This window comes from Notolepis coatsorum (assembly GCF_963971535.1).
Source record: "Notolepis coatsorum genome assembly, chromosome: 8".
NCBI classification, from domain to species: Eukaryota; Metazoa; Chordata; class Actinopteri; order Aulopiformes; family Paralepididae; genus Notolepis; species Notolepis coatsorum.
The window spans coordinates 10301286-10445464 of record NC_140172.1 but is presented as its reverse complement, the minus strand read 5'-3'; the positions used below and the strand labels follow the sequence as shown (position 1 = coordinate 10445464).

The 144179-nt window shown below is 43.5% G+C and overlaps 1 protein-coding gene across 2 annotated transcripts; it reads right to left on the bottom strand.

Annotated features, from left to right (window-relative positions):
* Positions 1-69359: 69359 nt before the first annotated feature.
* On the bottom strand, positions 69360-138676 carry LOC311233114 (uncharacterized protein). Of its 2 annotated transcripts, XM_084320002.1 has the most exons (9): positions 138594-138656; positions 138316-138377; positions 135938-135990; positions 124768-124881; positions 112305-112418; positions 101309-101422; positions 92483-92598; positions 81201-81374; positions 69360-72071 (listed from the first exon to the last, which is right to left on the bottom strand). In XM_084320002.1, the coding sequence occupies exons 3-9, from the start codon at positions 135975-135977 to the stop codon at positions 70755-70757; spliced, it is 1989 nt and encodes a 662-aa protein (XP_084176128.1). In that variant the 5' UTR covers positions 135978-135990; positions 138316-138377; positions 138594-138656; the 3' UTR covers positions 69360-70754. The 2 variants fall into 2 exon arrangements, with proteins under 2 accessions (XP_084176128.1, XP_084176129.1); XM_084320003.1 differs by lacking the exon at positions 135938-135990 and having other exon boundaries at positions 138594-138676.
* Between the last annotated feature and the right edge of the window lie 5503 nt (positions 138677-144179).

The following is a 144179-nucleotide window of genomic DNA, read 5'->3' as shown; positions in this document are numbered from 1 at the left end:
TGGTCTGGCATCCAAACACCACCTTGCCCCAGTAGTTACATTTGACCAACCCCTATATTGGAAAGCAGCAGAGATAATCCTAGATTCACCACAGTGCAGTCACCTCAAGTCCTTTGTCCCGCTCCTAGGAGGATTTCACACATTTATGAATTTGCTAGGAGCAATTGGTACACTGATGGACGGTACAGGACTTAAGGACATTCTAGGGGTAGTCTATGGGGAGAACTCAGTAGCCCATATGATGACAGGCAAATCAGTTCAGAGAGCATTCCGTGGCATCTTCTGGTTGACAAATGTCTTAACCGCATGATAATATCAGAAAATGGTAGATGATAGTCATGAATTTGCAGCAATGGTTGAACAGTCTGAAGCAATGTATACCTCAATAGTTAAGGGTGAAATGCCATTGGAAACAGTGTTCACATCAGAGACCCTCATTACAATAAATGAAGAGCTGGGAAAAAGGAAGATGGAACTGTGTGCTAGATCCAAAACTAGTCAGTTGTGGCTAAATTACCAACACATGTTAGAAGTTGCTAGGTCACTGATAACAGCAGATCGCACAGGTTCCTGGCTTTTGCACATACGCGCTGTTTCTGAATGCATGCCGATATTCGCTGCGGCTGGGCATTACAATAACTTGAAATCGGCACACTTTTATGTCCAAGAGATGAGTCAGCTTCACATCAACCACCCAGATGTCTTCAGACAATTTGAAAAGGGTTTTCATGTTATCCGTCGCAGCAGCCAATCATGGGCAGGCCTCAGCTCAGATCTTGTAATCGAAACAACATTGATGAGGTCATTGAAGACTACAGGAGGGATGACACATGGAAGTGGAATGACCGACAATCAGAGATCCCTTTGGACAATGTCAAAGGGCATAACATCAGAGTATAACACCGCAATGCAGGAGTTCTCAAACCAGACATACACAACATCAGAACAGCACAAGGATTCAACAGAGGCAAGGATGAAAAGGGATGCTGCTGACCTGGAGAAGATCACTTCAAAACTTGCTATATGTTCACCTTTCTCTCCAGACTCTTCTTTAAGGAATGTTGTTACAGGTGTTGTCGCTGAGGATGGAGTGAACGTGCATGATTATGACTCCCTTGGACAAAAATCGTCTATCAAGGTTGCTCCTGATCGAATCATTGATTCTGCACTTCTTTTTCAACGTTTCCTTATTGTCTCCCAAACTGGAGAGCTGTCATTGGAGGAGGTTATGCGTTACGAACTCAGTCCTTTCCCTCCTGCCCTCTTTGAAGCCGGAAACGTCTTCCGCAAAGCTGATAAACCACAACTAGCGCACGCGATCTGTGATCATGCAAGTGATGCAATCCTAGATTCTGGTTCACTCCTTCACCGAATACAATGGAAGCACGGACAAAGCTATGGTAAAATTGCACAGTCATATGCAGACTTCACCATCCAACATTATGGCTCAGCTACAACCATTGTGTTTGATGGCTATGAAATAAAGGCCCTTGCTATCTCTCTGTGCATAGTAAAGAAGTAAGACGAGGAGATCAGTATCTTCTCCAATCAGCGTCGTGGTGTGAAGAAGAGATGATCCCACTGCGGCCCTTACTATGTCTACATCAGCATCTCCAAGTGAATTGACCACAGTGCAATCCCATTCTTTCAGTTCATCACTTATCATGTGGATCAGTTTCTGTTTATTCAGATCTCTTGACAGGAACTCCTCCTTCTTACCTGAGAACTCTGTCTCAGCAGTGAAGTTGACAATGGGATGAAAGACAACACACATCAAAGAAGAGGAAACAATATTCATCCCATTGTCAACTTCACTGCTGAGACAGAGTTCTCAGGTAAGAAGGAGGAGTTCCTGTCAAGAGATCTGAATAAACAGAAACTGATCCACATGATAAGTGATGAACTGAAAGAATGGGATTGCACTGTGGTCAATTCACTTGGAGATGCTGATGTAGACATAGTAAGGGCCGCAGTGGGATCATCTCTTCTTCACACCACGACGCTGATTGGAGAAGATACTGATCTCCTCGTCTTACTTCTTTACTATGCACAGAGAGATAGCAAGGGCCTTTATTTCAGATCAGACAAGTCGAAAGCTGATGGCAGTTTTAAAGTGTACATAAGATAAAGCAGGGCTCGCAACTCATTCGTAGTTCCAAGGTGTTTATTCGACAAAAAAAGGCAGATGCGACGTTTCGACCCTTCTGGTCTTCTTGCTTGAAGAAGACCAGAAGGGTCGAAACGTCGCATCTGCCTTTTTTTGTCGAATAAACACCTTGGAACTACGAATGAGTTGCGAGCCCTGCTTTATCTTATGTATTACTGTTTTTACAGTTTGGCTCAGCACCAACAAACGGAGGATGTGCGTTATTTATTTTTTCTGAGAGTTTTAAAGTGTACGCCATAAACCATTTGAAAGAAGTACTCGGACAGGATGTGTGTTCTCAGTTGCTGTTCATCCATGCTGCCTGTGACTGGCTGTGACACAACTTCCCGGATCTTCGGAGTTGGCAAAAAGACAGCATTCCAAAAACTTGTAAAAGGGGATCCTGTCCTTCAGGCTTGTGCCAATGCATTCACTGTACCAAACCAGACAACAGATGTGATCGATGACCTTGGGTGCCAAGCAATGGCTGTCTTTTTTGGTGGAAAGTGCACAGATTCGCTTGCAAAAATGAGATATAACATTTTCAGCAAGAAGGTTGTCTCAGCTTCATCAACGGTAACGCCTGAACGTCTACCACCAACTGAATCTGCTACCAAATTCCACTGTCGTAGAGCATACTACCAGGTCATGGTCTGGATGGGAACATATGATGGTATAGATGCTCTAGACTGGGGCTGGAACCTGCAGGACAATAGATTTGTCCCACTCATGTCAACAATGAATGCTGCTCCAGACAGTCTCTTGAAGGTCATTCATTGTAACTGTACCACTGCCTGCAAGACACTTCGCTGCTCATGCAGAAAATATGGACTACCTTACTACTGTCTGTGGACCATGTCAACTTCATGAATGTGACAATCCACATAACAAGTTTCTCCCAGAGGATCCTGAAGATGATGATGAGTAGGCCTAAAGACCACAATAAGTGGGTCATTTATTTTGTGTTCAACACCAAAGCCAGCTTTCTAGGTTGAATATAATAACCAATTTAAATGTTAGCCAAAATAAGCTACAGGCAGCCATTTTGATGATGCAAATGATGCATTCCTAGCAGATATATTTAGCTAGATATTTTGCTCGTTATTAATGTATAGAGGTGCCAGAATCAGTTTATAAATCCTTTAGAAATGTTTTCCCATTTGAGATACAGGCATTCTAAGCTCCCAGTCGTCATTTTGGACACCATTTTGAAAATTAAGCCTCTTCGGAAGGTGTATTTCCCTAAAACTTTAGTATGTTCCTAAGTATGTCTAGGGGTACTTGGGGTACCAGAATCAAATGACAAAATCATTTATATAATTTTTATATTGACATATATATAGCCATTTTAAGCTTGGCCAGCCGCAATTTTGGACGCCATCTTGAAAATGAAGCCTTTCTGGAAGGTGTATTTTCCTAGATTTTTAGTATGTTAGTGAGCATGCCCAGAGGTACCAGAATCAGTTGAGAAATCCTTTGCACCATTTTCTTAATTTGAGATATAGCCATTTTAATCGCCCCGGCGCCATTTTGCAGTGGCAAAAGGCGCAGTGAACATTTTTGCGTGCACCTAAATTATGAGCTGGTGCACCTAAATGAAAAAGTTAGGCGCACTGATGCAACCACTGTCAAAAGTTAGTCTGGAGCCCTGATTATTCAACAAATGCTTAGTGTGTTTACAGTGTGAAGTCTCTGTGACGGAACTCTACTGGACCAAGGCTTTCTACTCAAACATCTGGATCAAAACCTTCTTCTTGTGGAAACAGAGAGCAGACTGGACACCACAACATCTGTAAGTACAATTATGTTTACTTTGTTTTCCTCTTATTGCTCCTCCTTGCAGCAGCGGCACTCGAAAGGAGCCTTGAAGTTGTACAATCCCACCTTAATTGTAAAAAATGCCAAATGTTTTACATTTATAGTACTTTACCATCTCCATGGTCAACTGCAGCGACGTAATTTTCTTCACAATAAAAGATTACATTTCTCCAGATACATTTACATTTAGTCATTTAGCTTACGCTTTTATCCAAAGCGACTTACAAGTCACCAGGAAGGGCACAACTCTATCAGCTGAGTAACAATGTTCATCAAAGTGTTGCGTGTTACAGTGTAGGTTAGTTTATTAGGACAAGTGCATGACAGTATGGTTAGTTAGGGTTAGATCTTTTTATTTTATTTCTTATTTTTATTTCATTTTTTTTTAATTATTTCAGATAATGGTTGAAGTGCGTCTTTAGTCGACGGCGCAAAAAGATTGGACGGGTTTCGGCTGTCCTAACTGGGGTGGGTAGTTTATTCCACCATTGTGGGGCAACGACTGAGAATAGGCAACTTCTCTTTGATGACCCTCCCGGAGCTCGGATAGGAGTAGGTCTGAGGCGGCCAGAAGATGCAGATCGTAGGGGTCTTGAGGGTGTGTAGTTAGAGACCATTGAACGGAGGTAAGCGGGAGCGGTTCCCTTTGTCGCACGGTATGCTAGGTCGAGGGCCTTGAAGCGGATACGTGCAGCAATGGGGAGCCAGTGCAGGTCCCTAAGAAGTGGGGTGACATGGGCCGACTTCGGTAGGTTTCAGATCAGGCGGGCCGCTGCGTTCTGAATGAGTTGATCACAGCTGCATTCTCGACTGTGATGGATAGGTCGGTCAGGGGGGAGGATTTGGCCGGCAGGTGGAGCAATTCTGTTTTGCTTAGGTTCAGTTTGAGGTGGTTGGTCGTCATCCAGGCGGAGATGTCGGACAGACAGGCCGAGATCCGCTCAGAGACGTGGATATCTGAGGGAGGGAAGGAGAGGAAGAGTTGAGTATCATCGGCATAACAATGATACGAGGTTCCCGACGCTACCTCTGATAGCTTTATGTAGCAGCTTTATGTAGCTGTAAAGACATTCATTGTCCATAGACCACAGCAACACTTCCGGTATTCTGAAATCATGGGAGAGAGTGTAGGGGGAGAAAATGAATGAATGTGGATTGTAGCTATGGCTGTGGGGGTGCTGGAGACATGATCCAATAGACTTTTATACGCCCGAGTCTCCTGGGCCCAGGAGTTCAACACTTTTAATCACTATCTGAATGGATCAGATTTGTATTTTGGGTAGTTGAAAACCAAAAAACAGGATGAGGATCACTTTGATATTGGATCAGATCAGAAAATCAAATCCAAGCTTTAATCTGGATAAAATCTTCAAAACGGGTAGTTCAAACGGACAACACAGGAGTGGGATCAGTTTGATCCCAAAAAATATGGATCTTGATCCCACCAGAGGGGTGGATTTCCAGTAGATTACCAGAGCAAAATGTACTATACAATCTATAAAAACCATGTTTCAATATAAATAAGATGGCAACGTTTTTTAACCTCTTAACTGGCGCCCCCAAAAGTGGCAATTTTTTCTTACTTGAACTTGAGGACTGCATACTACTTTTGCAAACCAAAATACTATACTTTATACTTATAGCACATGCATGAGCCTGGTCTCTTTTTAAAGATGACATTCTGAAGTTTCTGATACAATAAAGACGATTCACTTTTAGTGCTAATGAAATAGAGTAACATAGGTCTGAACTTGAGTTGTAGAAAAACTTGTTACTCATGTTTTTCTGTAGTAGTTACTAGTAGGGATGGGAATTGATAGGATTTTATCGATACGATTCCATTATCGATTCTGCTTATCGATTCGATTCTTTATCGATTCCCTTATCGATACCTGATCAATTTATAATTTAAATAAATAAATTGGAAATGCAACAGAACTACATTTAGTCATTTAGCTGACGCTTTTATCCAAAGCGACTTACAAGTTCTGTACGACAAGCCATCAGGAAGGGCACAACTCTATCAGCTGAGCAACAATGTTCATCAAAGTGTTGAGTGCTACAGTGTAGGTTAGTTTATTAGGACAAGTGCATGACAGTACGCTTAGTTAGGGTTAGATATATATTTTTTTATTCAGATAATGGTTGAAGAAGTGTGTCTTTAGTCGACGGCGAAAGATTGGACGTGATTCGGCTGTCCTAACTGGGGTGGGTAGTTCATTCCACCATTGTGGGGCAAGGACTGAGAATAGGCGACTTCTCTTTGATGACCCTCCCGGAGTTCGGATAAGAGTAGGTCTGAGGCGGCCAGAAGATGCAGAGCGTAGGGGTCTAAGCTGGTTAGAATAACAACATGCAACTTGACATTTCTGATTGTCATTTATTGTTGAGCCCCCATGTCAGAAAAATACAAAAACTGCAAAAAATAAAACATTAACTATAGCCTACACTTAAATAAAATAATGTATTTGAGATTCTCTTAAAATGTATTTATTTTTTTATTCTTAAACTAATTTAATCTATTGAATAACAGGTCGTTATTCCTCTGACTTCTGTCTCTCACTCACACACACACACACGCACACGCACACGCACACGCACACGCACACACACACACACACACAGAGAGAGAGAGCTCCCTCCCCGGGCCCCTGTCCTATAAGGCAGTGGTTCCCAACCTTTTTCCCCCCAGGGACCCCCAAACATCTCTGATGAAATTCGCGGACCCCCTCCTAATAAGATACCATAAAATACTTTTTTTTTTTCATTTTAATAACAAACTGCTTATACACAGGCATATGCATCACAATTAGACCCACTATGCTTCTTTAACTTGTGCCTTCAATCAACAAATCTCATCTTGCACCATATGCATTTCAAAATGTTTGGCCAATATTCAAATCCTGTATTCATCCTCTCAAATCAGTCCCTAATGGTGAACGGTTTGCATTTATGGAACAAATCAATGCAACAAATTAAACTAAATATGAGACAGGAAATTCCAATCAGTAGCAGAGAGAATCTGTCCTAGCTGGGTTTAATACCTTTTTTTTGTCATTTTAATAACAAACTGCTTATACACAGGCATATGCATCACAATTAGACCCACTATGCTTCTTTAACTTGTGCCTTCAATCAACAAATCTCATCTTGCACCATATGCATTTCAAAATGTTTGGCCAATATTCAAATCCTGTATTCATCCTCTCAAATCAGTCCCTAATGGTGAACGGTTTGCATTTATGGAACAAATCAATGCAACAAATTAAACTAAATATGAGACAGGAAATTCCAATCAGTAGCAGAGAGAATCTGTCCTAGCTGGGTTTAATACCTTTTTTTTGTCATTTTAATAACAAACTGCTTATACACAGGCATATGCATCATAATTAGACCCACTATGCTTCTTTGACTTGTGCCTTCAATCAACAAATCTAATCTTGCACCTTATGTATTTAAAAAATTTGGCCAATATTCAAATCCTGTATTCATCCTCTCAAATCAGGCCCTAATGGTGAACGGTTTGCATTTATGTTGAATGAAGTAAGAATCCACTGCAGTAAAAATATCCTCACCTCGAGTGGTGGTAGTAAGGTTGACTGACATGAGAATGTCCTGCTTCAGATCCTCATTTTCAATATATTGCACATAAACGATGAGCACAGCCTCGTCTGCGACAGTTGTAGTTTCATCAAGTTGTATGGCAAATGGACCCTTTCTAAGCTTTTCTGACAGCTGCTGCTCGCAATCACTTGACATCTTATCAATTCGGTATTTCACTACATTGTTCGAGAGTGGTACTGATTTTAGTTTATCCGCCACCTGTGGGCCGCACAGTTTCTAAACCATTTTGATGCAGGCTGGTTTGATGAGCTGCTCGCCAATATTGTGCGGTTTCTTTGCTTTTGCAATTAAAAGCGAACACTCAAAGGAGGCTTCGGTAGCCTTCTGTAAATCACTGCCACCCCTGCTCCACGCTACTCTAACATCAACAGGCTTGTTCGCCTTGAGAGACTGTTCTTTCCTCCGAAAAAAGTCTGGATCCTTCCCAATGGTTTCTGGGTGCTTAGACGCCTGATGTCTCTTCAGCTTGCTGGGCTTCAGGCTCGAGTTTGCCAACTTTTCTCCACAAATCACACACTCAGGTCGTTTGTCTGGTCCCTCAGTGAAGCCCATGGTGATGTAATTTTCGCGATTGCTGTAGGTCCTAACTCTTTTTTGCAGATGAGCTGCCATCATCTCCTTTTCGTTTGTCACACATTTTCGCCTCTGGCGGCTGACTGCAGACGAGCCGAGAAAGTTAACTAGCGTGCTAGGCTAGCTACAGAAAGTGATACAGTCAACTGATTCGCGTTTTAGCGGCTACCCGGTAGCCTACTGTTAACATTCAAAAATCATGTCTAGATGTTTATTTATTTATCTTTATTTTTTTATTGTAGTGGAGAGACTATTCATGCTTCTGATGATAAAAAAAAAAAAAAAAAAAAAAAAAAAAACTCAAATCATCTGTGGTCTGGCGGACCCCCTGCGCCCCCTGGCGGACCCCAGGTTGGGAATCACTGCTATAAGGTATTGGCTTGTGTTGCTACACGGACACATTTGTATGTTGCACCACTGTACTTCCTGGCTTACAGACTTGTAAACAAACATTCTGTCTCTCATTATATGTAAACTAAAGAGTACAAGGTTTACACAACAGCCCCCACCTGCTGTTTTATTGTATTTGTACCTGTACTATCCGCTGTCAGCTGTTTATCTCTCTTTGTGAGCTTGATTAAATAGCGTTAGCTCACGTTAGCTCCGTGGCTAATTTTAGCTCACCCTGATCTAAATCAATGACTAGGTTCTAAAGCATTCAAGTAGTTTTCACTGCACATAGAAGTAGCCAAACAGCGGGAGCATTTCGGGAGCATATTACCAAAACCCAGGCAATTTCGAGCCCTTAAGGAATCAAATAGAGCAGCGGTTCTCAACAGGGGTTCCGCGGAGAGCTGCCAGGGGTTCCGCGAGATGCCTGGCAATGTTCTTTAAAAATATAGAATGACAACAGTCTTATTTTGAAAATCCTATAGCGGGTCTCATTTATGCCCACGCGCAGCTCCAGCTATAATAACTAGGCTCCGAAAGCTAGCAACATTAAAGTGGAGATGAAGCGGTGCGATAAATACATATTCATAGCATCACATTAGTATTTAGATAAGCCACAGAAGAAATCACGTTATAAAAATAAGCAGTTTCTAAGAAAAAACGATTTGTTGTGTGCATTTCTGAAGCATTTATCATTATGGGCGCGGCCATTTTGTTGCTGACATCATGGGGCTTGTTTGGTGTATACACTGCTGGTTAGCTGCCTATAGTGAATGGGTCAGTCAGTAAATAAAATGTTGCCTACAAAACAACGGGACCGCGGTGGTTCTGTTTGTATTGCTCCTGGCTGTTCAAATTAATTTTACCATGTGAGAGAGAGGAAAGTTGGTTAATTTCCACAAACTACCAGTGAAAAAAACAGTGTTGTTGGCATGTTGGCTCAGGCTGGCTGCACTCAGGCGGCGTGATCAGCCTGTTGGACAGGGAATGAAGATCCCCAGAGAACACTTCATTGCCTCGGATTATGTTGTTGGGGGTGGAAGGTTTGTCCAGAAGACCACTAATCAGCTGAAGCCTGATGCGGTTCCCTCGGTCTTCGACAGACAGACCGGCGTTAGCTCTCGGGAGTGATGGCTAGCTAGTTGGCACCAGCCGGGGACCGGCGTTAGCTCTCGGGAGCAATGGCTAGCTAGTTAGCACCAGCCGGGGACCAGCGTTAGCAACCGGGAGCGTCGCGGAGCATTCAGCCTGCTGGCTACCTAGATCCACTTCAACCAGCGTCGCGGAGCATTCAGCCTGCTGGCTACCTAGATCCACTTCAACCAGCGTCGCGGAGCATTCAGCCTGCTGGCTACACAGCTTGTCGGTGTGCTAATAGCCTCGGCAAGCTAACGGTAGCTGGCTACACAGCTTGTCGGTGTGCTGGAGCCTCGGCAAGCTAACGGTAGCTGGCTACACAGCTTGTCGGTGTGCTGGAGCCTCGGCAAGCTAACGGTAGCTGGCTACACAGCTTGTCGGTGTGCTGGAGCCTCGGCAAGCTAACGGTAGCTGGCTACACAGCTTGTCGGTGTGCTGGAGCCTCGTCAAGCTAACGGTAGCTGGCTACACAGCTTGTCGGTGTGCTGGAGCCTCGGCAAGCTAACGGTAGCTGGCTACACAGCTTGTCGGTGTGCTGGAGCCTCGGCAAGCTAATGGTAGCTGGCTCCAGGCTATTAGCACATCGACAAGCTGCTGGAGCTCCCGACGCTCGGCTGGTTGAAGTGGATCTAGGTAGCCAGCAGGCTGAATGCTCCGCGACGCTGGTTGAAGTGGATCTAGGTAGCCAGCAGGCTGAATGCTCCGCGACGCTCCCGGTTGCTAACGCCGGTCCCCGGCTGGTGCTAACTAGCTAGCCATCGCTCCCGAGAGCTAACGCCGGTCCCCGACTGGTGCCAACTAGCTAGCCATCGCTCCCGAGAGCTAACGCCGGTCTGTCTGTCGAAGACCGAGGGAACCGCATCAGGCTTCAGCTGATTAGTGGTCTTCTGGACAAACCTTCCACCCCCAACAACATAATCCGAGGCAATGAAGTGTTCTCTGGGGATCTTCATTCCCTGTCCAACAGGCTGATCACGCCGCCTGAGTGCAGCCAGCCTGAGCCAACATGCCAACAACACTGTTTTTTCACTGGTAGTTTGTGGAAATTAACCAACTTTCCTCTCTCTCACATGGTAAAATTAGTTTGAACAGCCAGGAGCAATACAAACAGAACCACCGCGGTCCCGTTGTTTTGTAGGCAACATTTTATTTACTTACTGACCCATTCACTATAGGCAGCTAACCAGCAGTGTATACACCAAACAAGCCCCATGACGTCAGCAACAAAATGGCGGCGCCCATGTTGAAAACAGGGATATTATATTTGATTTTTCAGACAAATAAGATAGATTTCACATTTGATTATAGAACCCTGTCTTACACAAGGTACACAACAAACAAACTAGGATCACATTGTTCACTGCTTCATCTCCACTTTAAGGTCATTATGATACTCTTATTTTGAAAATCCGTGGTGTCGTGACTCATATCCGCTCCAGCACACAGCCAATAGGATGCATCTCCACACAGCAGGCTGAGCAGTGAGCATACATTTACATTTAGTCATTTAGCTGACGCTTTTATCCAAAGCGACTTACAAGTTCTGTACGACAAGCCATCAGGAAGGGCACAACTCTATCAGCTGAGTAACAATGTTCATCAAAGTGTTGAGTGCTACAGTGTAGGTTAGTTTATTAGGACAAATGAATGACAGTACGGTTAGTTAGGGTTAGATTATTTTTTTTTTTTTATATATTTTTTTTTTATTCAGATAATGGTTGAAGAAGTGCGTCTTTAGTCGACGGCGAAAGATTGGACGTGATTCGGCTGTCCTAACTGGGGTGGGTAGTTCATTCCACCATTGTGGGGCAAGGACTGAGAATAGGCGACTTCTCTTTGATGACACTCCCGGAGCTTGGATAGGAGTAGGTCTGAGGCGGCCAGAAGATGCAGAGCGTAGGGGTCTTGAGGGTGTGTAGTTAGAGACAATTTTTTTTTTTTTTTTTTTTTAATGCAGGACCTGTTGCAGAGGTCTTTATTCGGCATGCAACGACACTCAATGTTTTTAGTGGTACACACAGCGGTTAGTTTAGCACACACACCGTTTGAAAAGATGATGAAGTCAGACTACTATATTATATTGATAGTAAATGTACTGAGGGTGGACAGACAGATTATGTTGATATTTAAACATAAAAAATACAATACATAATAAATGTATCCATGATCATCATGCAACATAAAACAATTGCACGAACGGTTTGGGAGAGGAAGGTGTTTTAGGTTGCGTGTTCCAAAAAATTTACTTAAAGTTTAAAGCTCAATATATCAAAACGTGGCACTTTATCTTAACAGGCACTTTATAGTGAATCCAAATTCTTTTTGGATTACAGAAAATTATCCCTAAAGTGCTATCTGTTGCAGCTGCACTGTTTTCCATGAAAATACCATATTTGGATAAGTTTGACCATTTCAAAAAATCTGAAAATCATTATTTAATAAAACACAGAAAAGGATCACCAAGTTACTCTGGATAAAAAAAAAACTTTACAGACAACATTGAGACAAAGCTTCCTGACACATCTCCATCCAAACTCTTGGAAGAACTCATTGGTCTTATAGGTGGTTGCTAGGGTGTTATAGCTGGTTGCTAGGGTGTTATAGCTGGTTGCTATGGTGTTTCTAGGTGGTTGCTAGGGTGTTTCTAGGTGGTTGCCTTATTAATGTTTTGTGTGGCGTCGCCGTCGTGTACAACGATACTTACGTTTTTTAGGTGATTTGACAAAGTTGGTGTAGAGTTGTGATATGACATTTTCTTCTGGCATATCTGGCACTCGGCCTTTTGGGCATCGTCTTGTGTGTAACTACACGTCTGACTTCTTCGTCGACATGTCTGCTGCACATGTCCTTGTTGTTTTCAACACAGATCATCTCCACGTGCTTGTTGTAGAGAGGTGGAGTTGAGGCGCCGCTTACTTTTGTTTCATTTTAAATTTAAATTAAAAAATTTTAACTTCGATTTTTTTGTTTTTGTTCGAAGCTTGTGCCATCGAACGAAGCTTCGAAGTATTTAAGACAGTCCTAGTTGCTAGGGTGTCTAATGTAAGTGGTATAGTTAAAGGGTTAACCCATTGTATAGAGGTCATGGCTAACAGAAATACAAACTGAACGAATGCTAAATCTGAACTCTTCATTGGTGTACTTCTCTCTTCTCCAGGTACAATTGCTGCATTGCTCCCCAACAACAAGCAGAGATATGAATGAGTCAAGGCCTCACTGCTGTGACAAGTGTGGAAAGCGCTTCATCAAAAAGGCTGCTTTTCTAAAACACCAGCGCATTCATACAGGAGAGAAGCCGTACTACTGTGACCAGTGTGGATCGCGCTTCAGTGCGTCTGGAAAATTAAAGATACACCAGCGCATTCATACAGGAGAGAAGCCCTATAACTGTGACCAATGTGAGAAGAGCTTCAGTACCTCTGGAGCATTAAAGGAACACCAGCGCATTCATACAGGAGACAAGCCATACTACTGTGACCAATGTAAGAAGAGCTTCAGGACCTCTGGAGCCTTAAAGGGACACCAGCGCATTCATACAGGAGAGAAGCCCTACTGCTGTCACGAATGTGGAGCACGCTTCAGTGAGTCTGGAACCTTAAAGAAACACCAGCACATTCATACAGGAGAGAAGCCCTACCACTGTGACCAATGTGAGAAGAGCTTCAGTCATTATGGCAACTTAAAGATACACCAGCGAATTCATACAGGAGAGAAGCCTTACCACTGTGACCAATGTGAGAAGAGCTTCAAGACCTCTGGAAAATTAAAGAATCACCGGCGCATTCATACAGGAGAGAAGCCGTACTACTGTGACCAGTGTGGATCGCGCTTCAGTCAGTCTGGACACTTAAAGACACACCAGCGAATTCATACAGGAGAGAAGCCCTACCACTGTGACCAGTGTGAGAAGAGCTTCAGTCAATCTGGAGATTTACAGACACACCAGCGCATTCATACAGGAGAGAAGCCTTATAACTGTGACCAGTGTGAGAAGAGCTTCAGTACATCTGGATATTTACAGACACACCAGCGCATTCATACAGGAGAGAAGCCTTATAACTGTGACCAGTGTGAGAAGAGCTTCAAGACCTCTGGAGAGTTAAATGTACACCAGCGCATTCATACAGGAGAGAAGCCCTACAACTGTGACCAGTGTGAGAAGAGCTTCAGTACATCTGGCAACTTAAAGGGACACCAGCGCATTCATACAGGAGAGAAGCCCTACCACTGTGACCAGTGTGAGAAGAGCTTCAGTCATTATGCCACCTTAAAGATACACCAGCGCATTCATACAGGAGAGAAGCCCTACCACTGTGACCAGTGTGAGAAGAGCTTCAGTCAATCTGGAGACTTAAAGAAACACCAGCGCATTCATACAGGAGAGAAGCCATACCACTGTGACCAATGTGAGAAGTGCTGCAGTACATCTGGAGACTTAAAGAAACACCAGCGCATTCATACAGGAGAGAAGCCATACCACTGTGACCAATGTGAGAAGTGCTTCAGTCAATCTCGAGATTTAAAGAAACACCAGCGCATTCATACAGGAGAGAAGTGACCAGTGTGAGAGGAGCTTCCAGTAGAGCCTGTTGGCCCCTGAGAGCCTGTTGGCCCCTGAGAGACAGCTTAAAGACACACCAGCACATTCATACAGAAGAGGAACCTTATGGGTTAAATATAGATGCAAAACATTGCATTTTTAAGTTTTGAAAGATTGCGTCCCTCCCAATTATTCGTTGACATCTGTAAGCTTTGCAATAGGACTCAGGAAATGCTGCATGTGGTTTAGAGGGGTGGCTCCTAGGTAGAGCAGGGCAGGATGCAGAAAGAAACAATATCCATCTTCCCTAATTTCCCAAAATGTTAGCGTGTTCCCTTTTTTTTTTTTTTTATTATTATTGGTCTTTTTCCCCCTCCATTTTCCTCCGATTTTCTCCCATCCCAATGTTAGTCGTATGCCAATTCCCAGTCCCTTCCTGGTCGCTGCGCACTTACCCCCCACAGTCAGATCATCTGGGAGAGTGGAGGCTACCACGTGCTTCCTCCGACACACGTCCAGCCAATCACCGCTTCTTTTCACCTGGCAGCGCGGATTCTCATTGAGAGGGCGTAGCGTGTGGGAGGACCACACTATCCCCTTCACGTCCAATCCGCGCTTAGCAGGCGCCCCGACCGAACTGTAGGAGTCGCTGTTTACAACGACCCGGACCCACCCCGCCAGCTTCTCCCACCCTCTGATACAGCCAATTGTATCAGTGCAGACGGCCAGCCAAGCTGGTGACAACCCCGGAGCTGTGAGCTGGATTCGAACAGGCAAATCCAGCTCAGCTCCGGGGCTGGTGACGAACGCAATCTCCGCTCGGCCACCTAACCGCCAGCGTGTTCCTTTTAAACGCAGTGTGGGAAGTAATTAAAGGGGAACTATCTTATAAATGGCCTTTTTGAGTGTTTAGCATTGTTTCCTAGCTATGTGAACTTATATTAATATGATCTATGTCTCTAATTTTCATATTGGTGCATTCTTCCAATTCTCCTCTCACAATATTCACCCTCACTGAACTGAGTCATCTGAAAATGTGCTGATTTGTGATGTCAGAAAGACACTGCTGCATGATAATGAAGAGGTGCAGGATGAGCTGCACACAGTGGTTGCAGCCCAGGCTCAAAACGGCTTAAGATCTTGAGGTAGAAAAATGTTGTTTTTGAGGACTTGATTAGAAATACAAAACAATGAATAAAAAAAATTAAAAATTACAGAGGGAAGACTCACAGGAATTGTGTAAAAGTGCCCAAATTAGTGAAAGAAATAGTAAAATAGTTCCCCTTTAAGTATATTTACTCAAGTATTTGTTGCAGTTTTTGTTCTGATCTAGTCAGCATATACCTTTTGCTTTCTAAAAAATACTGGATGGACAGTAGCCTATTGATTGTAAAATAACTTGCTTATTAACAAGTGATTTAGTTTAAAGATGATTCTGTTGGAAAATGTAACAGTGTTTGGAAAGATCGTTAAGGGTTAGGGTTATAATCATATTGCTTCTTCCTATTCCTTTTTGGACAAAAGACTGTTTTGTTTATTATTTTATTTAAATACTTACAGTAACATAAATACTTTACTAACGTAAGAAAAAGAAAAGCTACTTTTAACTTTTCATATTTTGTCATGAGTTGGCTACAGAGCTCTTCCTTATTATGGTTGAAAGAATCTACATTTCTGAGAAAAAAAGGGGTGGGCGTCAAAAATGTCTTTATTATTACAATTGAGATAAGTGCCTCTTTCTTTTTAAGGTCTTTCCCATTAAGTGTCACACCTCTCTGTGACCGAGTCATTCCATGTTGTTTTGTACAGTATTTTCAGTATTTTCTCGATCCCACTGCCGCTCCTTTTGTGATGTTTGTAATCTTGTTTTTAGTGCCTTTGAGGTGCACGCATAGTCGTACCCTTGAATGAGTGCTCCTGCTAGAGTCTTCAGGGTATTCTTGTTTACCAGAGAGGAGATCCGGTACAAGAATCTTGTTCGGGGGCGGCTAGGTGGTGTAGTGGGCAAGGCGATCGCCACCAATGCAGGAGACGCTGGGTTTGAGCACAGCTCTCGGCATTGCGATCAGCTTGGCTGGTCGTTCATACTAACACAATTGGCAGTGTTAGGGGTGGGAAAGCTGGTGGGTGGGTCCTGGTCGTTGTAAACGGCGACTCCTACAGTTCGGTCGGGGCGCCTGCTCAGCGAGGATAGGATCCAAGGGGGGTAGTGTGATCCTTCCACACGTTACACCCTCTCGGTGAGAGTCCGCGCTGCCAGGTGAAAAGAAGCGGTTGATTGGCTACACGTGTGTCGGATTAAGCACGTGATAGCCTCCACTCTCCCAGACCGACTGGGGGGGGTAGGTGCGCAGCTACCAGGAAGGGGATTGGGAATTGGCATAACGACTAACATTGGGATGGGAGAAAAACTGAGGAAAAAGGAGGGGGGAAAAGATCAATATAAGAAAAAAATATCTTGTTTGTTTGGTTGACTTTTTTGATGTATATGTATGCCTGCCTATACAGTGCTTGTCCATGTAGGGGCTTTGATTTGTCCCTATACACTGTTTTTTTTTATAGATGCATGAATGCCTAGTGAATGAATGTAGTATAGATTATGTTTAAATAGTTTTTATATTCGCTTTAATGTCCTTCTATTTTTCTGTTTCTTTCTGGCTTAAACATCTAGCTCACGGACTACAACTGAAAACTAGCAACCCTGCTAATGTTGGCATATTTACAGTTTTTAATTTGTATTCATTTATAAAAGTATAACTGTTGATTGATATGCACTGTCCCTGGGGTGAGCCACCGTTTCATTTGAGTATTGTTTTTCCCCTTTTTTTGTTAGCTTAATGGTTTAGGTTAATTAATGTATTTTTCTTTACAGATAGTGGTGTTGTTTTGCCCTTGGCTCACCCTTGAGTTACCATTGTGCTTCCTTAATGTTAATAAATATCATTTTTGTTTACAAACCTGGTCATCATTTCTGTCTACCAATATTTATGTTACAGCCCTTACCCTCAGGGGTCGTAACAGGCTCATTGAAGAAATAGATGTTGCATGTTTTCTGTATGAATGATTAGGGGTGGGAATCACCAGTTTCATCATGATACGATACGATATCGATTCTTTGGACAACGATACGATATTTGCCGATATCACAAAGTCTCTCACGATACAATACGATACGATTAGATTCAGGTGCCTGCGATCGATATGAGATGATATCATATGCCCATTTAACACAATCAGTAACATTTAGATCAACAAAAAAAAGGTAATGAAAATATCATTTGACATTTGTATTTTTGAGCTCTTCCAGACATTTAAAGGAAAATCAATCTATTGTTTTTAATACAAATAGACCTCCTGTTCACTGTAAAGTGCCACGTTTTTATATATTGAGCTTTAAACTTTAAGCTACATTTTTTGGAACTCAAAACTCACAACCTCCCTCTCCCAAACTGTTCCTACAACAATTTGTTGATGTTGCATGATCATGTATAGGCCTACATTTATTATGTATTATATTGTTTATGTTTAAATAACATTTAAACATCAAACTCCTCTGACCTCATCTGGTCTTTCCAAAGACGCGCGCACACACACACACACACACAGAAAGGGAGAATGCTATGCTGTAACATCTACACACACGGAGCTACTGCTGTTGTTCTTGGGCGAATATGAGACTCGCCACAGGATTTTCAAAATAAGAGTATCGATATGAATCGATCTTATTACATCGCATCGATCCGATTCGATTGTTGATAATTACATCGATGTATCGATCTGGATCGATGTATCGTCCCACCCCTATGAATGATACATTTACTATATTACTGTATAGATGTTGCATGTTTTCTGTATGAAAGATATATGTACTATATTATAGATGTTGCATTAAGTTTAAGTAGAATTAACTTAATCCCCCCCCAAATCTATATTCTTTCTCTAAATATCTCTCGAGGCTCTATTGTTATTCCTTATTGCCTAACATTACAAAATGTATTATTCTTATTTATACTAACAATGACTCAATTCACACCATTCAAAAGTGTTATTATCGCTGTTTTGTTTAGCTAGCTGCACCACAATATAATAGAATTTCTAGTACACTTGATATATAATACTTTTATAACATTGACTTCTAACAATCTGAATCTTACAGGATTAATAAATGAAATAATTATTCAAGTTAATTAACGTTCACTTTCAACAAGTGTCTAGTTTCAAGTTTCTTTATTAGTTGTCATACAGAAGTACAGAATACTTTTTTCTTTTTTTAAACTTAAATTTTTATTTAACACTTATGGACATACAACATAACATTTATATTGACATCCATAACTTAACGACATACATATATGGGTACTTTCATGAAATTAAAATTAAACATATCATAAAACAACACTGTTCAACAGACCTAAATAATACAGTACAAGAATCATAAAATAATTGTCATACCCAACAAATAATAATAGAAAAAACTAACTAAAGCAAAGGTGTGTGACACAGGTTCAGAGACCCCCCTTGAGCTTCTTTCCTCCTTTATCCTTCGCCCTCTTGTGTTGTATTTGGTTCCTCCTCTGTGATGTCGTTTTCGTTCCCCTTGTAATCCTCCCACTTTCCCCATCTTTCTCCAAATTTCTCTTCCTGTAACCTCAGCATGTGTGGTATCCTCTCCATATCCTGTATCTCCTCTACTATTCCTACCCATTGTGCTATTGTCGGTGGGTCTTCTTTGTACCACAGTCTTGTTATTGCTTTTCTGGCCGCTATCAACATTATCTTTATTATTTATTAAAGATTAAATATTTATTAAATATTTGTCCCCCCCTTGTATTCCCTCGTGTGTCAGGTCCCCTAAGTAAAGCACCAGTCCCGTTTGTGGTAACCCGTATCCTAATATTCTGATCATTGCCTCTCCTATCTCCTCCCAATACCCCTTCAGATTCTGACATCCCCAGAATATGTGCGTGTGATTTGCCCCCTCCTTCCCACACATCCTCCAGCATGCTCTTTGTGTTGGTGCATATTTTCCCTTCAGCTCTGGGGTTATAAAGAATCTGATTATGTTTTTCCATCCAAACTCTTTCCATATCCTCGATCCTGTTGTTGAATGTTGCACCTCGCATATGTTCCCCCATTCCTTCCCTGTTATTCCTAGCTCTAGTTCTCTCTCCCATTTCTCCCTTATATAATCGGTCGTGTGTCCCTTGCTGGTCATTATAGCCCGGTACAGTGCTGATATTACCCTTCCTTTCCCTCCTTCGTATGCCCTTACTATCATCCTAATTATTCCATTCTGTTCTTCTTGTACAGAATACTTTTATACAAAATGCTTCTTTCTGTTACGCTCCAGAGACTGGTCTAGACAAAAATAGATAAGTATAAAATAAGTATAGCAAGTATAAAATAGAAGTCAAGTGGGCGGCTAAGTGGCGCAGTGGGCAAGGCGCTCACCACTAACGCAGGAGATGCTGGGCTTCGAGCCCAGCTCTCGACGTTGCTTCCGGCTTGGCTGGTCGTTCATACTAATACAATTGGCAGTATTAGGGGGTGGGAAAGCCGGTGGGTGGGGATCGGACGTTGTGGACAGCGACTCCTACAGGTCGGTTGGTGCGCCTGTACAGCAGAATCAGGAAGTATCGGGGGCAGCGTGAGCCTCCCACACGTTACTCCTCGCCACTGAGAGATTGCGCTGTGCAGGTGAAAAGATGCGACGGCTGCCTCCTCGTGTACCGGAGGGGACACGTGATGCAAGGCTTCTGTCCTCACTGCAGCCGACCAGTGGGAGGCATGGTCTAGCAACGTTCGAGACAGGGGAGGGAAGAATTGAATAATACGAAATTGGGATGGGAGAAAAAATAGAAAAAATGGGGGAGAAAAAGTAGATAAAAAAAATAAAAAATAGAAGTCAAGTACGTAGACAGAAGTGTTAAGTATGTACATATAATGTTCAATGCAGAGTAGAAGTAACTGAGTTACCATACAATATACTATACAATATAGTAATATACAATATACTATACAGTGCAAAATGGTCTAAATGGACAGTCTCCTAAATCTCCCAGCCTTTTGTACTTGTAGTATCGTGAGGCTGGACGAGGCGGCGATAATGAGCTTGTTTCTGGGGGGAATGCATTTTCATGAACACCGTGTCGTGATTGGTCCGTTCGGAAACAGCTTCCAGGGGAGGGACATTCTACCCGATTCACACTTTCGGCCGTAGTGCTTTACCAGGCTTTATCTCACGAGATAAAGCTGGGAACGAGGTTAACTGCTTGCTGGCCTTCCGACCACTGCCACCAAGTCTCTTCAACTCATTCAGAAAGCAGCGGCCCGCCTGATCCCAAACCTACCGAAGTCAGCCCATGTCACCCCACTTCTTAGAGACCTGCACTGGCTCCCCATTGCAAAGGGAACGGCTCCCGCCTACCTCCAGTCAATGGTCTCTAACTACACACCCTCAAGACCCCTACGCTCTGCATCTTCTGGCCGCGTCAGCCCCACTCCTGTCACCCCCCCGGTCCTAATGGACCGGTCATTGGACTTGCAGCACCACTCATGAACATTACACCACTGCATTTGTGTTTATCTGTTTATTAATTTGTTATCTGTGGTGCTCACTTGTTTGTTGTCTGTGTATCTGTTGTGCCCCATTGTCTAGTCTAGTGTATTCTCCCCCTGTTTCTGTATCTATGTGTTATTTAGTCTCCTCATGTTTCAGTATGTTACCCCAGGCTGTTTCAGTCTTTTCCACACAGCTGGGTCTTGTTTCCAATCACTCATGTGTCAATTATTCTGTGTATATTAGTGTTGTTTGCCCTGCCCTCCTGTGCTCGATCATTGTTCATGTTACCCTCATCCTGTGTGCTGTCAACCTTTTGTTTCTCCGTTTTCATCAGTGAGTCAGTTTTGTATTGTTTGCCACGTTAAAGTAAAGTGCTTATTACTTTCATCCACGACTCGTGCTTCATCTGTTTTCATCCTGCACTACCTCTCCTCGTGTTAAATCTGCATACCGGGTTCTACTCCTCTCTACCATCGACATGCCAGCGAAACGCTCCAGGAATCGTAACACACTCCTATCCGAGCTCCGGGAGGGTCATCAAGGAGAAGCCGCCTATTCTCGGTCCTTGCCCCACAATGGTGGATCGAACCTCCCACCCCAGTTAGGACAGCCGAAACCCGACCAATCTTTTGCCATCGACTAAAGACACACTTCCTCAATCAAAATCTGAAAAAGTTAAATAAAATTACCTTACTGTCATGCACTCAACACTTTTGATGAACATTGTTACTCAGCTGATAAAGTTGTACCCTTCGTGATGACTTGTCGTACAAAGTGTCAGCTAAATTACTAAATGTAAATGTGCATAAACAATATTTTATCATCTTTAAATGGATCCTGTCAAGCCCATTTATATGCTGATGACATGGTTATATGGGTATATGTTTGGGTAGTTAGTGTATAGGTAGTCAGGATTAGGTTTTTATTTGAATTTTGTGTTATTGTACAGTTAGATAAAGTCTATTCCCTACTGAGTTAGTTTTGTTTAGTTTTACTAAACCAGTGAACTGTGGTGTTCCACAAGGAAGCATACTAGGACCGTTACTGTTCCTAATTTATGCGCCACCCCCTGTCTCCGACTGTCTCGGAGTGATGACCGGAGTGTTGGACGTCCCGTGATGAAGACCGGGAGGACGCAACCCTCTTTGCGCCGCCCCTTGCCTCAAATAGATCCGCTATCAGCTCTATCTTTAATCTTTCAAAATGTTCAGTTGCTATCGCTATCAGCTCTATCTTTACATGAGTGCATGCTTACCAACTGTTTGCCTGTTTTTACTGCAACACTACTATCACCGACATCTAAGAAGGGAGATCCCCCCTTGAATGGCCCTTCTAAGGTTTCTCTCCTCCACATTGCCTGTGGTGCATTTTTTCCTATTGCTAGGTTTTAGTCAGTGGCGGCCGCCACTGGGGGGCGCTAGGGCGCCGCCCCCCCTTCAGGCCCTGCCTGGTTATATGAGAGTAGAACAAGAAAAGGTATCTTTTTGTTTTTTGTTTTATAGCCCTATAAATAATATAAACATGTTTAAAATGAATAATATTTACTCATTTTAAGTATGTTTGTATTTCCAATGCACAATATAACGTTATTATCGCAATTAAAAAACACTCGTTTTCCAGAGCAGGAAGTGACATCACGTTTTTTTTATTTTTTTTATTTTTTCGTATTTCTCAGCCCGGGCTATACGCGATAGCGCTCTGAGTGCGCGTCACAGTTTGATCGCTGTATCCGTCACAGCCAATCAGTGCATAACGCGTTGTGCCTTGAAATATGACTATTATGTTGGAATCCGGGCGCGATTTGAAGCGGTCTAGCCAGTAGCGTCAAGAATATCTGTAGCCGCATTTCGCGGAGACGCTCTCTGATTGGCCGACGCCAGTATTTTTTTCCGTGTCCCATAACCTAGGATAAGTTACAAAAAATATTATTTGCATAGGCTAACGTTACATACTGTAACATTTACAGTATGTATGCATTCATATTTTTCTTGTGCTTCTATGGTCATAAATACACACATCTTAATGCTATCTATAAGACATTCATACATGCACAAAGTGAATATGGAAATGCAGTGAATATCATTACTCTGCATTTCTTAGCATTTACATTTTTCATACTGTAACCATTGATACTACTCAATTAAGCCAAGAAAGAAGTTTGGTCAACAGTACAAAATATACAAAGCAACCAATTGCATTCCACATTTTTTTTTATTATTATAGGCCTATAATATGTCCATGTAGAGGTCCAGTCTTCCAATCCTGTTGTTTGTAGTGCTAGGGCCTTTCTGTCACGACTGCTGCTCACCTCAGACTGGACACATGCACGTCATTATAGTGGTAATTTATCCTAGAAAACAAAACAGGGAGATAGAGTTATGGAGTTGCTCATGCACTCTACAACAACACACATCTTGTGCATAATCTTTCTATGGCCATAAAAACAGATAATAAACTATTCTATTTTTGATACAATTTGACTCATCTGAATTTCTACAGTTTCACTGTTTGACTAATTTAAGATATTCCACAACAGGTTCAATGTGTCCGGGTTCTTTGCAACAAGTGCTGGCCTGAAATTCATGGTGGAGCAGGAACAACGACCTCCATCTTACCAGACAACAGCATGGCTCCTGGAATTAATGAAAACTTTATTTAACAGGTTGCAGAATGGGTACAATACAGTACGGCTCAATACACACAATTGTTAAGGGGATGCAGACCAGAGAAAGACGTTTGTCTTGTTTACATTTTTATTTTTAAAATTGAGCTCACCACCTACAAGGCTTTAAAGGGTGAAGCCCCAAGCTACATTGCTGAGCTTATAACCCCTTACTGCCCTAATAGGGCTCTCCGCTCCTCCAACCAATGAGAGCTCGTCGTCCCCCGGACCAAACTGAAAACCAAGGTTGACCGGGCTTCGTAGCACCCAAGCTATGGAATCAGCTACCTTATGAAATCAGGTCTGCTGTTAGTGTGCAGTCTTTTAAACAAGGTCTAAAAACCTTTTTATACAGTGAGGCTTTTAATTGATCATGTATGTGGTATAACGTGTGTATGTGTGATTGTATTTTACTTCATTTATTTTTGAAGTATTCTACAATCTTGTATGTGATGTAACATGTGTGGTTATTCTATTCTGATTAACCTTTTACTGCCTGTAAAGCACTTTGTGATTTTAATCTGGAAAAGCACTATATAAATAAAATGTACCTTACATCAGGGTCCCCCATTTTCAATTCATATTGACATTTATGACATAAGATATACACGTACTGTTTATTTACATACAAGTCAAGTCAAGTCAAGAGTTTTTATTTGCCAAGCAGGTCATGCCCGAAGCGATTGTGCAATAATACAAGAATATAGAATATTCTTAATAAGAATAGGAATGAGAATAAGACATTTGTGCAATAATACAAGTAATAAGAATACAACGTTATGCTCCGTTTTGTGACAGCGTCGCTGTCCATGGTGCTGAAGCTGATTGATTGAAAACTTTATTAACAGATTGCAGAATGGGTACAATACAGTACAGCTCAATAGACACAATTGTTAAGGGGATGCAGACCAGAGAAAGACTTTCGTCTTGTTTACATCAGGGTCTCCCATTTTCTATTTATCATAACATTTATGACATAAGATATACACGTACTGTTTATTTACATACAAGTCAAGTCAGGTCAAGAGTTTTTATTTGCCAAGCATACAGTGAAATGCGGGGGTCATGCCCGAAGCGATTGTGCAATAATACAAGAATATAGAATATTCTTAATAAGAATAGGAATGAGAATAAGACATTTGTGCAATAATACAAGTAATAAGAATACAACGTTATGCTCCGTTTTGTGACAGCGTCGCTGTCCATGGTGCTGAAGCTGATTGATTGAAAACTTTATTAACAGATTGCAGAATGGGTACAATACAGTACAGCTCAATAGACACAATTGTTAAGGGGATGCAGACCAGAGAAAGACTTTCGTCTTGTTTACTTCAGGGTCCCCCATTTTCAATTCATCAGGACATATATGACATACACTACAGATACAGTACTCATCTTGGCTAGGTCTCCCTTGCAAAAGAGATCTTGTATCTCAATGGGACTTCCTGGTTAAATAAAGGTTAAATTAAAAAAAAGAGATACAAAACGCAGGGGGGGGGGGGGTATGGCCTGGCCTGCCTGAGTCAAATTCTGGTCCCAGTCCTCGACTGACCCATACGCTCGGCTGAGCGCACCACTCTCTGTAGGGCCTTCTTGTCCTGTGCCGTGCTGTTTCCATACCAGGCAGTGATGTTTCCAGTCAAGATGCTCTCTACAGCTCCGGAGTAGAAGGACTGGAGTATCTTCCCAGATACTCTGAACTTCCTTAACTGTCTCAGGTGGTAGAGGCGCTGCTTCGCCTTCCTTAAAACTGAGTCTATGTGTGTTGTCCATGGCAGGTCTTCTGAGAACATGATCATACAGAGGCCTAGAAGTGTCAGCACACTCATTCTGGTGTCTGTGAAAAAATGTTCTCCCAAGATAAGGGAGGGGGTCTATTCTCGGCAAGCCTTGCCAAGAAATGCCCCGCCCCCCCCAACTAGGGCACCGTTATGAATTTCAGCAAATGCTTTTTACAACACTCAGCTAGAAACAGAGGACTCAGGGGTGGTGAAACCGCAGAATACATACTTCAGACAAGACACCTTATTGCACATCAATGTACAGTTTCTACGTCAAATGTATATACTCCCTTTTCTTGACTCCTTCTGTATCACAAACAGTACTGTATTTGCAAATCTGGTATGTCATAAATGTATAGATGTAGCAGTACTGACTATCTGTATGTCATGTATGTCATATATGTCCTGATGAATTGAAAATGGGGGACCCTGATGTAAACAAGACGAAAGTCTTTCTCTGGTCTGCATCCCCTTAACAATTGTGTGTATTGAGCTGTACTGTATTGTACCCATTCTGCAATCTGTTAATAAAGTTTTCAATCAATCAATCAATCAATCAATGCCATCATACCTCTTTGTCCTTCTTATCCACACACACACACACACACACACACACACACACACACACACACACACACACACACACACACACACACACACACACACACACACACACACACACACACACACACACACACACACACACACACACACACACACACACACACACACACACACACACACACACACACACACACACACACACACACACACACACACACACACACACACACACACACACACACACACACACACACACACACACACACACACACACACACACACACACACACACACACACACACACACACACACACACACACACACACACACACACACTACTATATACCTGTATGTCATGTATGTCCCTATGCCATAATAAATGTCATGATGTCATGTATGTTGTGTATGTCATACTCATGTCATAAATGTCACTATGAATTGAAAATGGGGGATCCTGATGTAAACAAGACAAACGTCTTTCTCTGGTCTGCATCCCCTTAACAACAAGGAATGTGTATTCGCACACATGTATGCTTACACATGGCTATTGAAACATTTGCATGTTCACATTATATTAGAGAATATAGAATATCAGGCTATATAAATGACCTTATTATAGCCATGTTGCATATCTATGGATCGGGACAAATCTAATCATTCCACTGGATTTAGTATCACAAAAACCGTGAATGAAATCTGTAAATAGACCGCGCAGGCTGGCAACCTGATCGCTGCGCAGGCTGCTAATAAACTGCGCTGATATGCTGAAAGAGTGTATGCGCGTTCACGAGGTGTATGCGCGTCCACGATCGCTGCGCAGGCTGTTAAACTGCGCTGATAGGCTGATAGAGTGTATGCGCGTTCACGAGGTGTATGCACGTCCACGCGAGGTCTATGCGCGTTCACCAGAGGGGGGTAGGTCATAACTTGGCGGCGGGTCCGAATTAGGCACGACACCGGCAACACGGCTGCACGAGAGAGCAGTGCAGCACCTTGGACAGCGTGACAAATGCACCCATTTCATTGGCTGTCACTCTGTTACACCTATACACGGCTGAAGAAAGAAGCATTTTGTATAAAAGTATTCTGTACTTCTGTATGACAACTATTAAACTACTAAACTTGAAACTTGAAACTTGAAACTTGTTTCTTCTGACTCGAGTGACACTGACATACTTAATTGGAGCGAGGCATTAAATGAACAACATTTAAAAAAAACATTTAATAATAATAATAATTATTATTATTGTTTTTACCATGATCTTTGAAATGCGGGACATTGTTCTGTTGCAGTGGGACGCGGACAAACGTCCCATTATCGGGACTGTCCCGCATTTGTCACCCTAGTTCATCACTCCGAGACAGCCGGAGACAGGGAGACAGGGGGCGGCGCATAAATTAGGAATAGTAACGGTCCTAGTATGCTTCCTTGTGGAACACCACAGTTCACTGGTTTAGTAAAACTAAACAAAACTAACTCAGTAGGGAATAGACTTTATCTAACTGTACAATAACACAAAATTCAAATAAAAACCTAATCCTGACTACCTATACACTAACTACCCAAACATATGCCCAAAACATACAAAGGGTGGCATCACTTCTGACCTAGTATGTCAGACAATACTACTACGTGTATTACAAAATGACGCAGCTTAGACGCAAGTTTCTCAGTATGAAGAAATCCACAGGCCCAGATATTTATATTCAGTGACTCTGCTCATTTGTGTACCATTTAGTGATGATATCTGTAAACTATTGTAATCTAAATCTTTTGCCCTGGAAAATATCATGAATTTTGTTTGATTAGAATTGAGAACAAGCGGGCGGCCGGGTAGTGCAGCGGACTAAGCGTCTGCCTACCACCACAGAGACAGTGGGATCGAATCCAGCTGTGGTGCATCCGGGTTGGCCGACCGTCCATACTAACACAATTGGCGGTGTTAGCGGGTGGGAAACTCGGCGAGGGTGGGTCCTGGTCGTTGTAAACAGCGACTCCTACAGTTCGGTCGGGGCGCCTGCACAGCAAGGGAAGGATCTAGGAGAGGTAGTGTGACCTTCCACACGTTACACTCTCCCAGTGAGAGTCCACGCTGCCAGGTGAAAAGAAGTGGTGGGCTGGGTACACATGTGTCGGAGTGGAGGAAGCATGTGATAGTCTCCGCCAGGGGCGGATTTAGGATTGTAGGAGATCCGGGGCTTAGCCCAGATAGGTGCCCGTTTTTTTTTTCTTCTTTTTTTTTGGGCAGGCAGGCAAGGGGTGGTTTGGAGGGGGTCATGCACGACCCCCTCCACGGCAGTTTTTTTTTTTATTTAATGAACCTGTACGTGCAATTTCCTGCAATATAGAGCCTTCAATCTTGACCAATAAAGCTGCTCTTTTCACTATAAAACTCAGTTAACCATAACGTAGTTATGGTTAGATTTATATATTGGGGGGGATATATCATATTTTTCATATAATCAAAAAGTGGTGGAGCAAGATCATACCTTTGCTCCCCCAAGTTCAATAGTGGGAGAGCAGAGATGCTCCGAATGCTCTTATGGCCAGGCGTCTATGATTCACTGATACAAAGTAAAATAGTGCAGTGCAATAAAATAGTTAGTAAAATAGAATAAAATAATGCAATAGTGCATTGCAATAAAATAGTTATCATCGTATTTTTTCGGGAGGCCGGTAAGGAGTGCATTACAGTAGTCGAGTTGGCTTGAGATAAAGGCATGGATCTGGTTTTCAGCGTCCTTTTGATTTATAAATGGCCGTACTTTAGCTATGTTTCTAAGGTGGAAGAATTAAGTTTTTGTCAACTTGTTGATTGTGATTTAAAGCTTAGGTCTGAGTCTACCATAACACCAAGACTTAACTCACTCAAATACAGTTAGCAGCTGGATAGACCACAGATGGAAATTAGCTTCTGCAAAATCTGGTGCAAACATATTTTCATGTAACAATGATGAATTGTAAAAATTTTTTTTTTTTTTTTTTTTTTAAATAGATTCGGGGCTTTTCAGAATACATCCGGGGCTTGAGCCCAGGTAGCCACCCCCTAGCTCCGCCCCTGCTCAGAGTAAACTATTATATGAATATGAATATGATATGATATAAGGTATACACTGGTCCGTCGCATACACTGGTATGCGCAAGTTACTGTTGCATAATGTAGGCTATGGCTGCTATTATATGTAATTCATTTTTTTTTATCCACTTTTTCTCCCATTTTTCTATATTTTCTCCCATCCCAATTTCGTATCATCCAATTCAACCCTCCCCTGTCACGAACGCTGTTTCTTGCCTCCCACAAGCCGGCTGCAATGTGGACTAAGTCATACATAGCACGAGTCCCCTCCGGTACTTGAGGTAACAGCAGTCGCATCTTTCCACCTGCGCAGCTCGATCTCTCAGTGGCGAGGAGTAATGCGTGGGAGGCTCACGCTGCCCCCGACACTTCCTGATTCTACTGCGCAGGCGCACCAACCGACCTGTAGGAGTCGCTGTCCACAACGCCCGATCCACACCCATCAGTTTCCCACCCCCTAATACGGCCAATGTGTATTAGTACGGACGACCAGCTAAACTGAAAGCAATGCGAGCCCAGCGTCTCCAGTATTTGCGGCGAGCACCTTGCCCACTACGCCACATAGCCGCCCTATTATATGTAATTCATATAGGTTACCTAATAGTATATGATTTTTAGAGGCATCTATTTTGTTGTCGGTATTATTAGGCTAATACCGACAACAACAGGGGGGGACCCTGATGTAAACAAGACAAACGTCTTTCTCTGGTCTGCATCCCCTTAACAATTGTGTGTATTGAGCCGTACTGTATATTGTACCCATTCTGCAATCTGTTAAATAAAGTTTTCATTCATTCAAAATAGATGCCTCTAAAAATCATATTATAGCCAATCGAACATAACTAATAAAGGCATTCATATTACAGCACGGTTATAATGACACACACATGATGAATTGAACATGGGGGACCCTGATGTAAACAAGACGAAAGTCTTTCTCTGGTCTGCATCCCCTTAATAATTGTATGTATTGAGCTGTACTGTAGGCTACTGTACCCATTCTGCAATCTGTTAATAAACTTTTCAATCAATCAATCAATCAAACCACCAACGCCAAACAGTGGTCAACGAACGGTCTTTATTAGTATTTTGAGCTGTCCAGGCAGAATTGCAGCAATGGTCTTAGGGAGCCGTTGATATCTGACATCACCGTTTACAAGTCAGCCTTTTATTTATCCCATAACACGCGTTGTGTCTTCTTGGTTCGACAGCGCCTCAGTGAACAATCTCCGTGAAGTTTCTCAGAGTTCCGCTCGGGTCAGTCCATTATTTCACATCCCATGGGGGGTGTTTCATCACTTTCATGACCATATATGGATAATCATGCACGAGCATTGACGGTAGAATAAAGAGGTATTTATCAACACGGAGGAGCGTAGGACCTGTGTACGCACGGTTGATAAATCCCGTTTTTTTTGTGCGTGCACACATTCTAAATTCTGTGCTTACGTATGAAAATAGAATACTTTCTAAGAAAAATTGATAAATGAGGGCCCAGGAGAGGTAGAGACATGAGGCTCAATCTGTAACCAGACACCAGGAGAGGTAGGAGGACATGAGGCTCAATCTGTAACCAGACACCAGGGCCCTCATTCATCAACGTGTTCTACGCACAGATCTGTGCTTACCCTGTGCGTACGATCATTTCTAAGCAAAGAGTGGGATTCATCAATTTCGATTTGAACTTGACTCCGTGCTTACATCTACGCACGTCAGACCAGGCGTACCTGCCGCCCATTGGTAGAATATATTATTACAACAAGGAAATGAGCTTCTGTGCATAATAACACTGGCATGTTCTGTACGAACCGTAGTTCATTATAGTTCATTGTAAAATAGCAACAGTAGTGTAATTATGGTCAAAACCCTATAAATAGCATTTGGAATAATAGATCTTTCTCTCAGAATGAATGCAGCATGGTTTATATAGCGTTATCGGAATATACGGGGTGTAGGCTACTGACTGACTGCGCTCCGCGTAGCTTGATTGATTGATTGATTGAAAAGTTTATTAACAGATTGCAGAATGGGTACAGTACAGTACAGCTCAGTACATACAATTGTTAATTGGGGATGCAGACCAACTTTCGTCTTGTTTACATCAGGGTCCCCCATTTTCAATTCATCATAAATCATAAAGCTCAACTCGTTATTATTCTGCGCAGACCGCAGAAACACGGGAACGTTTTGATTATATTTAAAAGGCTTTACGTTAAATGAAACAAGTGGAATTCCGAAGCTGTAAGCAGAATACAAGTCATATGAATATAGTGTTCTTCCCCCTTTTTACTGTATAAGAAAGAATAGAAAACGCATTGCAATGACACTATAGTGGACAGACTATATAGGCGAGTCAATATATGGTTTAACCCCAAAAAAATTGATACAAAAGGTTTTTCAATGGATTCTGGTAGTATTGGGCGTGCTAAATAACATACTAAAAGTCGACCAAAATCGACCCCTCCGAAAGCCGTCATTTCCAAGATGGCGTCCCAGATGGCGCCGGGGCGATTAAAATGGCTATATCTCAAATTAAGAAAATGGTGCAAAGGATTTCTCAACTGATTCTGGTACCTCTGGGCATGCTCACTAACATACTAAAAATCTAGGAAAATACACCTTCCAGAAAGGTTTCATTTTCAAGATGGCGTCCAAAATTGCGGCTGGCCAAGCTTAAAATGGCTATATATATGTCAATATAAAAATTATATAAATGATTTTGTCATTTGATTCTGGTACCCCAAGTACCCCTAGACATACTTAGGAACATACTAAAGTTTTAGGGAAATACACCTTCCGAAGAGGCTTAATTTTCAAAATGGTGTCCAAAATGACGACTGGGAGCTTAGAATGCCTGTATCTCAAATGGGAAAACATTTCTAAAGGATTTATAAACTGATTCTGGCACCTCTATACATTAATAACGAGCAAAATATCTAGCTAAATATATCTGCTAGGAATGCATCATTTGCATCATCAAAATGGCTGCCTGTAGCTTATTTTGGCTAAAATTAAAATGGGTTATTATATTCAACCTAGAAAGCTGGCTTTGGTGTTGAACACAAAATAAATGACCCACTTATTGTGGTCTTTAGGTCTACTCATCATCATCTTCAGGATCCTCTGGGAGAAACTTGTTATGTGGATTGTCACATTCATGAAGTTGACATGGTCCACAGACAGTAGTACAAGGTGCACAGTCTCTGGAGCGCAACAGTAAGAAGCATTTTGTACAAAAGTATTCTGTACTTCTGTATGACAACTATTAAAGAAACTTGAACTTGAAACTAGTCCATATTTTCTACATGAGCAGCGAAGTGTCTTGCAGGCAGTGGTACAGTTACAATGAATGACCTTCAAGAGACTGTCTGGAGCAGCATTCATTGTTGACATGAGTGGGACAAATCTATTGTCCTGCAGGTTCCAGCCCCAGTCTAGAGCATCTATACCATCATCTGTTCCCATCCAGACCATGACCTGGTAGTACACAGTAAATTTCGCTGAGTAAATTTTACTCAAACTGACTACATTTTACTCAAACTGAGTAAAATTGTACTCACTTGGGCTCAAATGGACTCAGTTTGAGTCAAATTTACTCTGCGAAATGTACTGTGCTCTACGACAGTGGAATTTGGTAGCAGATTCAGTTGGTGGTAGACGTTCAAGCGTTACCGTTGATGAAGCTGAGACAACCTTCTTGCTGAAAATGTTATATCTCATTTTAGCAAGCGAATCTGTGCACTTTCCACCAAAAAAGACAGCCATTGCTTGGCACCCAAGGTCATCGATCACATCTGTTGTCTGGTTTGGTACAGTGAATGCATTGGCACAAGCCTGAAGGACAGGATCCCCTTTTACAAGTTTTTGGAATGCTGTCTTTTTGCCAACTCCGAAGATCCGGGAAGTTGTGTCACAGCCAGTCACAGCATGGATGAACAGCAACTGAGAACACACATCCTGTCCGAGTACTTCTTTCAAATGGTTTATGGCGTACACTTTAAAACTGCCATCAGCTTTCGACTTGTCTGATCTGAAATAAAGGCCCTTGCTATCTCTCTGTGCATAGTAAAGAAGTAAGACGAGGAGATCAGTATCTTCTCCAATCAGCGTCGTGGTGTGAAGAAGAGATGATCCCACTGCGGCCCTTACTATGTCTACATCAGCATCTCCAAGTGAATTGACCACAGTGCAATCCCGTTCTTTCAGTTCATCACTTATCATGTGGATCAGTTTCTGTTTATTCAGATCTCTTGACAGGAACTCCTCCTTCTTACCTGAGAACTCTGTCTCAGCAGTGAAGTTGACAATGGGATGAATATTGTTTCCTCTTCTTTGATGTGTGTTGTCTTTAATGGATGGCCCATCCTCATAGCCATCAAACACAATGGTTGTAGCTGAGCCATAATGTTGGATGGTGAAGTCTGCATATGACTGTGCAATTTTACCATAGCTTTGTCCGTGCTTCCATTGTATTCGGTGAAGGAGTGAACCACCATCAAGAACATAATGCTCCGTTTCTGGTACAGAATCTAGGATTGCATCACTTGCATGATCACAGATCGCGTGCGCTAGTTGTGGTTTATCAGCTTTGCGGAAGACGTTTCCGGCTTCAAAGAGGGCAGGAGGGAAAGGACTGAGTTCGTAACGCATAACCTCCTCCAATGACAGCTCTCCAGTTTGGGAGACAATAAGGAAACGTTGAAAAAGAAGTGCAGAATCAATGATTCGATCAGGAGCAACCTTGATAGACGATTTTTGTCCAAGGGTTATGGCTTTATCCTTTCTACTAAATGAAAATGTGAATGCCGGCTGTCAGATCATTTTGTGCATGATGTTGTGTCCAACAGTCATAATCATGCACGTTCACTCCATCCTCAGCGACAACACCTGTAACAACATTCCTTAAAGAAGAGTCTGGAGAGAAAGGTGAACATATAGCAAGTGTTGAAGTGATCTTCTCCAGGTCAGCAGCATCCCTTTTCATCCTTGCCTCTGTTGAATCCTTGTGCTGTTCTGATGTTGTGTATGTCTGGTTTGAGAACTCCTGCATTGCGGTGTTATACTCTGATGTTATGCCCTTTGACATTGTCCAAAGGGATCTCTGATTGTCGGTCATTCCACTTCCATGTGTCATCCCTCCTGTAGTCTTCAATGACCTCATCAATGTTGTTTCGATTACAAGATCTGAGCTGAGGCCTGCCCATGATTGGCTGCTGCGACGGATAACATGAAAACCCTTTTCAAATTGTCTGAAGACATCTGGGTGGTTGATGTGAAGCTGACTCATCTCTTGGACATAAAAGTGTGCCGATTTCAAGTAATTGTAATGCCCAGCCGCAGCGAATATCGGCATGCATTCAGAAACAGCGCGTAGGTGCAAAAGCCAGGAACCTGTGCGATCTGCTGTTATCAGTGACCTAGCAACTTCTAACATGTGTTGGTAATTTAGCCACAACTGACTAGTTTTGGATCTAGCACACAGTTCCATCTTCCTTTTTCCCAGCTCTTCATTTATTGTAATGAGGGTCTCTGATGTGAACACTGTTTCCAATGGCATTTCACCCTTAACTATTGAGGTATACATTGCTTCAGACTGTTCAACCATTGCTGCAAATTCATGACTATCATCTACCATTTCTGATATTATCATGCGGTTAAGACATTTGTCAACCAGAAGATGGCCACGGAATGCTCTCTGAACTGATTTGCCTGTCATCATATGGGCTACTGAGTTCTACCCATAGACTACCCCTAGAATGTCCTTAAGTCCTGTACCGTCCATCAGTGTACCAATTGCTCCTAGCAAATTCATAAATGTGTGAAATCCTCCTAGGAGCAGGACAAATATTTATCTCTCCCACTCTTCCCAGGAGCAGTCGCATTTTTATCTCCTCTCCCTCCTCCAGAGAAAACACCTCAAGGCCTCTCTCTTATCCGCTTGGAGACGTCCGTACCAGCCCTTACAGCTCGTTTTCACCGCCTAGATCTGCACTCGCTGGAGAACGCTCAGACGTTTTGGCCTTTTTCTTCTTCTTTTTTACAGCAGAATCCTCAACTCAACTCGACTTTTGACCGTAATATGGATCTAATAAGCTGGGCTTTTACAGCGATTGATCGCATATTCTCTACAAGGAAGCAGAATGCGGATGACCCATTATGCCCTCTTGGGAGCTATCAAGCGGGATACACCATAAATTCTTACGGGACCTGGCTCGCAATATGCTTTTTCCCACTGGAGATAAACGACGTTGAGGACGTATATCTTCTAATTGTCATGCTGCTCGGCCTGGGCACCGTCAGCTGCTGGATCTGGTACTGTCTGAAGCTAATTCGGAAGAAGTTGATTTCCCAGGCCAGGGATCTGGCTGGGATCAAGGATAACCTGATGGAACTGTTTAAGAAGATCGCTGACCTAAGTACCCTGCGCGGTGATGAACAATTGAGCTCCAAGACCATGTTGGACTATCATGTAGACGAACAGTCATGCTTGAAGACAATTCTTGAGAGACTTGCTTCTAACCATGTGGAGGAACTTTCGCGGTCACAGGCCATACTGGACATGACGTCAGAAATCAGGGACGTGAAAATAAAAATGCCACCGTACCGTAATAGGGGATACGACGATGGTGACGATGATTAGACAAAATTGACCTGTTTTTAACTATATGCGGCATATCTGCCTCGAGCTGCATCTGTTATCACCCCCCCCCCCCCTCCCCCCTTCCCACACCCTCCTTATCCTTTCTGCTGTGGAACGGACCAAGGCCAGGGTCAGCGCGGAGGAGTTGACTCGACGGCGATGCGTGATTCTGAGAAAGAGGGGACGGTCTGTACTAGCTGGAAGCGATAAGATTGATGAGGCCCCCCCCTACCCCCACCCCACCACCCACCCCAACCCACCCCATCCGCACCTGCTGTTGTGACTCATCTGGCGCCACATCCATACGTAGGCTGCCTCTGATGCTCGACGGTGGGGGCCCACCACCCCCTTGACTGCTCTACAACCAAATTCCTATCCGCCCTCCCCCCCCCACCCACTCCGCCCTCCCTCCAGTTCACCAGGCGCCACATCCATACGTAGGCGGCCGGCTATCACATACAGTGTCTCAGGCCTCCTGTAATGCTGACATGTTCAACAAATGTACATGTCTGTTGAATTTATGCTGTGCCATTGTTACTGTAAAAATGTAATGATTGTGTTGTTGTTAATATCATTTATGAGACGTTAAGCTGTATGTGTGTGTCATGAATTTCCCCAAGGGGATTAATAAAGGAATATCTTATCTTATCTTATCTTAAAGGACTTGAGGTGACTGCACTGTGGTGAATCTAGGATTATCTCTGCTGCTTTCCAATATAGGGGTTGGTCAAATGTAACTACTGGGGCAAGGTGGTGTTTGGATGCCAGACCACAAATGAACTCCAGTGTTGACAGAATGCATGTTTTGTCTCCGGAGTACATGTCTATCATTGGTAAGTATCTCACTGAAGACTGCCCTGGATGTTCATCTCCCTTATGAATAATGTGCATCATCCCCTGCCAACCAGGTGCAGGCTGTTTGAAATTGAACGATAACTCCCAAAGCAGATCAACCATCTTGTTACATTCTGCGAGTCTTGGAAGTTCTTTAAATGTGGTGTCTCTGCAAAAGTGTTTGGCAAAGTGATAATCTATTATCACAACTTTTGACCTCTGCACAAGATTCAGTTCATTAATTCTGAACCTCGGAATCCTTTGGTCTGTCTTCTGTCCTGGTGTCAAGGCAGCTATCATGCCCATCCCATGAAATGTCCCTTTCCCATCAATTGTTAGAATATTATGATCTACATTGTCTGCAGCAAATAAGACGGTCGTGTTCAACACATCAATATCCTTACCAAGCATGTTTGGTGCAGTACAATTTGCAGCATTCATTTCAAACCTCTGCAGTTCAGAATAGGAAGAGCAGAATCCCATCTTATTCAGCATATCTACAATGAAGCGAGACCGGTTTAAGTGGTGCATTTGCACTGCTAGGCCAATTTGCAAAGGGGCAAGGACAGCTCGTATAGTCATTTTAAGCTCCTGGGCGCCAGTTTGGACGCCATCTTGAAAATGATGCCTTTCCGGAAGGTGTATTTTCCTAGATTTTTTGTATGTTCACAAGCATGTCTAGAGGTACCAGAATCAATCGAAAAATCATAGTTATATATTTTTTTCTATTGAGATATATAGCCATTTTAAGCTTGGTCTGCCGCCATTTTGGACGCCATCTTGAAAATTAAGCCTTTCTGGAAGGTGTATTTTCCTAGATTTTTAGTATGTTAGTGAACATGCCCAGAGGTACCAGAATCAGTTGAGAAATCCTTTGCACCATATTCTCAATTTGAGATATAGCCATTTTAATATCTCCACCGCCATCTGGGACGCCATCTTGGAAATGGCGGCTTTCGGGGGGGTCGATTTTGGTCGACTTTTAGTATGTTATTTAGCACGCCCAATACTATCGGAATCCATCGAAAAACCTTTTGTATCAATTTTTTTTGGGTTAAGTGCTTTTTTTTCATAGATTGACTCGCCTAATATATATGATGGGATTCAAGTTCGCGTTTTTGTTGATCATAGGCATGCTGTCAGAGTATGATATCTTAATCAAACATTCTAGAACATTTGTCGTCACAGATCATGTCCTAATAGAACATAGGCTATGGCATGGATCGTGATATTGTGTGGACTGTTATTATTACTGTACACCGGTACCACCCATTGTGACAACAGCCTTGTGAGTCCCGCACACAAACATGATGGAATTCAAGTTCATGTATTGAAAGGCAGGCTACATCATACATGCAGTGAGATTCATTGTTCTATATGCTCTCGTATTATATTGTTTATATAGGCTACCCAATACTGACATCAAAATAGATTGTAGCATGCCTCTAGAAATCATATGCAGCAGGTAGAAAATTGACGGGAGATCCATCGCGATTTGGAATAAAATTGAGGAGAACTTTAATCCCTGGGTATAAATCAAACAACACGGGAAAAGGCAGTCATATTCCAGCGCGGTCTTTATTAGCTGACAACAAAATAGATGCCTCTAAAAATCATATAGCCAATCGAACACAACTAATAAAGGCATTCATATTACAGCACGGTTATAATGACACACAACCAACGCCAAATAGTGGTCAACGAACGGTCTTTATTAGTATTTTGAGCTGTCCAGGCAGAATTGCAGCAATGGTCTTAGGGAGCCGTTGATATCTGACATCACCGTTTACAAATCCGCCTTTTATTTATCCCATAATACGCGATAGTGTCTTCTTGGTTCGACAGCAGTGAATTCTCCGTGGAGTTTCTCAGAGTTCCGCTCGGGTCAGTCCATTATTTCACATCCCATGGGGGGTGTTTCCTCACTTTCATGACCATATATGGATAATCATGCACGAGCATTGACGGTAGAACAAAGTGGTATTCATCAACACGGAGGAGCATAGAGCCTGCGTACGCAGTGTGTGATGAATCCCGACTTCCCTGTGCGTACACTAGTTCTACATTCCGTGCTTACGTGTGGAAATAGAAATGTTCTACGCACACTATTGATGAATGAGGGCCCAGGAGAGGTAGAGACATGAGGCTCAATCTGTAACCAGACACCAGGAGAGGTAGAGAGACATGAGGCTCAATCTGTAACCAGACACCAGGAGAGGTAGGAGGACATGAGGCTCAATCTGTAACCAGCAGTGATGGGAATAACGGCACTATAAGTAACTTCGTTACTAACGGCGTTCGTTTTTTCAGTAACGAGTAATCTAACGGATTACTCTTCCAATCTTAATAACGTCGTTACTGTTACTACAAAAAAATGCGGCGCGTTACTATGAATTAACCTGTTTCTTTCATCAGACATATCTCTGCGCCGAGAGGCAATAATAATGTTCTTCCTTGTTTAGTGGACAGTGCGCGAGCCAAGCATACATGCTGACGATTGGCTGAGGTTGAATACAATGTCATGGTAAGCCAATCAGAGGTGGAGGTGGGCGGGTGTCTAAAGCATCCAGAGTCTGACACAGCGCGACAAGACAAGCGATCACTGATCAGTCAGCATGAGACCGCGGTCCGTGTAGTGTACGTTTTGAGCTCAAAAACGAATCCAACGAACAACACAATGTCAACATGAGACCGCGGGTCCTTGAGCGTTTTGTGTTCAGTGTTCACTCTTTGCAGCGCAGGGCACTGAGTGGCTATACTGCAGTGCTGACAGCCTTATCAACAGTGCTGCACTTCCTGGTTTAATAGCACAGGCTTCAGCTGCTCAGAGATATATATATATCTGTATGTCATGCATGTCTTAAATGTAATGATTAGATTAGTTTAGATGATTCGATTAGATTCTTATATCTGTATGTTGTGTATGTCATTGATTGATTGATTGAAAAGTTTATTAACAGATTGCAGAATGGGTACAGTACAGTACAGCTCAATACATACAATTGTTAAGGGGATGCAGACCAGAGAAAGACTTTCGTCATAAATGTCATGAATTGAAAATGGGGGACCCTGATGTAAACAAGACGAAACTCTTTCTCTGGTCTGCATCCCCTTAACAATTGTGTGCATTGAGCCGTACTGTATTGTACCCATTCTGAAATCTGTTAATTAAAATGTTCAATCAATCAGTATATATTTGTTATTTATTTTTGGTATAGTGCTTAACAAGCATAATTTAATGTTGCCCAGTTGTGGCCTGTTGAGGGGCAATACATATCAAAAGTTCCAAAACATCTATTCTGTTTGTATTTGTATGATCCACTATATAAACATAGTAATTATAATATCTACATAGCCTACACATGGCATTTGATTGGAGGCTAGTCTCACTTTGTCCCACAGCAACATTAAAATAGTTTAGATTTGTGTATGTTGTTTATGTAAAAAAAAATCTTGAAAGTAACGCAATAGTTACTTTCTGAAGTAACTAGTTACTTTTATAATTTGTAACTGAGTAAGTAATTTAGTTACTTTTTGGAAGAAGTAACTAGTAACTGTAACTAGTTACTTTTTTAAAGTAACTTGCCCAACACTGGTAACCAGACACCAGGAGAGGTAGAGAGACATGAGGCTCAATCTGTAACCAGACACCAGGAGAGGTAGAGACATGAGGCTCAATCTGTAACCAGACACCAGGAGAGGTAGAGACATGAGGCTCAATCTGTAACCAGACACCAGGAGAGGTAGCGTGACATGAGGCTCAATCTGTAACCAGACACCAGGAGAGGTAGGATGACATGAGGCTCAATCTGTAACCAGGCAGCCTGATCATTTGATTCATCAGGGACAACCCCTCCCACCCACTATACACAGACTTGGCTGACAGGAGGAGCATGTTCAGTGCTAGGCTCACACTACCTAAATGCAGCACTGAACGGCACAGGAAGTCCTTCATTCCAACAGCCATCAGACTTTACAATGCATCACTGAGCACAGAGTGACAGTTACCATCTTCCAGGGCCCTCATTTATCAATTTCTCTTAGAAAATGTTCTATTTCCATACTTAAGCACAGAATTTAGAATGTGTGCACGCACAAAAAAAACGGGATTTATCACACGTGCGTACACAGGTCCTACGCACACCTGTCATGATAAATATCACCTTGCTCTATACGCTGAGGCTTGTGCACACTTTCACGTATTTGCATTCCAGAACCGCCCCGATTAACCATATACAGTAATGGAACACCCCCATGAAATGTGGAAAAATGGACTAACCCGAGCGAACTCTGAGAGACTTCACTGAGAGCGAGATTGATCACCGAGGTCCAACCAACAAATTGAACGTATAATCTTCGGTGCGCCGGGAGCCAAGTATGTTGACTGACCCAGTCCTGCTACAGGACCAGCACATTGACAGAAATAAATGACAAGATGACCCGACATTAAGCACTGTAATGACTGAAATTAAATCAATTTCAGCAGGCCAACTCTGCGCTCTACAATGCCTATTATGTGCGCTCGTCATGAGCCCGTGGTACTTCTGGTCAGAGTCATTATGGCTTCAGTGGATAACCCTGATCTGCATTGTGATGTTTTAGATACCCCAGTAATAACATTACAATTGAATTAAATACAATTAGGCCTGAATGAGACTCCGGCCACCGGCACATTATCAGCCAAAATGCGCATCGCGGATTATCTGTACATTGACCAAGTGGAATCCCGTTCACATTACTGGATTTGTTTATTGATGGAGCAAACTGAGAGATTGTTCACAGAGGCGCTGCCGAACCAAGATATAATATGATGTGTATAATATAATGTGTGTAGAGGCATATGATACAATCTATTCTGTTGTTGGTATTGGGTAGCCTATATGAATTACATATAATAGCAGCCAGCCTACATTATGCAACAGTAATTTGCGCATATATAATAACACACAGCCCTGCGAAGCCTGCATACAGTAAACTAACTTGATCATTAATCTAGCTGTTGTATCTTTACGCTTATGAAAACATTAAATAATATGTAGGCCCCTATAGGCTATAGGCCGTCGCTTTAGCCTATATTCTCAAATGGCATTTAATGGCTATCCGAGTCCTCGATATCCTCGCGGACGGACCAGTATACCTTTATATCATATCATATTCATATTCATATCATAGTTTACTCAGCCTACCAGCATGTAATACATTCTTTGTTAGAATTCAACTCGTTATTATTTTGCGCATAGATTGCAGAAATACGGGAACGTTTTGATTTAGGCTTTGACATTGTAAAACTAAATAAGTGAACTTCTGTAAGCAGAATACAAGTCATGATATCACCCACACGATATATATACTCTGTGTCCAGAGCATGTATGCTTTTCATTCATTTAAGACACATTTATTGCAAGGGTTTTGTCTACACATACACTCAACAAATAACCTCAGTCTATTCTCGTTGCAATGCGTTTTTTATTCTTTCTGGTGAAGAACACTATATCGTGGGTGTTCATATGACTTGTATTCTGCTTACAGCTTCGGGGTTCCACTTATTACGTTTAACAATGGCAAAGCCTTTTAAATATAATCAAAACGTTCCCGTATTTCTGCAATATATGCGCAAAATAATAACGAGTTGAGTTACGCGGAGCGCAGTCAGTGCTTATTTCCTTGTTGTAATAATATAGTCTACCACCGGCGTCAACTACGCATGGTCCGACCTGTGCTTAAATATACGCACAAAGTCAAGCACAAGTTAAAATTGATAAATCCCACACTTTGCTTAGAAATGATCGTACGCACGGGTTACGCACATATCTGTGCTTACGTCAGGTTGATAAATGAGGGCCCTGGACTCTTACTTTTGAAACAACACTGTGCAATATTACACCTATTGTAGACTTCAGTATATTTTTACTGTATTTATTTAGGAGGGATCCTGATTCCCAAAGAGAAGAACTCCTCAACCATCGACCAGTTCCGCGAGATCAGTCTTCTGAACGTGGAAGGAAAGATATTCTTCAGTGCTGTGGACCAGAGGCTCTCAGTATTCTTGCAGAAGAACAACTTTGTCGACACCGCAGTGCAGAAGGCAGGGATAAGTGGTTTCTCAGGATGCCTGGAACACACAAATGTCATCTGGCACCAGGTGCAGACGGCCAAGAAGGAGAAGAAAGACCTGCATGTGGTTTTCTTAGATCTTGCCAATGCCTTCGGATCAGTGCCTCATGAGATTTTGTGGACAGCGTTCAACTTCTTCCAAGTCCCAGAGGGCATCACAAGGCTGGTCAAAGCCTACTTCCAAGACCTCCAGTTCTGTGTTACAGCACAGGCCAGTACAACTACCTGGCAGCACATCGAGATAGGCATAATGGCGGGCTGCACCATCTCTCCACTGGCGTTTACCATGGCAATGGAGCTCATTATTCGAGCATCCCGATCGGTGGTTGGAGGGGAACGGTTGAAGAGCGGGCTGCGTCCTTCCTCCAATCAGGGCGTACATGGACGACATGACGACAATAACAACAACAAAGGCATGCACCAAACGCCTGCTGGATAAACTCCAGGAAAACATAAAATGGGCACGGATGGAGATTAAACCCAGCAAATCCCGCAGTATCTCCATTGTCAAAGGCAAGCTCACCAATGAGAGGTTCCACGTTAACAACGAGCCAATACTAACAGTTCTGGAAAAGCCTATCAAAAGCCTTGGCTGCTGGTATAGCGCAGAACTCAAAGACTCGAAGCAGGTGGAACAACTCAGGCAGGATACAATCAGTGGCCTCAAGCAGATCAACAGCACTGCTCTCCCTGGGAAGCTGAAGCTGTGGTGCTTTCAGTTTGGACTGCTGCCCTGTCTCATGTGGCCAATTGCCATCTATGAGGTCACTCTATCCCATGCCAATCGGCTGGAGAGACTGGTGAATGCACATGTGAGGAAGTGGCTTGGACTGCCGAGAGGCCTTAGCAGCATAGGCCTGTATGGCAACGGAGCCCTCTCCCTACCAATCTCAAGCCTGGTGAAGGACAAATGTGCCAAATCAAGGCTGGAAATGACTCTCACAGAATCCCGGGATCCATTCGTCAGAGGTGCTGCTCCAACCCTAGCAACGGGGAGGAAATAGAAGCCATCTGCAGCAGTTGCAGTGGCAAAGACCGCCCTCAGATACCGGGATATAGTGGGGCATGTCCAACATGGCAGAGAGGGCCTTGGTTTTGAAGCAACTACAGCCACATGGCAAAAGGCTACTCCAACCGAACGGCGGCACATTGTGGTGGAGGAAGTGCGCCACCAGGAGGAAGCAGCCAGGTGTGCCAAGGCAGTTTCCCAAGCCCAGCAAGGCCGCTGGATGAAGTGGGAGGGCGTGGAGAGGAGGAAAATCACGTGGAATGAACTGTGGAGCATGGTGTCCACACATATGATGTCCTGCCCTCGCCAACCAACCTACATCTCTGGTATGGAGAGGACCCAGCCTGTCTCCAGTGTGCAGCCCCAGCAACCCTCAAACACATATTTTTTTTTTTTAACTTACATTTTTATTTGCATTTTTGATTTACAAACATCTCAGACAATACAATTAAACAGACAGAAACAATAAAGAAAAAATTATAACATCAAAAAGAATAGTGATGCACCGATGTGAAAATGGTGGCCGATACCGATAACCGACATTAATATTGCTGTTCTGGCCGGCACCGACATCCACCGATGTCGACATCTCTGCACAGAAAACACTTTTTTATGATAATCAAACAAAGAGCTACTTTCCAAAACGCATACTTTTTTTTACTTTTGTAACTTATTTTCAGAAATTACTGATATTTTGAAACAATTTAAGGCCAAAACATGTAAAAAGAAAAAACAATATTAAATTTTAATAAAAAAAAAATAAAAAATTATATCGGCCCATATCGGGCCGATACCGATGTGTAAAAAAAACTGCCATATCGGCCGATATTATGTCAGCGGCCAATATATCGTGCATCACTAAAAAAGAAAACAAAAATAAAAGAAAGGGGGTGACATGGGTTCAACGGTCAATTCTATCTTTACCTTGTTTATTTACATTTCAATTTATTTTATAGTTCCCTTGTTCCCTTTTCATTCTTTTTTTTAAACAATATGTTTATAGGTATTTTCTTTTTTTTTCAGTTTAACAGCATCAGTTCAACAACCATACAAAAGGAAATGCTGCCAACTGCCCCCCCCCCTCCCCGAGTTACAGAAAAATAGATGCATATTAACCCCCCCCCCCCTGAAAAAAATATAAAAAAAAAAAAAAATCGGCCAGACCCCCCCTCCCTTCCCCCAGACTAGGACCTCGACAAATTCAGTTTTTTCTTTTTTTTTACACATTTTGAGAGTTTTGTAAACCCAGTTACACCCGTCTAACAGGTGCCCATACTTCTACACCAAACAAATAAATGTCTACCATTACATCTTTTCTCTTCAAAGAGCAACTAATAACATTTACAGTATCATTCATTGCAATATATACCCTTCAGAAAGACAAAAGGGAGCTTCAATAATAGCCTATATCATCAACCTACTATGTAATCTGTTCTAAGTATTGCCTAAACCCAGCCCAGCATTTATCAAAGAGACGTGGTTTTTTCTTAAGATTGAACATTATTTTCTCTGATGCCATGTACGAAGAGATTTCACTAAGCCACATAGACATGGGGGGGGATTCAGCACTTTTCCACAGCATGGCAATACACTTGTTCCCTGCAATCATGGCCAATTTAATGATCCGCACCTTGCCTCTCTTATCTGGAGAAATGTCAGACATGTCTCCTAATAATGCTAATTTAGGTGTACATGGGATCTCAAGACCTGTGACCTCTTCGAGAGTCTCCCAAATTGAGCCCCAGTAAGGTCTCAGTTTGTTACATTCCCAGAACATGTGGAGCAGGCTACCTGTTTCCGTTGAGCACCTAGGGCAAAGGTCAGAGATAGCCTCATTCATCCTGTGAAGTCTTTCCGGCGTAAAATAGGTTCTATGGAGAATGTTAAATTGCATAAGTTTATGTCGAGTGTTATATGAAAAAGATAGTGCAGACTCACATAGTGATTCCCATTCATCTTCATCAAAGGTACAGTCCAGGTCCCGCTCCCATTTGTTCTTGGCATTTAGGGGTATAATTTCTGTACTGGTCAGGATTCTATCATATGTTAATGATAGGATGCCTCTAGTGTGAATAACTCCTTTTAGAATATCATCTATGAGGAGGGGTTTTGGAAGAGTGGAGTTTCCTCCCTGACCTGTACCTATGAAGTGTCTGACCTGTAGGTATTTAAAGAAATTAGTAGTTGGAAGGTGGAAGGCGGCACGTAACTGTTCAAAGGACATAAGTATGTTATTATCAAATAGGTCCCCAAAAGTTTTAATTCCCTGAGTGTACCACTTCTTGGTGATGCCATCTCTAAGTGATTCTGGCAAAGCTAGATTGTTGTGGAAGGGAGTCTTCCTGTGAAATGCAATAAAGCTACCAAGATGTGTCTGAATCTCAAACCATGTTCTTGCTGTGTGTTTAATAAATGGGTTATCTGAACAATTCTTCAGGGTGTGGTACTTCCTGATAAAAGGAATTCCGGCCAGCGGTACGTCCATCGTATGGCATTGTTCTATTTGTCTCCAGGCAGGGGAATTAGTCGACTCATTCTGCCAAATCCACAGAGCCCTTGTCTGTGCAGCCCAGTAATAGCGTTGGAAGTCCGGGAGTTTCAGTCCACCACACTGGGGGGAATTATATAGGGTTTTAATTTTAATTCTAGGGACCTTCCTTCTCCATATGAATGCAGATATTATCCTTTGTAATTTCTTGAAGAAGTTCTTATGTATAGATATAGGGAGGGTTTGAAAAAGATAGAGAAATTTAGGTAGGATGTTCATCTTAATGCAGTTCACACGTCCGATTAGCGAGAGAGGCAGGTGCATCCATCTATCTAGGTCCTTCTCCACCTTTTTAAGTAGTGGGTCATGATTTAGTAAGAAAATTGTATCTATTTGGTTCGGGATTTTTAGACCAGGAGGAAGCAGCCAGGTGTGCCAAGGCAGTTTCCCAAGCCCAGCAAGGCCGCTGGATGAAGTGGGAGGGCGTGGAGAGGAGGAAAATCACGTGGAATGAACTGTGGAGCATGGTGTCCACACATATGATGTCCTGCCCTCGCCAACCAACCTACATCTCTGGTATGGAGAGGACCCAGCCTGTCTCCAGTGTGCAGCCCCAGCAACCCTCAAACACATCTTAGTGGGTTGCAAGACCAGTCTAACTCAAGGAAGATACACCTGGTGCCATAACCAGCTACTGAAGTGCTTGGCTGCCGAACTTGAGAACAAGAGAGTAACAACCAAACTACCTTCCCACGGAAAACAACCTTCATCCGGGAAGGGGAGAAACGGCAGACCAAGCCATCACCTCCGAACTCAGGCCCACTGAACGCAGCCCGGGATTGGGAAATGCAGGTAGACCTCAGCCAGAGGCTTACCTTCCCACTTGAAATTGCAGCGACCAACCTGCGCCCAGACCTGGGCCCTCATTTATCAACGTTGCGTACGCACAGATATGTGCTTAACCCCCGTGCGTACGATAATTTCTAAGCAAAGTGTGGGACTTATCAATTTGAACTTGTGCTTGACTTTGTGCTTATATCTACGCACAGCTCGGAGCATGCGTAGCTGGCGCCCGGTGGTAGAATATGTTTACAACGCGGAAATAAGCACTGACTGTGCTCCGCGTATAACTCAACTCGTTATTATTTTGTGCATAGATTGCAGAAATACGGGAATGTTTTGATTATATTTAAAAGGCTTTGCCATTGTTAAACGTAATAAGTGGAACCCCGAAGCTGTAAGCAGAATACAAGTCATATGAACACCCACGAATTGTGGGCCACGATATAGTGTTCTTCCCCCTTCCTACTGTATAAGAAAGAATAAAAAACGCATTGCAACGAGAACAGAGGTTATTTGTTGAGTGTATGTGTATTACAAAACCCTTGCAATAAATGTGTCTTAAATGAATGAAAATACATGCTCTGGATACAGAGCATATATCGTGTGGGTGATATCATGACTTGTATTCTGCTTACAGAATTTCACTTATTTAGTTTTACAATGTCAAAGCCTAAATCAAAACGTTCCCGTATTTCTGCAATCTATGCGCAAAATAATAACGAGTTGAGTTCTAACAAAGAACGTATTACATGCTGGGTGGGCTGATAGAGTAAACTATGATATGAATATGAATATGATATGATATAAGGTATACTGGCCCGTCCGCGAGGATAGCGAGGAGTCAGATAGCCATTAAATGCCATTTGAGAATTAATGCAAAGCGACGGCCTATAGCCTATACATATTATTTAATGTTTTCATAAGCGTAAAGATACAACAGCTAGATTAATGATCAAGTTAGTTTATTGTGCAGGGTTTGCAGGGCTGTGTCATGTGCTATTATACATGCGCAAGTTACTGTTGCATAATGTAGGCTATGGGCTGGCTGCTATTATATGTCATTCATATAGGCTACCTAATACCGACAACAAAATAGATTGTATCATATGCCTCTACACACATCATATTATACCCGGTAGCCAATCCATATTCCAGCATGGTTATAATAATGACACACCAACGCGCCAAACAGTGGTTAACGAACGGTCTTTATTAGTATTTTGAGCTGTCCAGGCAGAATTGCAGCAATGGTCTTAGGGAGTCGTTGATATCTGACATCACCATGTACAAGTCCGCCAGCATTTTATTTATTATCCCATAACACGGGTTGTGTCTTCTTGGTTCGGCAGCGCCTCTGTGAACAATCTCTCGTGGAGTTTCTCAGAGTTCGCTCGGGTCAGTCCATTATTTCACATCCCATGGGGGTGTTTCATTACCATATATGGATAATCGGGGCGGTTCTGGTATGCAAATACGTAAAACCGTGCACGAGCTGCAGCGTAGGATCAAAGTGATATTTATCAAGACAGGTGTGCGTACGACCTGTGTACGCACATGTGATAAATCCCGTTTTTCTTGTGCGTACACACATTCTAAATTATGTGCTTAAGAACAAAGATAGAACACTTTCTAAGAATTGTTGATAAATGAGGGCCCTGGTCCTCTGGTCCAAATCTTGCCAGCGTGTCTTCATCGTTGAGCTGACGGTCCCACGGGAGGAAGCCATCGATGAGGCATTCAAACAGAAGAGGCTGCGATATGTCAATTTAGCAGGTGAAGCAGAGGGGCGGGGCTGGAATGTGAAGGTGTGGCACTGTGGCCAGTGGAGGTGGGCTGCAGAGGCTTTGTAGCCAGTTCAACCACAAGGCTCCTGAAGGAAGTAGGGATCAGAGGACAAGCCCAATGGAAGGCAATCAAAAGACTTGCCACTGCAGCAGACCGGAGCAGTCACTGGCTGTGGCTGAAACGTAGAGACGCATCATGGGCTGCTAAATGAACGCGTGGTGCCACCATACGACACACACCCAGGCCTGATCAGCCTGTGGTGGGCCAACCTCTGCAGAGGGTGTATTGTGATAAATGGCCGAAACACCCAATGAGGTCGGGGAACACAACTGAAGATGTGTCGTACTGGTGGCACCACATGATCATTGCCAAATTCCACCCCACCCAAGAGGATATCTCCAAGCTGAATTGTTGTGCTGAATATTTAGGGATCTTTAACAACTAGTTCTATTAAGAATCCTGTATATTTTATTCTATTCTTATTCTTAGGCAATTTGTTTTGTTATTTTTAATCGTCACTTGCTCTGTCTAAATGTTTAATGTGAGCGATTTGCAGTGTCAAATTTCCCTCGGGATAATAAAAGTATTTCTATTCTATTCTATTCTATTCTATGGTCTGACCCCAGACAGAGATTTGACTATTACAGTACATTAAAGGCCCAGTAATAATTCTAGGAGGTTTCTTATTCCAGATAAAACGGTGGTTTCTCTATCTAGTTAAATTAGAAAATTATTAGAAAAACACTTATTAATAATGATGGGGATGCATTTAAAAAAAAATTGGGAGAATATACATTTTTACTCCAATTCCAATAAAGGTTTGAAATTCAACTTAACTCTTTGATGTGTAACATGGGTCAAAAGTGACCCGAGTGACTACCTGGTAAAATAAAGGTAAAATAAAAAATGAATTAACTCCACGATCCAGTATTCCAGGAATTTTTCAATTCACTTGTTATAGTACCGCTCTGCGTCTACTGGAATATATCCCTATATCAGTCTATAGGGTTAACCGTTTGGTCGTGCAGCAGTGAAAGGGTTAAGCGGAGGGCACTCGACAGTATCCCTCCCTTCCCTCTGGCCTGGCGCTGTCCAACACGGCAGTGCTGAGCGCAGTACACTGAGCCGTGAACCAGAGGCTCTTAACCCTTTCACTGCCACACGACAGAAGGTTAACCCTTTACTATCACACATCCGACGGCGATGCTCCATCATTAGCATCCGCGGAGCTAATGATGGAGCATCGCCGTCGGTTGTGTGATAGTAAAGGGCTAACCTTCTGTATTGTCACAGTGAAAGGGTTAACCGTCTGTCATGTGGCAGTGAAAGGGTTAAGGACCCCGGCCTCCACATGTGTTGTTTGTCCGAATATGTTCAATAAACGAGTGAGAAAGGCTCAGCAGCATCCCTACAGCTCTGCCCTCATCGAGTTTCAAGTTTCAAGTTTGTTTATTATGTCACAACAAAATACAGAATACTTTATGATGAAATGCTTATTTCTGAAAGAGCCCCTGAGAGTGTGCTACATAAAAAAGAAAGTCAGTAAAAAAAGTAATTAATTAAGAAGTAAGTAAAAGTAAAGTCAATTTACATATATACAACACAGAGTAAAAAGAGTAACAGTGAGGTACAATGCAGAAATGAGATGGGGTACACACTTAGGGTAGGGTGCAAATGAGGTATGGATGTAGTGCAAATCTTTTTAATAATAGATAAATATAAAGTGTGTTAAAGTGTCTAAACTAAGTGAGTGGTGGGTGATCGTTTGTTTAAATTGAGTGTGTACATGTGGATGTGTGTGTGTAACGGTTGTCATCTGGTCAGAGAATGAAGAGACGGAACTGCTTTCGACTGTTTATTGCCTATAAAAAGACATGAAATAGAAACAGCTGTAGTGTTTTCTTGGTCACTGTACATCTGGTAGACCTCAAGTAGACCGGTACAACACTGCTGGATAGATACGGTGTCCCCACAGGGACATGCAGCGCGATATACAATGACCTCAACACGTCACCAGGTGGCTCCCAAAACCATATGGTATGATGTTTCTCAATTTAGATAAAATTCACATGCAAACAAATATCATTTCTAACTCCGTTACACCCACCCCCACTGAATTTTGGCGACATTGAGCACCAACCACGTACTACCTACTAAAGGCACAGTACAACACAATCACACACACACTGGGTCTTCAAAATAACAAAACCAACTCAAAGTATCCCATAAGGATGAAGTGGTATGAGAACAACGCTCTCAATCCAGCTACTGGCGGTAGGGTGCCTTGTACACCCCACAAGACCCTCATACACTGTGTAGTATAAGCCCATGAAAATAAATCATCCGAACATAAAAAAAAAATTATGTAAGATAAATTACTCTGGACTGTCAAAACCTAGAACAAGGACCCCGTGTCGCGAACAACATCCTGCCTCGACATGGTCTGTATTAACCTGCTAACTGGTTTGATAAGGCGGCCAAATCTAGACCGAGCCTGATCAGTGTGCACGGGTGGACTCTGTATGTCACTGCACTGCACATTTCTCGCCCTATCAGTCCGTGTCACAGTGTCAAGTGAAGGATCCGCCTGCACTCTGTGTACAGAACTGTCAGCATCAACAGTGACGTTCACTGGTCCATAGTCACAGCTCACAGACCGAACCTCCATCTGGCCCTCAGGTCCCTCTGAGATGTCTCGAGACACAGAGGCTGCACTGCTTATGTCTGTAATGTCGGCCTGCGAAAGACTAGGAACGGACAATTGCGTAATCCAGTCTCGGGTCCTTCCTTCAGAGTCCACAGATGCTGGGCCAGTCAAGAGATCCCCACCCCCTTCCTCAGAGATGTTCTCTGTGTTCTCCCCCACACCGTCGACACTTGGAATGGACGATTGGGTCTCAGGCATGGATGAGGCAAGGTCGGACACTTCACTCATGTCATCCACAGGGATAAAATTGACAAGCATCAGCAGGTTCCTATGGACCACCTTCTCACGTCCAGCAACTGTGTCACAGATCCTGTACGTATGTGTCTCAGCATTCATGCCCACCACAGTGTAGATGGTTGATTCCCATCGATCAGCGACTTTCCTCTTCCCCCTTTCCCTCCTGTTCGCCAAGAGCACCCTGTCGCCGACCTCAATGTCAGACCCCTTCACTTTCCTGTTGTAGAGCCGAGCATGCCTGTTCTGCTCCTTCGTGGCATGTTCCTGGGCAATGGCCATGGCCTCCCTCAGATCTTTAGTGAGAGATTCTACATACTTGTCATAACTCGTCACACATGAGTCATTCAAGACGGTTCGGAAGAGGACATCTACAGGTAGACGGGGAATGCGGCCAAACATGAGATAAAAGGGGGCGTATCCCGTCGTCTCATGGACCGTACAGTTGTACATGAATGTCAACGTCTGCAAACGCCGTGGCCAGTCAGCCTTTGCTTCAGGTGTCAATGCACGGATCATCCCACCCAGGGTCCTGTTGAATCGTTCCACACTACCATTTCCCATTGGATGGTAGGGTGTTGTGTGCGACTTCCTGACACCTGAAACTCTGAGAAGCTCACTGATTAGCTGACTCTCAAAGTTGGCCCCTTGGTCGCTGTGGATCCGCTCTGGGAACCCGAAGACACAGAAATATCTGTCCCAGAGGACTCTCGCCACTTGCTTGGCTGACTGGTTTCTACAGGAAAACGCCTGAGCCATCCTCGTAAAGTGATCGGTCACCACCAAGACATCGACTGACTTGTTTCTGGAATCTTCAGCCGACCAAAAGTCGATGCAGACAAGCTGCAGCGGTCTGGTTGATGTTATACTCTCTAAGGGAGCTCTCCCCTCAGGTTCGACTGTCTTGCTGACGATGCATCGCTGACAGTGGCGCACATGGTCTCTCACATCCCTGTCAAGGTTTAGCCAGAAGAACCTTTGTCTGGTTAAACTGAGACTCCTGAACTGGCCCTGATGTCCTGCATCATCATGAACACCCTTCAGAACCTCAACCTTGAGTGAATCAGGCACGACATACTGAGACCGCCTTGCCTTGGTGATCTGGTCTCTTGAAACTCTGTACAGCACACCATTGCTCACAGCGAGCTTCTCCCAGTGCTTCAAGTATCTCATGACTGTGACAGACTCTTTCACTCTTTCTCTCCTGGAAGGTCTCCGACATCTCTCCACGTAATACAAGACACGGGAAACGGTTCTGTCTTCCAACTGCCTATCACGGAGGTCCCTCTCTGTGTGGGCAGGCAAAGAGTCTTGTCCAGGCGGAACCAACTGAGGCAAATACTGCAGCACTGCCACAGCACGAGCCCTTGAACCAGCCTCCCATTCCACATGTGATTGTACAACAGCAGACACATCTTCCATCTCAATGGATTGAGTATGCATGTGAATGGGACTGCATGAGGCCTGAGCATCGACACTCATCGGGGGGTGTTCCCTGTGACCACTGGAAACCCAAAAGGCATCTTGAACAGAGCCACTCGACATATCCCTGACTTGGGACAGGAGACTCAGGTAGGGCTCTTCCAGCAACCTATGACCAACACTGTCCTTAACAAACGGCACACGGCTCAGGGCATCAGCCACAACGTTCAGCCGGCCTGGCACATACTTGATGTCAAAGTCGTAGCTTGCCAATTTAGCTACCCAGCGCTGTTCACAACAGTCCAGCTTCGGCTTTGTCATTATGTGAGTCAGTGGGTTGTTGTCAGTCCAAATTGTAAACTTGTGGCCCTTCAGCCAGTGACTAAACTTGTCACAGACTGACCACTTCAAGGCCAGAAACTCCAAACGATGAGCTGGATAGTTCTTTTGAGACTGAGACAAGGACTTGCTGGCGAACGCAATAGGCCTGGCTCTGGTTTCGCCTTCCTGGACTTGTGACAGGACAGCACCAATACCATCCAGGGATGCATCCGTCGACAGCATGAAGGGGCGGCTGAAGTCAGGGTGAGCCAGGACCACCGTGTTAACAAGGGATGTCTTCAGCTTCTCAAAAGCCTGTTCCTGGTCTGAGGTCCAGTCAGAGGCTCTCAACTTCTTGTTCGACAGTCTGTACTTCCCCTCCTTCCGGCGGAGTATCTGGGAATGAAGTGCTGGTAATAGTTGATCATCCCCAAAAACGATCTTATCCGCTTCTGTGATGGGTTCACCCCATTGGGCTCCATGAGGTCAGCACTCGTCATTTTTGCAATGCTCTCAACCTTGCTGCGGTCTGTTGACACGCCCTTCTCGTCTATTATGTGACCGAGAAATTTCACAGACCTTCTAAGGAAGAAGCATTTCTTTGGGGCCAACTTCAGGTTATGACCACGCAGTCTGTCGAACACCATTTTAAGGCACCCCAAGGCAGTCTCCTCATCTGGAGCAAACACCAACAAGTCATCCAAGTAGCACAGTAAACTCAAGTAGTTCTGGTCCCCGAAGATACTGGTCATCATGCGCATAAAGCTCCCGGGGCTATTGCAGAGGCCCTGCGGAAGGCGGTTGTACTCATACAAGCCCATGGGCGTGGTGAAGGCTGAGTACTTTCTGTCGTCCTCATGTAATGGCATGTTATAGAACCCGGAGGTCAAGTCCATTGTACTGAAGAAACAGTTGCCACCAAGCGCAGCCAGGCAATCCGCCTGGTGAGGGAGAGGATGAGCGTCCTTTAGGGTCCTCTTGTTCAGCCAACGGAAATCCGTACACACACGGAGATCGCCATTCTTTTTCCACACAAGTACCAGAGGAGACGCGTATTCACTGGTGGACTTTCGGATGATCTCCTTCTCCTCCATCTCACTCAGTACCCGGCGTAATATCTGATACTGGCCGGGGGGAACCCGCCTGAATGGGAGCCGGAATGGTCTGTGGTCAGAGAGGTGAATGCGGTGTACGAAGTCCTTCGCTTCTCCACAGTCAAGATGGTGGCGTGAGAAGATGTCCTCATACCGCACAATCAGGTCAGCCATCTCCTGTTTCCAGCTCTCTGATACATCACAAGACTGGACGTCGAGACTGCTCAACCCAACTGACTCAAGTTTGTCATCAGTGGAACGTACCTCGGCAGAGGCGGGCATCTCCACTTGAGTGCAACTGACCAGGGGGACCTTTGGAGGGTCAGCGACATCCATGTCCTCAAGCGCCATGCAGGAGAAGACGTCGGCCAGCTTTGCATTACGCCTCACCAACACGGGCCTGTCAGAAGTATTGATGAGCTTCAGTGGGACCCATCTGTCTCCCCACAATGGAGTAACAATCCTTGCTACCAAAACTCCCCTCGGGGCCGAACGAGCAGATGTGGGCTCTGTCATTACGGTGCTGCCCGGAGATACAACAGTGTCTTTAGGTAGTTTTCCCCATACGAGATATTCACGGCCAGGTTCAAGGCAAACAGCTGAATTGCACCTCACAGTGCCAACTTTGTCCGGCACGTCCTGACCTCTCCACGGACTCAGACCAGAGAGCATAGATAGGAACTGTTCAGATTCTTGATCTTTGGCAGTGCAGGGGTCGGATACAGCTTTCCAGTAGGAATCGCACAGCTTAGACTGACGAAGGACATGCTTAATAACATTAGTCCCCAGTATCAACTCATCATGCTGTCCCTGAACAACGAGCGTGGGGACCGACATCTTACAGCCATACACTTCCATCTCCACATCGAAGGCAGACTTTGGCGTGACACGACGTCCACCACATCCAACAAGGACCACGTTCACATTGATCTGGTTGTGCTCAGTTATCACTCCAGCCTCCCTCAGCTTCATCTCTGCTGCCTCGCTGATGCTACAAGCCATGGACCCGCTGTCCAGCATGCCACCCAGCGTTGTCGTACCACCCACACCCACAGGTGTATAAAAAAGACTGTCACTGCTGCTAATCCTGTGTATGTTCTGATACACAACAACTTCTGAGTCATCACTTGAATCCTTCACAGACGTATAAACCGTCTCAGCATCAGATATATAACTAGTTTGGGAGTTCACGACGGGACCTGTACTGCCTCCCTTCACATACAGGTCAGTTAGTTTCCCCCAAACTGAGGTTGGGAGGACTTATTGGCCTGACAGTCCCTCTTTGTATGCCCAGGGGCCAGACAGGCGAAACACAGCCTCTCATTCATGCAGTGTGAAATGGTGCTATGACTAGAGTCATCACAGACCCGACAAGCTTGCTCCCTGGGACGTCCCCCTCCAGGGGTACGCGGGAACCTCCCACCACGCATTGGCGTAGCGACATTGCGCTGCTGCATTTTCTCCATCATCCCCTGAAACATGTCCACCATACGGCTAAGAAGCCTCTCCTCCGACTGCTGGAGATTCTGACCGACAACTGCCGTAGAGGTGGGGCGTGGGACATGGCAGAACTCTCCTTGAACTGGGACAGAACCAGGAGAGGGGTAAGGAGTATGACACTCCTGGTGTTGGGCTTGAAGAGAGAGAGAGATAGGACTCTGGGTGTGGCACTGCTCAGGTACTGACAAACTGGCTGGTGATGAGCTAGACTGCTCATGGAGGACAGTGGTGGTGTGACTCTTTAACTGCACAGCCCCACTAACTCTGCTGCTAGCCCTCAACTCCCTTTGGTAATCATCAATCCTCATCTGCACATCTCGTGAGGTCCATTCATGGATTGGCTTACATTTCAGAGTGTAGGATAACTCTGGGTCAGGACAATGTTTCACAAACATGAGCGCCACCTCATCACTCATGTTCCCTGCTTGCTTGCCCTGTCTGTCCAGACCCTCAATAGCTAGGTCTGCTGCCTTGTTCAATCTAATCCAGTAATCGACTGGGTTTTCTCTGGGTTTGGGCAGGGTGGCATAGAAGTCTGAAAGAGGGAGACATGAGGATGCATCACTGAAGTACTGAAGGAGGATATTGTAAATCAGCCCAGGGTCTCTATTGGCATCAAGTGATGGATCACTACGTAGGCCGATCCTCACAACATCTCTAGCTTTACCCCTTAACCGACTCAGAATTTCCTCAGCCTGCTCAAGCATAGGTATCGCCTGTTTCCTGAGATGAGACTTAGTCATGTCAATCCACTCCTGAACTGAACACTTATCAGAACCGTCACCTCTGAATGTCTGGGGTTCTCTGTCTGGCCTAACCTGAACTGTCACATGTGGGGCTTCCTGCCTGGTAGCTTCCCTGTGCGTATCCTGACGTGAAGTATTCTGGAGATCGCCACTCATGTTTATTACACCAGATGACATCAACTTTGCGACTATAGACTCGCCAATCTGGGCACCTAACTGCCCTACCATGTCTGTGAGGTTGTTCATAGCATCAGCATCACTACTAGGTGTAGAAGTGTGAGGACCCTCCCCCATGACCTGCCCAACAGGGGCACAACCTGGGCTCTGACTCAACCCTGTACCCCTACCGCTGTCAGCCATGGACCGGGAATGCCGCACCCCCCCATCAAACTTCCTGGTGACATCGCTGCCTTCAGCATAGCCACTCAACGCCAAACCTCTTCCCATCGATAGGACTGGGCTGGCAAAAGTATCCACCCTATCGTCATCAACTCCCCCCTCAGACATTGCAAGTACTCGCGTTGTGTTAAACTACGGAATATCAAATGAAAAGAAAGAAAATAAAGAAAAATAAAGAAAAAGAAAATTATAATCAAAATAATAATTATATATATATTTTTTCTTTCTTTTTAACAAAACAAAACAAAACTAATCGTCACTCTATGTATGGGAGTGAAAACACTTCGCTCTGACCAATATACTAGTTACAGATCTGACCACACACTGATCTTGTACACTGGACAGCCACACAGCATCCACGGCGATCGGCGTCGAGCTGATCTTGAAGATCCAGAAGGTCACGGCACCAGTGTAACGGTTGTCATCTGGTCAGAGAATGAAGAGACGGAACTGCTTTCGACTGTTTATTGCCTATAAAAAGACATGAAATAGAAACAGCTGTAGTGTTTTCTTGGTCACTGTACATCTGGTAGACCTCAAGTAGACCGGTACAACACTGCTGGATAGATACGGTGTCCCCACAGGGACATGCAGCGCGATATACAATGACCTCAACACGTCACCAGGTGGCTCCCAAAACCATATGGTATGATGTTTCTCAATTTAGATAAAATTCACATGCAAACAAATATCATTTCTAACTCCGTTACATGTGCAGTGACAGTGAGTGTAGATGGCGCCATCTTGTGTATATATATATATATATATAGAGAGAGAGAGAGTGAGAGAGAGAGAGAGAGAGAGAGAGAGAGAGAGAGAGAGAGAGAGAGAGAGAGAATACAAGGATCTCTTCCCCGCGTCTTTTTCCCCAAGCTTGTTAACTTTCTCTTTTTCCACCTAAACTGTTTGCCAAAAATGTGTTTCACCCAAACACAACCCTTCCTACCTCACACAATCTTGTAATAACTAAGACATGGGTGGCACGGTGGCACAGTGGTCAGCACTGCTGCCTCACAGCAAGAAGGTCCTGGGTTCGAACCCCAGCAGGGGGGCTTTCTGTGTGGAGTTTGCATGTTCTCCCTGTGTGTTCGTGTGGGTTTCCTCTGGGTACTCTGGTTTCCTCCCACACCATAAAGACATGCAGGCAGGGACTACAGGTGGAAACTAGCTCATTAGCTAAATCTGGCACATTTACATTGATGTGGAAACTGAAGATGTTGATTAATTGCACTGTCCCTGGGTAAAAAAAATATAAATAACATTAGCTGAAAAAGATGATTGTTTTCATGCATAGATCACTAGATGTATCAACTTAAAATACAAGTTTCATGTTAGCAGTTAGCATGTCCTGGACGGCACGTGTGGTCATGATAGGTTCATGTTAGCAGTTAGCATGTCCTGGACGGCACGTGTGGTCATGATAGGTTCATGTTAGCAGTTAGCATGTCCTGGACGGCACGTGTGGTCATGATAGGTTCATGTTAGCAGTTAGCATGTCCTGGACGGCACGTGTGGTCATGATAGGTTCATGTTAGCAGTTAGCATGTCCTGGACGGCACGTGTGGTCATGATAGGTTCATGTTAGCAGTTAGCATGTCCTGGACGGCACGTGTGGTCATGATAGGTTCATGTTAGCAGTTAGCATGTCCTGGACGGCACGTGTGGTCATGATAGGTTCATGTTAGCAGTTAGCATGTCCTGGACGGCACGTGTGGTCATGATAGGTTCGCAGGAGTAGTTGCATCACACATGCGGCTAAGATTTTGAGGAAGTACAGATTGTGTCCGGCAGTGTGGCTACATGAATAGAGCTCCGGACTCATGATCGGAAGATCACCGGTTCGAGCCTCGGTCAAGGCCGTTGTCGGAAAGTGATGTTGTTGTCCAGCAGGGGGCACTCTGTCCTCTGGACTTGTCAGTAACAATGCCCCTGTTACGGTGATAGAGACACCGTACAGCTGCGAGTGCCGTCCTTCGGATGAGACACTAAACCGAGGTCCTGACTGAATCTCGTCGTTAGAGAACCCAGGACGCCTATCGTTAAGAGTAGGGGGCTCCCCGACGTTCCTGGCCAAATTCCCAATGAGGTCTCTGACATCAAGGCCACTTAATCATCCTTTCCCCTTATTTGGCTGATATCAAGCCCTGTCTCCTGAGCCGTTCAGCCATTGTGTAGTGTGATGTGTGTCTGGTGCCAGTGTATGGTAGTCATTGAGCCTGCGTAGCCCAAGGTTGGGTGCTACCAGTGGTGGTGAAGGAAGCAATTTCCACCCTACATTGTGGGGAGCGCTTTGAGTGTCTAGAAAAACGCTATATAAATGTAATGTTCATTCATTCATACAGAGAAGCTCATCCCCTCCAGTGGGCGATCTGGAGACAAGTTATCACAAATAACAACCTGTATAGTCAAAGCCTCCAAGGGGAGTTAACTGTAGAAAAAACATATTCACACACAATGCTGTCACCATCAGCAATGTATTCTAGCCACTGCACTGCCATAGCAAAACTGTATCCCACATGGTAAAGCTACAGAAGTGGCCTTAACCCTTTCACTGCGGCAATACACAGAAGGTTAACCCTTTTCACTGAAAGGGCTAATGTAAACCCTGACTTATCAATAAGCTACAAATCACCACAATACTACTCATCACACCAGAGAGAACCAGAGCTATTTATCTAATCAAATGTGGGTGAAAATAACAATAATTATATGTTCTAATCAAGATGTCAGCCCCCAGTAAATAGAAAGTATTTTGAGAACTTGGACCACTTGAACAACGTCAGGTTAAAACCCTTTCACTACCACACTACCAAATGGTTAATCCTTTCACTGCAACAATACAGAAGGTTTACCCTCTCACTACCACACTACAGATGGTTAACCCAAAATGTTGGTAAGTGACCCTGATTCCATTGTTTAGGTAATATAAAATGCTTCCGAGTAAGGCAAATAAAATTACACAATGTACCGTTGCCCCGGGAGATCAAAAGTACATTTCAGTCTGTTTAATTGTCCTGCTTGTGATATGAAGCGAGTGAAGCGTAGCGGTACATAATACAGCCGCAAACCAGCAAGGAGCCGCCAGAAAAACAAAAACGTTCTCTCCCCCACAACCTGGTTTGACTAGACATAAGGAGAGAGAGATGATTACAATTAACTGGAACATTCAGGTCCAGAATTGTTGAAATTCCCTGACAAAAATTTGCAAAAAGCTGTACAATTTAAACAATACCATACTGGTAATGAGAAAATAGTTGTTTATTCAATGAATGCATGGAGCTGTTCCATCTTATTTCATTTGATACTAACTACTCAGTTCATACAGATTTCAAGTATTCAAATATCAATGATGAATATTGCATAAGGTTTACACAGTTAATAGATCACCTTGTTGTTTTATATTCATGTTCAGAGAGGAGTAATAGTTTGATCTTTGTACAGGCCTGGACTGGCCATCTAAGGGCAGAACCAGTGGACTAGACCAGTGCTTCTCAGCCTTTTCCATGTCACATTGATACACATTGATTGATTGATTGATTGATTGGAAATGTTATTAACAGATTGCAGAATGGGTACAATACAGTACGACTCAATACACACAATTGTTAAGGGGATGTAGACCAAAGAAAGACTTTCGTCTTGTTTACATCAGGGTCCTCCATTTTCAATTCATAATGACATTCATGACATACAGATATACAGTAGTTACATTTATGACATACAAGATATACAAATATACAGTACTGTTTAACAGAGATCCTAACAGAAACTATATACATTCGAGAGGGGGGAAACTGTACACTAGGAGGGGGTTGGGTGGGTTGGTGGTTGATAGGGTTTGGACATTTATGGGGGCCAGTTTCGAATTGCAGCCTCCCGTAGGTGCTCTTTGAGGGCGATTTTGAAGGTGGGTAGGGATTCACATTATTTTACGGCTGTAGGTAGGGTGTTCCACATTGTTGTGGCTAGGGCTGACCTTTGAAGCTTTTTTTGGCCGTCGAAGCTTCGCGGCCGAGATTCGATTTTAATTCGAAGCTTCAAGATAAAAAAAATAAAATCATTATTTTTATATCTTATGTTGTGGGACTTGTACAGCACTTTGTCAACTTTGTTTTTAAATGTGCTCTATAAATAAAGTGGCTGCTCTGCATTACCCAGCCAACACCATTACATAATTATGTTGCAAACTTTGTCTATAAATACGTTTATTTTGTACATTATCTAACGTTAACACGAACCTAAACTAACTTTAGGTTAGTTGTAACGTTAGTTTAGGTTCGTGTTAACGTTAGATAATGTACAAAATAAACGTATTCCGCTGCTATAGACGTCGCTCTTTTATTTTGAAACCCCCCAGAAAGGAAGTCATTATATTAGCTTTAGTGTTAGCTCCGGTTAGCTCCGTTAGAGTGCAGTAGTTAGTAGTATAGCAATACCAGCCATTGGATTACGTTTTCCAAATTGGGGAGGCTTTTAATCATCAAGGTAAGAGGATTTTAAGTCATGGTATCCATAAACTTCAATCGGTTCGGATCCTTTGAATGAATGAGAATGTAAACAAACTGAGAAATCACTGACTGCGCTCAGAGAGGAGTCGTTCGGCAAAAAATAGTTCCGAGTAGGCCTATATCTGCTTAGAAAACGTAATTGTCGAATTAAATTATTTTTTTATTTCTCCACGTGGTAAATACACAGGTCACTCACAACATGTTTACAGGAACGTTTTGGAGTTGTGTATTTGGTGACTGTAGGGCACTGTAGGGAACATCAGGCTCTAACCCTCCCCCACTTCAAGTGATGAAGCTAAGCTACGCTAACGGAGCGACTGTTCCCTAAGCTAAATGCATGCACAGAGACAAAAAAGGTTTCAAGTTTCAAGTTTCTTTAATAGTCGTCATACAGAAGTACAGAATACTTTCATACAAAATGCTTCTTACTGTTACGCTCCAGAGACTGTGCTAGACAAGATAGTATCAAATAACATAGTATAGCATGTAATTTAGAAGAAGAAAATGAGGTCACAGTGTTCGGTATAGACATATGTACAATGTTCTGAGTTACCATATAATATACAATACTATGCAGTGTACTAATGTACAGTACTATCTAGTGCAAAGCAGAAATGGGATGAGGTACAATTTAGGTACAATTTACAGTAAGGTGTACGAGTTGTAGTGCAATCCTTCATCAATAAATATAAAGTGTGGGGAGTGGGTGCTACAGTGTGTTTGTTTAAAGTGGGTGTGTGCTATAAAGTGTGTGGAGTGGGTGCTACAGTGTGTTTGTTTAAAGTGAGTGTGTGCGTGTGGATGTGTGTGCTATGTGCGTTTGGTGGTAGTTGTTGTGTAGTGTTCATTCATTGTTAGTTTAGCAGCCTGATGGCCTGGGGATAGAAGCTTCTTCTGAGTCTTTCTGTGCTCGCCTTGAGACTCCGGTATCGCTTGCCTGACCGCAGCAGTTCAAAGAGGCAGTTGTTCGGGTGACTGGAGTCTTTAATGATTCTCTTAGCCTTGCCCTTGCAACGCTTGTTGTAAATGTTCTGGAGGGTGGGGAGCCCCCCTCCAATTGTGCGTTCGGCTGAACGTGTCACTCTTTGTAGTCTGCTTCGGTCTTGTGCAGTGCTGTTCCCAAACCAGGAGGTGATGTTGCCGGTCAAGATGCTCTCTATTGTGCATGAGTAGAAGTTCTTAAGGATCTTCTGACTGACTTGGAACTTCCTTAGGCGCCTGAGGAAGTAGAGGCGTTGTCGTGCCTTCTTCACAACACTGTCAATGTGTGTGGTCCATGTCAAGTCCTCGGATATGTAGGCTCCGAGGTACTTAAAGCTGTTGACTCTCTCAACCGGTGCCCCGTCGATGCTGAGGGGGCTGTAGTCCTTGACCCCCGACCTCCTGAAGTCCACAATCATCTCCTTTGTTTTGCTGACGTTCAGGGAGAGGCTGTTTTCCTGGCACCATCCCGCCAGGACCTTGACCTCTTCCAGGTAGGCCCTCTCGTCGTTGGCAGAGATCAGGCCCACCACCACTGTGTCGTCAGCAAATTTGATGATTGTATTGCTACTCCGCTGAGCCACACAGTCGTGTGTGTACAGGGAGTAGAGGAGGGGACTCAGAACACAGCCCTGGGGGGCCCCTATGTTGAGGGTGATGGATGAGGAGGTGCAGTTGCCTGCTCTCACCACCTGGGGTCTGCCAGTCAGGAAGTCCAAGACCCACTGGCAGAGGTCATAGTTCAAGCCCAGGTCCCTGAGCTTGGCTATGAGTATGGAGGGGACTATGGTATTGAATGCCGAGCTGTAGTCGATGAATAGCATTCTCACATAGTTCCCCTGCCTCTTGTCCAGGTGTGATGCTGCTGTGTGCAGCACATGGGCTATGGCGTCCTCCGTGGACCTGTTGGGGCGGTATGCAAATTGCAGGGGGTCCATGTTGATGGGGAGGGAGGAGCAGATGTAGCCCTTTACTAGCTTCTCAAAGCACTTCATGGCTATGGAGGTGAGAGCTACAGGGCGGTAGTCGTTGAGGCAAGCAGGCTTGGATTTTTTGGGTACAGGGATAATAGTGGACTTCTTCAGGCAGGTGGGGATGACAGCCTGTTCTAAGGACAGGTTAAATATGTCAGTGAATACTGGGGCCAGTTGGTCGGCACAGACTTTTAGGACGCGGCCGGGGATGCCGTCCGGACCTGTTGCCTTCCTGATATTCACTTTTTTAAAGGTCCGCCTCACCTCATGCTCTGTTACCCTGAACACTGCGCCTCCATCAGCAGCCGACCCCCCCCCCCCCCCCTTTGCCGTGGCTTGTGAGCTGGTGTTGTTATTACCAGCATCAAACCTCGCATAGAAGGTATTGAGGTCATTTGCTAAGGAGATGTCACTGTTCAGTTTGAGGGAGGCGCCTTTGTAGTCTGTCATCGTTTTGAGCCCCTGCCACATAGCTCTAGAGTCAGCTTGTTCAAACTGGAGTTCAATTTTATCCCTGTAGCGCCGTTTGGCCTCTGACACTGTCCTCCTTACGTTGTATCGCGCCACCTTGTGGTCATTCATGTTGCCTGCCACTAGGCCGCCGTTGTATGCTTTGGTGCGCTCTCTCAGAGCTTCACGGACGGATTTGTCTACCCAGGGTTTTTGATTTGGGTAAACTCTCATTTTGGTAGTGGGGATTGTTTCTTCCACCATAGTACAAACATAGTCCACCACTGTCTCCGTGTAGACATTAATGTTATCTGTGTCGCGGAACACATTCCAGTCTTTGCAGTGAAACGCAGACCGGAGCGTCTCCTCTGACGTCAAATCCCATTTCTGCACCTCTCGCGAGACTACAGGAGTACTTTTGATTTTCTGTTTGTACATTGGTGAAAGAAAGATTGACGCGTGATCTGATTTACCAAAGCCACTATCAGAATGAGCCTTGTAGCCACCTTTAAATTGCGTGTAACAGTGATCTAGGATGTTACCGCCTCTGGTGTTGCAAGTCACATGCTGATAGAAGTCAGGTAATACCTTTCTCAGATTGGCGCTATTGAAATCTCCCAGCACCAAAATGGCGGCGTTAACGTTCGCAGCTTGTATTCTATTTACCTCGTCGTGGAGTCTGGAGAGCGCAACGTTGTTGCTGGCTTGCGGTGGAATATACACTCCTACAAGGATGATCGCCGTTAACTCCCTCGGGAGGAAGAAAGGACGACACTTGATGGTTATATATTCCAGGTATGGGCAGCAGTGGTTGGATAATTCCTTCACGTTAGTTGGATCGCTCCAATTTTTGTTAAACATGAAGGCAATACCTCCTCCAGGTATGCATCTTCTTGTCTAACTCCAGGGAAGATGTTAAATAAGCTAATTTCCCAAAATTTTGGAGTTTTCCTTTAATGGGTTAGCTTATACATATATATATATTGAAAGAACATAAAAAAAGAAAAAGAAAACAAGGTACTTTTCTCAATTGTAATAAAAAAAGTGCCATTTTTTACCCCTACCATTTTTTCTCAGAAATGTACATTTTTTCAACCATAATAAGGAAGAGCTCTGTAGCTTAACCCATTTAATCCCAAATTTCTTCTTGCAATGTAAGTGCTTGCATTTTGTTCCTTAGACCTCCCTAACAGATTATCTGTATTTATTTTTTAATTTTATGATGGTTAAGTTGGTGAAAATGTTAGTTTTATGCTTTATGTTAGTGACCATTGGGATCTAACATAGTCAAAATGAGCAATTTTGCAGATTTTGACTATGTATTGTTATATATTTTGCGTTAGACTGGACCGATTTGCACTACACTTGGTGGAAGTGTGTACCGTGGTCCATTGTAGAACCTGTGAAATTTTAGTGTGCATGCGACTTACAGGGCGGGTCCATGGGCCATCCAAACACAGCTGTCCATTGACCTCCATTCACCTCCATTCATTTTTTAGAACAGCATTACACAAAAACTATTGAACAAATTTTTACAAAACTTGGTGGATGCATGTGGCATGGGCCAACTTAGAATCCCTCATAATTAGGAGTGAATCCGACCCACAGGGCAGGTCCACACCCCGCCCGAACATTTCTGTGTGTGTGTGGGGGGGGGTTTAGTCCACGTTCTGTGGAGGCAGGTAAGAGAGGGGGGGGCTGGGTGTGTGTGTGTGGGGGGGGTTAGTCCAGGTTATGTGGAGGCAGGTAAGAGAGGGGGGGGGGAGCTGGGTGTGGGGGGGGGGTTTAGTCCAGGTTCTGTGGAGGCAGGTAAAAGAGGGGGGGGAGCTGGGTGTGTGTGTGGGGGGTTAGTCCAGGTTCTGTGGAGGCAGGTAAGAGAGGGGAGGGGGCTGGGTGTGTGTGTCAGTGGAGGGGGGGGGGTTAGTCCACGTTCTGTGGAGGCAGGTAAGAGAGGGGGGGGGGGGCTGGGTGTGTGTGTGGGGGGGGGGTTAGTCCAGGTTCTGTGGAGGCAGGTAAGAGAGGGGGGGGCTGGGTGTGTGTGTGTGGGGGGGGTTCGTCCAGGTTGCGTGTATCCTTTCCGCAACGGAATTCGGTTTCCAGGTTCCTCTGATTGGCCGCGACCCCCACGTGACCCGCCCCCCTATCCACCGCTCTGCCGCTGCCGCGCGCGGCAGACAGAGCGAGCAGCCGCGGACTCGCTAGCTTCCTCAATTTATACGCATGGAAGTATTGACTGAATGAATGAATGAAAACTTTATTTAACAGATTGCAGAATGGGTACAATACAGTACGGCTCAATACACACAATTGTTAAGGGGATGCAGACCTGAGAAAGACGTTTGTCTTGTTTACATCAGGGTCCCCCATTTTCAATTCATATAGAACGACTACGCCGTAACAAATCATTAAAAAAATATACCGTTAACTGGAATATGTTGTGCCTTTACACATATGTTGGATTATGTAATTGGTTTGTCATGACAAAAAAATAAAAAAAATCGCGATTTACCCCCGGCTACAAGTGTGTTGATGTTGTAGCCACCTCCTCAGAGGCAGGAATACTAAGCTCCCCCTTAACCTCCAGGAGAGAGGGGAGAGGCTGAAAACCCGCAGTTCTTGCCCGACTGAAGAGAGCCGAATCCCCGGATCCGATTTGTCTGATGAATACCCCCAAAACATGGAGGTCCCGAATGCATGGAAGTATTGATTGCGCCGTAACAAATCACTAAAAAAATATACCGTTAACTGGAATATGTTGTGCCTTTACACATATGTTGGATTATGTAATTGGTTTGTCATGACAAACAAAAAAAATATCGCATCACCGGCTGTCTCTGGCTTGCTCCAGCGGACACCAGAGCTCAGCCCGCAGCGATAATGTGCTGCCGCGAGCGGCATCGCTGAGCTCTGGCTCTGACTACATGCAGTCACTGAGTGTTGTTGTAGCCAGCGGGTAAATCGCAATTTTTTAATTTGTTTGTCATGACAAACCAATTACATAATCCAACATATGTGTAAAGGCACAACATATTCCAGTTAACGGTATATTTTTTTAATGATTTGTTACGGCGTAGTCGTTCTATATGAATTGAAAATGGGGGACCCTGATGTAAACAAGACAAACGTCTTTCTCTGGTCTGCATCCCCTTAACAATTGTGTGTATTGAGCCGTACTGTATTGTACCCATTCTGCAATCTGTTAAATAAAGTTTTCATTCATTCATTCAGTCAATACTTCCATGCGTATAAATTGAAGAAGTGAGCGAGTCCGCTCGCTCTGTCTGCCGCGCGAGGCAGCGGCAGAGCGGTGGATAGGGGGGCGGGTCACGTGGGGGTCGCGGCCAATCAGAGGAACCCGGAAACCGAATTCCGTTGCGGAAAGGATACACGCATCCAGGTTATGTGGAGGCAGGTAAGAGAGGGGGGGAGCTGGGTGTGTGTGTGTGTGTGTGTGTGTGTGTGGGGTTAGTCCAGGTTCTGTGGAGGCAGGTAAGAGAGGGGGGGGGCTGGGTGTGTGTGTGGGGGGGAGGGGGGTTAGTCCAGGTTCTGTGGAGGCAGGTAAGAGAGTGGGGGGGGAGCTGGGTGTGTGTGTGTGTGGGGGGGGGGGGCTGGGAGAGAGTTCAGCTTCCTTACAGCCTGGTGTATGAAGCTGTCTCTTAGTCTGCTGGTCCTGCAGCTCGGAGGCTCCTCATTCTCCTCCCGGAGGGCAGCAGAGTGAAGAAGCGTTGTGAGGGTGGTCATTATGTGTAGTCTGGGTGGTCATTATCTAGTCTGGGTGGTCATTATGTAGTCTGGGTGGTCATCATGTAGTCTGGGTGGTCATTATGTAGTCTGGGTGGTCATTATGTAGTCTGGGTGGTCATTATGTGTAGTCTGGGTGGTCATTATGTGGTCTGGGTGGTCATTATGTGGTCTGGGTGGTCATTATGTAGTCTGGGTGGTCATTATGTGTAGTCTGGGTGGTTATTATGTGGTCTGGGTGGTCATTATGTGTAGCCTGGGTGGTCATTATGTGTAGTCTGAGTGGTCATTATGTAGTCTGGGTGGTCATCATGTGTAGTCTGGGTGGTCATTATGTAGTCTGGGTGGTCATTATGTGTAGTCTGGGTGGTCATTATGTAGTCTGGTTGGTCATTATGTGTAGTCTGGGTGGTCATTATGTGTAGTCTGGGTGGTCATTATGTAGTCTGGGTGGTCATTATGTAGTCTGGGTGGTCATTATGTGTAGTCTGGGTGGTCATCATGTAGTCTGGGTGGTCATCATGTGTAGTCTGGGTGGTCATCAAAAAACATGGATGAATAAGAGAAATCGTCAAAATCGCCCATTTCTTTTGTGACCATGGTTACATTTCCACCTCTTGAGGTTAAAATATGCATGCAAGCATATCATTGTCATTACATATCAGTAGAAGACCCTTTAATTAGTATATACACAACATACTATAGTTTAATCTGTAAAGTAAGATGTTGTACTTACTTCTTTTTGTGGGGTGTTCTGGCAGCCTTTTTGTGCTGCATGGACAAACAGGAAGTAGACTGGCCTAGTCATGTGATGATTCAAGCTAGTCACATGACCTTTATACAATTTGAAAGTAGACAACATGTTGTTTCTTGTGAAAGTTTATTTTTTTATCCAGAGCAAACTACCATGCTTCTAGAGCAGGGGTGGGCAATTATTTTTCCCAGGGGGCCGAATGAGCAACTGAAAATATGTTGGGGGGCTGGGCCAAAATTCCAAACTCAATTATGCATAATATACATTTTATTTCTATATAAAAAGCAGTAAATGGCATTGTTTTGACCCCTGGTAAGAGTGTATGTTATTATTTGGCAATTAAAAGGTGAGGTTAGCTTTCAAAAATATCATTTATTCAAATAGAATTTATTTCCAAAATGATAAACAAAATGTGAAACATTAATAACAAAGGGCATTTTGAGTTTCATATACTATTGAAACAAGGATTTTCTTAGCTTTCTTTTTTTTTTGATCTTTTTCCCCCTCCATTTTTCCTCCGATTTTCTCCCATCCCAATGTTAGTCGTATGCCAATTCCCAGTCCCTTCCTGGTCGCTGCGCACTTACCCCCCACAGTCAGATCATCTGGGAGAGTGGAGGCTACCACGTGCTTCCTCCGACACACGTCCAGCCAATCACCGCTTCTTTTCACCTGGCAGCGCGGATTCTCATCGAGAGGGCGTAGCGTGTGGGAGGACCACACTATCCCCCTCAAGTCCTATCCGCGCTTAGCAGGCGCCCCGACCGAACTGTAGGAGTCGCTGTTTACAACGACCCGGACCCACCCCGCCAGCTTCTCCCACCCTCTAATACAGCCAATTGTATTAGTGCAGACGGCCAGCCAAGCTGGTGACAACCCCGGAGCTGTGAGCTGGATTCGAACAGGTGAATCCAGCTCACAGCTCCGGGGTTGGTGACGAACGCAATCTCCGCTCGGCCACCTAACCGCCGATTTTCTTAGCTTTCTAAAGACATCACATCATCTTATAGCAAAAATAAACAAAACATGTCACTGAACTGTGTAAAGAAAAGTGTCCCAGTTTTGTAGCCTTTTTTACTTTACATGCCTATATTAAACATTTAATGTTTTCAGAACTGTGCAAAAAAAAGAAAAATAAATCAAGTGTCCCATTTCACTTGTTATATTTTCCACATTTTAGTGTTCTTCAGTTATTTTTTTTTCATTCAGTGTGAGAAATCCAGTCTCTGTTGAGCTTTAACAAGTCCATCAAAGTCAGGTTGCATGTCTGAGGTGGAGATGCGAAGCACAGCTGCCAGATGTTCATCAGTGAGAGGATCTGTACCTGGGCTTGGTAAACGTCATGACTGAGAATGTCTGTTCACATATGTAGGTGGATCCAAAGAGAACCAACATCTTCTGAGCATGTCTCCTAAGCGTATATTGTGCGTGTGAACGTTGACATGAAAAGAAAAAAGTTAAAAAAAAAGAAAAAAGAAATTAATTTTTTTTAAATTATCATGTAATCTTTCGCGGGCCGGTCAGAATCATCCCGCGGGCCGTACAATGCCCAGGTCTGTTCTAGAGCTTCTAGAAGTAAAAAAAGAAAAGTATCACAAATGTGACCATTAGGATTAAATGGGTTAAAGTTAAAAGTAGCTTTTCTTTTTCTTACATTACTGTAAGTATTTACGTTACTGTAAGTATTTAAATAAAATAATAAACAACAGTCTTTTGTCCAAAAAGGAATAGGAAGAAGCAATATGCTTATAACCCTAACCCTTAACGATCTTTCCAAACACTGTTACATTTTCCAACAGAATCATCTTTAAACTAAATCACTTGTTAATAAGCAAGTTATTTTACAATCAATAGGCTACTGTCCATCCAGTATTTTTTAGAAAGCAAAAGGTATATGCTGACTAGATCAGAACAAAAACTGCAACAAATACTTGAGTAAACACTTAATTACTTCCCACCACTGTGTTTAAAGGAACACGCTAACATTTTGGGAAATTAGGGAAGATGGGTATCGTTTCTTTCTGCGTCCTGCCCTGCTCTACCTAAGAGCCACCCCTCTAAACCACATGCAGTATTTCATGAGTCCTATTGCAAAGCTTACAGATGTCAAAGAATAATTGTGAGGGACGCAATCTTTCAAAACTTAAAAATGCATTGTTTTGCATCTATATTTAGCACATATTTGATCGAATCTCTATTGAAAATAATCAGGCATCCTTTGGGCCCTATGTGTTACCCATAAGGTTCCTCTTCTGTATGAATGTGCTGGTGTGTCTTTAAGCTGTCTGTCAGGGGCCAACAAGCTCTCATATCTACTGAAGCTCTTCTCACACTGGTCACTTCTCTCCTGTATGAATGCGCTGGTGACTCTTTAAGTTGTCAGACTGACTGAAGCTCTTCTCACACTGGTCACAGTGGTAGGGCTTCTCTCCTGTATGAATGCGCTGGTGTTTCTTCAAGTTGCCATAGGTACTGAAGCTCTTCTCACACTGGTCACAGTTGCATGGCTTCTCTCCTGTATGAATGCGCTGGTGTATCATTAACTCTCCAGAGGTCTTGAAGCTCTTCTCACACTGGTCACAGTTGTAGGGCTTCTCTCCTGTATGAATGCGCTGGTGACTCTTTAAGTTGCCAGACTGACTGAAGCTCTTCTCACACTGGTCACAGTGGTAGGGCTTCTCTCCTGTATGAATGCGCTGGTGTTTCTTCAAGTTGCCATAGGTACTGAAGCTCTTCTCACACTGGTCACAGTTGCATGGCTTCTCTCCTGTATGAATGCGCTGGTGTATCATTAACTCTCCAGAGGTCTTGAAGCTCTTCTCACACTGGTCACAGTTGTAGGGCTTCTCTCCTGTATGAATGCGCTGGTGGCTCTTTAAGTTGCCATAGGTCTTGAAGCTCTTCTCACACTGGTCACAGTTGTAGGGCTTCTCTCCTGTATGAATGCGCTGGTGTATCTTTATCTTGTCATATCTACTGAAGCTCTTCTCACACTGGTCACAGTTGCAGGGCTTCTCTCCTGTATGAATGCGCTGGTGTATCATTAACTCTCCAGAGGTCTTGAAGCTCTTCTCACACTGGTCACAGTTGTAGGGCTTCTCTCCTGTATGAAAGCGCTGGTGGCTCTTTAAGTTGCCATAGGTCTTGAAGCTCTTCTCACACTGGTCACAGTTGTAGGGCTTCTCTCCTGTATGAATGCGCTGGTGTATCTTTATGGTGTCATATCTACTGAAGCTCTTCTCACACTGGTCACAGCGGTAGGGCTTCTCTCCTGTATGAATACGCTGGTGTTTTCTTAAGTGTCCAGACTCACTGAAGCGCGCTCCACATTGGTCACAGTGGTAGGGCTTCTCTCCTGTATGAAAGCGCTGGTGTCTCTTTAAGGCTCCAGAGGTACTGAAGCGCTTCTCACACTGGTCACAGTAGTAAGGCTTCTCTCCTGTATGAATGCGCTGGTGTGTCTTTAAGTTGCCATAGGTCTTGAAGCTCTTCTCACACTGGTCACAGTTGTAGGGCTTCTCTCCTGTATGAATGCACTGGTGTTTTCGAAAAGCAGCCTTTTTGATGAAGCGCTTTCCACACTTGTCACAGCAGTGAGGCCTTGACTCATTCATATCTCTGCTTGTTGTTGGGGAGCAATGCAGCAATTGTACCTGGAGAAGAGAGAAGTACACCAATGAAGAGTTCAGATTTTGCATTCGTTCAGTTTGTATTTCTCAAGTTCTAAAAATGTTTTATGCTCCAAATGTAGTTGTTGATGTAAAAGTGAATCTGCTCCAAGGGCGGTTATTGAAACCTGGCAAACAGTTGGCTGCAATATGACATTGTGGTTGTATCTGTCCTTGTAAAAATATCATTATTGTTCCTAGTTTGTGTTGTTTTGGGAGCAATTAAGAGTACACAGACCACTAGTACAGATAATTCAGTCTGAAATTATATATTCAATGGAATGGATATTATATTAGCAATATCAATTACATGTCAATTAATCCATGTATTGATTAGCCAAAGAGTAGCCTATTGATCATTAGTTTGTAATATGTCTATCAGATCAAGATCATGAATTAAGATCACTTTTTGTCTGTTTCTTTCAAGTCTTATAGTATCCAGCATATTGCCACCCTATAACCTTTCAGTCTGCCCAGCACCAAGACAACTGTTGGCATTGCAGCCTTGATGCCTTTTTCTGTTGATTTGGTCATATCTGTCTGTCATAGTAGTCTTTAGTGGTCCGTCTTTGACCAATTCATTGACAATGTATGTCTTTACAGCTAAGATAGACCTATCAGAGGTTGTAATATTGTGAAGAGAATGAATGTAATATTTAATTGTGAAGAGAATTACGTCATTGCAGATGCTAGCAGTTAGCTGACCATTATTAACCCTTTCAGTGCCAACCAAGTAATATTACGTTTTTGCTCGCCAGCGGTTGAGTGCCAGCCACGTAATATTAAGTATTTTTAATAGTTTGTCGATTTTAATATCCTATTCAATGTCAGGGACCCGTATGTTGCCGTTAGAAGGCATACTGCGACTCTGAGGGTGCAGTACCGGCCAGATCCTCCCAGGTGGCAGTATCGAGAGTGCAGTAAACCCTGTTCCAGACCCTGTGTTACACTCAACTGTCTCCGGGTGCAGTTTTTCAGTAGAGGGAAGCCTAGAGGTTCAATCGATCGCATCCAAACGTCTACGGGACATCAGATGCATATGTTGCAGTGGGTTATGTCGTGGGCCAGATGGACAGCAGATGGACCAGATGGCGATCAAACAATTGGAATATTATTTTTGGAATACTCCCGATCACAGGTAAGGACTATCTGACGTCAATTTCAGCTTGATCGTGCAATGTTCTTATACACATACAGCTGATCATCGTTTTGTGTTCAAAGCGAATGCCGTTACTGGCAATCAAAGTATCAGAAATGACCCCCCCCCCCCCGCCTTTCATGCATTCATGATGAAACATAATACCTATTATATACATTTGATTAGGAAATAGTAGCGCGTCCAGGCAAGAAACGCCAACGCTTATAGTAGAATTCAAGTAGCGCCCTATTACTCACCTTTCCGGGAATTATCCTGGATCATTCTGAAATTATACTTATTTTCACCACGGGATAGCGCTTTAAAAAAAATTATTTTGGAAACATGTGGAAATAGGTAATGTAACTGTCTGACAAAATTAGAATTTTATTTTCAAACGTATTCAAGTATAAACATCATAACCATGTCACAACAGCAGTTATAATGTATATTATCATAAATACGTTAGTTTACCAATAGGTTAAAGTGTTATTAGTGCGATTTTAGTATTCGTTTTTGTGTTGTTGTGATCGCGAAAGTCGGCCATTTTGAATAAGCGACCGTCGGTAATTGTAGTCATTTTGACGCCATTTTGAAGATGACATCCAGAGCTTTCAATGAGTGTTGGAATAAAAAAAAATTAAAAATACACTTCCTAAAGGCCTCTAGGTGACTTCAAGCAAATTACTTCTGTATGAATTTTTTTAATATCTCTTATTACTCTGGATAATATACCACAAAACTGAACGTTATTGGCATATATTGGAGCGCAGTTAGTTTGTATCCGCTATTTTGAGCATTTAGCAACAACCAGATTTGAAATCAGTTTCAAAATGGCTGAACTCTTGCAAGAATAAGAAACCTACTGTACATACAGTAGATTTCATTATCTGTTCTTCATGCACAGCTGGTGATACTAAATCCAAATAGAACTTGCCCATTTAAAAGATAAGATTTGGCACAATCCATAAATGTGCTATAATAAGGTCTACTGTATATATTGCTCCACTTCTACAAGGTCTATTTGCATATTCTTGGTATCTAGGGACATCTATGGACCTCAGTGAATGTATTCCCAGTGTCAGAAATATTGTATCTATTACTAGGCTTGCTTAAATTGTGATGAAACAACGGGGAATATGAATTATGATTTGTCTTTGCATCTTTGACAGTGAATAACACCATGCTAATAATGACCAAACATTAAAAACTGCCACTGATCTCGTTCAGTACCTTCTTGAGATCATGTGTACAAAAGATATAAGGAAATGAATAAAGGGAAGATGATTAAACAGAAGGTTCTGTAGATACAGTACTGAATTCTCCCATCCGGACCAATGCAATTTGAAATATTATTATAGAATATAGAATAGCAGGCTTATAAATTACCTTATTATAGCCAATTCGCACATTTATATATATACATATTTTATCTTTCAAATGGCCAAGTTCAATTTGGATTTAGTATCACCAGGCGTGCATAAGAACAGATAATGAAATCTAGTGTAATCTACTGTACTTTTTTTTATTTTCACCACGGTGCAACAGTTTTGAAACAAATTTCAGATCTAATTATTGCTACATGCTAACAATAGGGAAGAGAAACTAACTGTGTTTCAATATTTGTCAAAAACATTACGTTTTGTGGTATATTATCCCGAATAATAAGAGTTATTAGAAAAATGCATACAGCACTATGAACCTTGAACCCCATAGATCCTTTCACAAAGTGTAGTTTTGAAAAATTCCAATGTAGATCCAGAGCTATGGATGTCCGCTACAAAATGGCTGCAAAAAAACTACAATTCCCACGATTGAAGGGTTTCCACCTTAACCTATTCCTAAACTAACGTATGGTTGATGATAATATACATTATAAATGCTGTTGTGACATGGTTATGATGTTTATACTTGAATATGTTTGACAAAAAAAAAAACGATACTTTTGTAGAACATTCTGGGGAGTAGAACATATTGATTTATGACATGATGTCATTTTGGGACCGGTACCGGTCCCGTCGGGTGGAAGAGGTTAAGAAATAAAGAACAATTTGGCATTTTATCGCACTTTAATCTTTGTGCACTCCAGACCCCGCAGAATGTTTCTCAGTGGACCAGTTCCAGGCATACCATTTATTCAGTTGCACAGCGTGCATTGAGAGAGAGTTAGAGCCAACATGGAAAAATCTGTTGAGACTGCGTTGCTTGGTACGTTGAATGGGATGTTTCGATATAAAAAACAACCAGATGGAAGTGTCGATAAGAGAATGGTAGCATGCACTTTGTGCAGCAAAGACTTTGCCCATCACCGGAGCATTTCTAGCCTACACTATCACCTAAATGCCAAACATGTTGGAGCTACCACAGAAGCTAAATCGAACACCGGTCAGGTTAACATTACCCAGAGTACAAGCAAGCAGGGTCGCCTAACCACACTAGACCAGATGACGGGATTCAGAGCAAAAATTTGTCAGACCAGGCGGCTGGGTAGCGCAGTGGAGAATGCACTCGCCTACCACTGCAGAGACTCTGGGATCGAATCCCGCTGTCAGCGGTACCTCCGGCTTGGTCAGTCGTCCCTACTAACCAGGGAGCGAAATTAACTTTTTGACTCACCGGCCAGTGGCGGGTAGATGGGAAGAATCTACCCGCCAAGCATATTTCTTACCTGCCAAATTTTTTTTGATTAAAAAAAAAAATATATATATATATATATTTTATATACTTTTTTTTTTAAAATAAAATATATATTATATAATCATACTTGTAGTTGTATTATCTGCGAGACATCGCCACCACGCAATAAGTCAAAATGCTCGCTATCTGCAAACAGCTCCACTGTCTGTGTGTATACTTGAGTAGCCTCCAGCTCCAGCAAGGATTCTCCGGCCCTGCAGCTAGACCCTATATTCAGCTAGACCCTACATTCAGCATGCAAGGATTCTCCGGCGATGCAGCTGGACCCTATTGGTATAACGTTACTGTTCTTTTGTCAAATCACATTCAACATGCCCTCAGCTAGAATACGCATTCAATCAATGTTATAAGACATTGATATCAGGAGCTATCTGTAGCTACTGCTAGCCCGGTAGATAACGTTAAGACAATTTAGTTTACTGGGACAGATAGATCTAACGTGAGCTAGCTAACGTGAGCTAGCTAACGTGAGCTAGCTAACGAGGGAACGGAGGTATTATGCATTCGAGTCGACTATTGCTGGAGCATTTGTTGATATCAGCAGCTATCAGTAGCTAGCCAGCTAGATACCGTTAGACAATGCCTTGTCATGTATTAAACTAAAAGTGAATAGTTGACTGGGTCATTGTTTAAACAGTAACGGTAGCTCATGGAGGTCCGCTCTTCTAGACTAGAGCAGACTGCCTCTGTGTTGACACGAGCACTGCAAGCAGAAGCCCTTAGCCAATAGTATCCCGCTGCAGGGCTGGGCGGATATGACTCGTTGCCACGGTTTCTTTCAAAATAAGAGTATCATACGAACCTAATGTTGCTAACTGCCGGAGCCATCGATATTATGACTGGAGATGCGCTTGGGGCGGAAATGAGACCCGCACAGATTTTCAAAATAAGAGTATCGTTATGAACTTGATTGATTACACGCCACACGGCGGGCAGCCCTCTAAGTGTCAAGCGCCAAAGGTAAAAACTGAGCGCCCCTGGCGGGTGGCGGGCTTTAGTTTCGGTCCCTGCTACTAACACAATTGGCAGTGTTAGTGGGTGGGAAGCCGGCGGGGTATGTGTGTCCTGGTTGTTGTAAACTGCGGTTCCTACTGGTCGGTCGCGGCGCCTGTTCAGCAGGGAAGGGATTGGGGGGAAATAGTGTGAACCTCCGCACGCATTACATTCCCCCAGTGAGAGTCCTCGCTGTCAGGTGAAAAGAAGCGGCTGGGGGTGGGGCGGTTAGGTGGCGTAGCGGAGATTGCGTTCGTCACCAACCCCGGAGCTGTGAGCTGGATTCGCCTGTTCGAATCCAGCTCACAGCTCCGGGGTTGTCACCAGCTTGGCTGGCCGTTCACACTAATACAATTGGCTGTATTAGAGGGTGGGAGAAGCTGGCGGGGCGGGTCCGGGTCGTTGTAAACAGCGACTCCTACAGTTCGGTCGGGGCGCCTGCTAAGCGCGGATAGGACCTGAGGGGGATAGTGTGATCCTTCCACACGCTACACCCTCTCAGGGAGGATCCGCGCTGCCAGGTGAAAAGAAGCGGTTGATTGGCTGGACGTGTGTCAGAGGAAGCACGTGATAGCCTCCACTCTCCCAGATGATCTGACTGTGGGGGGTAAGTGCGCAGCGACCAGGAAGGGGATTGGGAATTGGCATACGACTAACATTGGGATGGGAGAAAATCGGAGGAAAATGGAGGGGGAAAAAGATCAATAATAAAAAAAAAAAAAAAAAAAACGGCTGGCTGACTCCACATGTATCGGAGGAGGCATGTGGTAGTTCTACACCAGGGGTCTCAAACTCAATTTACCTGGGGGCCGCTGGAGGTAGAGTCTGGGTGAGGCTGGGCCGCATCAAATATTCCACAAAAAAAGAGTTTCAAGTATTCAAAAAAAAAGTACAAACTGATCCAATCTTCTCAATATTTAGCAATAACATTTCAGAACATTAACGGTTCTTCAGAACATGAACGGTTCTTCAGAACATAGGCTTCTCAGTGGTGTCAGTGGACTCATCCACATGCAGCTATGGAAATGCACTGTGCATCTTTTTTTATTCTATCACAAAGCTGTTTAATCAAATCACCAGCCAGTATTTCAGTTATTCTGGTTGCTGTGCGATCTGAGGGGGATTTGCTTTTGTTTGCCTTCAAACATGGTCTCCATCACTTCAGTCATACATTATTTTATTATGTATGCATCAGAGAGAGAGAATGGCTTATTTTTCTGTTGCCTGCTGGCGAAACTAGCTACATTTATCTCACAGAGATAAAACTGTTAAATGTATTATTATTATGTGCGCCCTTACTCATTTGTGTTCTACAGAGGGCGATGTAGTATGTCCAGTACATGACGTCACTGACGTCTCCTTCACATTCCTGTTCCGGTCTATTATTTGTTATTGATTGTTGTTGATATATATATAGCGGCACCACGACCGCGTTTCGCCTGAGAAATAAATATGCCTACGAGGCTAAAGATGATCTGAGTCAACCGAGTTCCATTCAATCGCCACTGCAACGCACTCCGTTTAACAAAAACTGGGAGCGAGGCTACTGTAGATGCGCTGTCAACTCTCTGCTCTGACTGAAGAGACGACACGCATTCCGTGAAGACCCGCCCTACTCTGCCTCTGATTCGCAGACTGTGGGTGGGGGGGAGAAACTCTGACGGGACGCTGAATGTGATTGGACCAGACCCGTACACAGACAGACAGTGGCAGTGCAGCACTGCTCGCAGAGGAGATAGCGAGGATGCATTTGCCTGCCACTTTACTTGATATCACTCCGGAATCACGTTTCAACCAAGTCACTAACGTAACGTTGCTGTCATGAGCCTGCGCTAAGTGATCAAATAAATAAAACTTCTAACTTGCGCAACGACTCGGCAACAAGTTGCGCGCGGGCCGCATTAACACTAAACTTTGATGTCAAGTAGGGGGCCGCAAAATATCATCCCGCGGGCCGCAATTGGCCCGCGAGTTTGAGACCCCTGTTCTACACCCTCCCTAGGCCGACAGTGGGGCAATGCACGCAACGACCAGGAAGGGAATTGGCATAACGAATACAAAAAAAATAACAGAAAAAGTGAGAACAAAAATATTATAAGAAAAATATATATATATATAATTTGTAAAAATAAATAAAATTGTCAGACCAAGTGTAACAAATGAACTAACTCACTGCTGGATTGCCGTGGACTGTAGACCACTTTCGGTGGTCGAAGATAAGGGGCTAGAAAATGTGCTGCAGATGGCATCGTCTGACACAACATATAAATTGCCGTGCAGAAAGACAATGTCCAAGAGAATACAGCAGCTTTATGAACACTGAAAAAGAAGCAAAAGAGTGTGTTGCTCTGACTGGGGATCACTGGACCTCGGTGAGCAATTCAAAGTACATCGGTGTGACTGCACACATGATTGACAGGGAATGGCATCTTCAGTCATTTGCCTTAACATCCAGAAAACAAACAGATGATCTTCTGTCTGTGGCAGAGGCCTGGGACGTCCAACAAAAGGTCACCACACTCGGAACAAACAGCGCCCTAACCATGATCACTGCAGCAAGACAGCTAACTTTCCAGCACATGCCGTGTGTTGCTCACATGTTGCAGAGGGCCATCACTGTTTGCCTTGGTGACAGCAGGTCCTCTGACCAGCTCCTCTTGGCCGTTCCAAACTCCAGGCTGAAGCTTAGGGGGGACCGTGCTTTTGCAGTGGCAGCCCCAAAGCTCTGGAATGAGCTGCCACTGCATGTTAGGCAGGCCCCCACTCTGCAGGTGTTTAAATCACGCCTCAAAACACACTTATTTGCTCTGGCTTTTGTTTTTTAAACCGTTTTTGAGAGATTGGCCTTTTTTATGTGACACATTGTATTGTTTTATTATGTGCTTTTATTAAATTTGTATGTTTTATCCTATGTTTCTGGACTTGTACAGCACTTTGGTCAACTTTGTTGTTTTAAATGTGCTATATAAATAAAGTGGATTGGATTGGCAAAGTGTTGCAAGATTGTAAGTCACTTTAAACACAGCCCTGCCAATATGGATTAACTACACCAGCAGCAAACCGTACTTGGGCAGGAAAGAGCCACTGATACAGTTTCCACAAGGTGGAATTCAACACCCTTTATGATCTCTAGTCTCCTGAAGAACCAAGAGGCTGTGAAGGCTACTCTAACCAACCAGAGGCACAAGCTAACCATGTTGACTACAGCAGAGTGGGGAAAAAACCCAGAAGCTGGAGACCCTCCTTGAACCATGCAGGTAAACAAAAAACAAAAACCCACCTACAACAACAACAACAACAACTGTTTTACAAGATGGAGACCCCCGTGGCTGATGTCTTTGCGTCGTCCTCCTGACAAGTACAATACACCATCCAACCAGAGTGGATAAAGAAATGCTCCAGAAATAAATATGCATGGAGAAAAGCTTAGTGAGCCTCCACGCGCAAGCACACACACACAGATGTATTGTACACAGGGTTTCCGTTGTCCGGTAATTACCGTTTTTTTTACCGGGGAAATCTGTTGAAGTCCGACATATTTAAATATAGGATCTTAGTTGTATCCTTCTGTTCCCCGTTGGAAGGGTGAGGAGTAATGGCTCTCCTAGTGAGAGGGCTCCCCCTAGTGGCAAAGTGCGCACTATTTAAGTCCAACATTCGTTCTGTGGATGGCCTCAGAGCTCCCGGTCAATGTTCTGAATCCGTCTTTCTTATGCTCATGTTCATTTGTATTGTGTGTCACGTATAAACCTGTAGTTCCTTCATACCAGTCCAGCAGGCAGGCCAAGGTACGGTGGAGTGTCCTACTCAGGACGGGCGGTCATACCGGCCGTCGAAAACCGCGGCCTACCAGTGCTCCAACTCAATGTCGAGGGCCTCACCAGCGCCAAACTCGAGATTGTACGTCACCTGGCTGATTCCAATGGGGCAGCGGTGGTGCTATTGACCACATCCTGACCATCTGCCCCCTATACAAACCACCCTCGGAAGCCAGCCTCTTTGATGTGGGACCAGAGTTAAGGGCATGGCTACAAGATACAGAGTTGGACCTCTGACGTTACACGAAAGAAGTGTATTATTCCCCAATATGTTTCCTAATCAGCGTGTCCCTTTTTAAAATAAATTTCAAATAGTTTGTCTGTAACGTGTGTATTGTAAATCATAGTGTTAATTATTCCCAATTCTGGTGTTATAGTTTTATACTTCTTGGGGTAACTGTTCAATTATCTTTCCTCTGTTGCATCTATTCTCATCCCCAGGTCCCCTGTGTGTATGCTTGTATTGGGTACTTTTCCACGTTGATTTTGTCTTGTATCTTTATTCGGATCACCGTGGTCCTTCATGCCCCTTTCTCGTGTCCCTTTGTCGTTCTTCATAGTTGATCTGCTTTGAATCGGTTCAGGTCCCCTCTTTTCCTCCTCCCGTCCTCCTCTCCTTGTCCTCGTCTCTCGGTTCTGGTCCACCTGTGCACACACAAACACACAGATGTATTGTACACAGGGTTTCCGTTGTCCGGTAATTAACGTTTTTTTTACCGGGGAAATCTGTTGAAGTCCGACATATTTAAATATCTCCGGTCATAATGTCCTGTGAAAATAATTCCCTCGTGACCTGTGGTTTGCTGATGAGAATGGCGGGGCGGGAGCTTGTTGCTGGATTAGCGAGAAGCATGCAACTGCAGAGCCGCAGAGCTCACAGTGCAATACTCCAATTCAGCCATTGGCAATTCAGCCATTGGGTGGGTGGCGCTGCTGAGCGGTCCCCAGACCGGACCTGATAGCGCCGCTGGCTCTGCGGTTGCATACTCCTGCATTATAAAAAAATTATATTGGGATTAGTTTTTATCGCTTCGTTGGGAGGTGGAGATTGTCATTGGTTTCAGCGATCACGCAACGTTGAACCCCACGATAATGTTGCTGTCTCTCTCTGCCAAATTTCTCAGTTCTTCGCTTGATATAATTAATACAAATGTCCAGAATAACGGAATTCGTTAGCTCATAAAAATGTGATAACAGACTGCTGTGTAATGTCTGGCCGACTGCCCACAGACACCTATTTGATTTCAAGTCAGCAGCAGCACGGAGTCTCGAGGGACTTATTTTATTTAGAATATATTAATGACTGTATACGCAAAAGTAGCCTAGTTTTAAGTTAAAATATTATAAATCTACATGCCTTGAGGATGTCATTCTTTATATAGCCTGCCTATCAATTGTTTTTAAGCTCAATAAACTGACTGGAATTTCTCACATTTGTCCGGGAGATTGAAATCTTCCAGGACACGGAGACCGGCCCCAATATTTTCTAACGGAAGCCTTGATTGTACACGTTCTAAATTAATCATTCCAGCAAAGTAGGCTTCTATTATTTGAATTACTTGTTTTATTGGGTATCATAGTAGCACATCCTACTGTAGAACATGACATATTAGCATGACATCTGATTTCTTCATGCCAATATTAAACGACTGCGCAATTGGCTTTTATTTTTATTTTTTTACTTACATTTCTATCCACATTTACAGACATACAACACTTAGACAATACCTACAATAACATCAATAACACAACAGTATACAAACATGGGCCCCTTGAATTAATATGGCTACGTTCAGCCACCCAGACCCCCATAAGAGGGGCCGCCCCCTCCCGCCATTCACCCCTAGAAATAGGGCTCCCCATATCCCAGGTCCGTCCCACGCGCGTCTATACTTTCCACAAGCAAATTGTCCTTCCGCGTTCCCGTTTTGCGCTCTGATTGGCTGCGCTCCTACGCTATTACGCCCCCCTTATCTACGCCAGCTATCTACGTAAGTAGAGAGTCGGCATTACACTCAACCGATTCATTCAACACAATACACCATCCAACCAGAGTGGGAGCGCACACACAAAAGCACACACGCATGATATCCGATTTATTAATGCCAAATAATGGACGACGACCGCAATTGGCACTTGAAAAGTGTAAATGATGGATTAGTCAGTAACAATTCATGACAGCTTGTATAGCTCAACTGGTTAGTGCCCTGCCTGTGGACCATATGGTCCCCGGTTCGAATCTCTTGCTTACTTTCCCCCCCCCCGTAACGTTAAATAATCTATCCACTCTGGTGTCCCAAAAAGGACAATAACACCACCTTATGCATACTGCACCTTATGTGAATACTGTGATACTGTGAATACTGTATATTTCAGTTGGTTAGATAGTCAATTCTATTGACTTATTTGTTTACACTGCTTGTGTTGTTTTCACTACCTGTGTACCCCCCCCCCCCCATGCTGCTATGATGCCTGAATTACCCCAAGGGGATCAATAAAGGAATATCTTATCTTATCAACCAGAGTGGATAAATTAACGTTACAGACAAAAAAGAAGTATCCAAGAGATTCGAACCGGGGACCATATGGTCCACAGGCAGGGGACTAACCAGTTGAGCTATACAAGCTAAACAAGCTATACAAGCAATTGTTACTAACTAATCCATCATTTACACTTTTCAAGTGCCAATTGCGGTCGTCATCCATTATTTGGCATTAATAAATCAGATATCATGCGTGTGTGCTTTTGTGTGTGCGCTCTCGCGCTGACTCGTTAAGCCTTTCCCTACGCATATTCATTTCTGGAGCATTTCTTTATCCACTCTGGCCTGATGGTGTATTGTACTCGCAAATCGCTTCCTGTTGAATGAATCGGTTGAGTGCAATGGCGACTCTACTTACGAGGGGGGCGTAATAGCGTAGCCAATCAGAGCGCAAAACGGGAACGCGGAAGGACAGGTTGCTTGTGGAAAGTATAGACTCGTCCCACACGGGGCCGAGCACTCAGCGACAGGGGTCCCTTGAATTTAATTGGGCCAGGCTCAGTAGAGGAGCGAGGGGTGGTAATCCCCCCCACCAAGCCAAGCCCGCTACCTCCGATGTCACCAAGCACCCCACCCCACGCACAACGACCCCACAACATTCAAGACCCCCCTCTCCCGGGCCAAACCGCGGAAACGATGGCCCCCCCCCCCCCGACATTCCCCCCTCTGAGTTAAGCCCATAGAACTCCCCCATATCCCCCAATAAACTCTGTTGAAATATTTTCACTGTGCTCCTAAATATTTTTGGGTGCTCCTTGCTTGCTTGTTGTGGTTCTCGCAAGCAGATCAATGGCGGCATGCCCGGAAGTAGAAAATGAATAAACGCTTGCCGATTGGTGGTAAGAACAGCAGGAGGTGGGTGCTAGCGGTGTGACGTAATTGGCCGAATCGACTGTCAATCAAAATGGTTCTATTGCATTGGTTGAGAGCGCTGGTTGAGAGAATAGTATCCATCTGCAGGCCGCCAGACGATACTGGGAGAGGGATAGTGCTACATGGCATGGTGGAATTAATACCATAAACATATTTCTTGATGTTTCCTTTTTTTAAGTAAGTAAAGAGGCCTACAAATACAAACATACACATACAAATATACAGTAGTTTCATTAAAAAAAAAAGTACAAAAAAAAATATAAAAAAATATATATAAAAAAAATTACAAATACTTATTTTTTGCCACAAATATCGGTATCGGCCGATTGTGTTAGTTGAACAATCGGTATCGGTAGCCAATTTTCATATCGGTGCATCCCTATATGCAGGGTCTCCCCCCCCCCCCCAAATTAAATAATTTCAGGTAACTAACATTACATATCTCTTGTGTCGTTGAATTAACACAACATTATGCAAACTTTTGACAATAAAAGTATGCATTGATGTGTTAATTTCATTGGATGCATTCAACAAGGCTTTCTAAATGTAAACATTATCTGTGCATCTCCCCTTTTCTTTTCACTTTCCCTTTCTCCCTCTCTCTTTCCTTCTCTCCCTTATTTATTATAATTTTCCTTGTATACTATTGCTACTGTAATTTCTTTATTTTATTTACTTGTGCATGTAATAATAATAATAATAATACATCTATTTTATATAGCGCTTTTCCAGGTGCTCAAAGACGCTTTACATGGGCAGGAGAGACAAACTATGGCAAAACAAAAAACAGAACAAAACGGAACAAAATAATACATGACAAAATAAAATAAAATAAAACCGACAGAATTAGAGGTCAAAAGCAAGATTGAAAAGGTGAGTTTTGAGGGCTGATTTAAAGGATGTCAGGGTGTTTGCATCACGGATATGGCTGGGGAGGGCATTCCAGAGGGAGGGGGCAGCAGCAGCAAAGGCCCTGTCGCCCCAGGTCCGGAGCTTGGTCGTGGGAGGTGTTAGGAGGTTGGCATCTGCAGACCTAAGGCGACGGGTGGGCGTGTGACGGTGGAGGAGGTCGGACAGGTAGGGAGGGGCAAGGATGTTGAGGGCTTTAAATGTGATGAGTAGTATTTTAAAATGTATCCTGTATTTGATTGGAAGCCAGTGGAGGTCGTGGAGGACAGGGGTGATGTGATCAGAGTGACGGGTGGAGGTGAGCATGCGGGCAGCAGAGTTTTGGACATATTGGAGTTTATTGAGAATAGTGTTTGGTGAGCCGTAGAGGATGCTGTTGCAGTAATCTAGTCTTGATGATATGAATGCATGAACCAGTGTTTCAGCAGCGGAGAGTGATAGGGAGGGGCGAAGACGAGCAATGTTCCGGAGGTGATAGAAGGCCGATTTGGTTATGTGGTTCACATGGGGGAGGAAAGAAAGGGTGGAGTCCAGGATGATGCCAAGGTTACGGACGTGAGTGGAGGGGGTGACAATGGTACCATCAATATTTAGGGTGAAATCCTGGGTGTGGCTGGTGAGGGATTTTGGACCGATAATGATGATTTCTGATTTATTGCAGTTTAATTTGAGAAAGTTATTTTGCATCCATGTTTTGATGTCTGTGAGGCAGGTGCTGAGGGTGGAGAGAGTGGCTGGAGTGATAGTGTTGGTGGAGAGGTAGAGCTGAGTAATAATAATAATAATGGATTGGATTTATATAGCGCTCTTCGTGACACCCCAGAGACCCCAGAGCGCTTACAGAGTCCATTATTCGTTCATACACAGTCATACCGGTGGTGGTAAACTACAATTGCAGCCAGAGCTGCCCTGAGGCAGACTCACGGAAGCGTGGCGAATAATCAACGCCTACGGCCCCTCCGACCACCACCAACATTCATTCACATGCATACACATTCATACGAGGCAAGTAGGTTAAGTGTCTTGCCCAAGGACACAACGGCAGTGGGATGGACATGGGCTTGAGCGGGATTCGAACCACCAACCCTTCGATCATTGGACGACCCGCTCTACCCCTGAGCCACGCCGCCTGCATAACAGTGAACTCAGTGAACTCATAGCAGAGTGTCGTCTGCATAACAGTGAAAACGCAGGCCATGTTGGCGGAGAATCAGACCAAGTGGAAGGATGTAGAGGATGAAGAGCAGGGGACCAAGTACTGAGCCTTGGGGGACACCATGAGTGATGGGGGCAGTGGGGGATTTGCAGTTGTTGATAGAGATGAATTGGTGCCTGTGTGAGAGGTATGATTGGAGCAAGGTGAGGGGGATTCCGGAGATGCCAACGGAGGACTGGAGACGAGTGATGAGGATGGGGTGACTGATGGTGTCAAAAGCAGCGCTGAGGTCTAGGAGAATGAGGATGGAGAGGGAACCAGAGTCGGCAGAGAGGAGTATGTCGTTGGTGACCTTTAGAAGAGCAGTTTCGGTGCCGTGTTTGGTGCGGAATCCGGATTGAAATGTATCATAAAGGTTATTGTTGTCGAGGTAGGATTTTAATTGGGAGGCAATGGCTCGCTCAATTATTTTTGAGAGGAAGGGGAGGTTGGAAATGGGGCGGAAATTATCAAGGGTTTCAGGGTTGAGACCGGGTTTTTTTAGTAAGGGGGTGACAGAAGCAATTTTGAGGGCGGGGGGAAATAGGCCAGTGGTCAGAGAGGAGTTTACGATGGGAGGTGATTAGGGGAGAAAGGGCAGGGAGACAAGCCTTGACTAGGATGGAGGGGATAGGGTCCAGGATGCAGGTTGAAGTTTTCATTGTAGAGAGAATGGAGGATAGGTCCGATGCGGTGATTTCAGTGAAGGATGTAAAAGGGGGGTTGGGCGGTGGAGGGGGGGTTGAATCCGGAGGGGAGATAGTGTTGGCGGAGGCAATTGTTAGTTGGGTGTGGATTTTGTCAATTTTTGTTTGGAGATGTGACAGATAGGAGACACATTTACTGACAGTGAAGGAACAGGAGATTGTGTCAGAGGGTTTAAGAAGTGTGTTGATGGTGGAAAACAGAGTCCTGGGGTTGTTGCTGCCAGACTGTATGATAGCGGAGTAGTGGGAGGAGCGTGCAGAGTTGAGGGCGTCTTTGTAGAGCTGTTGATGTTGTCTGTAGGCCTCTTTATGGACAGTGAGACCGGTTTTATTGGATAGCCGTTCGAGCTGGCGGCCCTTGGATTTAAGGTGGTGTAGGTGATCGGTGTACCAGGGGGCGGAGTGAGTGAAGGAGACAGACTTGGTTTTGATTGGGGCGAGCTGATTGAGACAGGAGGAGAGAGTGTTGTTGTAGATGTTGACCAGGTCTGTAGGGGAGCCATGCTGTAAGAGGGAGGCATCAGGGATAGTGTCAGTCAGTAGGGAGGAGAGAGAGGAGGGGTGGATGGATTTGAGATTACGGAATGTTATGGAACGCATCTGCTTGATTGGGGGAGTAGGGATGAGAATGTCCATGGTGATAGCCAGATGATCAGAGATGGTGAGGTCGGAGCAGGTGAGATTACTGATGGAGATGCCAGATGTGCAGACCAGATCCAGTGTGTGACCTTTTTTTTTTTTTTTTACTTAATTTTTTAGCGTTTATCGCTTTCCTGGTCAAGCATGACCGACAGTTGCAGGGTGAAACGGGAGAGAGAGCAGGGGGAGACATTCGGCAAATGACGGCGGGTCCGGGAATCAACCAGATCGGAGTCAACCAGATCCGTGACGCAGCACGGAGTCCCGCGCGAGCGCGGTAACATGGTGTGCTACTGGAGCACCCCGTGTGACCTTTCTTATGAGTGGGAAAATCAACATGCTGGGTGAGATTAAAAAAGTTTAAAATGTCCAGGAATTCTGTCGAGGTTTTGGAGTCCGAAGTATCAACATGAATGTTGAAATCACCGATTAAAAGGATGGATGGAGAGATAGCACAGAGTTGTGTCAGGAATTCAGACAGGTCAGAGGGGAAGGTTGGGTTTGGTTTGGGGGGCCGGTAAATGACTGCAGTGACTAGGGGTTTGGGACCAGACAGTTTAAAAGCAAGGTGTTCAAATGAGGAGGCAGCCGGGATGGTAATATTGCTTGTGTCAATGCTTCTTTTGTGGAATGTGGCTATTCCACCTCCACGCCTGTGGAGGCGTGGTTTGACCATGTAGGAGTAGCCGTCAGGGGTAATAATCCAGGGGTTTTTGCCATGTTTCCGTTAAGCAAAGACAGTCCAGGTTATTGTCAATAATGAATTCATTGAGTAGAGGGGCTTTATCTTTATTTAGTGATCGGGTGTTAAACAGAGCAAATTTGAGATGTGGTTGGATTTGGTCAGACTGGTGTGCTTTGGGAAGGGGGCGGAAACAGACAGAACGCACATGTGGGTTGTTTTGATGACGTAATGTTGTTGAGGAAATGCGCTGGGGAGACCAGAGCGTGGGATGTGATTGGAGTCAGACCGGGAGTAAACAAACTTTCTCCGGGAGGATCGGTGGATGTAGCGAGGGCGATGCAGGAGTCCAAGTGTTTTGATGACTGAGAGGCACGGAGGAGCGCTGACATTATTGAGTTGGAGTAGTTGTGAAACGGAGTATTTCAGAGACATGCCAACTGGGAAGGATGTAATGTTGAATCCGTTGTCAGTCGGTCGCCAATGACTTGATGACCAGAGAAGACATGCCAGACAAAACGAGATGGTCCACAGCATGATAGAAGATCCGTGATAGTGGTATGTACATAACCTTGTTTTTGTTGCAGTTCCCTCAAAGGCTTTAGCTTTTTGGTAAGGGTGCTTTTGTATATAAGAATGTGTTCTTACTCGCTTGCCTGGGTAAATAAAGGTTAAATTTAATTAATTTTATTTTATTTTTTTGAAAACCGATACAGATCATTTCCGATATTACATTTTAATGCCAATATCGGTAGGCCGATAATATCGAAAATCTCTGATAATGACAATACATTTGAATCAGATCTCATCTTGAGATCGCTACCTGTTGAGTGGATCAGCATGGTGCAATGCCGAACATCTGAAGCCGTTTTATATACGGCACATTTTGCCACCGTCATGTTCATATTGTGTTTACCTCCGCCTGAGTAACGCGTTGATGACAGAGCGGAGCAGGAGCTTGAACCGGAGCCCTGCTGGTGTGAGAGCACCCAGTGAGGACCTCACCTGGGCTCACAACACCCAACAGATAATCAAAGAATCCCAGCAACTACTACTTCCTAAGATCTGCTTTTAACACCATGCAGATATACTCTCATTCAGAGACTTATTGACACAGGGGTTAAATGGAGATATCATCCATCTGATCAGAGACTTCCTCTCTGACCGCCCTCAACGGGTCCGTGTTAATGGAAGTCTATCTGATGTCACTACGCTCAACACAGGAGCACCGCAGGGGACCATTTTATCTCCTTTACTTTTCTCCTTGTATACAAACAAACAAGTTACAAATGGACTGTGATAACTTTTGCTTGTTTAAATACGCAGATAATATGGCCTTGTTGCCTTACTCAAGAAGAGGGATACTATATGAGAGGGTACATACAGGGACCATGAGAGGGTACATACAGGGACCGTGAGAGGGTACATACAGGGACCATGAGAGGGTACATACAGGGACCGTGAGAGGGTACATACAGGGACCATGAGAGGGTCCATACAGGGACCATGAGGGGGTACATACAGGGACCATGAGAGGGTACATACAGGGACCGTGAGAGGGTACATACAGGGACCGTGAGAGGGTCCATACAGGGACCGTGAGAGGGTACATACAGGGACCATGAGAGGGTACATACAGGGACCATGAGAGGGTACATACAGGGACCATGAGAGGGTACATACAGGGACCGTGAGAGGGTACATACAGGGACCATGAGAGGGTACATACAGGGACCATGAGAGGGTACATACAGGGACCGTGAGAGGGTACATACAGGGACCGTGAGAGGGTACATACAGGGACCATGAGAGGGTCCATACAGGGACCATGAGAGGGTCCATACAGGGACCATGAGAGGGTCCATACAGGGACCATGAGAGGGTCCATACAGGGACCATGAGAGGGTCCATACAGGGACCATGAGAGGGTACATACAGGGACCATGAGAGGGTACATACAGGGACCATGAGAGGGTACATACAGGGACCATGAGAGGGTACATACAGGTACCATGAGAGGGTACATACAGGGATCATGAGAGGGTCCATACAGGGACCATGAGAGGGTACATACAGGGACCATGAGAGGGTACATACAGGTACCATGAGAGGGTACATACAGGGACCATGAGAGGGTACATACAGGGACCATGAGAGGGTACATACAGGTACCATGAGAGGGTACATACAGGGACCATGAGAGGGTACATACAGGGACCATGAGAGGGTCCATACAGGGACCATGAGAGGGTCCATACAGGGACCATGAGAGGGTCCATACAGGGACCATGAGAGGGTCCATACAGGGACCATGAGAGGGTACATACAGGGACCACGTGTCATCTCTCCTGAACTGGTGAAAAGAAAGTTTAGAGATGAATGTAAGTAAAACTAAGGAACTTGTCATACATAACAACAGTATCGAGGACGTGGGCGACGTGCGAGACAGAAGAGGGCTGAAGCACGGAGAGAGAGAAGGAGATACAAACCAAATTATTAAGTAAACAATAAACAAGGTGGCCTATTGGGATGTTAGATCCTAATGTGAAAAACTGATTTTTATATGTCTGCACTTTGTGTGCTCATTTTGTGCCTCTGTTTTTTCTGTTGTGAAACACTATGAGCTGCAATTCTTGTATGAAAGGTGCTATACAAATAAAGTGTATTATTATTATTATTATTAATGCTCTCCACCTGGTCAAACAAGACCACAGTGTCAAACAGACTCTCTAATGCTCTCCACCTGATCAACCAAGACCAGTGTCAAACAGACTGACATTGTCCACCTGGTCAACCAAGACCACAAAGTTCCTCTCAAAACTCCAGTCCCGCAAACCCACCTGGTCCCACCAGGTCTGACATCAAGGCTACCCCATCATCACTTCCCCTTAATTGGCTGGTATCAATCCCCGTTTCCTGAGCCTTTCAACCATTGTGTAGTGTGATGTGTGCCTGGTGCCAGTGTCTCGCAGCCATTGAGCCTGTAGCCCAAGGTTGGGTGCTACCCAGTGGTGAAGGAGGCCATTTACATCCTACACTGTAAAGTACTAGGAGTGTCTAGAAAACCACAATATAAATACAATGATAATTCATTCATAGTTTCAGGTCATGACCGTGAATTGCATGCAATAGTATTGATTCTGAATTCCAACTCAACTTCTAACATGAGGTGACTGGCTCAGGAGGTAAAGTGGTCGTCTGGTAATCGGAATGTTCCCCGTTCGATTCCCACTCCTCCCGGGGAGCATGTCAAAGTGTCCTTGAGCAAGAAAACGTAACCCCTCATTGCTCCCAATGAGCAGGTTGGCACCTTGCACCGTTGGTGTGTGAATGGGTGAATGTGAGGAACAAAATCGCAAAGCGCTTTGGATAAAATCGCTATATAAATGCACCATTTAACACACACATTAGAAAGAGATAAAGTAACAGTCTTATCCGACCCAGATTTGACCGTTGGGCTTTAAAGTTAAAACCGCTCTGATTTTCTAATTCTCTTCGACACAAAAGTCAAAACACCACTTCAGAACCCTGACTTGTATTGTTAAAAGTAGAAGTGTTTACACTCACTAGAACAGATATTATGGCTAGATGATGCCTCAACCACAATCAAAATTTTCGATTGATTTGCTTGATTAATTTGGATGTATCTTAGCTAACCGACTAATCGTCCAAGAATCAGGAATAATCCAACACCAATCTCTCTGAGCAGGGTTTTACTCACACTAGTCTGAGCAGGGTTTTGGTCTGAGATTTGTTAGAAAAGGTACACAACAGGGGTACATTGTACATCCCACTATCAAAGTCTGCTGCGCAAACTAAACTGAGTGTGTTTGGTTAGAGTGTCTCTCTCTCCACACCTCTCTCTCTCTCGCTAAGAGACAGTAGGCTACAGACAAACACCCAGTCAAGAACAAGACTAGGCAAGCCTAGTTAAGCAAGACACAGCCAAGAATGAGACATGGCAAGCCTAATTAAGCAAGATACAGCCAAGAACAAGAATAGGCAAGCCTAGTTAAGCAAGACCCAGCCAAGAACAAGACTAAGCAAGCCTAGTTAAGCAAGACCCAGCCAAGAACAAGACTAGGCAAGCAATTATTATTATAATTTTTTTAATACAGTATATCTATATTTTTATCATGTAAAAGTTTATATATAAAATCTGCAAATGGATTATGCAAAACAACTCCCAATGTAATATTTCTTACCGCTGACAATCTTTTGAGTGGGATTTTCAAGAGTCTTGTCTGTAGTTTAGCTCCACTCTTCTCTCCAAGCTCCTCATAACCTTGGATTACAAACCAGTCTGTATCCTTTTCTGAAACTGAGAGAACCGTAAAATTTGTATTTGTTTATTAAAAAAGATCGCCATTAGCTGATGCCAATGGCACCAGCTAGTCTTCCTCAGGTCCAAAGTCCCACATATCAATATATACATACAAATATACATACACACACGCACATACAATGAATAAAAGAAAAAAAAAAATTATTGTTCTTTAAAAAAAGTTTTTATCATCATTCCATTTGGGCTGTGGGGTGTGCTTAACACATTAACTGCCACGGAGTTTGCCCGTCTCATACCACTCTCTGCCACCACTCTAAGCCTATGGAGATGTTCACCTTCTTTGCCGTGCTATAACTTTTTAAATTGTATTGCTAAATTGACATTACTATGGCCCATTCAACATCGATTATCTATCGTTCAGGATGTAGGAACGTTATACTTTTTCAGTCATAGATTCATACGAAATATGTTTTTATCGTTTTCTGCAGTAATTCCTAGAACGTGAGTTATAGGCATATACGCATATATAGATTATCAACTGCCGTTTGTTGCCGATACACGCTATATTAAAAATTTCAACTGTACATGATCCTAAACGTTATGACTCATCATGCGTGGATGAACGGGGGGGGGGGGGGGGGGTTGTTTATAATTCCGTGATCGTCAGTAAATGCTTTATGTAGTATGGGTGATATATTGATCAGAGCAGTTTGCATTAATAATAATAAACAAACACGCTGAAAGTAACGTTACTGTCCTCTTACCGTTCGCCGATGAGACTGGAAGAAAAATATCCCACTTATTTGATGTGGATCGACTAGATCCATTTCCGGTTTGTATAATAATAATAAATGCCCAAATCATATCGATTATTGAGTTATGGCAGCGATCCATATACACGGATGTGTGTCTAGAGTCCCGCAACAATATGTGAGTGCCGGACGCATTTCCCAGATGCACGGAGATCACCAGAGATCCATTTCCGGTTGCAACTCGCCCCCGATCATCCACAAGGCGGCAGTATTGAAGCGTTGCAGAGTTGTGCAGGCTCCCACTGTAATGTATGGGTGAGGGGATTATGAATACCATGGCGAAAAAATGAAATATGATCTCAATAACGTTGGACGCCGTGGAATGGCAGAATTAGCATGACCTTGAAACACGTTGTACGACGTTATTGGCGCCCAATGTGTTAATGTCTGAAGGACTCGACTGAAGGCTTCTTGTCCTCTGCGAAAGCATGCAATTGGTCCACCAGGTGGATACATCTTGATATTTGTCTAGTGTGTTCATTAGACAGGTGAAATCCTCTTTCAGTGTCTCTGTGCCCGTTTTCTTAGGCAGTTAGCATTGCTGGTATGTGCGCCATTAGCGTTAGCCACGCTTATAGGCCTCTTTGCTTTTGGAAAGAGTGAAAAAAAAAATATATATATATATATTGTGCATTCGACTAAGAGGTTGGCAGTCGACTATGGCTCCTTTCGATTGATTAGTCGACTATTCGACTAGTCATGGTCAGCCCTAGTCATTTGTAATCAGATTTGTAATTTGACTTGCCACAAATCTCACCCCACTTATTGTCTAGTGATTAATTCTGTATTTACAGGTGAAAACTGACCGGAGGAACATACTGCAGGGAGACCATCTGGCCGCTTGTATGCGTCTCAGCATCAATGGGCCCCCTACCAGTGAATTCCCTACCAAAGAGCCCTGGAGCTTTTCTTTCAAAAGCCCAGGAAAATTAAATGCTCTAAGGCAGAATGTAGCCTATGCCACTGAGACTTCTTAGGTGTAAAGTCACAAGTGCTGTTGTAGTGTTATGATTTGTGTATGTTAGACAGTTAGTATGTTCCATGTATCTATGTCTATGTTTTCTATTTATAGTATCTATTAAATCATCTATATCTATGTTCAATACAAATAGTGTACATTTAAGTGTTGAGGCATGTCATTAATCTTGACTTTTACCCTGATTACAACTACATTGCAAACAAATTGTATCTTATCAAGTGAAAATATCTTGTATTTGGTACAATAATTTAGCTTTTTTTCTGATTTTGGTCAATGTAATCTTGTTTTAAAAAACAAGATTGACATTTTCTTAAAACAAGATTAAATTGACCAAAATCAAGAAAAATAATAAGCCAAATTATCTGCCAGTGGAATAAGATAATCCACGATAATTCTACAAAATATTGGATTTATTGTACCAAATACAAGATATTTTCACTTGATAAGATTTCATTTTTTGCAGTGTACAAATATGCAGCTACCTGAGCCTCCAGAGCACTTCTAGTAGGGCTGGACGGTATGGTCTAAAATGTATATCACAGTATAATTTGAAGCATAGACGGTAACGGTATATATCACGGTATATTAACTTATCTTAAAATGTCTATATAAATGCTTCTAAAGGGGTAAAACACTGGTATGGCAGCTATTACTGTACTCTTGTATTACTAGGACATATTTCACATAGTACAGAGGTATTTTAAGAAAATGTATTGTGCAAAACTGCAATAGAAAAATGCAAAACCTTTTCTCAAGTATCTGCAGGCAGGTAACGTAACGCGTATCTTGGATCCAGTGCTTTGACCATGTCTTTAAAGCCCTTTCTATCGACAGTTTGAAAAGGAACCATGTCATTACACAAGTAAACAGTGACAGCGTTTGTTATGTCGGTCCACCGCTGGCTTTTTTTGTCGTTTAACTTAACCTAAAACGTAAATAATCAAAAATAATAAAATTATTCTGTTACAGCTGCTGAGCTATACTATAGCTAATAGCAATCAATATCTTCCTTTTTAATGAAATAGGTTTAAGAATCTAATCAGGATTGTTAGCACAGAGAGAGAGAGAGAGAGAGGGATGGGGAGACCGAGTGAGAGAGAGTGAGAGAGAGAGGGAGGGAGGGGGCTGCTGCTAGAGTGGAGCTAACGTTGGCTTGCTGAATCTACATCAACAGGCTGCTAGGAGTGGAGCTAACGTTCGTTTTCTGAAGGCTACATCAACAGTTAACATTACATAAGGTTTTAGCGTGTAGCTGTGTGCAACGCAGGGCTAGTTCGCTTCTAGAATTGAAGGTCCGCTTTGTTCTGTGTCTATTATGAAATGACAATTGCGCGTTGACACGCCGACTACGCAAAGCCTCTGTGCTCGTAAAATATTTTTTCCAGTTCGCACATATCTATTTTGCGAGTGAAATAATCACACTGTAGAGCCCTGCAACAGCAAGCTAAAGTTAGCTCCACTTAGCAGCCCCCTCCCTCCACACTGTGGTTACGTCAATGCTACTTTAGAGTTGCTCTACCGGTCACAAGGTATAGTCAAGATCCATACCGTAGCGCAAATTCATACCGTTTATACCATATACCGTTTATACCGTCCACCCCTAACTTCTAGTGTCAGCGGACACACCAAAAACCTCCTAGCAAATTCACATGCACATGACTCCATGAACATGAATAACTAGGGGTGGAACGGTACGCATTAGAACCGTACACCGTTCGGTACGACCTCCACGGTTCGGGGCATGTGTGTAATGTTCGGTAATTGGGATGTGTTAGCCTCGAGCTAGGCTAACGTTACGTTAGCCCCAAGCTAACTAACTTTAGCTGCAAGCTAACTAACTTTAGCTGCGAGCTAACTAACGTTAGCCGCAAGCTAACCGTGGAAACACTCACAGCGAAGTGACTCCACAACACCAGAGTGGGGAATGGGGGGTATATTGACGAGGCTTGACAACAGAGGTTCAAAGATAACTGTTTGTGTTCAATAACGAGCCAGGAGAATAGAGCGTCTGTGTCAACTGTGCCGTGTGTCTGTATTGCCAACCCATAACACGACATTTACATCCTGGTCCCTGCTGGGACATACCAACTCCACACACCACTGTGGGGGGGTTTATATAACATTCCCCATTCCCTTGTAACATCTCCCCTCTTTTTTTTTTTTTTACAGTTACACAATTCCTAAATTGCAAATAATTATTAATACAAGTAACCCCATAAACGTCCTTATTTAAAACCCTAATAATATTTTCTGTGACTTTTCCTTTTTGATAAGAACGTCTAGTGCTGGTTGAGCATATGCATACTTTATGTTGATGGCCTTTGTCTATAATGTGGTCACAAAATGGAAAGGTTTAATTTAGAGGTGGGCATAGATTAATTTTTTTTATCTAGATTAATCTATCTGCAATCCTGGAGTTAAGATTAATCTAGATTAAAATGGCTCATTTGAAGTCTGCCGAAGGCATTCAAAATATGTGTGTTCTACCCAAATAATGAACAGAAGTAAGTCCTTACTTTTTCTTTCCTCCTTACGTTTCTCAGGCCAGGTGGCCCATTACACCATGAGCCCATCTCCCGTTTCCAAAATGCATTACAGACTGTTTGAAAAAAGCTGTTTTGCTATGATAATTGGTAATGCAATATCAAAATAATGTTCAATAAGATGTACTTGTGTTTAATAAATTGTTTTATTCAGAACACAAATAATGTTACCAGTAGGCTTGGGCGGTATGAAGGTATTACGGTATACCAGGGTATTTCGAAATCCTGTCGGTATGGTTTTCAATACCGTGACGTCACAGACTGTGCGCCAAATCACAGATGCGTTGCTTGTAGTGCACAGCACGTGCCAGCAGAGGGCAGGGCAGTCTTTTTTTCCCTCTCTCAGTCAGAGCTCAGCAGAGCCACGCGCGTGTTCCTGTGGGTCTTTCATCTCACATGCGTGTCAATCTGCACGACAAATAAAGACTTAGGGCTAGATCCACAAAGAATGGATTGCACAGAGCAAGTTGCACCCTTACTTACAATTCATTATGAATTGAAAATGGGCGACCCTGATGTAAACAAGACGAAAGTCTTTCGCTGGTCTGCATCCCCTTAACAATGGTGTGTATTGATTTTATTAACAGATTGCAGAATGTGTACAATACAGTACGGCTCAATACACACAATTGTTAAGGGGATGCAGACCAGAGAAAGACTTTAGTCTTGTTTACATCAGGGTCCCCCATTTTCAATTCATAATGAATTGTAAGTAAGGGTGCAACTTGCTCCGTGCAATCCATTCTTTGTGGATCTAGCCCTTATTCTTCTATAGAATGCGGTTATGGACCGGTGGCCGTCCGTTTATTAAGGTCGAATGGATGGACCATGGGTCCACTTCCAGACATTGGATGATTGAGGAATCAGGAAACGGAGCGTTTTTCTAACGTTTTGAAATGGATTCGTGCATGAATGTGGACTCGGACGCGTTGTTTGGGTACCGGTAAGTAAGTTATGTTATGGTTAAGCGTATGGAAGATGAACGTACGAGTTATGAATGCCGGGAGTGTATGTTTCGTAAAGCCTTCCAGTTCGACTGTGTGTGTGCGTATTGGCTTCGGTGATTCACTACAGGGGTTTAACGGCTTAAGCTGGGTTTTGATTATCACTTAATCAATGCGTCTGAATGTGTAGTTGTGTACTACTGTCGTGAGTTTGTGAGTCACATTGGTCTAATTTCAGCCTCCGTTATACGTTATTTGTTCCGTATGACTCGTTTCATATGTGTGTATCTCGAATGTGCTCGCTGATTTGTTTAAGTTGGTAACACGGGTCGCTAAGGAATTTAGGTTTGAAGTTGAAGAAAGTGCACTTTTAGGTTGAAAGAACGGCCCTAATGTCAACGTGTTTCAATATAACCGTTATGTATGGTGATAACGAGTATATTGTTAACTTAGCTCCGCTCCGCCCCCACTGATGAAAGTCATACCGTCATAATACCCATACCGGGGTGTGATGTCAGCAAGGTATGACGTATGAATTATACCGCCCAAGCCTAGTTACCAGTACAGTCACTCAGTAGCTATGTGACATGGCTTGACTCAATCAGTCCAATCTCTACTTCTCCTTCTTCCACCAGTCACTCAGGCAGACCAGCTTGTTCACATTGGCTGGTGACAAACTAGCTCTCTTCTTCTGTACAATATGGCCTGATAAAGAGAACAGTCTCTCGCATGGGACAGTTGAGGCAGGGGTCCCCAAGTACTTCAGGGCAATGTGGGCCAGCTTACCATATACAGCAGTGTGGTCTGACCACCACTTTAGTGGACACTGATACCTCTCCACAGTAGGGCTGGACGGTATGGTCTAAAATGTATATCACGGTATAATTTGAAGTATAGACGGTAACGGTATATATCACGGTATATTCATCTATCTTAAAATGTCTATATAAATGCTTCTGAAGGGGTAAAACACTGGTATGGCAGCTATTACTGTACTCTTGTATTACTAGGACATATTTCACATAGTACAGAGGTATTTTAAGAAAATGTATTGTGCAAAACTGCAATAGAAAATTGCAAAACCTTTTCTCAAGTGTCTGCTGGCAGGTAACGCATATCTTGGATCGTGTTTTGACCATGTCTATCGACAGTTTGAAAAGGAACCATGTCCTTACTAAGGCTGTCAAAGTTAACGCGGTATTAACGCGTTATCGCCCGATTCTTATTAACGCCACTATTTTTTTTAACTCACGATTAACTTTCAATAAAAAGATTTTAAATTTTTTTTAATGAAAAACAACGTATCGAATCGAAACGAAAACCGTGACCACAAAACCGTGATACGTACCGAACCGTGGATTTTGTGAACCGTTCCACCCCTATGAATAACCTATCTTGAAGAATTCTAAGGTAGTTTTAAGTTATTTCTCTGGCAGCATGCGCTAATATGGATTCTGGCGGCACGTGCGCCCAGCACAGCACGGCTGATGAATTTTTTTTCAAGGGGGAACACTGAATCCACACCATCCACAAGGGTAAATTCATAACCTCACATCTAGAAACCTAAGAATATTGTATCTATGTTGCAGAGTCTTCAATCTCTGGACCAAAAGATTTCCTTATGGATTTATTCCCAACTTTGACCAGGGGCCGGCCATATAGAGGAGGGTCTACCGGCTAGTGCAAGACAGTCAAAGCTATTCCCTTTATAAAGAGTAATGAAACACATTTATTATTTTACTTTCCATCGATCAGACTCTTCAAGAATGTATATGTTAAAATACCTAACTTTATTATGGTTTCCCCTACCATTGCCTTGGCGGGGCAGCACACCCCGCCAACGGGACGCCCCGCCCCTCCAGAAAGAATTATATATAAAAATATAAATTATATACTATATATATTTTTTTTTTTTAATTAACTGGATAGTTCATATAAGCCATTCTCCCTTTCTGTGTGTGTGTGTGTGTGTGTGTGTGTGTGTGTGTGTGTGTGTGTGTGTGTGTGTGCGTGCGCCCATCCCAACTCTGGTCTTTGGCAAGTTTGATAGTATTTACTATTTACTGAGGATGGCCAGATAATGTTGATATTTAAACTTAAAAAATTATTATACAGAGAGAAGCTTCAGCAAGTACAAAACGCTGCTGACCGACAAAAGACATTCCCTCACTGAGGAAAACACAAAGGCCTAACCATCATGTATCACAATGGTGATGTCAGCCAGAGATGGGGAAAAGCATGAACCTTTAAAGGACATCTCTTTGAAATAAATTACATTTTACAGTTTTTTTTCTGATTTCTTTTAAACAAATGATTATTTTGTATTATTTAACTATTTAATTATTATTTAGTTATTGCACTGCACTGGCAGTTGAACTGCATTGAACTGAACTGGAAAAAAGAAACCTCATAACCTAACTGGCACTGAACATTGAACTACACTGGCACTGTTTGCAGATGTACTGTTATTAAAGTTAGTTAAAAACATAATTTTGTATCGTTTTCTTTGGTTAAATCCAAAGGAAAAAAATATAAAATCAGAGACATCCGAAAATAGTGAAAATTCATATCCGAAAACAGGAAAAGATAAAAATGGATTTCATAGGCCCCTAGTTAAAGGAAAACTCCAACATTTTGGGAAATTAGCTTATTTGCCATCTACCCTGGAGTTAGACAAGAAGATACATACCTTTTTCTTCTCTGTGCATGCAGTAGGAGTAGGAAGACGTTGGGAACTAGGCTAATGGAGGAACCTACTTCCAGTGACTGACGCTAAGCTAGGCTAACGGTGCGTGTCTTCCTACTCCTACTGCATGGACAGAGAAGAAAAAAGGTATGCATCTTCTTGTCTAACTCCAGGGTAGATGGCAAATAAGCTAATTTCCCAACATGTTGGAGTTTTCCTTTAAGGTGAGTCACTCTGAAAATCTGCTCTGATAAACTGACTCTTGGTCAGAGCGTCCAGTGTGCACTCTGAGCCCTCAGAATTTCCGAACAACTTGAGTTCGCTCGCTCTGACACTGGTTGTAAATAGTTATGAGTGTTGTATGTGCCTCCCTGTATTGTAAATAGTTCATATGTGTGTTGTCACTACTGTATGTATAATTGTAAATAAGTAAATTTTTATTTATTTACCTAATTTATGTGCAATCGTTTCATTTCAGCTCAGTGTAGTGAAATGCACCGATACTAGCAACCGCCTTACTGCGCGTGTCTATGACGACACTGTTGACACCACGTATCCGTGACACACGCGCCCCGCGAAAACACTAGTCATTTTGGGGGCCTACCACCCCCCCCCTGAAAAAAATCCTAGGGGAAACACTGAAATGAAAATCACAGATTGGGGCTTAATGGAAAGAATGAGAGGAGGGAAAGCTATGGACACACAGACAGAGAGACAACTGTGCTGCAACAGAAGAAAGACAACAAGAGAAAATAAAGACAATAAAAAGAAAAGTAACATACTGATATCCTGATGGTCTGTGGGCTCCTCCTTCAGCCCAGTGGAAATATCCATGTTTGGGTCTAGTGTGTCCTGAGCCTCTTCTTTCTTAATCATCAGTAGGTCGCTGGGTGGATCTGGAGCAGAGGGAGACAGCAACTAAGAACTTACAGTAGCATGGAAAAGTATTTGGTCACTTTCTGATTTCCTCTGTAATTACATCCTCCTTCCTATTGACCCAAGATGGCGGCACATACACAACACGAAGGTTAACAGCAAGCGCTCAGGGGCTTGGGAGGTAGAACGGTTGTCTGGTATAATACATTTTAACGTGTGAGAAATGCAGCCAATCAAGTCACTTTGCTTTAATTTCTGGCACGTTAGACATGTTTCTTGGTAGCAGATAGGAATTTGAGAGGGTAGATCTGGGGCAGAGGGAGACAGCTAAATAAAGTGCACCAAATAGTTAGGCTACATGTGAACAGAGTTTGATGAAATGAAAGAATGAGAGACAAAGCTATGGAGACAAAGCTATACAAATATGATAGAGCAGAGGAAGGAGAAGACAGAATCAAGATAAGAGAAAAAAAGGTAACATGCTGATATCCTGGTGGTCTGTGGGCTCCTCCTTCATCTCAAAGGAAGTATCCTTGGGTGGGTCTAGCGCAGGGGTCGGCAATTAGGTTTGGCGGCGGGCCAATTTTTCCCCAAGCCATTGAATGGCGGGCCAGAACCAAAAACAATGGCTAATTTAATATAATGATAGTGAAACATGTTTAACTCTGTCAAAATAAACGAGCTGCATAGGTGGCATAATAAACTGTAAACGACATATACATGCACTGAACATTATACCTTTGTCTTTTTTCCATTGTATTATAAAGCGCCTCTCTATCGGTCTATCCTACATTATGCGCGCGCAACCGTCTATCTGACGGCCACGGACCGGTTTAATGTTGAATGTTTAATGTTAAAACTATCGATTTATATGGAATTCGTTAAAACGTATCCGTTGTCTTACTTATTATTATACTTATTGAATCTCAAACAAGCCTCGTCTTGTTAAATGAGACGGTCTGGTCTACAAAGGAGACTGGGGCTGACTCATCCAGATTGCGGAATCCCCCGCGATCGATTGACACTTCCGCTAAATATATTAATCTAGCTACTAACTGGGGAGACTGATCAATTACGGATAAAGGAATATAGTGGGACGATCGATTATGATAGTTAACCTTGTTAGATGAGGCTGCACTGGAAATGGAGCTAATGGACTTCCGAATGTCTCGTAATTCAAATACATATAGCGCCGTCATTTCAGGAGCTTCTTCAAGCACTCTTTTTGTTTAAAGTTAATTGCATTGTTTTTGCATTGTTTTTAATTGCATTACTGTTCATATGCATGTGTGGTGCCGTCAGTCATGAGTAAAGATAAAGCTTGAATGACTTACTGAACTGGTGTTTTTATTTCATGGACTTGTGTTTCCCATTTCAGCACCACGCGCTGTCCACCTCACTTTGAGCAAGCCTATATATACGGTACATTGCACCTCACTGCCTATACCTGTTATTCACTCTCAACATGGATAAAACATAAAGTACCGGTATGCATATAATAAAAATAATATGATGAAAATAAAATAAATATCATATTCTCAAAACAAACTGACGGGCCAGAAATGATTGCTGGCGGGCCAATTTCGGCCGGCGGGGGCCGCCTATTGCCGACCCCTGAGCCTCTTCAATCCCTGTGTGTCAAATGCAAGGAAGCTTCCTATATAGGTAGCATTTCTAGGTAGGAAGTTTAAATGTTTAAGTTTTAGGCTGTCACAAACGGGTAGCATGCAGTAGGATTCAATGTTGTTCAACCAAAGTATTGGCTTCTGCTGTGTCAATACAAACTGAATTCTCTACACAGAAAGAGCTGCTTTTAAACACAAAGACTTGCCTCTGACTGGTGATAGCTCAATTAGCAGTTACACGCCAACAGTGTCACTGAGTGAAACTAAACAGAATTTTAGATTTAAGATTTACAACAACAAATACATTTGTTGTTGCAGACAAAGGTTAGGCTAACTAACTTTAGCTGCAAGCTAACTAACGTTAGCCGCAAGCTAACCGTGGAAACACTCACAGCGAAGTGACTCCACGACACCAGAGTGGGGAAGGGGGGTATATTGACGAGGCTTGAAAACAGAGGTTCAAAGATAACTGTGTTCAATAACGAGCCAGGAGAATAGAGCGTCTGTGTCAACTTTGCCGTGCGTCTGTATTGCCAACCCATAACACGACATTTACATCCTGGTCCCTGCTGGGACATACCAACTCCACACACCACTGTGGGGGGGTTTATATAACATTCCCCATTCCATTGTAACATCTCCTCTCTTTTTTCTTTAGATAACAGTTACAAAATTCCTTAGTGCAAATCATTATTAATACAAGTAACCCCATAAACGTCCTTATTTAAAACCCTAATAATATTTTCTGTGACTTTTCCTTTTTGATAAGAACGTCTAGTGCTGGTTGAGCATATGCATACTTTATGTTGATGGCCTTTGTCTGTAATGTGGTCACAAAAATGGAAAGGTTTAATTTAGAGGTCCTGGAGTTAATCTAGATTAATCTAGATTAAAATGGCTCATTTGAAGTCTGCCGAAGGCATTCAAAATATGTGTGTTCTACCCAAATAATGAACAGAAGTAAGTTGTTACTTTTTCTTTCCTCCTTACGTTTCTCAGGCCAGGTGGCCCATTACACCATGACCCCATCTCCCGTTTCCAAAATGCATTACAGACCGTTTGAAAAAGCTGTTTTGCTATGATAATTGGTAATGCAATATCAAAATCAAAATACCAGTGATATGGACCCTATGCAATTTGCATACAGGACAAACAGGTCCACCGACGACGCGGTCTCCCAGGTACTGCACAGCACCCTCTCGCACCTTGACCGTCAGAAGGGGGGCTATGTGAGACTGTTGTTCATTGACTACAGCTCAGCGTTCAACACCATAGTCCCCACCAGACTGGTGGACAAGCTGATCGAGCTGGGTCTGAGCTCCGCCCTGAGCGCCTGGGTACTGGACTTTGAGCGAAAGACCCCAGGCGGTCAGGGTGGGGGGTCAGACCTCCAACACCATCACCCTGAGCATCAGGTCCCCCCAGGGCTGTGTTCTGAGCCCCCTGCTGTACTCACTCTACACACACGACTGTGTGGCCAAGTTCAGCTCCAACTCCATAGTGAAGTTCGCAGATGACACGGTGGTGGTGGGGCTGATCTCGGACAACGACGAGAAGGCCTACCGGGAGGAGGTTGAGGTACTGGAACGCTGGTGCCAGGACAACAGCCTGCTCCTGAACATTGGTAAAACCAAGGAGCTGATCGTGGATTATAGGAGAGGACAGCAGGAGACGCACACACCACTGATGATTAACGGGGCTACCGTGGACAGGGTGAGCAGCTTCAAGTACCTGGGGGTCCACATCTCAGAGGACCTGACATGGTCAACACACATAGACACAGTAGTAAAGAAGGCGAAACAGCGTCTCTACCACCTGAGACAGTTAAGGAAGTTCAGAGTATCGGGAAAGATACTCCAGTCCTTCTACTCAGGAGCTGTAGAGAGCATCCTGACCGGAAACATCACTGCCTGGTATGGAAACAACACGGCACAGGACAAGAAGGCCCTACAGAGAGTGGTGCGCTCAGCCGAGCGTACCACGGGTATTGCACTACCCCCCCTGCAGGTTCTATACAACAAGAGGTGCAAATCCAGAGCCTGCAGGATAATGAAAGACCCTCACCACCCCAATAACAGCCTGTTTCAGCTGCTGAGGTCAGGCAGACGCCTGCGAACCCCAGCTACTAGGACAGAGCGGCTTAGGCTCAGCTTCTTCCCCCAGGCCATCAGAGCCATGAACAATGAACATTGAGTGCTCAGAACATTGAACTGTCCACACACAAGCACACATGAACACACACACGACACGCACACTGTGCACGCTCACACACGAGCAGCCACTTAACACTTTAACATGAGCGGGCACACACTCATGTCGCACACACGCACACTTATGGCCAAAGGAAAAGACACTTTAAATTAGAATAACAGGAACAGTGTATTGCACTACCAAAGCTAACTAGCATGTCCCATATGCTCTGTAAATAACTATGTACAGATACCGAGATGTCACTCCATGTTACCTGCTACCTGTTACTGCACAATGTTGTTTCCTTCTTTTGATTCTATTATATGTACCACTGTATTGCACATCGTTGCGGGCAAGACCACCCGCATTTCATTGTATACCTGTATGCCGTGACAATTAAAACTCTTGACTTGACTTGACTTGACTTGAAAATAATGTTCAATAAGATGTACTTGTGTTTAATAAATTGTTTTATTCAGAACACAAATAATGTTACCAGTAGGCTTGTATGACGGTATTACGGTATACCAGGGTATATCGAAATCCTGTCGGTATGATTTTCAATACCGTGACGTCACAGACTGTGCGCCAAATCACAGATGCGTTGCTTGTAGTGCACAGCACGTGCCAGCAGAGGGCAGGGCAGGGCAGTCTGTCTTTCCCTCTCTCAGTCAGAGCTCAGCAGAGCCACGCGCGTGTTCCTGTGGGTCTTTCATCTCGCATGTGTGTCAATCTGCACGACAAATAAAGACTTAGGGCTAGATCCACAAAGAATGGATTGCACAGAGCAAGTTGCACCCTTACTTACAATTCATTATGAATTGAAAATGGGCGACCCTGATGTAAACAAGACGAAAGTCTCTCTCTGGTCTGCATCCCCTTAACAATTGTGTGTATTGATTTTATTAACAGATTGCAGAATGTGTACAATACAGTACGGCTCAATACACACAATTGTTAAGGGGATGCAGACCAGAGAAAGACTTTCGTCTTGTTTACATCAGGGTCCCCCATTTTCAATTCATAATGAATTGTAAGTAAGGGTGCAACTTGCTCCGTGCAATCCATTCTTTGTGGATCTAGCCTTTATTCTTCTATAGAATGCGGTTATGGACCGGTGGCCATCCGTTTATTAAGGTCGAATGGATGGACCATGGGTCCACTTCCAGACATTGGATGATTGAGGAATCAGGAAACGGAGCGTTTTTCTAACGTTTTGAAATGGATTCGTGCATGAATGTGGACTCGGACGCGTTGTTTGGGTACCGGTAAGTAAGTTATGTTATGGTTAAGCGTATGGAAGATGAACGTACGAGTTACGAATGCCGGGAGTGTATGTTTCGCAAAGCGTTCCAGTTCGACTGTGTGTGTGCGTATTGGCTTCGGTGATTCACTACAGGGGTTTAACGGCTTAAGCTGGGTTTTGATTATCACTTAATCAATGCAGAATAAATTTTGTGCGTCTGTATGTGTAGTTGTGTACTACTGTCGTGAGTTTGTGAGTCACATTGGTCTAATTTCAGCCTCCGTTATACGTTATTTGTTCCGTATGACTCGTTTCATATGTGTGTGTCTCGAATGTGCGCGCTGATTTGTTTAAGTTGGTAACACGGGTCGCTAAGGAATTTAGGTTTGAGGTTGAAGAAAGTGCACTTTTAGGTTGAAAGAACGGCCCTAATGTCAACGTGTTTCAATATAACCGTTATGTATGGTGATAACAAGTATATTGTTAACTTAGCTCCGCTCCGCTCCCCCCCCGCTGATGAAAGTCATACCGTCATAATACCCATACCGGGGTGTGATGTCAGCAAGGTATGACGGTATGAAAAAAATTATACCGCCCAAGCCTAGTTACCAGTACAGTCACTCAGTAGCTATGTGACATGGCTTGACTCAATCAGTCCAATCTCTACTTCTCCTTCTTCCACCAGTCACTCAGGCAGACCAGCTTGTTCACATTGGCTGGTGACAAACTAGCTCTCTTCTTCTGTACAATATGGCCTGATAAAGAGAACAGTCGTTCGCATGGGACAGTTGAGGCAGGGGTTAGGGGTGGACGGTATAAACGGTATACGGTATAAATGGTATGAATTTGCTCTACGGTATGGATTTTGACTATACCGTGTAACCGGTAGATAGCAATGACGTCATGTAACCACAGCGCGACTATTTCACTCGCATTTGCCCCTAAAAATAGATAGAATTAGTCATAGATAATAGATATGTGCGAACTGGAAAAAGTTATTTAGGAGGCTTCGCGCAGTGGGCGTGCCAGCCCCTACCGCACGCATGTAAACATGGGTCTAGTAGTCTAGTGGGACGGGACACGGGAGGACGGCGGCGTCTCCCTGAGCTAACGTTAGCTTAGCTACCGTTACAAAATGACCCAGTCAACTATTCACTTTTAGTTTAATACATGATGAGGCATTGTCTAACCGAACGGTATCTAGTCGGCCAGCTACCGATAGCTCCTGACATCAACAAACGCTCCACAAAGTCTAGTAGAGACGTGTGTGCTACCTGTTAGCTGTTAGCTCACGTTAACGCAAGTTAGTTCACCGTTCAAAACGAAATGTCCCATTGAACAAAATAATTCACTGAGGCGTTGTATTAACGTTATATATCCGGCTAGCAGTAGCTACAGATAGCTCCTGATATCAATGTCTTATAACACTGATTCGATGCGTATTCGAGCTGAGGGCTTGCTGAGCACAGTTAAGTAACGTTATACCAATAGGGTCCAGGTGCAGCGCCGGAGAATCCTGGCCGTAGCTCTGCTCGAGGCTACTCGAGTATAGGTCCAGGTGCAGCTCCGGAGAATCCTGGCCGTAGCTGGAGGCTACTAGAGTACACACAGACAGTGGAGCTTGTTGCGTGGTGGCGATGTCTCGCAGATAATACAAGTACAAGTCTAATTATATAATATATATATTTTATAAAAAAAAAATATATAAAATAAAATAAAAATTTGTTTTATCAAAAACGATGATACCGTGATATATACCGTTACCGTCTATGCTTCAAATCATACCGTGATATAAATTTTAGACCATACCGTCCACCCCTAGCAGGGGTCCCCAAGTAATTCAGGGCAATGTGGGCCAGCTTACCATAGACAGCAGTGTGGTCTGACCACCACTTTAGTGGACACTGATACCTCTCCACAGTAGGGCTGGACGGTATGGTCTAAAATGTATATCACGGTATAATTTGAAGTATAGACGGTAACGGTATATATCACGGTATATTCATCTATCTTAAAATGTCTATATAAATGCTTCTGAAGGGGTAACACACTGGTATGGCAGCTATTACTGTACTCTTGTATTACTAGGACATATTTCACATAGTACAGAGGTATTTTAAGAACATTTATTGTGCAAAACTGCAATAGAAAAATGCAACACCTTTTCTAAAGTGTCTGCTGGCAGGTAACGCATATCTTGGATCGTGTTTTGACTAGGCTTGGGCGGTATGACGGTATTAAGGTATACCGGGGTATTTAGAGATACCGATGGTATTGAAAATCAATACCGTCCGTCACCGTCAAAATCACAAATGCACTTCAGTTTCTATAACAGTGAAACAGAGTTTTGAGTGTAGTGCACACACGCGCCAGCAGAGGGCGAGACCGCTCTAGTGGAGCGAGTGGGTCACAACGGTGTTCACGTTTTACGGTAATGTTGCGACAGTGCTGTGAAAATACCGCAAAGCGTTGTGACGAGAGTTGGTGTGTGTTGTTGTCGAGTGGTGCACTGGTGGAGCAAGGAAATAATCCGTCTCTTATTATATGTGAACTAAAGAGTACAAGGTTTACACAACAGCCCCCACCCGCCTTTTTATTGTATTTGTACCTGTACTATCCGCTGTCAGCTGTTTATCTCTCTCTGTGAGCTACTGAGCTTGAATAACTAGCGTTAGCTCACGTTAACTAGCGTTAGCTCTGCGGCTAATCTTAGATTACCCTGAACTAAATCAATGACTAGGTTATAAAGCATTCGAGTAGTTTTCACTGCACATAGAAGTAGCCAAACAACAGGAGCATTTCGGGAGCATACCAAAACCCAGGCAATTTCTAGCCCTTAAGGAATCAAATAGTCTGCCATGGCTAGATGCTAACGCTAAAACGGTGCAGGCTTCTACCGGTGCGGGACTACCATTCTGAGAGCTGACAATGATTTGTTTACTTGGTAACGCGGGTTCGGTTCGGGTTGGGTTGGGTTGGGTTGGGTTGGGTTGGGTTGGACCCCCCCCCCCCCCCCGCTGATGAATGAAAGTCATACCGTCAAATACCGTGCACCAGGTTATTAGGCAATCAAGGTATAACGGTATGAAAAAAGTCATACCGCCCAAGCCTAGTTTTGACCATGTCTATCGACAGTTTGAAAAGGAACCATGTCCTTACTAAGGCTGTCAAAGTTAACGCGGTATCGCCCGATTATATTAACGCCACCATTTTTTTTAACTCACGATAAACTTTCAATAAAAAATAATTATCTTTTTTTTTTTTTATTCTTCTTTTTTACTGAAAAACAACGTATCGAATCGAAACGAAAACCGTGACCACAGAACCGTGATACGAACCGAACCGTGGATTTTGTGAACCGTTCCACCCCTATGAATAACCTATCTTGAACAATTATAAGGTAGTTTTAAGTTATTTCTCTGGCAGCATGCGCCAATATGGATTCCGGCGGGACGTGCGCACGCACAAATATGGATTCCGGCAGCGTGCGTAAGAATCCACTGCAGTAAAAATATCCTCACCTCGAGTGGTGGTAGTAAGGTTGACTGACATGAGAATGTCCTGCTTCAGATCCTCATTTTCGATATACTGCACATAAACGATGAGCACAGCCTCATCTGCGACAGTTGTAGTTTCATCAAGTTGTATGGCAAATGGACCCTTTCTAAGCTTTTATGACAGCTGCTGCTCGCAATCACTTGACATCTTATCAATTCGGTCTTTCACTACATTGTTCGAGAGTGGTACTGATTTTAGTTTATCCGCCACCAGTGGGCCGCACAGTTTCTAAACCATTTTGATGCAGGCTGGTTTGATGAGCTGCTCGCCAATATTGTGCGGTTTCTTTGCTTTTGCAATTAAAAGCGAACACTCAAAGGAGGCTTCGGTAGCCTTCTGTAAATCACTGCCACCCCTGCTCCACGCTACTCTAACATCAACGGGCTTGTTCGCCTTGAGAGACTGTTCTTTCCTCCGAAAAAAGTCTGGATGCTTCCCAACGGTTTCTGGGTGCTTAGACGCCTGATGTCTCTTCAGCTTGCTGGGCTTCAGGCTCGAGTTTGCCAACTTTTCTCCACAAATCACACACTCAGGTCATTTGTCTGGTCCCTCAGTGAAGCCCATGGTGATGTAATTTTCGCGATTGCTGTAGGTCCTAACCTTTTTTGCAGATGAGCTGCCGTCATCTCCTTTTCGTTTGTCACACATTTTCGCCTCTGGCGGCTGACTGCAGACGAGCCGAGAAAGTTAACTAGCGTGCTAGGCTAGCTACGGAAAGTGATAGTCAACTGATTCGCGTTTTAGTGGCTACCCGGTAGCCTACTGTTAACGTTCAAAAATCATGTCTAGATGTTTATTTATTTATCTTTATTTTGTATTGTAGTGGAGAGACTATTCATGCTTCTGATGATAAAAATATGCTAATTAAATATTTATCTGAAAGAAAAAAAAAGAAAAAAAAAATACCTCAAATAATCTGTGGTCTGGCGGACCCCCTGCGCCACCTGGCGGACCCCCAGGGGGTCCGCGGACCCCAGGTTGGGAATCACTGCTTTAAAGGACATCTCTTTGAAATAAATTACATTTTACAGTTTTTTTCTGATTTCTTTTAAACAAATTATTATTTTGTATTATTTAACTATTTAATTATTATTTAGTTATTGCACTGCACTGGCAGTTGAACTGCATTGAACTGAACTTAATTGGAAAAAAGAAACCTCATAACCTAACTGGCACTGAACATTGAACTACACTGGCACCGTTTGCAGATGTACTGTTATTAAAGTTAGTTAAAAACATAATTTTGTATCGTTTTCTTTGGTTAAATCCAAAGGAAAAAAATATAAAATCAGAGAAATCCGAAAACAGTGAAAATTTAAAACCGAGAAATCCGAAAACAGGAAAATGTATATCCGAAAACAGGAAAAGATAAAAACGGATTTCATAGGGCCCTAGTTAAAGGAAAACTCCAACATTTTGGGAAATTAGCTTATTTGCCATCTACCCTGGAGTTAGACAAGAAGATGCATACCTTTTTCTTCTCTGTGCATGCAGTAGGAGTAGGAAGACGTTGGGAACTAGGCTAATGGAGGAACCTACTTCCAGTGACTGACGCTAAGCTAGGCTAACGGTGTGTGTCTTCCTACTCCTACTGCATGGACAGAGAAGAAAAAAGGTATGTATCTTCTTGTCTAACTCCAGGGTAGATGGCAAATAAGCTAATTTCCCAAAATGTTGGAGTTTTCCTTTAAGGTGAGTTAATAAATTCACTCTGAAAATCTGCTCCGCTCTGATAAACTGACTCTTGGTCAGAGCGTCCAGTGTGCACTCTGAGCCCTCAGAATTTCCGAACTTGAGTTTGCTCACTCTGACACTGGTTGTAAATAGTTATGAGTGTTGTATGTGCCTCCCTGTATTGTAAATAGTTCATATGTGTGTTGTCACTACTGTATGTATAATTGTAAATAAATTAATTTATGTGTTGTAAATAAATATTGTTAATATTTATTTACCTAGTTTATGTGCAATCGTTTCATGTCAGCTCAGTGTAGAGAAATGCACCGATACTAACAACCGCCTTACTGCGCGTGTCTATGACGACACTGTTGACACCACGTATCCGTGACACGCGCGCCCCGCGAAAACACTAGTCATTTTGGGGGCCTACCACCCCCCCTGAAAAAAATCCTAGAGGAAACATTGAAATGAAAATCACAGATTGGGGCTTAATGGAAAGAATGAGAGGAGGGAAAGCTATGGACACACAGACAGAGAGACAACTATGCTGCAACAGAAGAAAGACAACAAGAGAAAATAAAGATAATAAAAATAAAAGTAACATACTGATATCCTGATGGTCTGTGGGCTCCTCCTTCAGCCAAGTGGAAATATCCATGGTTGGGTCTAGTGTGTCCTGAGCCTCTTCTTTCTTAATCATCAGTAGGTCGCTGGGTGGATCTGGAGCAGAGGGAGACAGCAACTAAGTACTTACAGTAGCATGGAAAAGTATTTGGCCACTTTCTGATTTCCTCTGTAATTACATCCTCCTTCCTATTGACCCAAGATGGCGGTGCATACACAACACGAAGGGAAACAGCAAGCGCTCAGGGGCTCGGGAGGTAGAACGGTTGTCTGGTAATCGGAAGGTTCCTGGTTCGATTCTATTTCTGTCTCCACAGTATAGACAGGGGCCATCCTTTTGGAGTCATTAGACAAAAAGATTAGCAATATAATTCATTTTAACGTGTGAGAAATGCAGCCAATCAAGTCACTTTGCTTTGATTTCTGGCACGTTAGACATGTTTCTTGGTAGCAGATAGGAATTTGAGAGGGTAGATCTGGGGCAGAGGGAGACAGCGAAATAAAGTGCACCAAATAGTTAGGCTACATGTGAACAGAGTTTGATGAAATGAAAGAATGAGACAAAGCTATGGAGACAAAGCTATACAAATATGATAGAGCAGAGGAAGGAGAAGACAGAATCAAGATAAGAGAAAAAAAAGGTAACATGCTGATATCCTGGTGGTCTGTGGGCTCCTCCTTCATCTCAAAGGAAGTATCCTTGGGTGGGTCTAGAGTGTCCTGAGCCTCTTCAAATGCAAGGAAGCTTCCTATATAGGTAGCATTTCTAGGTAGGAAGTTTAAATGTTTAAGTTTTAGGCTGTCACAAACGGGTAGCATGCAGTAGGATTCAATGTTGTTCAACCAAAGTATTGACTTCTGCTGTGTCAATACAAACTGAATTCTCTACACAGAAAGAGCTGCTTTTAAACACAAAGACTTGCCTCTGACTGGTGATAGCTCAATTAGCAGAGACATGCCCACAGTGTCACTGAGTGAAACTAAACAGAATTTTAGATTTACAACAACAAATACATTTGTTGTTATAGACCAGACCTGGGCATTGTACGGCGCGCGGGCCGGATACGGCCCGCGGGATGATTCTGACCGGCCCGCGAAAGATTACATGATAATAAAAATATAAATTTTTTTTTTTTTTTTTTTTTACTTTTTTCTTTTCATGTCAACGTTCACATGCACAATATACGCTTACCTAGGATTTGACTTGATTCAACAACAAAGCAGTCGGGGCAAGCCGAAAACGGTCGAAAGTGTGGTTATTTGAAGTTTGGATTTCTTTTTTCACAACTGAGGTAGGTAGATTACATTTTTAGAGACTAAAGTACAGAAAAAAGGTACCGTTGGGTACCGGTATTGATTCACAGGTACCGGTACCGTATCGGTTCAAATGTGAATGGTACCCATCCCTACTGAACACACAACTGCAGGGCAAGGGCATTTTTGCTCATGAAATGCATAGCCATGTGAAAGCCTTCATGACAAAGTTGCAATTAATTTCAAGGCAACTAGGCAGCAACAATCTCAAACACATGAAAACCCTGAAAGAAGTCAAACCATCAGCTGATCACCGGCACAGGTAGTCAAGTCAAGTCAAGAGTTTTAATTGTCACGGCATACAGGTATACAATGAAATGCGGGTGGTCTTGCCCGCAACGATGTGCAATACAGTGGTACAACATATAATAGAATCAAAAAATGAAAAAACAACATTGTGCAGTAAACAGGTAACATGGAGTGACATCTCGGTATCTGTACATAGTTATTTACAGAGCATATGGGACATGCTAGTTAGCTTTGGTAGTGCAATACACTGTTCCTGTTATTCTAATTTAAAGTGTCCTTTCCTTTGGCCATAAGTGTGCGTGTGTGCGACATGAGTGTGTGCCCGCTCATGTTAAAGTGTTAAGTGGCTGCTCGTGTGTGAGCGTGCACAGCATGCGTGTCGTGTGTGTGTTCATGTGTGCTTGTGTGTGGATAGTTCAATGTTCTGAGCACTCAATGTTCATTGTTCATGGCTCTGATGGCCTGGGGGAAGAAGCTGAGCCTAAGCCGCTCTGTCCTAGTAGCTGGGGTTCGCAGGCGTCTGCCTGACCTCAGCAGCTGAAACAGGCTGTTATTGGGGTGGTGAGGGTCCTTCATTATCCTGCAGGCTCTGGATTTGCACCTCTTGTTGTATAGAACCTGCAGGGGGGGTAGTGCAATACCCGTGGTACGCTCGGCTGAGCGCACCACTCTCTGTAGGGCCTTCTTGTCCTGTGCCGTGCTGTTTCCATACCAGGCAGTGATGTTTCCGGTCAGGATGCTCTCTACAGCTCCTGAGTAGAAGGACTGGAGTATCTTCCCCGATACTCTGAACTTCCTTAACTGTCTCAGGTGGTAGAGGCGCTGTTTCGCCTTCTTTACTACTGTGTCTATGTGTGTTGACCATGTCAGGTCCTCTGAGATGTGGACCCCCAGGTACTTAAAGCTGCTCACCCTGTCCACGGTAGCCCCGTTAATCATCAGTGTGTGCGTCTCCTGCTGTCCTCTCCTATAATCCACGATCAGCTCCTTGGTTTTACCAATGTTCAGGAGCAGGCTGTTGTCCTGGCACCAGCGTTCCAGTACCTCAACCTCCTCCCGGTAGGCCTTCTCGTCGTTGTCCGAGATCAGCCCCACCACCACCGTGTCGTCTGCGAACTTCACTATGGAGTTGGAGCTGAACTTGGCCACACAGTCGTGTGTGTAGAGTGAGTACAGCAGGGGGCTCAGAACACAGCCCTGGGGGGACCCGATGCTCAGGGTGATGTACTCATCATCCATGTTGGGAGCACTGCATGATGAATTTTCAAGGCGTTTTCAAGATTTCAAAAAGGTTGAGGATGAAATGCAGCTGGTTTCCTCTCCCTTTACCTGCAGTGTTGATAGTGCACCCACTGATGTTCAGCTTGAACTCATTGACCTGCAGTCTGATTCACTACTGAAAGAGCACTTTAAGTCAGCATCACTGCTAGAGTTCTACTCTGCTCTCAAGGAGGAGAACTTTCCAAACATGAGGAGACATGCTCAGAAGATGTTGGTTCTCTTTGGATCCACCTATATGTGAACAGACATTCTCAGTCATGACGTTTACCAAGTCCAGGTACAGATCCTCTCTCACTGATGAACATCTGGCAGCTGTGCTTCGCATCTCCACCTCAGACATGCAACCTGACTTTGATGGACTTGTTAAAGCTCAACAGAGACTGGATTTATCACACTGAATGAAAAAAAAAGAAAAAGAGCTGAAGAACACTAAAATGTGGAAATATAACAAGTGAAATGGGACACTTGATCTTTTTTTTCTTCTTTTTTTAAAGAAACATTAAATGTTTAATATAGGCATGTAAAGATAAAAAAGCTACTGGGACACTTTTCTTTACACAGTTCAGTGACATGTCTTGTTTATTTTGGCTATAAGATGATGTGATGTCTTTAGAAAGCTAAGAAAATCCTTGTTTCAATAGTATATGAAACTCAAAATAATAACTTTATTTGTATAGCACTTTTTCATACATGCCCTTTGTTATTAATGTTTCACATTTTGTTTATCATTTTGGAAAATAAATTCTATTTGAATAAATGATATTTTTGAAAGCTAACCTCACCTTTTAATTGCCAAATAATAACATACACTCTTACCAGGGGTCAAAACAATGCCATTTACTGCTTTTTATATAGAAATAAAATGTATATTATGCATAATTGAGTTTGGAATTTTGGCCCGGCCCTCCAACATATTTTCAGTTGCTCATTTGGCACCCCGGGAAAAATAATTGCCCACCCCTGTTATAGACAAAGGTTAGGCTAACGTTACGTTAGCCCCAAGCTAACTAACTTTAGCTGCGAGCTAACTAACTTTAGCTGCGAGCTAACTAACATTAGCCACAAGCTAACCGTGTAAACACTCACAGCGAAGTGACTCCACGACACCAGAGTGGGGAAGGGGGGTATATTGACGAGGCTTGACAACAGAGGTTCAAAGATAACTGTTTGTGTTCAATAACGAGCCAGGAGAATAGAGCGTCTGTGTCAACTAGGGCTGCAACGATTAGTCGACATAATCGACGACATCGATCATAAAAACTCGTCGACACAGACTTCTTTTGTCGATTAGTCGTTTAAAAAAAAGTTTTTATTTTTTATTTTTTTGCACTACCTATCTTTGTGAAAGTGGCTTCTCAGCTCTGGTCCAGCTGAAGACTTCTTAGCTTAACATAACAGACCGACAGTAAGTTTGGGGGAACTAATGGGATAACTGGCATTGCAACAAAAGTGCAACTAGGGCTAAAAACACAATGAAATAAATAATAATAATAATAATAATAATAATAATAATAATAATAATAATAATAATAATAATAATAATAATAATAATAATAATAATAATAATAATAATAATAATATATCCTTCTTAGCAGACTTCTTAGCTTAACGTCCCAGGGAACTAATGGGATAACTGGGGATGTTGTTTGGTCCTGACAAGAGTCTCAAAGTCTGGGGTGATGGTAGACAAAGCAACTCTGAGGTCATGCTCAATGTCCAATCTGTTCCACTGCTCTGTCTTCAGCTGGACCAGAGCTGAGAAGCCACTTTCACAAAGATAGGTCGTGCAAAAAAAAAAAAATATATGTATATATATAAAGAAATATATAGCCTACATTTTTTTTTTATATATATATAATTATTTTTTCGATTAGTCGAAAAAATAAGACAGATTAGTCGACTACCAAAATAATCAATCGGGACAACATTTACATCCTGGTCCCTGCTGGGACGTACCAACTCCACACACCACTGTGGGGGGGGTTATATAACATTCCCCATTCCCTTGTAACATCTCCTCTCTCTTTTTTTTAGATAACAGTTACAAAATTCCTCAGTGCAAATCATTATTAATACAAGTAACCCCATAAACATCCTTATTTAAAACCCTAATAATATTTTCTGTGACTTTTCCTTTTTGATAACAACGTCTAGTGCTGGTTGAGCATATGCATACTTTATGTTGATGGCCTTTGTCTATAATGTGGTCACAAAATGGAAAGGTTTAATTTAGAGGTGGGCATAGATTAATTTTTTTTATCTAGATTAATCTATCTGCAATCCTGGAGTTAATCTAGATTAAAATGGCTCATTTGAAGTCTGCCGAAGGCATTCAAAATATGTGTGTTCTACCCAAATAATGAACATAAGTAAGTCCTTACTTTTTCTTTCCTCCTTATGTTTCTCAGGCCAGGTGGCCCATTACACCATGACCCCATCTCCCGTTTCCAAAATGCATTACAGACGGTTTGAAAAAGCTCTTTTGCTATGATAATTGGTAATGCAATATCAAAATAATGTTCAATAAGATGTACTTGTGTTTAATAAATTGTTTTATTCAGAACACAAATAATGTTACCAGTAGGCTTGGGCGGTATGACGGTATACCAGGGTATTTCGAAATCCTGTCGGTATGATTTTCAATACCGTGACGTCACAGACTGTGCGCCAAATCACAGATGCGTTGCTTGTAGTGCACAGCACGTGCCAGCAGAGGGCAGGGCAGGGCAGTCTGTCTTTCCCTCTCTCAGTCAGAGCTCAGCAGAGCCACGCGCGTGTTCCTGTGGGTCTTTCATCTTGCATGTGTATCAATCTGCACGACAAATAAAGACTTAGGGCTAGATCCACAAAGAATGGATTGCACGGAGCAAGTTGCACCCTTACTTACAATTCATTATGAATTGAAAATGGGGGACCCTGATGTAAACAAGACGAAAGTATTTCTCTGGTCTGCATCCCCTTAACAATTGTGTGTATTGATTTTATTAACAGATTGCAGAATGTGTACAATACAGTACGGCTAACGGCAATTGTGTGTATTGAGCCGTACTGTATTGTACACATTCTGCAATCTGTTAATAAAATCAATACACACAATTGTTAAGGGGATGCAGACCAGAGAAATACTTTCGTCTTGTTTACATCAGGGTCCCCCATTTTCAATCCATTCTTTGTGGATCTAGCCCTTATACTTCTATAGAATGCGGTTATGGACCGGTGGCCGTCCGTTTATTAAGGTCGAATGGATGGACTATGGGTCCACTTCCAGACATTGGATGATTGAGGAATCGGGAAACGGAGCGTTTTTCTAACGTTTTGAAATGGATGCGTGCATGAATGTGGACTCGGGACGCGTTGTTTGGGTACCGGTAAGTAAGTTATGTTATGGTTAAGCGTATGGAAGATTAACGTACGAGTTATGAATGCCGGGAGTAAAGCGTTCCAGTTCGACTGTGTGTGTGTGCGTATTGGCTTCGGTGATTCACTACAGGCGTTTAACGGCTTAAGCTGGGTTTTGATTATCACTTAATCAATGCAGAATACATTTTGTGCGTCTGTATGTGTAGTTGTGTACTACTGTTGTGAGTTTGTGAGTCCCATTGGTCTAATTTCAGCCTCCGTTATACGTTATTTGTTCCGTATGACTCGTTTCATATGTGTGTGTCTCGAATCTGCGCGCTGATTTGTTTAAGTTGGTAACACGGGTCGCTAAGGAATTTAGGTTTGAGGTTGAAGAAAGTGCACTTTTAGGTTGAAAGAACGGCCCTAATGTCAACGTGTTTCAATATAACCGTTATGTATGGTGATAACGAGTATATTGTTAACTTAGCTCCGCTCCCCCCCGCTGTTGAAAGTCATACCGTCATAATACCCATACCGGGGTGTGATGTCAGCAAGGTATGACGGTATAAAAAAAATTATACCGCCCAACGCAGGGAACAAAATAAGTACCCGTCAACCGCCAATGGCGGGCAGATTTAAGGTTTGGCGACTAACAATGAGAGGTCTGCCCGCCACCTGGCGTGTAGTTCATATCGATATTTTGAAAATCCTGTGCGGGTCTCATTTCCGCCCCAAGCGCAGCTCCAGTCATAATATCGATGGCTCCGGCAGTTAGCAACGTTCGGTTCATATGATACTCGAGTATAGTCTAGTGCATAATACCTCCGTTAACTCGGTAGCCAACGTTAGCTCTATATGTCCCAGTAAACTAAATAGTTCACTGAGGCGTTGTCTTAACGTTATCTAGCCAGCTAGCAGTAGCTACAGATAGCTCCTTATATCAATGTCTTATAACATTGATTCGATGCGTATTCGAGCTGAGGGCATGCTGAATGTGATTTGACTAAAGCAGAGTATACCTAGGGATCCAGCTGCAGCGCCGGAGAATCCTGGCTGCATCTGGATTCTGGAGGCTACTAAGTATACACACAGACAGTGGAGCTGTTTGCAGATAGCGAGCATTTTGACTTGTTGCGTGGCAGCGATGTCTCGCAGATAATACAACTACAAGTATGATTATATAATATATATATTTTATTAAAAAAAGAATTATATATATATATTTTTTTATTTATTTATAAAAACCAAAAACGATCAGTATCGGTCGATATGGCTCATAGACGATCGGTGATCGGTATCGGTGGCAAAAAAACGTGATCGGGGCATCCCTATATGAGAGTATTATATAGTAATAATAACACATGGCGATATACTAAAAAGCTATTTATAATTTTTGGCTGGTAAAAAATCTGCCTGGCTGGTAGTTTTTAAAATCTACCAGCCAAATGGCTGGTAAGTCAAAAAGTAAATTTTGTTCCCTGCGCCCAAGCCTAGTTACCAGTACAGTCACTCAGTAGCTATGTGACATGGCTTGACTCAATCAGTCCAATCTCTACTTCTCCTTCTTCCACCAGTCACTCAGGCAGACCAGCTTGTTCACATTGGCTGGTGACAAACTACCTCTCTTCTTCTGTACAATATGGCCTGATAAAGAGAACAGTCTCTCGCATGGGACAGTTGAGGCAGGGGTCCCCAAGTACTTCAGGGCAATGTGGGCCAGCTTACCATAGACAGCAGTGTGGTCTGACCACCACTTTAGTGGACACTGATACCTCTCCACAGTAGGGCTGGACGGTATGGTCTAAAATGTATATCACGGTATAATTTGAAGTATAGACGGTAACAGTATATATCACGGTATATTCATCTATCTTAACACTTTGATTGCCTAAGGCTAAATTCATGATATACCATAGGTTGCCAGCTCTATTTGTCTATGGATAAGTACCCCTTCTTTGCAGGGCTATAACTTTTTAAATTCTATTGCTAAATTGCCATTATTATGGCCCATTCAAAGTCCTATATGTATTGTTCATTGTGTAGCAACGTTAAACTTTTTCATTCACATATTCATAGTAAAATATGGTCTAATCGGGGTTCCCAAACTTTTCAGGCCGGGGCCCAGAAAATAAGGCGTCAGAGAGCCGCGGCCCAATGCACATCGTCTGGCTTTTCTTTTTTTTTTTTTTGCCAGGCGACCGATTTTTTAAGCCAAATATTACTTCAATCCTATTAAGTTAGTTCAAGTTAGCTATTCATTTATATGTGCTATTTATGAGAGGGCCAACTTGTTGCAAAATAATAATGATAATAATAATAGCCTCATTAAAATACTATTGTTGCTTCGGTTGTTTTCAGCGTTTTATGTGCATAATCTGTTATTTAGTTTGAAATGTTCGTTGAAATAAGTAGATTTTTCGTTTTAGTTTATTTATTAAGTTAATATAAAACCATATAGTCACATTTTAGAATACAATAGAATAGAATTTTAGAATACAACTAGAAACACTGTCCTGGCCTGCTTCTAAGTTCAGTGGCCTGACAAAAAAAATAAAAAAAAAAAAAAAAAAAAAAATTATTTTTTATTTTTTTTAAATCATCTCGCGGCCCACCCGTGGCTGCTCGCGGCCCACCTTTGGGTCGCGACCCCGACTTTGGGAACCACTGGTCTAATGTATAAGTATGTTTTCATCTCTTTCTGCAGCTTTCTCCAGAACGTGATCTATAGCCCAAAATGCATTATATTGATGATGAAATACAATTTGATGGCAATCGGCGCGATATAAAAAATTTCAATTGGACGTACTTCTAGAAGTTTCTACGTATCATCTGATGATGACCGGATGGGCGGGGGATCGTTTATAATTCCGTGGGCAGCGTTATATCATTCATCTAGTGTGGGTCATATGTTCATCAGAGCAGTTTATATCGAACACGTTCAAAAATAACGCTGAATCTTACCGTATCTTCCTCGCGCCGTTGGACGATCAGCGTGGTGTAGACCGTTTTCGATTATGGGATGTTTATCCAGATGAACCATTTTCAGGTTGTATAATACTATATACGTCCAAATAACGTTGTTTATTGAGTTAGGGCGAGCGATTGATCATCCAGTGTGTTGAGATGGAGTCCGGCTACCGATCTCGAGTGCCCGGAGCAAATAGGATGAGCACTTCCTGTTTGGCGAGCCCCTCCCTCTTGGCCGATCTGCCGATCGGCCACCAGATGGCGCTCTCGAACCGTTAAACAGTTGATGGGAGCTCACCAGTACATCTCAGGGCTCCGGAAAGAAAATATGATTTCGATCACAGATTTTTGAAATATTGATATCAAAGACGAGTTACGGCGTCCTCGGCAACTTGAGCATGGCGGGGAAGGACGCCTAAAAGCGTCTTCCGGCAGTTAAAGTGTTAAATTGTCTATATAAATGCTTCTGAAGGGGTAAAACACTGGTATGGCAGCTATTACTGTACTCTTGTATCACTAGGAAATATTTCACATAGTACAGAGGTAGGGCTGGGCGATATGGCCAAAAACGTTATCGCGATAAAATTATAAAATTATTTTCATATAACTCGATATCGATAATTATCGTCGATATAATGTCTGTCAAGTTTAATTAACTTCTTATGCCCGGCGCCGATGGACGGGCTATTAATAGACTTGTTTTGCTGCTGCGAATGTCTCGAGTTGATGTCGTCATCAGTCCGCGCACGTTAGCAGTTAGCCAGAGCAAGCGGTGTATATCCCATGACAATGTACTAAATATGACCCTAAAATACTCCGTTCAGCCCCAATACATTGCAACGACGTCCACTGCATACCCCACACTACTCTAACCGTGGCCTCAGAATTCACGCCACACACCCACTCGGCACGTAAACTATAAAATAGCGCTGTGCAAGCTAATTATCCTAGCCAGCCTTGTTTACAAAGTACTAAATATCACCCTAAAATACTCCGTTCAGCCCCAATACATTGCAACAACGTCCACCGCATACCCCACACTACTATAACCGTGGCCTCAGAATTCACGCCACACACCCACTCGGCACGTAAACTATAAAATAGCGCCGTGCAAGCTAATTATCCTAGCCAGCCTTGTTTACTACTTGAGTCCTACCTCTCTACCCAGAGGTGCAGCGCGGGTCTCCTTCCGCTGTCGGCCATCTCCTTCACTGATTGGTTGTTAGTGCGTGTGCTCATATCCAAGCTTGGAAAATCGATATATCGAAACTTTGCGACCACGTTTCATGTTTATTTCGAGGAAATAATTTATCGCGATAGTTATCGTTATCGTTTTATCGCCCAGCCCTATACAGAGGTATTTTAAGAAAATGTATTGTGCAAAACTGCAATAGAAAAGTGCAAAACCTTTTCTCAAGTGTCTGCTGGCAGGTAACGCATATCTTGGATCGTGTTTTGACCATGTCTATCGACAGTTTGAAAAGGAACCATGTCCTTACTAAGGCTGTCAAAGTTAACGCGGTATTAATGCGTTATCGCCCGATTATATTAACGCCACAAATTTTTTTAACTCACGATTAACTTTCAATAAAAAAATTACAAAAAAATGTGTTACATTTCTTTTAATGAAAAACAACGTATCGAATCGAAACGAAAACCGTGACCACAAAACCGTGATACGAACCGAACCGTGGATTTTGTGAACCGTTCCACCCCTATGAATAACCTATCTTGAACAATTCTAAGGTAGTTTTAAGTTATTTCTCTGGCAGCATGCGCTAATATGGATTCCGGCAGCGTGCGCGCAGCACGGCTGTTGAATTTTTTTTCAAGGGGGAACACTGAATCCACACCATCCACGAGGGTAAATTCATAACCTCACACATCTAGAAACCTAAGAATATTGTATCTATGTTGCAGAGTCTTCAATCTCTGGACCAAAAGATTTCCTTATGGATTTATTCCCAACTTTGACCAGGGGCCGGCCATATAGAGGAGGGTCTACCGGCTAGTGCAAGACAGTCAAAGCTATTCCCTTTATAAAGAGTAATGAAACACATTTATTATTTTACTTTCCATCGATCAGACTCTTCAAGAATGTATATGTTAAATACCTCACTTTATTATGGTAAATGCAGTGTTTCCCCTACCATTGCCTTGGCGGGGCGGCACACCCCGCCAACGGGACGCCCCGCTCCTCCAGAAAGAATTATATATAAAAAAAGAATTTATAAAATAAAATATATATATATTTTTTTTATTATTAACTGGATAGTTCATATGACCCATTCTCCCTTTCTGTGTGCGCGCGCGCGCGTGTGTGTGTGTGTGTGTGCCCATCCCAACTCTGGTCTTTGGCAAGTTTGATAGTATTTACTATTTACTGAGGATGGCCAGATAATGTTGATATTTAAACTTTAAAAATTATGAGAAGTAAAATGTGGAGTGCGGGTTTCTTTTTCCCATTCATTTTCATTGAGTTCAATCCAAAAGGGTGAATTACCATCTGGGAGACGATAGGGGGCGCTTTTTTCACATGTGACCGCCGGGGGTGACTGGATCTCCAACGATAGACTCGCTTGATGCAATACGATTTCAGATCGCTAATAAATAAAAAAGTAAAAACGAATAAAACGAATATTCCGTGAGTGGGCATTCAACCCGCGGGGGGTAAACACGAGAAAACTCGTGGATGGCATTCAAAGTGTTAAGGTGAGTTAATAAATTCACTCTGAAAATCTGCTCCGCTCTGATAAACTGACTCTTGGTCAGAGCGTCCAGTGTGCACTCTGAGCCCTCAGAATTTCTGAACAACTTGAGTTCGCTCGCTCTGACACTGGTTGTAAATAGTTATGAGTGTTGTATGTGCCTCCCTGTATTGTAAATAGTCCATATGTGTGTTGTCACTACTGTATGTATAATTGTGAATAAGTTCATTTATGTGTTGTAAATAAATATTGTTAATTTATGTGCAATCGTTTCATTTCAGCTCAGTGTAGAGAAATGCACCGATACTAGCAACCGCCTTACTGCGCACGTCTATGACGACACTGTTGACACCACGTATCCATGACACGCGCGCCCCGCGAAAACACTTTTTCATTTTGGGGGCCTACCACCCCCCCTGAAAAAAATCCTAGGGGAAACACTGAAATGAAAATCACAGATTGGGGCTTAATGGAAAGAATGAGAGGAGGGAAAGCTATGGACACACAGACAGAGAGACAACTGTGCTGCAACAGAAGAAAGACAACAAGAGAAAATAAAGACAATAAAAATAAAAGTAACATACTGATATCCTGATGGTCTGTGGGCTCCTCCTTCAGCCCAGTGGAAATATCCATGGTTGGGTCTAGTGTGTCCTGAGCCTCTTCTTTCTTAATCATCAGTAGGTCACTGGGTGGATCTGGAGCAGAGGGAGACAGCAACTAAGTACTTACAGTAGCATGGAAAAGTATTTGGCCACTTTCTGATTTCCTCTGTAATTGCATCCTCCTGCTCTACTCACATCCGGATGCTCTACGGATGCTCTACTCACATCCGGCTTTGACATGGACGGTCGTATTTCAAAGAGCTCCCGGCCAAACAAACGATACTACAAATCAACAAGGTATTTTGCGCATTTTTTACTTTCCCTCCTGTGGATTATGGACTTGTACATTAACTCACCAATGAATCAACTCCAGACAGAAATGGAAAGTAAAGAATGCGCAAATAAACAGTCTCATTGTGACTTTTACCTGCTAAAAGGCTCAGAGCACAAACACCCAGCGAATGGAATAGCAGCAGTTCACAGTGTTAACATCGAACCCGGACCGCAATAAACTACCCCCGACAGGCAAGTTTGATAGGAAATCAATATTTCTATTATATTTGCTCCTGTCTGGAGACATACACCAAAACCCGGGACCGGTTTTGACACGCCGACAGGCGAAGAATCAACTGCTCCTCACACCGACGCCGGCCGTCGAGAACAACAACGACAACAATAACATCCACGCAGCTGCCAGCAGTTGCACCAGCCGACCAGCAAGCGGCGACACCGAAGCCCCTGCAGATGAGGCGAGAGGCGAGAGGGAGAGAACCGGAGCTTACAATCATAGAACCCAGATCGGCGCGGGATGTCGAAATCATATACACCAAGGACCCGCCGGTTAGCTCAGCTAGCCCCGCCAGGCTAGCTACAGATGGAGCACTGGAAAATATAACCTCTACCGCCGGCAGCAAGCTTGGTGACGCCTATGTGAGGCGAGTTGACGGGAGGTGACGCAGCACTGCCTGGTTCAACCAGTAGGGGGAGTCGAGTTACAGGGTGGAGAGAGGGAACTATCGTTCTGTGTGTGTGTGTGCGACACACACTACAGACATGGACATATTATTTTGCAATGTAATGCTTTTCTGTTGATTATTTGACTGTCATTGGTACAGTAATGGTGTGGTATTTTCGATTAACGTGCGTTTTCATGGATAATCAGCTGATATGTTCAGTATTGTTATTTACGTTGAGACAACCCAACATGCTGGCCCCGAAGACCCGCCCCTACTCTGCCTCTGATTCGCAGACTGTGGCTCTAGTTAGGCTCTGGTTGGGGGAAATGTAACTGGACCGTCGATTATTGTGATCAGGCTGTCCTGTGGATTTCAGCTGTCTGTTGCTGTACTGAATTTACTGGTAAGTTAACTTAGGTTTAACGTTAGTTTGTTTACTGCAGTTATGTCAGAACGACAATCAACTAAGGTAACGTTACAGTAGCAACTGCTCAAATAAAGCATATCCACATTGCCGTCAAGTTAACGTTATGGTCTCTCGAAAATTTAATGCGACCTCAAGGCTTTTCAACACTGGCGTAACATTAGCTAACGTTCATTTAGCAGGATGTAATGTGTAACGTTTAATCAACGTGAAATGGCCCTGAATACATCAAATAATGTATTTCCCAGCTGCTAAATATTGTAAGTGTATGACCAAAAATATATATCACTATGAATTGAAAATGGGGGACCCTGATGTAAACAAGACGAAAGTCTTTCTCTGGTCTGCATCCCCTTAACAATTGTGTGTATTGAGCTGTACTGTATTGTACCCATTCTGCAATCTGTTAATGACATTTACATATCTGTAGATACTATATCTATATCTGTACATCCCTTACCTGTATCACTGTACATAATAATACTACAACTCTGTACACTACATACATCGGATTAGCATTATTACTCAGTAGTACTGATTTATATATTTTATTTATATATGGAATTCCTCACCAGCCTGGGTTTTGCTGTAAACTGGAAGAAGAGTACTCCTCTTCCCAGTCAACAGGTGGAGTAATTGGGCTTAATTCTAAGCTCAAGGTCTATGTGGGCATCCCTCTCAGAGCGGCGGCGAGAGGATATTCTCGGCACGCTCGGGAGGTTCAGGGCGGTTACGGCGCTGTCCGTGATGCGCCTGGGCGGTATTATGGCATCTGCTCAAGCTGTGGTCCCTCTAGGCCTCCTCTTCATGACGAGGATACAGAGGTGGGTTTTTCAGTGTGAAAATGGACCCTGTGAGAGTCAAGTGGAAGCAGCTGAAGGTTCCCATGTCAGTACTGGGGGACCTCGCCCTCTGGGGGGGGGCCTGGGGGCGTGAATATTAAAGGCAACCAACTTGTGTTCAGCCTTTCGTTCAGCATTTCTCTGATTGGCCACACGGCCACGTGACCGCGCGGCCGTCTTCCGTTGTAGAATTGTTTACATCAGGGTGAACGCTGTTGTATTCGCAAATATGAGAGCCAGCAATACGCAGCTCCAGTTAACCTAATTTATACCGTAATGAATCATTAAAAAAATATACCGTTAACTGGAATATGTTGTTAATCAGTCAGGCGTCAGCCTCCACACTGATGTACAGTGACTGACGTTAAAAACGCGAAATAACATAACGTTACAGCGTACAGTTTCTAGTTAATCAGTCAGGCGTCAGCCTCCACACTGATGTACAGTGACACCCAGAGTTTCTAGTTACAGTAGTGACGCGTGAATCGAGATAGTCCTAACAGTGTTTATTATTAAGAGTCAGATAGTCCTAACAGTGTTTATAGTCCTAACAGTGTTTATTAGTAAGAGTCAGATAGTCCTAACAGTGTTTATTATTAAGAGTCCTAAAAGTGTTTATTATTAATTAACGTCATAAACGAACGACCAGATTTATTTTGCACCAGGGAACTTGAAGGTTCCTGCCGCGCTCGCGGCAAAAGGGGGCGGGCTAGCGGCGTGGGGTCGTGGCCAATCAGAGAAAAGCTGAACACAAGTTGGTTGCCTTTAATATTCACGCGGCCTGGGGCCCTCACCAGTGGGGTCCCCATGGGCAGCAGGCTGTCACACGTCACGGTCTTAACCGACGCCTCCCTCACGGGATGGGGGGGGGACCTGTCGGACCGACGCAGTAGGGGGCAACTGGCAAGGACCATGCTGCCCGGTCTGCACTACATATCAATGTGTTGGAATTGAAGGCAGTGCTTCTAGTCCTCGGACAGCTCGGCCATCATGTGATGCGCGAGCATGTTTTGATCAGGACGGACAGCACGACTTCGGCGTTGTATATCCGATTCGGTCCGTGGCCGCCTGGGATTCTATACGCGTTCCCCCCCATACACCTGATAGCTCAGCTGTCATGCCCCCTGGACTCGGTTCTGTCCTTCTCCAGTCTATCCTGGATAGGCGGTCGGCCTCGACAGTGAAGGTATATGCCGCAGCTATATCTTCTTGTCATGTGGGCTTTGAGGGCAGAACACTGTTCTGCCACCCTCTTGTGGGACGTTTCCTGCTTGGCGCACGGCGTCTCAAGCCTGTGGAACGTTCTCTGTCTCCGAGTTGGGACCTCCAACTGGTCCTAGGACGGTTGTTGGAGGCCCCGTTTGAGCCTCTTGAGCAGGCACCGTTGGATCGACTGTCTTTTAAGACCGCGTTCCTTTTGGCCATCACCTCCGCTAAGCACGTGGGTGAGCCGTGTGCTCTCTCGGTGCGGTCTGAGTGCCTGTCTATTCGGGCCGATAGCAGTGCAACTCTGAGGCCTAATCCGGTCTTCGTGCCAAAGAATATCCGGAGCTCTTATCGCTCCAGGGATATTGCGCTTCAGGCTTTTCACCCTCCTCCTCACGTTAGTGAGTTGGAGGCGAGCCTTCACCTGTCGTGTCCTGTCCGTGCACTGAAGGTTTACCTTAGTCGCACGCGGGATCTTAGGGCTTCCGATCTGCGCTGCGGCCTCCTGGTCCTCCCCGGGTCCTTTCGTTAGGTTTTAACTCATGGACATGACTGGGGGTTCTGTCTCCCAGGCAGTCCTGAGGTCCGGGACCTCTCCTGCATCCCGCCATCAGGTGGGCTAGCAGGTGTGTGTGGGTGTGGACCACGGAGTGCTGCGTCACATGTGGTCCCGCTTGCACTGTGCGTTCTGGGGTGCCTGGTTCCCTTTTTCGCACATTGGTTGTAGTTGACTGCCTCCCCACCTTCGTTAAGACGGGCGGGTGGACGGGACTCCCCTCCTCCCTGGCGGGGGCTTACGGGCCCTCAGGGGGTGCATTTGACGTGGCCACGCGTCCGCTCTGCCCCTTTTGATCTCATAATGGCAGAGTGAGACACGATTGGCCAGTATGATAATATAACGAAGGTTATCCTATAACCCTAGTTATATGAATACTGGCTGAGCATCTCGCTCTTCAGCGCCCTGAGGTCCCTTGGATGTTTTCCACGTATGGAATTCGAACTTGGAAGGGCATGGACGTGACCACTTCCTGTGTCTTGTAGAGGCATGCACGGGAGTAGGTGTGGTCACGTGCAAGTGAGGTGCATGTACAATTTTCCACGGGCACAGTAGGTGCTGGAGAGATGGTATCTCATAATGGCAGAGCGAGATGCTCAGCCAGTATTCATATAACTAGGGTTATAGATAACCTTTGTTATCTGTGATGCCTTAGCTATTCTCCTGTTATCCAGAGACAGCCTATTAAGTCTAAAACTGTGCGTGTGTGGTCTGATGACGATTGTGATACATTATAAGGGAGCTTTGAATGTACTGACTGGTCTGTATTTGTAGACGACGATGATCTTGACCTGGACAGTAAAGCTGAGTCACCGCTTATTTCTGTGTTGATGATGCCCCCTGTAAAATTATAAAAACTTTCCCCAATGATAAACCTTGGCTGTCTAGGGAGGTGAAAGCTGCAGTTAACCGAAAGAAGAGGGCATTTCTTAGTGGTGATAGAGATATGATTAAACATGCTCAAAAGGAGCTGAAAGCTAAAATAAAACATGCAAAACTTAAATATAAAGATAGGGTAGAAAGACAAATGTCCAAAACCAATACCAGGGGCCTTTGGAAAGGCTTTCAATAGATCACTGATTGGACCAACAATTCCAGTTGTTCGGGCTCTGGGATGGATGTTGCAAACCAGTTCTTTGCTAGGTTCGACAGCTTTTATTTCTCAGCTGAGCAGGAGAGTATCCTCTCCTCTCCGGCTCAGCCTAGTCCTGAGGACAGTTGTCCCCCTATTGTCATGTCTACTGAAGAGGTTCGTCAGGAGCTTAAGCGCATCAAGGTAAACAAGGGCCCTGGGCCTGATGGTATTTATCCTGCACCCTCAAGGTCTGTGTGACCAGTAGGGGTGGGACGTTACATCGATCCAGATCGATATATCGATCTATTATCAATTATCAAATAGGATCGATGCAACGTACTCGATTCATATTGCGATTATGCGATTATTTTGAAAATCCCCTCGTGAGCATATCCGCCCGGCTGGCTGCAACAACAGTAGCTCAGCGCAGCTCAGCGTGTGTAGACGTTAGACAGCATTGCTTCAGAGTCCGCCTATTTTGCCCGAAATAAGTGCCTGTTGTTTTTTTCCCCCACAAGGGGTCAAATGCATCTAACATGCTTTCCATCCTCGCCATTCCTTTATGCCCACGTCGCGTTAAATACCGAAATTAACGTTGCGTTAGTGTGAGCTAACTAAGCTAAGCTGATAGAGAGAGCAGCAGAGGTCCACTAGGGACTGGGATGGAGGGGGAATTACTGCATTCTCGAGATAGCAGGATCTGGCCGGTACTGCACCTTCTGACTCCCAATACCTTTTCCAGCCAAAATACAGCGCTGTGATGGGATATTAATATTGAAAAAAAAATAAAAAACGAACCAAAAACAGTGAACAGGAGGTCTATTTGTATTAAAAACAATAGATTGTTTTTTAATGTTACTGATTGTGTTAAATGGGCATATAATATCGTCTCATATCGATCGCAGGCACCTGAATCGAATCGTGTCGTATCGTGGCAGACTTTGTGATATCGGAAAATATCGTATCGTTGTCGAAAGAATCGATATCGTATCGTGATGAAACTGGTGATTCCCACCCTTAGTGACCAGTAACCCTAACCTCCATCAAGGTAAACAAGGGCCCTGGGCCTGATGGTATTTATCCACGCTGCACCCTCAAGGTCTGTGTGACCAGTTGTGCCATGTTTTTCATTCTTTTCTCTCTATCTCAGTCTTCACCTGCTTTTCCTGGAATGTGGTTAACATCCTATTCCTAAAAAGGACAATGTGCGTAAGAGCCTCACTAACCTGAGACCTATTGCTCTGACATGCCACATTATGAAGTGTTTTGAAAGGGTTGTGCTGGGCCACCTCAGGGAGCAGGTGGCACCTTATTTAGACCCCTCGCAATTTGCATATGGGAAGAGTGTAGGAGTCAACGATGCACTGATTGGTATGTTGCATCTGATAAAATTTATAGCCACCTTGAATCGTCTGCCAGCTCTGTTAGGGAAATGTTTTTTTTTTTTAGATTTTTCTAGCGCCTTCAATACAATCCAGCCACATATCCTAGCAAACTAAAATATCAAGTTTAAACTGCATAACTCAACCAGCCCCTGGTGCATGAAATATCTTGTTCCTCTGCCTCAGTTTGTTAGGCTGATCAGATGTCATCTGGACCAAAACTGGAGCCCCTCAGGGAACAGTTTTGGCTCCCTTCCTCTTTGTTCTTTATACTGCGGAATAGGGCTGTCACTAATAGGGATGGCCCCCGAAACCCGGTTCTAAACGGGAACCGGTACTAAATTAGAAAAAAACAGAGTATTGATAAGCTCTGACGTTATCGGTTTTGCTATCGGTACTCGAGAAATTATGGAGTTTTTCTTTTGAGGAATTTAAACGTTGCAAACTAATCTTGTTGGCCGTTTTCTATATCTCTCCTCCCTCTGTCTCTCTCTGCCTGCGCGAGGAGTGGGCTGTGCACACACACACACAAACAGCTCTGCTCTCACCGTGGCGGACAGATCGAAACGTTCAAAAGTCTGAGTCTATTTTACTAAAGTCTATGCTGACAACGCTCGTTGCCACAAGTGCAACAAGACATTTGCCAGTAATGTATAAGCGCTGGTACTCGTCAATGTGGCCGGCGGGGAGCTAACGTTATTAGCCTGAGCTCCGGTAGTTAAGTCTCTGGAGTAGAGTAATGGCCGAGATTCCGGAAGTAAAAAAACAAATGAGAGCTTCCGATGGTGGTAAGAACAGCAGAGGTGGGTGCAAGCGGTGTGACGTAATTGGCAGAATCGACTGTCAATCAAAATAGTATTGTATGACTCGGACTTCAGCATCATGATTATAAAATAAAAACACACATGGCATGGTGGAATACCATGAACATATTTCTTGATGTTTCCTTTTTTAAAGTAAGTAAAGAGGCCTATGTTCATATCAGTGAGCACAATTTGTAACACAAAAAGAGACGTGTAGCCTATTTATTTATTTAATATTTTATTTATTCATTTTATTATTATTTTATTTGTTGCCATGCAACTGTTTGTTTGAACTTTTGCTGTAAAACAGTAAAAAACTGTATCTTACATTTGTTGTTAATTATAAAAAGTCTATAATTCAGACACATTTAAAACATTGCTGCTGCTGTTGCTGCTGAAGAAATAATTATTTATATTTATATAGTACCGAACCGTTAAGCAGCATCGATAAGAGTAGTAGTATCGATAAAATCCTAATGATACCCATCCCTAGTCACTAATAGAGTTGTTCCGATACCGATACCAGTATCGGAAATGCCTCCGATACTGCCTAAAATGCTGGTATCGGCGAGTACGCCGAAAGGCTAGCCGCCGATCCCATATGACGTAATTTATCAACAACACGTGCGGTATCCTCCTACTGAGAGTGAGCATTATAAGACAAACGTGTTTTTAATTGACCGTGAATTCAAGTGTCAATGCCGTGTCATTTTAACAGCAGATACTTTCTTAAATGCCATCGTCCCGACAGAGCAGTGTTGACGGGGAGCTCTGATGGGTTCGCTTGCTGGTGTTATTAGCATTAGCTGAAGCGCTAGCTGAAAAGCTTGTTTTAGCTTTAACGTTACCTTGGCTAAAGTTGGGACTATTCATAATCCAGCAATAATGGCTGCAGACCTGCAAGCAAAGTACAGCAAGTTGGCAAAGGAGTATTCCAAGGTAAATCACTTTTTCACCAGTAACGTTATTGTCTTGTTTCCATCTAACGGTAGCTCACGCTAACGTCGTCACTGATCTACCTCTCGCACACAATTAATGACATGTTGCGGACAGCCATACCGGTGACAATGTTTAGCTTTTAGTGCCAAATGATAAGAATCTGAGGAAGTCTCAAAAGAGAATGTTGAATATTTATTGTGCAAAAATCACAACAGAGCCTCTACTACTAGCTAACTGAAGTTACCGGAGCCTTCTGGAGTGCAACAACATATAACGTCCGTGCGGAATCAATGTCCCAACAACCTTTCCGTGGGTGAGCATAGTTGTCAATTAATGATACTAATACTAATCTTTACAATCACCTGTTGTTGAAAAAATACCATTACTTTATAGTTATTACAAAAAAAACAGTATATATATAAAAGTTATTTTAATTTTATTTTTTTAATGTATGCACTGGTATCGGATCAGTATCGGTATCGGCCGATACCCAAAGCTTAGGTATCGGAATCGGAAAGGAAAAAATTGTATCGGAACTAGGGATGTCCGATATTATCGGCCTACCGATAATATCAGCCGATATCGGCATTAAACTGTGATATCGGAAAATATCGGTATCAGTTTTCAAAAAAATAAAAAATGTATTTACCCAGGCAAGCAAGTAAGAACAAATTCTGATTTTATTTATTGTCAAAAGTATGCATAATGTTGTGTTAATTCCACAACAAGAGATATGTAATGTTAATTACCTGAAATTATTCCATTTTTTGGGGGGGGGGAACCCTGCATATATCGGTATCGGTTGATATCGGTATCGGAAATTAAGAGTTGGACAATATCGGTATCGGTAAAAAAGCCAATATCGAGCATCCCTAACCAGAACATCTCTAGTCACTAACGACTATTTTGTTATCGATTAATCAGTTGATTATTTTATCGATTAGTTGATTAAACATTAACCATTACTTTACCCAAAAAAATCTATTTCAATTGAATATTTCAAAATATTTAATGTGTATCCTCCTTTTTAGCTTTAGATAAAAAAAAATAAAAAATACCAGCCAGAGATTATTACCGGCCATAAATAGCTTTTCAGTCTATTTCCATGAATTATTATATGTATTGTGTGTTATCTCTCCACTCCATGCTATGGTAGTGCTTGTGACAGCACAGGAGATACGATTAAAATGTATTTTTTATATATTATAGGCTATACACATTTAAATCAATATCTTCCTTTTGAATAAAATAGGCTCAGGAATCAGGATTGTTAAAGCTAATTAGCCTAATCCATGTGAAAAAGAGTAGCATATAGTAATTAGTAAATGTATGCACACACACACAAGAGGGAGAATAGATTTATAGCAGACTTAATGATGTTACAATAACATCATTGCAATTTTTGCTAATGAAGTGAAATATTTATTATCACCAACTATAAAGTTCGTTTTTATAGTGTACATTTTTGCTACTTCATTGATCATCATCATTGAACGTACAGAGAGAAAGAGAGAGGAAGACCCCCCCCTTTCCTCACTATTAGAACTCCATGAAACTGATTTCTCCTGTGCCTGTGAGCTAGCTTAGCTAAGTTAGCAGCTAAAGTTAGTTAAAAAGGTTTGTAACCTCGACTGGCATATAGTAATGGGAGGATATAAAGCATGTTAAAGACGCATTTATTGGACCCGTTGCTCGCAGAGTTTACATAGAAACAGCGTGACTCCCAAGAGGAGTTATCACAGGCTGTAGAACGCAGGGCTGAAGAGCTGCCAAGCTGCTTCTAAACTGTAAAGTGTGAGTATCAGCCAGGCTCAGCCCCTCGCTTCCAGCTGGAGCGAAACACAGAAGTTATGTGACTGTCGAGTCCTGGCTCTAGGCAGAATCACGATTAGTGGTCTAAGAGAAGTTAATTCTATTTTGAATGTGATTCACTGCATTAGTTAATTACATGTTTCGCATGTTATGACTTTGAACGTCTGCCATTTCTACCGCAAAAGGCACATACAATTAACAATATGACGTGTCGATCATGAATATGCAAATCGACTACATTTACTTGTCGACCAGGTCGACGAATCATGACAGCCCTACTACTGACTGCAGACACAGCGAGGCCATGTGCCATATACAGAAATTCTCAGATGATACTGCTCTGATCTGTCTCATCAACAAAGGCGATGACCAAGCCTATAAAAAGGAGATTGACTCATTTGTCCAATGGTGTGATGCCAATTTTTTAGAACTTAATATAAAAAATACCAGAGAGTTAAGTCATCAACTTCAGTAGGAAGACAGTGTCTCTCCTGTCATCATTAGGGGGCAGGAGGTGGAGATAGTCCAGTTCTATAGGTATCTTGGTGTCCACCTGGACAGCAAGCTGGACTGGAAGAAGAACACAGATTCTGTGTTCAAGAAAGCCCAGTCTCTGCTTTTTCATTTGAGGAAGTTTAGATCCTTTGATATCAGCAGGTCACTTCTTCATGTGTTCTACCAAGGTATCCTGGCTAGTGTCCTGTTTTATGCTGTGCTCTGCTGGGGGGGGGGGGGGGGGGGGCAGCATCACGGTCAGTGACAAGAACCATATAAATAAAATCATTAAAAAGGCTGGCTCAGTGATTGGCCTCCCTCCTGATTCCTTGGAGATCATTATTGCCAAGTGAACTAGGACTAAATTGAACACCAATTTTTTGAAGGCCACCCTCTGTACAATATATTTGATGCTCTGCGAAGCTCATTTAGCGATAGGTTTCTGATGCCTCTATGCTCTATTGAGAAGGTCCTTTGTTCCTGCTGCGGTTAAATTATTTAACGAACAGCGCTAGCTCTGTGTTGAGAGGCTATCTTCTTATCTTCTTTTTACTGTGTTATGTAATTTGTACTGTATGTAATTGTTTCTTGTTTGTGTATTTGTATTCACTCTGGTGGCAAACCATGTTTCCCCTCTGGGATTAAGAATAAAAACATACCATTAATCAGGCAGGAGGCAGTACTGGGTATCAGGCTCATTTACTGGAGGTCTCTGTGTGACACACATAAGATGCACAATCATTAGGTTTGGTGTGCAGTTGCTCTGTTTCACCTCATAAGGCTCATAGGCATCCGAAAATACTGTGTTACAAATTACACTATTATACTGTATATATTCTGTTTGGCAGAAACGAAATTAAATTCCATAAACAATCTTAACAAAAATATTAAATATTACCCATATTCACTTCTATAACAAATATGAAAATAAAACGCATTATAATCACACAGTATCATTAACATTCAAATACGGCTTTAGTCACCTTAGAACAACATGTAACTCTGTTGTGTTATAATAATAACAACCACACTAGCCAGACTGCATATGGCTCGCTGATAACAAACTATCATTACACATGGGCAAAACAGAGTCCATTCTCTTCGGTTCAAATAACAAACTCAGCAAGACCGACGGCTTCTCAGTTACAGTGGGTGACAATATTGTCACAAGGAAAGATGAAATTACCTACCTGGGTTCCATCCTAGAGGCTAATCTCTCCTGTGACAAAATGGCATCCAATGTAATAAAAAAAGTCAACCAACGAACTCGATTCTTGTACCGGATCTCCTCTCTGGTAAACAAGAACACCCTGAAGACTCTGGCAGGAGCACTCATTCAGGGGTACTACGACTATGCTTGCACCTCATGGTACCAAAGCACCTCAAAGGCGCTAAAAACAAAATTACAAACATCTCAAAACAAACTGGTCAGACTACTGCTTGACCTTACTCCTAGAACCCACCTCACCCCTGCCCACTTTGACAACCTAGGATGGCTTAGAGTAGACGACAGAGTACAACAACTTGCAATGGGCCTGGTCTACAAGATACACTACACGACCAAGGTACCCATGTACATGTCAAAATACTTCCCAAAGGTCAGTGAATACCACGATCACAACACCAGAGGGAGCTCCACAAATCATGTTAAACCCAGATTCGGCTCAAATAAGGGACTAAACACGTTTCGCAATTATGCCACATCAATGTGGAACGCCCTACCCAAAGCTGTAAAGGAATGTGGATCACTACCCACTTTCAAAACCTCTCTCAAGGGACACCTACGGGAGACTGCAATTCAACACTGGCCCCTGTAAATATCCTAACCCAACCCCCTCCAATGTACAGTCATTTACCTAGTATGGTTTTGTCAATAGTTCAATGTACAATTGTGTTTGTTTGTACAGTGTCTCCTCCCCCCCCCCCTCAATGTACAGTGTTACTTGTTTATACAGTGTGCCCCCCGCCCCCCCCAACCACCTCCAATGTAAATTACCCAGTATGGTTGTCAATATCCCAATGTACCCAACCCCCCCCACCCAACCTCCTCCAATGTACAGTTTCTACGTCAAATGTATATACTCCCTTTTCTTGACTCCTTCTGTATCACAAACAGTACTGTATTTGCAAATCTGGTATGTCATAAATGTATAGATGTAGCAGTACTGACTATGTCATGTATGTCATATATGTCTATATGAATTGAAAATGGGGGACCCTGATGGAAACAAGACAAACGTCTTTCTCAGGTCTGCATCCCCTTAACAATTGTATGTATTGAGCCGTACTGTATTGTACCCATTCTGCAATCTGTTAAATAAAGTTCTCATTCATTCATTCACTCACTTTATAGCTGAACTGGTGTGGATTAGCTATAAGGCTATTAGGCCTACAGCCTTTCATTACACATGAATGAATGAATGAATGAAAACTTTATTTAACAGATTGCAGAATGGGTACAATACAGTACGGCTCAATACATACAATTGTTAAGGGGATGCAGACCTGAGAAAGACGTTTGTCTTGTTTCCATCAGGGTCCCCCATTTTCAATTCATATAGACATATATGACATACATGACATACAGATAGTCAGTACTGCTACATCTATACATTTATGACATACCAGATTTGCAAATACAGTACCGTTTGTGATACAGAAGGAGTCAAGAAAAGGGAGTATATACATTTGACGTAGAAACTGTACATTGGAGGAGGTTGGGTAGGTGGGGTGGGGTTGGGTGGGTGGGTGGGGGGGGTTGGGTACATTGGGATATTGACAACCATACTGGGTAGTTTACATTGGAGGTGGTTGGGGGGGGGGGCCGGGGGGCACACTGTATAAACAAGTAACACTGTACATTGAGGGGGGGGGGAGGAGACACTGTACAAACAAACACAATTGTACATTGAACTATTGACAAAACCATACTAGGTAAATGACTGTACATTGGAGGGGGTTGGGTTAGGATATTTACAGGGGCCAGTTTTCAAAAGAACAACGTTTTCAAAAGAAACAGACACAAACATCTCCATACCTGTGTTGACACACATCAGATGCAGCATCATTGGGTTTGGTGTGAAGTAGCTTGGTTTTCACCTGATAAACAGAACAGAACTTTACGATCCACTCAGCAACCAACTAGCTGCTGCAGTCAAAGCACTGGAGCTGGTAGCTAGTAGCTAGCTAGCTAGTAACAGACAATAGTAGTAGTTGAGAGCTCCCCACTCTTCCCCAAGACAAACACCAAGAGAGCGACCACTCCACCTAATAACGTCTAGATAATAATATACAAGAACACATTCAATAGCTTACATAGGTCATAGACAACAGCTAGCAGCAACCTAACTAGTATAGCCAGCAGCTAGTTCTCCAGCTATAGACCACTGCACTTCCGCGTGCCGGAGCCGAGCGCAAACAGACACACCAAACCCAATGACGCTGGAATGAATGTAGACTGTTCCATCAGAGGGGGGAGCTTCGATGGTCATGTAAGTGGCTACAGACCGCTGCACTTAAATATAAACATTATTCTACCTGGAGACTCAATGAGGTAATTGTAGATGTCGCCATAAGAGCGTCTGGCCATTTAGTGGGATCATTTTTTCATTATCCTGTTCGGCTGAAAGGACACTGGCCACCGAAGCTCCCCCCTCTGAGTCCACATTCATTCGAGCGTCATCCCGCGTCGTCCAGACTCCATGGGCACTCTGCGCATGTCCATGCGGAATAAGTGCTTTAAAATGGGCTTTTTCTCTGCCGATTTAGTTCTGATCGATTAGTTATGGGTCACGCCGTGTTCAGGAGAGTGAGGTGCATAAACGTCTATTCGATCATGTCTCTAGCACCCCCACAGCCGTATCGGCAACCACTTACATCACGGCTCTCGTCCACATTCATTCATATGCTCCCCCGCAATCTCCTCCCCGATTTCAATGTAACGCGGAAGTGTAGTGGTCTATAGCATAAATCTGCAGTGCCGCAGCCCCATACATAGGGCCGCGTGTAGCTTATTCCCAGCGGAAGAGTACGTTGCATGCTTCCGCGTTTTCTCTGATTGGCCATGTGACCACGGCAGCGCGAGAGAGCTGCAGCGCGGAAATAGGCTGTCTATTGCCTCGCCCATTATCTAAGACAAACTCTAACCTTAACCAGCTACTTAACAGCGCCTAAACTTAACCCTTCACCAGAGAGAGTATATTGTGTAGACGGTGCAAGCAGCAGCAGTAGCAGCAGCATAACAGGAAAACTAACAGAGTGAGAGTGAAGACGTCTGGTACAGTTGTACACAGACTGAGAGCAGTGTATCGTTATAGAGAGCTAATGGCTACTTAGATACAACTATAATATTGTCGAGCCATTATTGGCACAGTATAGTGACTTGTGTAAGCGAAGTAACGTGGAGAGACTTATAGTTAAACCCAGCGACGTTTGGATATAACTACTCATTGGAGACCGTCTGCGGGTTAGCTTCACGTACAAACGAAGCTAACTAGCTACCATCTATGCCAACGGGCTTTTGGATTAATAGCTATTAACCCTGCCATCGGGCGCTAGGAATACAAGGACCGGTTCCGTACGAGACCCCTTCTTCCAGCGACGACAGGATTATCCGACCAGTCTACAGTTTCTCTGGAGCAGGAGCTCTAGAGAGAACCAACCGTCTCCAGCCACCACCTTGCTTTCCCTGTATCGCCTCGCTTCGTCTCACTCCCTTCAGAGCTCCACCGGTCGAGTATCCGTAGTCTAGGAACTATTCGTTACTGCTGACTTTGTTGCACTGACATTCTATTATTAAAGGAGAACCGTGATAACTAATATGTATGTTTGCTATTAACATTAAAATGCTTGTTTAACTTGTATCCCAGTCCCGGCGCAGTCAATTGAGTGTCCGCTATTTTGTCTAACTGTACTGTCTGGCTATTAATATTCTTTAGTAGTGGTTTAATCTAACATATCTCAATACAGTCAGGGTTGTGTAGCCCCTTAGCCCCTTTCGTGACTTTCGGTTTGCAAGCCTGTGGCTTTTGTGACCGGAGTCACTTGCCCACCCGCCCCGATCACCCAGTAGAGAAACGACCAAGCGCCGTCAAGGGGCTCGCGTGTGTCAAGAACAGTGGTGCGTTATTGAAATCATCTGGAGTGACACGCACCACGTGCACGCGCGCTCCCGGTGCGTGCGCGAGCTCCCGCGAATGCGCATTTAATGTCCCCTCGCTTGGGCACAGACTAAAGACAGTGCCTAATTGCATCTACGAATGGAATGTAACACGTCTTCACAACAAGGTAGGTGTGAATGTGTCTGAGAACGTATTTAACACACCTGACGACCGGTGCTATTGATATGCAAATAGCGAGTGAGGTTACACACCGTGCTACCCAGTCCCATGAACAACGCATGCCTGGTCAAGAATACATCAGATCTGAATTTCAAAGATACCCAGCGTACAATATGGGTCCAACACAGCTCCACGATGGGGTCTGGAAGCTCGCAGTTGCCAATAAACAGTTTAAAACATTGTTACTCGACGAGTGGTATTTACAGACCGAACGTCCATCTCCGCCGTTGGTGTCACAGCGCATGCGCACCATGCCGCGTTCACGTTACTGGGAAGAAGCGGAAGAACCAGCTTCCGACTGGGAAAAACCATTCACGTCAGCCTCCTAGTGGTAATTCCTACTAGGACATATGGGATTCTTTTATAGACCCCATATCTCCCACTTCGCGTCACGAATTGCGGAAGTATGGATGTGGGCGTTTCATCCATAGATATATATAGAGTGTCGTGGAATATATTATCATGTCATTATGAGTCTCTGTTATTTTATCATGTCATACAGCTAGAGTTTCAGTCCAACCAGATTTACTGGTTAATGTGTGTATGTCTCTTTAAGATACTCTATCATTCTCTCAGTCGTAACGAAGTTGCTGTTCCTACCAGCCATAGAGCTATAACCCAAGGTCATGGGAACTGTAAGATGGAGCTGTTTTTCCTTCCAGGCTTAGCCATAACATAGTCGTATTATTAATTTCTCTAACCAGCCATTTTGTTTTCTTCTACGTAATTTCATGTATTCAATTGTATGTCTGACCAGGCCTCTAGGCCAGTCCCCTGTCAGACGCTAGTGGGTTAACATGTCTGCCTCTGGGGGGGTGACTGGTCTGGCAGCGTGGCCACGCTGTCATGAACTTTCTTTATTAAATAAACCTTCTTATTATTATTAATAATGACTCAGAATGATTAATGTAAGCGGCTCATCGTTTGTCCTTTAATAATTTCCATTACAGATGGCGACGAGATGTTTTTTTTTTAACCGATGGGTGTCGAGGTCGGCCGCCAAACGGACTCTGCAGAAAGGGTGAATCCTGGAATTCCGGGGGAGCGCTGTCTCGAGGCTCCTCCGTGCGAGACACCGAGGGGAGAGAACCAGCTGCGCCGTCCGCTTGGCTGTCACCTCCGGCATGAACCTTGGGGACGCGTGATGAGGAACACTCGGTGAGCTGTTGACATTCTGATTTCTGTTTAAAACATTTTTTGTTTTTAAATTTATAATTAGAGGTCTAAACTAGAACATGGTGCCGGTCAGAGCTATTTTTTAAATGTATATTACTATGTGCTCTGCAGTGGTTATTTTTTTCATTGTATTGGTGTATTACTGTGCTTGGTAGACTGGCAATGGTTTTTTCTATAGTTTCTCAATCTTGGTACGTCCCGAATGTATTAGGCAGGGATTAGGCTCGTGCCTTATAGACGGGGTGCGGGGGCCTACCACGAGTATAATAAAATATGTTGACGACGAGAAGAATTATGGGGTATTTTTTTAATGAGGTTAATATATATTTTAGAGCGATGGGGGTCGAGTTGGCCGCCAGCCGAGGCGCTATGCGGGCAGGTTGAAGTCTTGGGCTTCAGGGAAAGCGCTTTCTTCTCCTCAATACTCCCCCGCACATGATGGGAAGGGAGTGAGGAACCGCTTGCTGGCGTCAGTTTGGCTGCCAACTACGGCTAGAATCCATGGGAGCGTGGGGGAGATATTCGGTGAGCTGGGCATTCTGTTTAGAAGCGGTTATTTATAAAGTAGCCATTCTGTTTAAAAGCGGTTATGTATAAAGTAGCCATTCTGTTTAGAAGCGGTTATTTATAAAGTGGCCATTCTGTTTAAAAGCGGTTATGTATAAAGTAGCCATTCTGTTTAAAAGCGGTTTTTGTTTCTATCTATAAAGTACTTATGCGAGTGGGGTATTGAATATAGGATAATGTGTGTAACCCCCCTGTGTTTCCTTGAGTACTGGGATTTAAGGGGTATGTTCTGGCTGTACGCTGTTTACAGAGCTTTTTGTCTCCGAGTGCTCAGGAGGAACCAATTTTTGGGGGCTACATAATTTGTACATAGTATTGTTTTTTTTGGGTACCTTTTTTATGGTTTTCCTCTGGACACTTTAAATTAAGAGGTATGTTCCGATAATTAGGCGTGAATTACATTTGTATCGATATTGTAGGCGTGTGCAGAATGTACTGTGGAGTATAGTGGAAAGGGTTTTAGGCACTGATTCTGGGTTTTTTGGTTGTTTTCCTAACAAGGAGGCGGGAAGTTGGACCGTGCGTGGGATGCCAAAAGATAGGGGGTCAGGGGGTCGTGTGATTAGTTTTCCACTGTCTTATCTGGTCATACTGCAGTTTTTTCTGAAAAGAAATAAGATAGGGGCATTGTATCCGATAATTAGGCGTGATACGCTACTCCACAGAGCTTTTTTCTCGAAAGTGTTCAGAGGAAACGATTTGTCTGCCACATATTGTGGGTTTTTATTTTCTGTTTGTTTAGAGGGGCCAGAAAGGGGGGCCTGTGGGGTCATGACGGGAGAAGCTAAGAATCTGTTTTTCTGTCTTTTCTCCCACGGTGTGCCCGGGGCTGGATTTTGGGCTCGGTGTCTTTCCGTGTGCGTCACCGTCACCGGCCGTCCCGTCTCCTATCCGCTGGTCTCGCCGGCGACCATCAACTCCGGTGCGCCGGGCATTGGTGTAAAGACCTATAGAGCCTATAAGGAGGTGTTCGAGGGGAAAAAAGCACAATGGCGTGCGGAGGTGCAGGACGGGACGGGCCCACAGCGCATTGGCTGGACGCACGGCGGGGAGACATCGACCTGAGCTCAGGCAAAGTATAGCGCACACTCACATGCACGCACACAGATCGATGGAGATACAGGTACAGCAATATATTAAGGCCATGTGAACAAATCACTGACAATGGGCCTTCTGAAATTTGTATTAGTAGCTCCAAAGTTATCATGAAGTGTATAGGGTTTAGGTATACCTTTGAGACTGGGATTTAAATACATTTCAATATATACCCTGTTTTGAATCAACATAAAAAAAAAAAAAGAGCAGCCATAAAGGCACAAATATGGGTAATTATTTTTATTAAATACAGGATAGAATAGAAACAAGTGCATACGGTAGCACAGGCTGTGCACGCTGTTATATTACATAGAAATATTTTCCTCTGTCTGTGTAGGCACACACACACACACGTTTACATGCACGCACGCTGTGATAGGGGATAAACAATTCGCTATTTTATCTGCATCGTTTGTGTTTATCTGCATCGTTTGTGTTTATCTGCATCGTTTGTGTGTGTTGACATTGCCATGGGTGAATTTACGTCAGTTAGTATCTTGTTATTGTATCAGCCACCAAAATACTCATCAATATTTACATAGATTGACACTTGTGTCTGTGATCAATACATAGCTACTGCCGGAGAAATTGGGCTGTGAATAGGTGAGTCAGTATGTTCCACAGGGGTTGATTATCTTTAGAACTAGGGTATAAGGGTACTTTCTCATGGGGTCATGGACAAGGGAGGCAGTGCTCTGAGGGTTAATTCCATTTTTGTCTGTAC

Coding starts and splice junctions, on each gene's coding strand:
- LOC311233114 (XM_084320002.1), bottom strand. CDS start 135,977: ATGAGCCTGATACCCAGTACTGCCTCCTGCCTGATTAATG. Junction 124,882..135,937: donor TGCCTCCTGCCTGATTAATG/GTATGTTTTTAT, acceptor CCTCTGCTCCAG/ATCCACCCAGTGACCTACTG. Junction 72,072..81,200: donor GACAAAATCAACGTGGAAAA/GTACCCAATACA, acceptor TCTCTTCTCCAG/GTACAATTGCTGCATTGCTC.